General features: G+C 37.8%; 4 protein-coding genes across 5 annotated transcripts in view; all 4 read right to left on the bottom strand.

The window, feature by feature from the left end:
• The window catches only part of LOC128110018 (interferon-activable protein 203-like), a 10,424-nt gene extending 1,299 nt beyond the window's left edge, over positions 1-9,125 (bottom strand). Inside the window, exons 1-4 of the mRNA XM_052737698.1 lie at positions 8,849-9,125; positions 7,000-7,121; positions 5,812-5,979; positions 1,434-1,850 (exon numbers count right to left, since the gene is read on the bottom strand). Of these exons, the coding sequence (XP_052593658.1) occupies positions 1,434-1,850; positions 5,812-5,979; positions 7,000-7,121; positions 8,849-9,116 (975 nt within the window). The 5' untranslated portion in view covers positions 9,117-9,125. The remainder of the gene's footprint in view (positions 1-1,433; positions 1,851-5,811; positions 5,980-6,999; positions 7,122-8,848) is intronic.
• Positions 9,126-22,258: 13,133 nt separating this feature from the next.
• LOC128110017 (interferon-activable protein 203-like) lies at positions 22,259-35,302 on the bottom strand. The gene is made up of 6 exons (XM_052737697.1): positions 35,035-35,302; positions 33,245-33,366; positions 32,070-32,237; positions 25,946-26,362; positions 23,783-23,973; positions 22,259-22,331 (listed from the first exon to the last, which is right to left on the bottom strand). Exons 1-6 carry the CDS (start codon positions 35,300-35,302, stop codon positions 22,259-22,261), a joined length of 1,239 nt encoding a protein of 412 aa, XP_052593657.1.
• Positions 35,303-49,254: 13,952 nt separating this feature from the next.
• On the bottom strand, positions 49,255-87,220 carry LOC128109329 (uncharacterized). Its single transcript, XM_052736523.1, has 13 exons — positions 86,959-87,220; positions 86,112-86,233; positions 84,923-85,090; positions 79,717-80,133; positions 77,473-77,663; positions 76,881-76,949; positions 74,119-74,263; positions 63,926-64,013; positions 60,381-60,671; positions 58,950-59,035; positions 53,287-53,703; positions 50,779-50,969; positions 49,255-49,327 (listed from the first exon to the last, which is right to left on the bottom strand). Exons 1-13 carry the CDS (start codon positions 87,218-87,220, stop codon positions 49,255-49,257), a joined length of 2,520 nt encoding a protein of 839 aa, XP_052592483.1.
• A 16,949-nt stretch (positions 87,221-104,169) lies between these two features.
• LOC128110016 (interferon-activable protein 204-like) overlaps positions 104,170-144,179 on the bottom strand; it is a 47,739-nt gene continuing 7,729 nt past the window's right edge. Inside the window, exons 3-10 of one of the 2 annotated variants that reach the window (XM_052737696.1) lie at positions 141,274-141,564; positions 140,243-140,355; positions 139,589-139,747; positions 135,461-135,883; positions 133,883-134,071; positions 107,282-107,698; positions 105,038-105,226; positions 104,170-104,521 (exon numbers count right to left, since the gene is read on the bottom strand). In XM_052737696.1, the coding sequence (XP_052593656.1) occupies positions 104,486-104,521; positions 105,038-105,226; positions 107,282-107,698; positions 133,883-134,071; positions 135,461-135,883; positions 139,589-139,747; positions 140,243-140,355; positions 141,274-141,541 (1,794 nt within the window). In that variant the 5' untranslated portion in view covers positions 141,542-141,564 and the 3' untranslated portion in view covers positions 104,170-104,485. Of the gene's footprint in view, positions 104,522-105,037; positions 105,227-107,281; positions 107,699-108,712; positions 109,943-111,675; positions 111,844-112,856; positions 112,979-114,076; positions 114,368-123,787; positions 124,011-133,882; positions 134,072-135,460; positions 135,884-139,588; positions 139,748-140,242; positions 140,356-141,273; positions 141,565-144,179 lie in introns of those variants that run through there. The other variant, XM_052737694.1, reaches the window with a different exon arrangement.

Here is a 144,179-nt window from a genome sequence, read left to right on the forward strand (position 1 = left end):
AGTACTAATGGGAACATATCAGAATAGCTGAGATTTCTTGGGGTTCCAATGTAAGGGATCAAAAATGAGAAAACATAAATATACATCAAACCCCATTTAGTTGCCATTTCAAGTCTTAGTTATATCCAAGAGGCCTGAGAAGAAAGGCAATTTGTGGCTCATCATGAATCTGAGAAACACTATTATAAGTCCTTTTCATTTAATTTATTTTACTTTTTATTGAAAATAAAGTTATTTTCGTACATCATATTCTAATCACAGTTTCCTATTCCCTACTTCCTCCTACACAATCCTCTCCTCCCCACCTTTCCAACTCCATCCCTTCTTTCTCTCTTAAGAAAACAGTCAAATAAAGAAGACAAGAATAAACAATCAACAAGAATAAAACAAAATGTACAAAGTAACAGACATAAGGAAGAAATAGCATGAGAAACAAATACACAGTCACATAAGACAGACAGTCACACACACACACACACACACACACACACACACACACACACACACACACACCCCTCCTGCTTAAATGGATCACATTTGCTCAGTGCACACATCGATTCTGTCTCCTCCTTCCTAATCTCTCAAAGGTTAAATCTACAGCAACATTTCTGGTGTTTTAGTTTGTGTCTCACTTAGTTTACTTTTAATTGTGTAACCAAATATAACAGCATGCCAACAACAGCATAGATAAAAGGAAAAAGTCATGACTGATTCATACACAATGAATTATGAAATCATACATTGAACAAGCAAGCATACTAATGAATTAGTACATCGGCACTTAAAGAAACATTCAAAAGTCACAGAATTCCTTAAATTTCCTCATTTTCATTGTGCCTAGTTATAAATTGTGAAATTAAACTAGTTTGTTAAACTGCTGTTTCTCTCATTATTTAAAATATTATTCACTCTGTCAAAAGATCTTGATAAAATAAAAAAAAATGTGATAATGAGAACACATTATGAAATAATCCTGGCTTGTTGGACACGGCTTCATTCTAGGGCAGAATTGTCTATTTGGTTTTTTATTCTCATCATTGCAAACTGTATCTAGTCTATGAGTTTGACTCCATTCACTACTGAGTTGCCAATGAGATGGGTTAGGAAACTATCAAAGAAAAAGAATCTAAAAGGAAAGTGTGCTATAAACTGAACAGTGTCTGGGAATAGGATGTCTCTAGATGGATTGTCAGCCAGGAAAATGCCAAAGGTTACTGATGAATCTCCTTGTAAAGAATTCTCATGGTGGTAACTTGAGGAGAGGAATGGTAAGAGACTATCCCAATATCCAAAATGTGAAAGACTTACTCATCTCTTTCTGACATGAAAGATGATTATTTCCTGTGTTAGGTAAGTTGAGCAAATTCCAGTGCCAAGTTAAAACTTAAAATCTCAGAATGCAAAGGTATTCTACAAATAATGGAATGGCTTACCATAGTTACCACAAACTCTCCATTCACATATGTCCCTTTTATTTGAGAGAAAAGATCCTTAATTTTAGGAGTTCCATTGGCTCTTCTCCTCAGTATATTTGAGATAACCATTGTTCGGTTAACATTCACATCAGACACACAGGAGGCTCTATATATCTCCAGAAATCCACTGACGCCAAAATAATCTGATATGGCAATGATCTTTTTTGGGATGAACTTGTTCTTTAGGGCTGTGTCAAAAACCTTCACTCTGAAGAATTCAGTCTCAGTAGCCACCGTGGCATGGAACATCCTTTTGTCATCAATCAAATCATAAGTAAATGGTTCTGTTACTTTCAACACCATCACTTCTATGGGATCTCGATGGTGACCTTCTACCTTAGAAGGCTCCTTTGGTAAATTTCCCTTCTTTGGTGTCTACATAAAACAGACAGAGGATAAACATGCATAATTCAAACAGATCATAAGGCACAGCTCCACTGAGTAGAATGGAGAACATCTACACAAAGATTGCCATACTATAACCTAAAAAAGGAAGAAATGGAGATTTATCTAATTCACTACTTAGTGATTCCACTTAATACTAATCATACCTGGTAGATAAATGGATCATACTTGTAGTTATGTGGAATGAACCCAAGGCCTCCATGTTCTAGTCAAGTCTTCTATGTAGGAACATTTTGAAGATTCCAATTACAAAACCTTGTCTAAACAGTCAGAGCTTTCTTGTAAAAGGGCTAGGTAGGCAGCCCCAAGAAGATGCACTCAATATTGTTAAACAAAAAGGATTCAAGCTAGCAGCTCTTCTTTTTTCATAATAGCTGGCATGGAGGAGAATCCTAGCATCAGAAAAAGTCCTGAAGTCATTTTACTTGGATAACCTGCCTCCTCAGTATCCCATTCTATTTCTGAGCATCAGGAGAGCACTATGAAATGGAGGTAACACTGTAGGGCTGAAAGAAGAAGCATGTTGGCAGTCATGGACAACCTGCATACCAGCTCAGGGAGGCAGCTATAACTGGTAACACTCTCTGAAATTTGATTTGAAAAAGTACAGACTTCGCCCTGTGGGTGGTAGGGTTTAACTCTGATTCCTGATCAATGTATTCTAATATCAGGAAGTATATTTTCATTATAACTGGAACAGCAATTCACAATATGAAAAGAATATCTTGACAAAAAGTTCAGAGTGTAAAATTAAATAAGCAAGTGTCTCACTATACTCCTTACAGAATAGGCATGATCAGGTGATCACTGAGTCAGGCATTTTCTTAATGGGATAGAGCATATAAAGCATTTTAAAGTTGAATGTAGAGAAGGATCAGTAACTAACACAATAAAATGAGTGATTATTTGAATAAAAGATTATGTGCACATAGATTAATGAGGAAACCTTCCAAGTTTGTGCTAATCTCTGTCATTATATTGTGAGAACAGGAAGCATTACCCATGAAGTTCTGCTGCTTGCTGTTGGTGGAGGCACCAGAGGAGCCTGGAGAGCACTGAATGCCATTGCTGGGGACACCCATGGATCCAGGAGACTGCTGGACGCTGTTGGTAGAGATCCACATGGAGCCAGGAGACTTTCTGATGCTGTTGCTGAAGGCATCTGAGGAGCATGGACCCTCCTTGATGCTTTTACTCTAGGACAGGGAAGAGCCTGTCCAGTACCATATGATGCTCCTTGAGGCCCTTGAGTGGTGCACACACTTCTGGACTCTGCCTATGGAGAAGCATAAAGAGCCTGGATTACTTTGGATGCTGCTCCTGGATGTGTTTGAGTGGTCTGGACTCTGCTTGTTCCTATTGGTATGGAAACCTGCGGAGCTGGAAGACTGTTGGATGTTGTTGGTAGAAGTACCTGAGAAGTCTGGAGACTAGTTGATGCTGTTGCTGGAGATGCCAATGAAGCCAGGAAATAAACATGTCCTGTTCCTAAGGGACCTGGGACATTGGAATTCCTGGGTGCTCTTACTGTAACAGAGTTAAGAGTTTGAATGCCACTGGATGCTGCTCTTTGAGATACCTGGGTGGTGCTGTCATTTCTGGACACTGCTTCTGGAAGAGCATGGGGGACCTGAATATTGCTGGATGCTATTGTTAGAGTGATCGTTCTGACCTGGGCTTCGCTTCTCAATGTTGCTGAAGGCCTTTTAGGGGTTTGGGTACATCTGGATGTTATTACTTGAGGACTGTGAGGAGACTGTTTGCTTTTGGCTGCTGCTGCTGTAGGTATGTGAATGTTCTGGGCATTGCTGGACACTGATACTGGAGACATCTGAGGAGTACTGATAGAGCTGGACACTGATTCTGAAGGCATGTGAGTGACCCAGCTATTACCAGATATTGTTGCTGGAGGTACATGAGGAGCCTGGACACCACTGGACAGTGTTAGAGGCACTTGAGAGTTTAGATGGATGCTGGAGTGTGATGCTGGAGACACTGGAAAATTCTGGCACGGTGGTGCTGGAGAGCTTGAAGACATTTTAAAAGTGAAGCATGTTCCTAGGGGTCTCTGAGGTGCCTGGAGGCTGTTAGAAGCTGCTGAAACTTCTGGAAGAGTCTGGAGTTTCCTGGAAGCTGGGGAGTTGCTGGTTGCTGCAAATTCTAGAAGCTGATGTTTTTTCTGGGAAACGTGTGTCTCTGTGGTACTATGTTTTTTGATGTTTGTGTTTTTCTGTTTTAAAGGAAAATAGGATTGAGATATTTTTAATAGTGCTTATTGGTTTTTGAAAATAAGACCAAATTCATCTTTTCACTTTCTCTTTTCAGAAGATAACTTTTACCCTGTCAGGTTTTTCCTGGGCTGAAGGAAGTATGTTAGAACAAACTTAGGTATTTCCTACACCTAGTTCTCACTCTTACTAATCAATATTACAACTTCTCTTAAAAGCCAGGTATTGAATTTTCACCGTTCTGGCATAGAATACGAGCTCAAAGTGTCTTACAAAGCTGATATTATTTGGCCTCATTCAGCTTTTAGTGTTATTTTGTGGGAAATGAAGTTTGTAGTAAAGTTGGCTATCTGTGTACTTTTCTTCAGGTAGACTTTCCAGTTCATCAAATATTCAATCCTTATTATGCACAGAGAGACCATGCTCCACACTTTCAGGTGATGTAATTGTGGGACAAATACCCTCATAGATCGATTTTGGTGGATGGGAATGTAGCTCAGTTGACAGCGTGCTGGAATAGCATGCCTGAAGCCCATCTAGACGCATTTAAACCTGTATTTAGGTCTTTAAAATGACCTTAACTCCAGTTAAATAAAACTTCCATATATGTGAGAAATACTTGTACATAGGCAACAGATGTAGTTAGGGTCCTCATTACACTTTTATAATCTTAGAAGTATAAAAATGTAAATATTACAAAATTTGCTTTAAAAGTGAAGGTAACTTAGTATGCAAATACTTTGTTTTAGCAGTAATGGACATTTTTTACTGTTTTTGTTTTATGTTTTTGATTTTTAAAGGTAAAAATTCTTCTAAAATGCTACAATGGGTATAACGCTGATTCCTTTCAAGCCAAAATTATTACTAATTGTAGCCTATTTTCCAGGCTTGTGTACATTTTGAAATATATTGCTGTAATCATTTACAAACATGGTTAATTAGATGTGCCTAAGGAGTTCCCATGCTAAATGACAGGACTCTACCTGTTAAAAAGATTAACTGCTGGTCAAATGGAGTGTTCAACACAATTGTACCATGCAATAAAATAAGAATATTTGTATACATTGCAGTAAGGATCCCAAAATGCATGCATGATGAATGGATTATATTTATATATATAATGGTTATGGTTCCTGCAACTATATTAAGAAGGCAGCAAAATGGGAACAGGAAGATGTTCTCTTTGATGATCAATGCTGGGAGAGTTTAGTGTATGCCTGGGAGGGTCTGAAGTTGACTCTCATCAAAAGTGACCATTACAGTATACAATATTTGGTCAGTGAATGGACAGGGATAAAAACTTCTAAGCAAAGAAACAGAATGTGTCAAAACACGTGCTGAGAAGAGCATAGAATTGTGAAAATAACCTCTGAAGTTGGGTCACCAGCAAAGGGAAAAGGTCTGAGAAGAAACTAGGCAATGGGGACTGATACATTCTTGTGTTAGTCCTTGTTTGTCTCCGCTATATTTTCTTCTGAACCCTAAGCAGAAAGTTGATTGACAACATTAGAAATCATTTCATAAATACTTTCCTGTTCAATACCACAGAGGCTGTGATACATGATTACATAACTTACTGAGCTATTTAATAATAAGAGGAAATTCTTTGTAGTAGGGGATCAGTGAGATGTTTTTCCAAGGTTGTGGTGAGCCCAGAGATAATGCTTGGGAAGGAGCAAGCATTGGGAATAGGAAAGTGGTACCTTGTTTGAGGAACTGCTGGATGGTGTTGGGGGAGGCTTATGAGGAGTCTGGAGACAACATTCATCTTTTTGTGGGTTGCTTCCTGAAGACTCTAGAAACTGAGTCTGCTCCTGGGTAAGCTTCATTTTCTTGCCACCTTCAGTTTTTGTGGTTTGTTTTCTCTTTTTCTAAAAGAACAATGTTTGCCTTTCCTTATTGATTTTCCCATGTGTTGGAAATTGAACCCCAGGCTTTGTACATGCTAAGTTGTACTTTTCCATATAGTTTTATCTCTAGCCTTAGTAATGTCTTTAGTATTAAGCAAAGCATAATATTTCAAGGACTATAAAAATCTTAGTTTTATTACTGGATTCTAATTATATTTGTGTCATTGTGCACACCTCATTCTTAACAGATGGATCATATGTTGTGGTAGTTTGAATAAGATTGATCCCCATAGACACATTGATTTGAATGCTTGGTCATCAGAGAGTCTCAGTATTAGCAGATGTGTCCTTGTTGGAGTAGGTGTGGTTTGTTGGAGGAAGTGTGTCACTGAGGGGTGGGCCTTGAGATTTCAGATGCTCAAGCCAGGCCCAGTGCCACTCTCTCTTACAGCTGCCTGTGGAGATGTAGAACTCTACACTACCTCTTCAGCACAATGTCTGCCTGCACACTGACATGCTTCCCACCATGACAATAACGGACTAACCCTCTGAATGTATGCAAGTCCCAATTAAATGTGTTTTTTAAATAAGAGTTGCTGTACTCACGGCATCTCTTCAAAGCAATTGAAACCCTAACTAAGTGGTATAGGGTTGTCTCATAGAGGAGTAGAAAAATTACATTTATCTCATCCTACTTATCCCTGTGGTGGCAGAATAGTATTAGGTGTAGAATTACAAAGTTCATATTTAATTTAATCTTTTTAAAAGCCACATCCCAAAGCAACTGCTATTTCAGTAAATGATGTTTAAAAAGTCACGTAGTGATTTTTTTGTTTTCATCCCTGGGGGTTATACTGCACGAGTTAGAGACATTATATATCTGACACTGAAGGAGTGACAGGTCCCTATGAATTTGTTGACTTAGATCCCTGTTCTCACTAGAGCCGTGGACTGGATAGATAGAGTACTGAATCTTCCTAAAGAGTTAAGAAGGGAAAGAACCTGGGGAGAAACTTTTTGGTGGGAGGCCAGCCACCTTACCTGTGCAGAGGGTTCGCTCTTGACTGATTCATTATCAGTGGAAAGAGATCGGGAACTACTGGGTTCTTCTTGCTTTCTTCTTTTCACTGCAGTTTTGTTTTTTCCTTTCTTTTGCTTCATAACTGCAGGAATAAAGAAAACACAATAAATCCAGGGAAGTGGTTAAGATGGCTGAAGCTCATTCAGAATTATTTATTTTGTTTTTTAAAAATTATATTGATAATTTATTCCATTTTCATTAATAAATTTATAGAAAGAATTATTTCATGTTGTTTTTTTAAAAAAACTCAATGGGGGGGTAGGAGGAGGGAGGAGATGGGATCTGTGGGTGGCATGTAGAGTGAGTAGAAAATTTCTTAATAAAGAAAAATGAAAACAGACAAACAAACAAAAAACCTCAATTGTTCAATTTTACCAATAAAGACTCGGGAGCCAGATGTTGGGGCAACAGCTTCCTAGCTCACAGAGGTAGAGAGAGCACCCAGGTAACTTTCCTATTCCACTAGTGTCCCATAATCCCCCTTTTCCTGTGCCATTGCAAAGCAAAACTGCTCACACTCAATGTCCCTCACTTCCCCTTCCTGTGCTTCTCCCAAACCATCCTCCCTACTTCTTCTTACTCTCTGTGTTTTTTTCTCAACAATCCTATGTTCACTTCCTGTTAATTCGTTGCTTGCTCTGCCTCTGAACCTATGCTTGACTTGATTTAACACAATTTACGATAATCAAGCAGAAAGATATTGAAATAAAGCTGTGTGCTAGGGCTGAGCCACCCCAGACCTAGAAACAGTTTTTTTCCAAGTAAATAACACAATCTCAGGGTGCACATTGTGATCAAATATGCTGCAGAAATTTCAAGAACTATTTAGTCTCTACTTGTTTCTGTGTGTTTACTTTCTTCTGCTGCAGAGGCCTTACCTGGCCAGAAGGCCACCAGTGGTACCAAGTCCCATACAGGCAGTACCTCAGGGGATTCTTTGCTCATCCCAGGTGTAGTGGGTTCAGCTTTTCTATTCTTCTTCTTCTTCTTGGAAACTTCTGTTTTAATCACTACAACCCTGTCCCAGCCCTCTTATCCCACAGTCTGATTTACAAACATGAAACTTTTATGATAATAGCAATAGGTTACATTCTAAGGACAATCATTCCAAATCATAGAAAAATGAAAATAATTATGTTTTGATATTTGATGTAACAAAGTAGTGAAATTGTATTTGGACTTCTATATTGGGGATATATATATATATATATATATATATATATATATATATATATATCTTTCTATATAACTCAGTGTATTATCAATCTGCAATATCCTTGACTGGGCCTCCTTATGCTAAATTCTCATGTCAGTGTTGTGTACCAGTATACCCAGTATTTTTTAAACGCAGTGACTTTATAAAGAGAAACTTCTTCACATCTCTAAAATACAGGCTTCTACTTAAATATTAGATAAAATTTCTTACTGGAAAAGTTATTAATGAATGGGTAAGATTGTTAATCAAATATTATATATACTCTATTTAAATATGGGACATGATTTTTTTTTCAATTTTTAGTCTATCATTTTCTAATTTTTCTACCATGTGGGTGTTCTAACCTATCTCAACAATTACTTTTTTAAAATTTACCTCCAATTTAAAAGATGTCTACCCTGAAATATATCAAGTTTCTTTGTAAGAAAGGATTTATTGAAATCATCAATTTGTTGACATCTGAAATGTGTCAACCCCCATAATTTCTAAGGTGCACACTGGGAAAGCAACATATCAGTTCTGATATCTGCAGGGAGCCAGAAAGTTTGGGGAAGGTGGAGAAGGGATGAGTGTCCAGGATGCTCCCATGTTACCTTTTGCCTTCTCTGTTTTAAGCCTTTGAGCAAGGTCTTCAAGTCCTTTAATGCTTTGACACACTTCTATCAGTTTGTCCAGTCCAGCATCTTCTGGGAATGTGTCCTCCAACAGGTCAGCCATCTGAATTTTGTCATAGTCATCTTGCATCTTTTTTGTTAGATTTAGTTCTTGTCTTAGTAAGGACTTGATTTTCCTAAACTGGTAGTCATCCACAGCCACATCCTCTAATCCTTGTTGAAGAACAATTGTCTTGTATTCACTCATTATCTCTACAATTATGGACGATCCTAAAAGATGAAAATGGACATAGGATTACAGACATATACAGACAATTCCAAAACAGGGTTATTCCTGTGTGAGTGAATGACCCCAATTGATAATGTCCATAATTGCATGTAAGACAAAAACAGAGTTAAATGCAAGCTGTGTCATTGTGCAAAATGGATGTAGAACTTCTGTATTAATAAACAAGCCTAGAATATTCTTCCCCATAAGCTATGTTAGGTGACTTAGACCAGGGACTTGTGGTGGAAGAAAAGTGTTGGAATCAATAGTTGTTGCAGTGTTTAGAGTATGGGTGTTAATATCCTGGATCCTTTTTCCATTCTTATTTGGTTTTGGAGCCTGTCCCTGGATATCTGCCTGTGGGTTTCTGATTTTTCCCATTCTAAAGTGATGTACATGCAAATGGACTGCATCCTATTACAGTGTACCTGGATGAACAATGACTGAAGTAAGATGACCACGCTGCGCCACTGACCCTTGTCCACTAGGCTCTGCCTCAAACACCCCTCACTAGCATCGTGTCTTTCCTGGCCTTGGATTGTGATCTTTGGGTCCTTTGTGCTCATATTACTGTCAACTTCTCCAACATCTACATACTTTTCAGAGCAGCACCCTAGAATTTATTGGATTGAATTGTATCAGTAGTTTCCTCATTTTATTCTTTTAGGAATGACTTTGTGATTCTATTTGTTCATACACACAATTTTCTACCTCCATGTCATGCTTAAATCCTTCCTAGATCTTTTAATAGCTCTCTATCTTATTAAAAATATTCCTTCCTCCTAAAATATATTGGAAGTACTTAAATAACCTGCCCACTGCAATTTATGTTTATTTTTATTCTTGAGATCATGTACTTCAAAATATACAAAATATACTCCTTTTTTGACCATTTAGGACTGGTTTTATTAGGGCAAAATATACACTTATGGTCAAGGTTTATGGTATGTCTCATTTCCTTTTCATTGCTTGGCAAGCCATTCTCACATTTCTTTCTATGTCTACTTTTCATAAACTTTGAAAACTTAAGAGTTAAATGATGTTGGTAATGGGAGTGTATGGTAGTGGAAGATGTGGACAAAGGAGTAACTATCACTAATTTATAATTCTAAAACTAAGATGGAAATCTATTGCTTTAGAAGCTTACACACACACATACACACACACACACACTCCATCTATACATCTATACATCTATCTATCTATCTATCTGTTAAATACATATCAAAAATTTACATGAAGTTATTCTACAATATATCAACAATATTTCTACTAGACACCACAGGTAACAAAAAACCCAGTGCTAGGAATGAATTTTCTCTCTTGAAGTTATTGGCCAGTCAGTTCTCATAGACCCCCCAACATATAGCCTATCGACAATGCTCTGGATACACTCCAGTACTTTATGGTAAGACTCTATTGCAGAGACACCACATTCTTGAGTCACAGAACATGGGAAAATCAACTTGACACTCACCTGGAAGCCTCATCCCTACTGACTAGATTTTCCAATTCTGGGAAGTACTAGGCATAGTACTGGGGTGGGGGCAAAATAATCATTCACCTTACTCAGTTTTTCATCCTTGGAGGTACAGTAACAACCCATCTGGCAAAACATGCTCACTGCTGCAATAGTAGCATCAATGTTGTGGGATTAACCATCCATTTCATGATTTGATCTAAGGCCTGTATGAGTTAAAACCTATACCTGGCACCATTACTGAGACTGAACACCTGCGACTAGACTACTCATTGTTCCCAGTGGAGAACCTCCTAATTTTATGCTATCAAATAGGAGTAGAATTAAACTTATTATTATGTCCCCAGGTCTTTCAACTCCAATCATAAAAATTTGCAAAGAAACAATAACACAAATTAGAAAATTAGAAGCAACAAAAAATTGACTTTCTGGAAATTCCCAAAATTCCCCAGTGGACCTAGCATCCTGCTTTGTACCTCACTCACATTTTATATACTTCCTTGATGGTCTTCAGAGAATGGAATGAATCCAATATTCTAATTCAATGTATGCCATCTTAGTTTGGGAGTTATACCTGTATGGACATCAGTTTAATTGAGTGCTAAATTTCTAGGGCTGTCAATTGCTTGCCCTTTTTTGAGAAAAATTGAACATCATCCATGCTCAAAGAAAACCAAGGTGAATAGAATATTCACACAAAGACACATGACATGAAGGTCAAGAATATTAAGAAAAAGACATACTCTGTAAACCATGAGACATTAAAAAATAGACCATCTCATATTCAAAAGGGAGATTAAAATTGATTCTCAATAGTAAAACTCCCTTCTTCAGAGCGGCATTCTAATTTCTATATAATTCTGATCTCCAGATCCCACAGAAAACTAAAACAGAAAGCTTTTATTTGAGTTGATACTTGTGAAAACACAACTATTTCATATACAACCAGATATGTGATGACAGAGACTAGGTGTAATTTGATGGGTTCCATTTATATGAGATCATTCCTTTTGTTTTTGAAATGTTGTTGCTTTTGAATGTGGACTAATCATCCCAACCTCAGTAGAATTTCTAGTATTATATAACATAGCATACATGCATCAATGCCGTCTATGCCCACTAGATCCTGGATATCAATATGTGTTCATCCTCGCTGCTAAAAAGCTAAACACTTTAAATTTTCAGTCTCTTTAAAACACCCAAAGTCTTTTCCAAATTTCAAAGCCTCTCAGAAATATCCAAAGCCTCTAAATTCTAATGTTTTTAAAAATTTAAAGTATCTAAACAGTGAGCTCTTACAAAATAAAAAATGAGTTACCTACCTTGTTATCCCAAGAGGGGAAAACCTGGTCATAATAATATTCACAGCAAAGCAAAATCAAAATTAAAGAATGCAAAAGATTCTCTGGTCTGCAAAGGGCCTTGGCATCTCCCTAACTCTTGCTCTCCCATCCGAGTACACATAGTGGTTCTGCTGTGCTTTAGCTACCTCCCTTGACACCTGCTGCTATTCTTGGTTTCACCCCAATGTACTCACATCTCAAAAATTCTGGGGTCCTCATTGACCTGGGTTTTGTCTTCACCACAACCTTTCATAGCCTTTCACAGTGACAAGCCTCAGCTATTCCCTATGACTCCTTCAGGTCTCCAAAACCAGTAACAACTGGGTGAGTCTTTCACATTACAGAGTTTGGTTGTCAGAACAGGGACAGTCTTGTCCCCCTCTGGGCCATAGCTTCCACTTCTGTGTGCTGACAGTGAGAAGACACTTCCCAGGTTATACCTCAACAATGCCAGTCTCTTTTCAACCTCAGCCAGTTTTTGACCAGAATCACAGATTCGTAATTCAAAATATTGAGTGGCCTCAGTAGATTCTTTAAGTGACTCTCAATCTTTCTTCTAAAATTTCCAAGCCAAACCCTTATCATCTGCACTGCCCTCTGCATTATCATGTAAGTTACACAATAGTTCATTAATCTCTAAACACTCATTTGCTTTTATGTTCCGAAGTTACAAAGTTCTTTCATAATCCTTCCTAAAACACTGTCAGGTGTGTCACAATATTATCCCACAAACCCAGTACCAATTTCTGTCTTAGTTACAGGTTCTATTGCTGGGATAAAACACCATGACCAAAAACAATTTGGGAAGAAAGGGTTCATATAATTTTACACTTCCACATCACACTCCTTTATTGAAAGAAGTCAGAGTAGGAACTCAAGGCTGGAACCTCGAGGCTGGAACTGTAGCAGAAGCCATGAGAAACACTGATGGTTTGTTCAGCCGTTAGGACCACCTGCACATGAGTGGCATTGCACCAATGAGATACACACTCACATCAATCATTAGTCAAGAATATACCCTAGACACTTTCCTATAGGCAATTTGGAAGGATGCATTTTCTTAACTCGGGTATTTCAGCCCAGATAATTTTATCTTGTGTCAAGTTGAAAAAAAACAACAACAGAATATTTCCTCAAAAAGAGATAATACTTTAAATGTTGAATTTATATACAATAATAATGTATTTTATTTCTTAATATTTTATGTTTCTATGATAGGACCATAATAAATAGCAACATGGAACACATTTTGTTCCAAATGTGCAAATGCACACATATCTTCTTCATATGTATGTGAAAGAGCATACTCCTCTGTGAATCTCATAAAACCGACAATATTTCAATAGATACAGCAGTATATTTTTCAATTACTACATTAATGGTATAAACATCTTCAAAAAATTTAGAATGTTTGAGAAATATAAATGATACACCAAGAGAGATATCCTTACATATGGACTTGTCTGAAATCAACTTCTGAAATACTCTGCTCAAGTACACATTAAGAACTCTAAAGGGTACATGGAAAGCCTTTAAAATATTCTAAAAATAGGCAATACAGATATATTTCTAATTAACTCTCCCTCAACACCCTACATATTCCAGACAAAATTAAAAAACAAGTCAAACAATCCAAAACTAAAGAAAACAAATAATGTTCAAAGTGACAGAAACTAACTCACTGTGATTTAGATATTGATGATGTAAAAAATGATAAGTATGTGTGTGGATGATTAAAAATGGATGTACTTGAATAACTGTGAATATGTAGAGCTTTGTACCATGCATGTCCATTGTTTCACATGCTGTACAATATCGGAATATGAGAGGAAATCTCCATGTCCTGATATATTTTCACCAAACATTATTTCACAGTAATTATTTGATGTCACTATCCAATTGTTTACCCAGTCATTCAACAAAGCCAAAAAGTTCCTTCTTAGTTTCCAGCAAAGATAAATAAAACCTTCTCCTCACTTTCAATATATACTCATATTTATATTGAAAGCTATTTTATTATCTGCCATAATCAAAATGCACTTTGTTGACTCAGGCCCCAGTAAGGGTGGAATAAAGATGTCTGCCATCTCCCCTAGCAAAACATCAGAACATAGCTGCTGTGGGTTCCCTGCCCTGAGTGCAGCTGGCACCAGACCTGCTCCCTCCACTCTCCTCTGAAGGAAGCGGCACTGATTTCCCCTGTGTCCTTGTGGATTCCACAGAGCTCTCAACTCTACATAGCAGGCACAGGACTCACCTTCTTGGAAATTTCTTTAGCAGTGTCCAGATCCTAGTTTGTCTGAAAGGATAGGAATAGGGCTAGTTTCATTTAAGTTAGAAGAAAAATCCCTAGGAGATTGGACAGGGGTGTTGACATCTCTCAAATGCCAAGAACATGAAGTATTTTTAAAGAAGGGAAGAATGACATTGTTCAGAGTCATTTCATTTCTCTTGAAGTTGAGCAATCTTGGATGCCTTGAACTCTCCTATTCCTTTGAGAGGAGGGTTGCAAAAGTGAGGCCTCCTCCCATTATTCTTAGCTTTCAATTTCCCCAATTTAGCAAGATTGGGTTGTGTTCTAACTGTATACAATTTACTCACCATGAAAAACAAAGGTCTGCTTTGTTCAATTTTTTCTTCTTCCATGTCTTCATAGGTGGATGTTCCAACCTTAACCCTTTATGTCCAACAACTTTATCCATGAATCACTGAGAATCACATTCCTCTGAATAAAGGTAACATCTGAAAAGGCAATTGTGAGCTACCCAGACACTTCTCCCTCTTCTCTCCTCAGGGTGGAAGTGGAAAGAGGAAAATTCAGCAGGTGTCTATTGCCACCAAGAACTGAATACGTTTCCTGAGTAGAAGAAGGTATGTAGTGCAGTTACTTTTGGTTTAATAATTTACTAAAGCCTACAAATTTCATGATGTCATTGTTTTTCCCTGCTGAGTAGTATATCATTTTGTATATGTATCACATTTTGTTAATCAGTTCTTCAGTTGAGGGGCATCTAGGTTGTTTCCAGTTTCTGACTATTACGAATAATGCTGCTATGAACATAAGTGAGCATGTATCCCTGTGCTATGATTGGGCATACCTTCGGTATATACCCAAGAGTGGTATAGCTGGGTCTTGAGGTAGATTGATTCCCAATTTTCTGAGAAGCTTCCACACTGATTTCCAAAATGACTATACCAGTTTGCACTCCCACCAAAAATGGAGGAGTGTTCCCTTTGCTGCATATCCTTTCCAACATAAGCTGTCTGCAGTGCTTTTGATCTTAACCATTCTGACTGGTGTAAGATGGTATCTCAGAGTTGTTTTGATTTACATCTCTTTGATGACTAAGGATACTGATCAATTCCTTAAATGTCTTTCAGTCATTTGAGATTCTTCAGAGGAATTCTAGAGCAAGTGAATCAAGATCATGATGGGGAAACCTGCAGAGAGGAACAAACCAAACTAATAGGAACTCATGAAAGTTGGATCAATGGCTGTGGAACTTGCATGGGACTGGGTGAGCCCCTCTACATTGCAAGACAGTTGTACAGCCTGATCTGTTTGGGGGGCCCCCTGGCTGTAGGATCTGAATCCATCCCTGGTGCATGAGTAGGCTTTTTGGAGCCCACTACCTATGATGGGACACCTCTTGCAGCCTTGATGCAGAAGGAAGGGATTGGACTTGCCTCTACTGGATGTGCCTCCCCATGGGAGCCCTTGTCTTCTTGTGGGAGGGAGTAGGAGGTGGGTTCGGAGGGGAGGCTGGGTGGGGGAAGGAAGAGATAAGAGGGAGATCTTTGATTGGTGTACAAAAATGAATTAAAATTTTTTTCTTAATAAAAAATAAAGAAAAAATAAAAAATTATTTACTAAAGAATTCTCTCAATTAATAATAGTTAAAATAGTTTTCTCAGCCATTCCCCCACAAAAATCTGAGAATTTCATTATACACTTTCATATCTAATGAATGATTAATAGAAAGTGGCCACCCTCTAGACAAAGGCTAAACAGCTTTCCTTTAATGGTTAGGTGAATGATTCCTTAGCATTTCTGCACTATGCATGGCATTTATACATAAACCCAGCAAGTATAGTGAGCCTATGTATTAACACCATGGAAGCCTTGACAACTGTGGCAAAGTTCTTAGGTGTTAGTAACATCAGGGACCTGAAATATCCATTATCCGGTGTTTTTCTGTCAAGGACAGTGAGGAATCTCTGATGTCTAATATAATTTGAGACACAGAACAAACATTGCCAAGTAGTAGATGGTGGTGAGTTCACCCCAGTTGATCTGCAAACAAGATCATGTTCACGGAGTGTATTCATCCAGTGTGTTAGGGTCACATCCTTCACCTGGATGGGTACAGAGGCATAAGAGAAGGTTTTCAAAAGCTGATCTTTGTTAGCTCTTGTGACCTCAGATTTTGACATAGACAATGTAGCAGGCAGGCAGGTGCAGCTACAAATCATGCCCTCTCATGCTGCCATTTTCTTTTCGGTCTTGAGCATCAGGGCTCTATAGCTCTGGTGTAGACAGATCTATGCCATTCAAACCCTTTGCCTTCCAACTCTTTCAACTCTTGAAGGCTTAGGAACTCAGCATTCACTTGGCTTGGAATTATAGCTTCAAGGAGAGATTAGATTTTGGGAGTTTTCAGTCTTTGATAGCAGCCAGTGTTAACAATTCTAGGTTTAGGATAACTGAGAACCTTGGCTCCAAAAGCTCACCAGCCCTCAGGAAGTCTTCCTATGCCCAGAATCTGCAGTTTCTCTCCTCTAGCTCCCTATGCCTTTGATACCTAATCATCTCCACTTGTGCCATCCTGCTGTTTCTGATTGTAGCCACTGTCCTTATGCTGTTTATCTGCCCCTCAGGAAGCCTGCAGCCTGGCCAGGTTCATCTTGCCCTCTGATGTCTACATGTCACTGCTGCTCTGCTGCATGTGCCTTTGCTGTCATGCTGCCATTTCCCTGATTCCTTTTTTTCCTTCCACTTTTTGGTACTTATTGTCTTTTACAAATAATATTTCATACAGTAAAAGTCTTTTCCCTGCCCAACTCCTTCTAGATCCTCCCTATCTCCCTGCCTGCTCAACATCATCAAAATGCTCTCTCTCTCTTCTATCTTACTCTCTCTGTCTCTCTTTCTGTCTTTCTGTTTGTCTGTCTGTCTCTCTGTGTCACAGAAACACACACTTGAAAATGTATGGTACAGAAAAACACACTGATAAAAAGATAGCATGGTCAATATTTGGTGTTTGTCAAACTGGATGTCTGCATGGAGAAGAATGCAAGTAGATCTATACTTATCATCCTACAAAAATTCAACCCCAAATGAATCAAAGACCTCAGCATAAATCCAGAATTCTTTCTCAGACTGTTTATTATTTCAAGGTTGCTGGGGTTTTTTGTTCATTTTGTAAAGTCCTACTTTGATGAGTATATTTATGAGCTCCAAAACTTTCCTGATAGAATATTTAGGATCTCTTATTTTTAAAACCATCATTTTGTAAAGTGCTCCTTTGATGGGTATATTTCTGAGCTCAAAAACTTTCCTGGTAGAATCTTTAGGATCTTTTGTTTTTAAAATTATATCATCTGTAATAAGGATACTTTTACTTCTTTTTCTATTTGTTTCTCCTTTATTTTCTTCAGTAGTCATATTGCTCTAGCAAAGACTTGATGTACTATATTGACTAGGTATGGAGAGAATAGACATCCTTGTCTTGTTCTTAAATTTATTGGGAATGCTTTGAGTTTCTGTCCTTTCATTTTGATGCTATAAATTTTCCTATTATTCTGTGATATCTCTTGTTGCCTAGTCTTTCTAGAGCTTCTATCATGAAGGGGTGTTGGATTTTGTCCAAGGCCTTTTCTGAATATAATAAGATGATCATGTGATTTTTATCTTTCAGTCTGTTCATGTGGTGGATTATGTTTATTGATTTATATATTTTAAATCATTCCTACATCCCAGGGTTGAAGTCAACTTGACCTTGTTCAATAAACTTTTTTATGTTTTTTTGGTTCGTGTTTCCAATTATTATATTGAGAATTTTTTAAAAAGTTTTTGGTCATAATTTTCCTTTCCCTTTGACTCTTTTTGTGGTCTTGATATTTATGTAACAACAGATTCATAAAAAGGATTAAGAGATGTTCTTTGATTTTCTATTTTGCAGAATTATTTGAGGAGCATTAATGGTAGCTCTTCTTTGGAGATCTGGTAATAGTCTATAATGATATGACCCTGGGATTATTGGGGATTGGGAGTTTTTTAAATACTGTGCCTATTTTACTAGGGGTTATTGATCTATTTATATTGTTTTTTAAATCTTGATTTAAATTTAGAAGTTCATATATATCAAAGAATTCATCCATTTCTTTAGATTTTCCAGTTGGGTAGAACACAGACTTTTAAAGTACTTTCTTATGATTCTTTGAATATCATCAGTGTCTGTTGTAATTCTTGCTTTCACAGCTCTAATTTAATTAATTTCTATCCACCCTCTAGTTTTCTTAGGTTAATTTGGCTAAAGGTTTGTTAGTGTCTTTGATTTTTCTCAAAGAACTAACTCTTTATTTTAATGATGTTCTGTAATGGTTTTCTTGCTTCTATTTCATTGAGTTCAGCTCTGAGTGTTACTATTTCTTTCTGTCTACCCACTTTGAGTATTTATTCTTGATTTTTTTCTGAAGCTTTGAAATATATCATTAAATTATTAATATGATACCTTTCCAGTTTTTTGACGTAGATACTCAGTGCTATGCATTTGGCTTATAGAATTGCATTCATTGTTTCTCATAGATTTTGTTAAGTTGTATTTTTATTTTAATTATATTCTAAAAAGTGTTTAATTTCCTTCTTGATTTCTGTTTTGACCCAGTTTTCTTTCAGTAGATAGTTGTTTAGCTTCCATTAGTTTGTGTACTTCCTGTTGATTTTATTGTTGATATCCAGATTTAATCAATGGTGGTCAGATTAGATGATGGGAGTTCCTTCAATTTTCCTATGTCTGATAAGACTTGCTTTGTATCCAGTATGTGGTGAATTGTGGAGAAAGTCCATGGGCTTCTGAGAAAAAAGTATATTGTTTATGTTTTGGTTGTGGTTGAAATGTTCTGTACTTATTTGTTAGGTACATTTGATTTAGAAGGTTATTATTCTCCACAGTTTATCTGTTATTTTCTTGTCTAGATGACCCATATTTTGATTAGAGTGGTGAATTGAAGTCACCCACTATCACAATGTTAAGCTGAATATATGATATTTTAGCTGAAGTAGTGTTTCTTTTATGAAATTGAATATCCTTATGCCTGGTGCATCAATGTTAAGAATGTAATACTTTTTTGTTGCTTTGTTTTCCTTTAAAGATTATGCAGTGCCCTTTTCTTTTACTTCTGATTAGTTTTGGCTCAAAGTCTGTTTTTATCAAATATTAAAAGAGTTACCATGTTCTGCTTGCTACTTGGTTCAATTTACTTAGAATGCTTTTTTCCATTTTCTACCCTAAATTGATGTCTGTCTTTGGTGGTGGAGAATGGTTCTTCAATGCAGCAGAAAGATAGATCCTGATTTCTAATCTAATCTGTTAGTCTGTGTCTTTTTATTAGAAGAATAGAGGCCATTTATATTGAAATCATTGTTGAAAGGTATTTATTAATTTTGTTATAGTGGATTTTCCCAATTTTGATGAATTGTTCTAGGATTATGTATTCCTTGTGTCGTCTTTGGCGTATTGACCCTTCATATTGAAGTTTTTCTTGTAGTGTCTTCTATGGAGCTGGACTAGTATAGAGAAATTGTTAAAATGAGTTTTTATCATGAAATGTTTTCTTCTCTGTAGATGGTGATTGATATTTTTGCTGTGTATAGTAGTCTAGGATGACATCTGTGGTCTTTCAGTTTTAGGACATTTGCCTAGACCCTTTTTTTCAGAGTTTCCTTTGGAAAGTCAGGTGTTATTCTAATAGGTCTGCCTTTATAGGTGACTTGGTCTTTTTACCTTGCAGCTTTTAATAGCCTTTCTGTCTTCTGTATATTTAATGTTTGAATTATTATATCTCACAGAGAGTTTCCTTTCTTGTCCTATTTACTTCTAGTTCTGCATGCTTATGTACCCTGATAAGCATTTCTTTCCTTAGAGCAGCAATTTAGCTATGCTCTTGTAATAATATTTTCTATGCCTTTGACTTGGTTTTTTCTTCCTCTTCTATATCTCCTATTCATATGAATTTTCTTTGCCATAGTATCCCAGATTTCCTAGCTGTTTTGTGCCTGTATTCATTTAGATTTAAGATTTTCTTTGACAGAGATATCCATTGCTTCTACTTTATCTTCAAGACTTGAAATTTCCTCTTCTATTTCTTTTAATCTGTTGGTGAGGCTTTTTCTTTGAATTTGACTTTCCAAATTTTTCATTTTGAGTTTTGCTTCAGATTAGTTTTTCCTTACTGATTCTAGTTCATTGTTAACTTCATCTTTCATGTCTTGAATTGTCTTCCTTATTTAATCCAATTTGTGGTTGATTGTGTTAGCCCTATTAGCCCCACACTGGAACTAATTTTGAGCTTCTATAAGGATGTCCAGAGGGCAGTTTCTCCCAGCCCACACTGTGATGATAAGCTGCTTATTGATAACAGCTAGAAAGGATTTCTGTAGACTAGACACAGAGTACATCACATACAAGTGAATTTTCCTAATTGTATCAATCATAGCAGTCTTCTTGTTAGGTGTTGAGGAAGTGCTCTGGGTCTAGCTAGATGGAAATGATTCCCAGTTCATGTACATTCCCCAAGCTTTATGACAGGAAAAAAAAGTCTGATAGAAGTTATTTGAAAACTATCACTGAAACTGCACCTTTGAGTGCTGAAGCCCTGAGCTAAAATTTCATAGTTTACTCATGATATCTGTATAGTGTTCTATGTAGCCAGAGTTGATATGAGGGTCATTGGCTAGCTGTGTGACTGGCAGTCTTTTTGCTCAAGGAAGTTCCAATTAAAAAGGAGAGCCCAATACCCACTAATTAAGGAACCAAACTTCAGAGTCACCAAGCATGTTCCTTGTTCTTACTTTCTGGAATTGATAGCAACTGTAGTAGTTGGAGTTTTCCTGTCCCAGCTACTGCTCTGAAACAACAACTCAGAGACTTAATATTAATTATAAATGCTCATCAGATAGCTCCGGCTTATTACTAATTCACTCTTACAACTGAAATGAACCCATTTTTTTTTTATTAATCTATGTGCTTCCCCAAGGTTCATTTACCTCACATATGAACCTCCCATATTGCTTCTTCTGCATCTGGCACCTGACTCCTAACTTTATATTAAGTTACTTCTATTAATTACTTGCTGCCACATAGCTCATGGCCTTTACCTCATCTCCTACATGTCATTCTTTTTCTGTGTCTCCGTGGGAGTCTGTTCTTCTTCCCAGCATCCTCTGTGCCCTGAAAATTCTGGCCAGACATCTCACCCTATTCTACCATTAAACCGTGAGCAAAAATAAACATGTTCTCTCTTCAGTTTCTTAGGTCAGGTATATTTTCCCATCAGTGATGGAAGTAAACAGTACTCCAGCAAGGCTTCTCTGGGCATCCTGGCTAATTTCTCATTACCTTTATCATAGAGCTTCCTCATTTTGCTCTCTAGGTTTTCAGTAACATTTCGTTTTAGAATTGGAGCTGAGATTACTTACTGTTACAGATAGTATTCCTCACTCTTAAAACCCCACTTTTGGGGATTCTTTGTCAAACAATGAAACTCTATAATACAGTCACATTTGCTCAGTGAAAAGGGTCTGAAGACTTGTCCTGTACTCAGCACACTAGTTTTGGAAACTGCACCCAAGGCTGAATTCAACTTTTCACCTGTGTGTTTTTAATGCCTTGGCTTTTCTGGGCAGGACACAGCCTGTTTGTTGTTGAACATGCTTTTGTCCTTAAACATCACACTTGAAGCCTGTATTCCGCAGCTTTATCTGCAGGTCACTAAATTTTTATTTTATACCAACTCTCAAATGTTTGAAAGAGATTTCTGAGCAATCACTCCTTTATAGAAAAGGAGTTTTTATTTAAGTTTTACATATAAAACATTTAGATTAACAATTAGCAAAGTTATAGATACAAAACATGGACTTTAGATAATACAAAAATGTATAAAGAATATAGGAAACCACCATTTCCAAGAATTAAGAGCTTGTTTTTATAGATATGGTATTTCAACATGTCTTATACACATTTATTTTCTGGACTTGGGTCTTCTTTCTGTAAACAGTATCCTTGGCATCCAGGTTTTCAGAAGTATGGTTCTAGAGAGGTATTCATAATTGAATCAGGGTTGAATGACCTTCCTTCTGGCATTGATGACCTTAAGGAAGAAAATGATGAGGTCAGATCCGTTGTAATACAGATGGTTCTACACTTCTCTCTACATTCCTATTGACTAGTCACCATGAGTCACATCCCCTTTTCCACTCTGTCCTATCTCTTTAAATGCCTCTCTGTCCCTGGAGTCATCTTTCTTCCCTTGCTGGGGACTATGGAATTAACTGGTCAGCCCTACAGGCTTGAGTACAGGTGGAAGAGTGGGTGTGTCACAGAGCTACAGTGGAGAGGAAAGAGCTGCAGTCCCTGAGGTAAAGATTGAGGTGCAGAGTCACACAGCAGGCAGGTTGGGAGGAGGAAGACAAGGCTTTACTGGTGCAGCTGCCATGGGGGCAGGTTTGGGAGTTTGGCTAAGCTTCTGAGAAAGATGGTACTGTAAGCGCATACCTATGTGAATGAACAAGTGGTCCCTTATATTTTTTCTGTTTACATTATAATAGTGACTATTTTTTAAAAAACTGTAAAATCAATTCCTCATAGTGTGTATGTATGACAAAGATTGTGGATTTTAGCACATTGTGGTCTGATTTGCCCAGGGCATCCTTGGGAACCTTCCAATTCTATTCATCGTCCTCTGCAACAGAAAGTATTTGAATGTTATAGGGGAAGACCCCAAGGTTCTTTGAGTTTTAGGCTCTGGTCCAGTACAAAAATCAGTGTTGTGTGATATTTTGTTTGTTTTCTGACAAATGAAGCTTTCATGGAGATCAGAGTGTGGAGCTTGTCACTAGTTAAAAGAGGCCAGGCAGTGGTGGCACATATTTTTAATCTCAGACCTTGGGTGGAGGAAGCAGGAAGATCACTGAGTTCAAGGGCAGCTTAGGTTACAGGAGGTCAAAAAAGTCTAAAAGAGAAAGAAAGCCAGGTGTTGGTGGTGTATACTTTTAGTTCCAGCACTAGGCAGGTGGAGACAGGAATATAAGGCTATAGAAACAGGATCTCAGCCCCTTTCACTCTGAGGATTCATAGAGATAGCATCTCCCCATTCCCTCAGAGATTTCATAGATGTAAGAAGTCTCAGGTAGCTGGCTGCTCTGCTTCTCTGATCTTTCAGCTTTTACCCTCGATATGTGACTCCAGGATTTTATTGTTAAGACTAAATAGATTCATGCTTAAAATCAGGGAATCATAATTTGAAACAAGCATCCTAATTAACCCAAGTCTTGTCAAATTATCTCTCTGCTTTGAGAAATGTGATAGTTTTTATCATCTAGCTAAACATATAACAACTTTGAGTCTTTCTGAATTTACTTTCTTTATATGATTTAAAAAGTCTTACTTAAAAAATAATGGAAGGAAGTTGACTTATTAAATGGGCAAAGCTTAATTTTCCTCCACTTGTTGGATTTTCTATGTAATGCCAACAATCAAGTTTTCCTAGAGTATTAAAATAATACATGATTCTTAGGAAGAATGGTGTTTCCCAGAGCACACACCTGCATGTAACTATGCCTTACAGACTTCAGCTGCCAAGTATCTTCTCTTGAGGTCAATTGAAAGCAGATGAGTTGAACTTTATTGCCTGGCTCACACTTGATACAGGTCAGTGGTCCAGAGACCACCACTTCCATTTTCCCAGTATCATCTTCAATTCCATAGTAAATGAAGTCACCCCTTTCATTTTTCTGAAAAACAAGTTACCATTCATCTTTTAAGAAATATGTGAAAGCTTATCACTTCTATGAGAAATAAAGAGTGTTAGCATAAACCTATCCCTGACAAGGCAAGTATGGCTCTTAGGTTTAGAATCACAGGTAAAAGGCCAGTGAGATGGCTGAGTGGGTAAGGGTGTTTGTTGGCAAGCCTGACTACCACTCAATTCCCAGGACTTAGAGTGGAAGGAGAGAACTCATTTGTGGAGCTTCCCTTCTGACTTCCACACTGCTTTCATGGCCTTTGTGTTTCTCTCAACCCTCACAGGCAAAATAAAGAAATAACTGAAAAAATAGAATCACAGGAACAGAAGAGGTGAAGATGTTTGGTGAACAAATCTTTTCTTGGAAATCACTCTGGAGGTTTTGTGTGCCTAGCCCTTAATAACTGAGCCATCACTGCAGCCCTTGGAAGCCTCTCTTAAGTTTTACCTACTTGAGGTCTTTTTCTGCTGGGGGTCTTTAGAACAGATGAGTATCTTCTTAAGTACTAGCTGTAACATATCAGAATAGCTGAGATTTCTTGAGGATCCCAAGTAAGGTATCCAAATTTAAAACATACAAACAACAACAACAACAACAACAAAAATAAGTGGCAAAACCCATTTAGCCACCACTGCATGTTTCTTAGGTACATCCAGGAGACCTGAGAAGAAAAGGCTACTTGTGGCTCATTGTATGTCTGAGAAAGACTGTTATAAGTCCCTTTTCATTTCATTTATTTTATAGTTTATTGAAAATAAAGTTATTTTTATACAACATGTTCTGATCATGCTTCACCTCCCCTATTTCCTCTTAGATACTCCTCACCTCCCTACCCTCCCAACTCCACACCTTCTTTGTCTCTCTTTTAAGAAAACAGTCAAATAAAGAAGAAAAACCAATAAGAATAAAACAAAATGAACAAACTCACAGAAATAAAGAAGAAATAGCATGAGAAACAAATAGACCAACATATAGACAGACAGGCACACATACGGAGACACACACAGACACAGACACACACACACACACAATCACACCTGCTGTTTAAATGGATCACATTTGCTCAGTGCACACATCGATTCACTCTATTCCTTCCTAATCCCTCAAAAGTTAAATTTACAGCAATGTTTCTGGTGTTTTAGTTTGTGTCCCATGTAGTTTACTTATTAGTTGTATAACCAAATGTAGCAGCATAATCAAAAGCAGCATAGATAAAAGGGAAAAGCCATGACTGATTCATACACAATGAATTATGAAATCATACATTGAACAAGCAAGCATACTAATGAATTAGTACATCAGCACTTAAAGAAACATTCAAAAGTCACAGAATTCCTTAAATTTCCTCACTTTCATTGTGCCTAGTTATAAATTGTGAAATTAAACTAGATTGTTAAATGCCTTTTTCTCTCATTATTTAAAAATAGTATTCACTCAGTCAAAAGATCTTGATAAAAAGTAAAGAATGTGATAATGAGGACACATTAAAGAAATAATCCTGGCTTGTTGAACAAGGCTTCATTCTAGGGCAGAATTGTCTATTTGGTTTTTTATTCTCATCATTGCAAACTGTATCTAGTCTATGAGTTTGACTCTTCATTCACAACTGATTGCCAATGAGATGGGTAAGGAAACTATCAAAGAAAAAGAATCTAAAAGGAAAGTGTGCTATAAACTGAACAGTGTCTGGGAATAGGATGTCTCTAGATGGATCGTCATAGTCAGAAAAATGCCAAAGGTTATTTATGAATCTCCTTGTAAAGAATTCTCATGGTGGTACCTTGAGGAGAGGAATGGTAAGAGACTATCCCAATATCCAAAGTGTGGAAACCTTACTCATCTCTTTCTGGTATGAAAGGTGATTATTTCCTGTTAAGTAAGTTGAGCAAACTCCAGTGACAAGTTAAAATTTAAAATCTCAGAATGCAAAATGCATTCTACAAATAATGTAGTGGCTTACCTTAGTTACCTCAAACTCTCCATTCACATATGTTCCTTTTGTTTGAGAGAAAAGATCCTTAATTTTAGGAGTTCCATTGGCTCTTCTCCTCAGTGTATTTGAGATAACCATTGTTTGGTTAACATTGTCATCAGACACACAGGAAGCTTTACGAATCTCCAGAAATCCACTGACACCGGTATAATCTGATATGGTAATGACATTTTGTGGGATGAACTTGTTCTTTAGGGCTGTGTCAAAAACCTTCACTCTGAAGAATTCAGTCTCAGTAGCCACCGTGGCATGGAACATCCTTTTGTTATTGATCAAATCATAAGTAAATGGTTCTGTTACTTTCAACACCATCACTTCTTTGGCAACTCGATGGTGACCTTCTATTTTAGAAGGCTTCTTTGGTAAGTTTCCGTTATTTGGTGTCTACATAAAACATACACAGGTTAAACATGCGTAATTCAGACAAATCCTAAGACACAGCTCCACTGAGTAGATTGGAGAACATCTAAGCAATGATTGCCATACTATAACCTAGATAAAGGAAGAAATGGAGATTTACTTAAATCACTACTTAGTGATTCCACTTAATACTAATCATACCTGATAAATAAAGAGATTATTCTTGTAGTTATGGGGAATGAACCCAAGGCCTCCATGTTCTAGTCAAGTCTTCTTTGTAGGAACATTTTGAAGATTCCAATTACAAAACCTTGTCTAAACAGTCACATCTCTTGTAAAAGGGCTAGTTAGGCAGCCCCAGGAAGATGCCCTCATGTATTGTTATTTCAAAAAGGGTTCAGCCTAGCAACTCTTCTTTTTCTATAATAGCAGACATAGAGGAGAATCCTGAGACCAGAAAATGTCCTGAAGTCATTTTACTTTCATAACTTGCTGTGGTGATACTTTATTTGTGCTGAAATGCGATATTTTATTTGTATGTTAATAAAATTTGCCTGCAGATCAGAAGTCAGGGATCCACAAAGAGAAGTCAGGCCGTGGTAGACCACCCTCTAAATCTGATCACATGGCAGGCAGAGTCTCTATGTGGTAAAGGACACAGCCAAGCATGGTGACATGACCCTTTAATTTCAGTGCCAACCATAGAGACCTGGAGGTCTGTATAGAAAGGCAGTGATGAGGAAGTCATGTGGCTGGGCTTAGAGCCAATGAGAAGACAGAACAGGAAAGCAATTAAAAACACAGGTTAGATGGGAAGAAGCTCTCTGGGAAAGCTATGGGCGCGAGGTGGTAAAATAAGGCTAGTCACGTCTCTTAGCTAATTCTCTGATCTCTTTGGCTATTACCTCTGTATTTGGCTCTGTGTTTCTTATTTAATAAGATTGTTTAGAAATTCATCTACATTTGGTGCCCAATGTAATGACTTTCGAAGATTATTTGGAGACATTCCCCATCTACGAACTGTTGCTGGGGTAAAAAATGATAAACTGGGTAATTTGTTCAAAACCTTAAAAGATGACAAGGACTGAAATAGTTCAAGAGAATTATCACCTGAAGCTGAGAAAGAATTGGCCTTGGTAGAAAAGAAAGAACAAGAAGTACATGTGGATTGGGTGGATTGAAAGCTCCACTGCTTTTTGGTTATTTTACAGGAATTTTAATGCAGAGGGAAGATATTATATTGGAATGGATATTTCTACCAAATAAATAGAGTAAAAAACTAAAAACTTATGTGGAAAAGATCTCTGACTTGATTTTAAAAGGAGAAAGGCCGTGACGAGGAAGTCATGTGGCTGGGTTTAGAGCAAATGAGAAGGCAGAACAGGAAAGCAATAAAAGCACAAGACACAGGAAGAAGCTCTCTGGAGAAGCAAAGGTGGCGAGGTGGGGTGAGAAAAGTCTAATCATGGCTCGTAGCTAGTTTGCTGATCTCTTTGGCTATTACCTCTGTATTTGGCTCTGTGTTTGTTATTTAATAGGACTGTTTGAAAATTTGTCTACAACTTGCCTCCTCAGTATCCCATTCAATTTCTGAACATCAGGAGAGGACTATGAAACGGAGGCAACCCTGCAGAGCTGAAAGAAGAAGAAGTATGTTGGCAGTCATGGCCAACTGGGTATCCAGCTCAGGGAGGCAGCTATAACTGGTAGCAATCTCTGAAGTTTGACTTGGCAACATACAGAGTTCATCCTGTGAGTGGTGGGGTTTAACTCTGATTCCTGATCGATGTGTTTTAACATCAGGAAGTACATTTCCAATATAACTGGAGCAGCAATTCACAATATGAAAGGAACACCTTGACAAAAAGTTCAAGGTGTAAAATTAATTAAGCAAGTGTCTCACTATACTCTTTACAGAATAGGCATGATCAGGCGAACACTGAGTCAGACATTTTCTTAATAGAGTAGACCATACGAAGTATTTTAAAGTTGAGTGTAGGGAAGGATCAGTATCTAAACACAATAAAAATGAGTGATTATTTAAATGAAAGATAATGTGTGCATATAGATTAATGAAGAAGCCTTCCATGTTTGGGCTAATCTCTGTCATTATATTGTGAGAACAGAAATTCCTTACCCTTGATGGACTGCTGCTTCTTGTTATTGGAGACACCAGAGGAGCCTGGACAGCACTGTATGCTGTTGCTGGGGACACTCGGGGATCCAGGAGATTTTTGGATGCTGTTGCTGAAGGCATCTGAGGAGCATGGACAGTCCTTGATGCTTTTACTTTAGGACAGGGAAGAGCCTGTCCAGTACCATATGATACTCCTTGAGGCCCTTGAGTGGTGCACACACTTCTGGACTCTGTCCGTAGAGGAGCATGAAGAGCCTGGATGAAGTTGGATGCTGCTCCTGGATGTGTTTGAGTGGTCTGGACTCTGCTTGTTTCTATTGGTATATAAACCTGAGGAGCTGGAAGACTGTTGGATGTTGTTGGTAGAAGTAACTGAGAAGTCTGAAGAGCACTGTATGCTGTTGTTGGGGACACTCGGGGATCCAGGAGATTTTTGGATGCTGTTGATGAAGGCATCTGAGGAGCATGGACATTCCTTGATGCTTTTACTTTAGGACAGGGAAGTGCCTGTCCAATACCATATGATGATACTCCTGGAGGAACTTGAGTGGTGCACACACTTTTGGACTCTGTCCATGGAGGAACATGAAGAGCCTGGATTATGTTGGATGATGCTCCTGAATGTGTTTGAGTGGTTTGGACTCTGCTTGTCCCTGTTGGTATAGAAACCTGAGGAGCTGGAAGACTGTTGGATGTTGTTGGTAGAAGTACCTGAGAAGCCTGGAGACTACTAGATGATGTTCCTGGAGATGCCAAAAAAGCCAGGGAATAAGCACCTCCTATTTCTAAGAGACCTGGGACCTTGGCATTCCTGTGTGCTTTTACTGTAGCAGAGTTAGGAGTCAGAATGCTACTGGATGTTGTTATTTGAGGCACCTGAGTGATGCAGACATTTCTGGACATTGCTTCTGGAAGAGCATGGGGAACTTTAACATTGCTGGATTGTTTCGTTGGAGGCTTCTTTATGACCTTCAATGGTGCTGAAGGTACTCCTGTGCTTTGGACACATCTGGATGTTATTACTTGAGGACTGTGAGGAAACTGTTTGTTATTGGCTGCTGCTGCTGTAGGTAGGTGAATGTTCTGGGCACTGCTGGACACTGATCCTGGAGCCATCTGAGGAGCATTGAAAGAGCTGGACACTGTTTCTGAAGGCATTTGAAGGATCCAGACATTACTACACGGTGTTGCTGAAGGTACATGAGGAGCCTGGATACCACTGGACAGTGTTAGAGGCACTGGAGAGTTCAGATGTATATTGGAATTTGATGCTAAAGACACTGGAAAATTCTGGTAAGAGAGTGCTGCAGAGCCCGGAGGCATTTTTAAAGTGAAGCATGTTTCTAGAGGTGCCTGAGGAGCCTGGATACTGCGGGAAGCTATGGCCGAAAGACCCTGAAGAGTCTGGAGTTCACTCACAGCTGAGGAGTTGTTGGTTGCTGACAATTCTAGAAGCTGGTGTTTTTTCTGGGAAACTTGTGTCTCTATGGTACTATGTTTTTTGCTGCTTGTGTTTTCCTGTTTTTAAAGGAAAATAGGATTGAGTTATTTTTAATACTGCTTGATGGTTTTTGAATATGAGATGAAGTACATCTTTTCACTTTCTTTTTTGAAAGAGGACTTTTACCCTGTCAGCTTTTCCTGTGTTGAAGGAAGGATTTGAGAATGTACTTAGGTATTTTTAATACCTACCTTCCATCCTCATTAATTGATACTACAACTTCTCTTAAAATTCAGGTGTTGAATTTTCATGGTCTGGGATGGAATACTAGCTCAAAGTATCTTACAAAACTGGTCAACTATTACCTGGTTTGGTTTAACTTCTAACGTTATTCTGTGGGAAATGCAGCTTTAAGTAAAAATTGGCTATTTCTGTACTGTTTTTGAAGTAGACTTTTCAGTTCATCAAATATTCAATCCTTATGCCCACAGACAGGCCCCCCAATACATTCAGGTGATGTGATTGAAACCGTGTGACAAGTACCCTAAGAAAATGGACCACATAGATAGATTTTGGTGGATGGGAATGTAGCTCAGTTGACAGCATGCTGGAATAGCATGCCTGAAGCCCATCTAGACTCATTTAAACCTGTATTTAGGTCTTTAAAAATTACCATAACTCCAGTTAAATAAAATTTCTACATATTTAAGCAATACTTGTACATAGGCAACAGATCTAGTTAGGGTCTCCATTACTCTTATATAATCTTAGAAGTATAAAATTTTAAAGATTATAAGAAGGTAATTTAGTATGCAAATGCCTTCATATAACTGTAATGGCCATTTTTACTGGTTTCTTTTTATGTTTTTGACTGTTCAAGGTAAAAGTCTTCTAAAATGCAACAATTGCTGTGAAGCTGATAGCATCCAAGCCAAAATTATTACTAACAGTAGACTTTTTTCCAGGCTTGTATACATTTTGAGTTATATTGCTATCATCATTTACAAACATGGTTAATTAGATGTGCCTAAGGAGTTCCTATGCTAAATAACAGGGCTCTACCTTTTGAAAAGATTAAATGTTGGTCACATGGAATATTCAACATAATTGTACCAAGCAATAAAATAAGGAGATTTGTGTACATCGAAGTCAGGAGCTCAAAATACACCATTGATGAATGGATGATAAGATATTAGATGAGAACTATTTTCAAGGTTATGGTCATTGTAATTATATTAAGAAGGCATCAATATGGGAACAGGAATCTGTTCCCTGCTGTGGGATAATGCTTTTGTACACTGGTTTAATAAAACATTGATTGGCCAGTAGCCAGGCAGGAAGTATAGGTGGGATAAACAGACAAAGAGAATTCTAAGAAGAGGAAGGGTAAGTTAGGAGATACCAGCCTGCTGTTCAGGGAGCAGTATATAATGGCACACAGGTAAAGCCACAGAACATGTGCAACATATAGATTAACAGAAATAGGCTGAGTTTAAGTGCAAGTGCTAGTCAGTAGTAAGCCTGTGCTAATGGCTTAGCAGTTTTAATTAATATAAGCCTCTGTGTGTTTTCTTGGGTCTGAGCAACTGCAGACCAGGCAGGACACAGGAAAACTTCTGACTACAGTTCCATTTGATGAGGAATAGCTGAGAGAGTTTAGTGAATGCCTGGGAGAGGTCTGAAACTGACTCTCAACAAATGTTACCATTACAGTTTTACAGTGTTTGGTCAGTGAATGAACAAGGATAAAGACTTCCAAGCAGGGAAACTGCATGTGTTAGAACACCTGCTGAGAAGAGCACAGAATGGTGAAAGTAACCTTTTTTTGGGTCACCATCAAAGGGAAGAGGGTTTAGAAGAAACTAGGCAATGGTGATTGAGACATTCCTGTGTTTATTACTGTCTGTCTCCCCTGTACTTTCTTCTGAACTCTAAGCAGTAAGTTCATTGACATCATTAGAAATCATTTCATAAATACTCACATTTTTACTACCATGGAGGCTTTGATACATGATAAGATAACTTAATGAGCTATTTAATAATATGAAGAAAGTCTTTGCAGTATTGAATCAGTGAGAAGTTTCTCCAAGGTTGTAGTTTGCACAGAAATATGCTTTGGGAAGGACCAAGGATTAGGAATTGGAAAGTGGTACCTTGTTTGAGGAACTGCTGGATGGTGTTGGTATAGGCTTCTGAGGAGTCTGAAGACAACCTTCATCTTTTTGTGTGTTGCTTCCTGAAGGTTCTGGAAGCTGAGTCTGCTCCTGGGTAAGCTTCATTTTCTTACTGCCTTCAATTTTTATGGTTTCTTTTCTCATTTCCTGAAAGAAGAATGTTTTTCTTTCCTTATTGATTTCCCCATGTGTTGGAAATAGAATCCCAAGCTTTGTACATGCTAAGGTGTGCTTTTCTATCCAATTTTATCCCCAGTTCGTATTAATGTCTTTAGAATTAAATAAATCATAATATTTTCAAGACCATAAGAATTTTTGTTTTATTACTGGATTCTAATTATATTTGTGTCATTGTGCACACCTCATTCTTAGCAGATGTATTGTACAGTGTGAAGGTTTGAATAAGAATGATCCCCACAGACTCAGAGATTTGATACTTGGTTACAAGGCAGTGGACTGTTAGAAGGTGTGTCCTTGTTGAAGTAGGTGTGGTTTGTTAGAGGAAGTGTGTCACTGAGGGGTGGGCCTTGAGATTTCAGATGTTGAAGCCAGGCCTAGTGTCACTCTCTCTTACAGCTGCCTGTGGAGATGTAGAATTCTACACTACCTCTCCAGCACATTGTCTGCCTGTGCACTGAAATGCTTCCTACCATGACAATAATGAACTAATCCTCTGAATGTAAGCAAGCCCCAACAAAGGTGGCTTTTAATAAGAGTTGCTGTGGTCATGACATCTCTCCAAAGCAATGGAAACCCTAAGACATATAGGATTGTCTCATAGAGGTGTAGAAAAATTATATTTATCTCACCCTATCCCTGTGGTGGCCAAAGAGTATGAGGTGTAGAATTACAAAGTCTGTATTTTAATTCAGCCTTTATGAAAGCCACATCCCAAAGCAACTGCTATTTCAGTAATAGTCTTAAAAAGCCACATAGTGTTTTTTTTGTTTGTATCCTTGGAGTTTTACTGCACGAGTTAGAGACATTGTTTATCTGACACTAAATGAGTGACAGGTTTCTATGAATTTGTTGACTTAGAAGCCTGTTTTCACTAGAGTCGTGAACTAGATAGATAGAGTACTGAATCTTCCTAAAGAGTTAAGAAGGGAAAGAACCTGGGGAGAAACTTTTTGGTGGGAGACCAGCCACCTTACCTGTGCAGAGGGTTCGCTCTTGTCTGATTCATTATCGGTGGAAAGAGATCGGGAACTACTGGGTTCTTCTTGCTTTCTTCTTTTCACTGCAGTTTTGTTTTTTCCTTTCTTTTGCACTTTAACTGTAGGGATAAAGAAAACACAATAAATCCAGGGAAGTGGTTAAGATTCTAAAGCTCATTCAAAATTATTTATTTACTGTTTTTTAAATGGAATTGATAATTTATTCCACTTTCATTAATATTTGTATAGAAAAAATAATGATTTCTTGTTGTTTTTTTTAAAAAAACCTCAATCATTCAAATTTACCAATAAAGACTCAGGAGCCAGATGTTGGGGCAACAGCTTCCTAGCTCACAGAGGCAGAGAAAGCAGCCAACTGACCTTTATATTCCCCTAGTGTCCCATAATCCCCCTTTTTTTGTACCGTCTCAAACCAAAACATCTCACACTCAATATCCTTCACTTCTACTGCCTGTGCTTCTGGCTAACCATCCTCCCTACTTCCTCTTACTCTCTCTGTTTTTTCTCAACAATCCTATGTTCACTTCCTGTTAACTTGTTGCTTGCTCTGCGTCTGGACCTATGCTTGACTTGATTTAACACAATGTACAATATTCAAGCAGAAAGATATTAGAATAATGCTGTGTGCTAGGGCTGAGCCACACCAGACCTAGAAACAGTTTTTTTTTCCAGTAAATAACACAATCTCAGGGTGCACAGTGTGATCAAATATCCTGCAAAAATTTCAAAAACTATTTTGTCTCTACTTGTTTCTGTGTGTTTACTTTCTTTGGCTGCAGAGTCTTTACCTGAAGAGAAGGCCACCAGTGGTACCAAGTCCTATACAGGCAGTACCTCAGGGGATTCTTAGCCCATCCCAGGTGTAGTGGGTTCAGCTTTTCTATTCTCCTTCTCCTTCTCCTTCTCCTTCTCCTTCTCCTTCTCCTTCTCCTTCTCCTTCTCCTTCTCCTTCTTCTTCTTCTCCTCCTCCTCCTCCTCCTTCTTCTTCTTCTTTGAAACTTCTGTTTTAATCACTACAACCCTGTCCCAGCCCTCTTATCCCACCGTCTGATTTACAAACATAAATCATTTATGATAATAACAATAGGTTACGTTCTAAGACAATCATTCCAATTCATAGAAAAAGAATTATATTTTGATATTTGATGTAACAAAATAGTGAAATTGTATTTGGACTTCTATATTGGGGACATATATCTTTCTACATAACTCAGTGTATTATCAATCTGCAATCTCCTTGACTGGGCCTCCTTATGCTAAAATCTCAGGTCAGAGTTGTGTACCAGTACACCCAGTATTTTTTAAATGCAGTGACTTTATAAAGAGAAACTTCTTCACATCTCTAAAATGCAGGCTTCTACTAAAATATTAGATAAAATTTCTTACTGGAAAAGTTATTAATGAATGGGTAAGATTGTTAATCAAATATTATATATACTGTATTTAAATGCGAGAAATGATTTTTTCAATTTTTAGTTTATCATTTTCTAGTTTTCTACCATGTTGAGTGTTCTAACCTATCTCAACAACTAATTTTTTTTAATTTACTTCCAATGCAAAAGATGTCTACCCTGAAATATATCAAGTTTCTTTGTAAGAAAGGATTTCTTGAAATCATCGATTTGTTGATATCTAAAATGCGTCAACCCCAAGTATTTCTAAGGTATACACTGGGAAAGCAACATATCAGTTCTGATCTCTGCAGGGAGCCAGAAAGTTTGGGGAGGGTGGAGAAGAGATGAGTGTCTAGGATACTCCCATGTTACCTTTTCCTCTCTCTGTTTTAAGCCTTTGAGCAAGGTCTTCAAGATCTTTAATGCTTTGACACACTTCTATCAGTTTGTCCAGTCCAGCATCTTTTGGGAATGTGTCCTCCAACAGGTCAGCCATCTGAATTCTGTCATAATCATCTTGCATCTTTTTTGTTAGATTTAATTCTTTTCTTAGTAAGGACTTGATTTTCCTAAACTGGTAGTCATCCACAGCCACATCCTCTAATCCTTGTTGAAGAACAATTGTCTTGTATTCACTCATTATCTCTAAAATTATGGACAATCCTAAATGATGAAAATGGGCATGTGATTACAAACTTATACAGACAACTCCAACACAAGGTTATTCTTTGTGAGTGGGTGACGTCTATTGGTAATGTCCATAATTGCCTGTGAGAGAAAAACAGAGTTAAACATAAGCTGTGCCATTGTACAAAATGGATGTAGAACTTATGTATTAATAGATAAGTCTAGGATATTCTTCCCCATAAGGCATCTTAGGTGACATAGACCATTGGCAGTTGTGGTGGAAGAAAACTGTTGGAATCAGTAATTGTTGCAGTGTTTAGAGTCTGGGCTATGAGTGTTAATATCATGGATCCCTTTTCCATTTTTATTTGATTCTGGAGCCTGTACCTGGATATCTGCCTATGGGTTTCTGATTTTTCCCATTCTAAAGTGATGTATATGCAAATGGGCTGCATCCTGTTATAGTGTACCTGGAAGAACAATGACTGAAGTCACATGACCACGCTGAACCACTGACCTTTGTCCATTAGGCTTTGCCTCAAACACCCCTCATTAGCAACCTGTCTCTTCTGGGCTTGGATTGTGATCATATTACCGTCAATTTCTCCAACATCTACATACTTTTCAGAGCAGCACCCTAGAATTTATTGTATGGAATTATGTTGTTAGTTTCCTCATTTTACCATTTTCAGGGTTGATTTAGTGGTGCTACTTGTTCATAGACACAATTTTCTACTTCCATGTCATGCTTAAATCCTACCTAGATCTTTTGATAGTTTTCTATCTTGTTAAAAATATTTCTTCCTCCTAAAAGATATTAGAAGTCCTTGAATAACTTGCACTCTTCATTTACATTTATTTTTTTCCTGAGATCATATGCTTAAAATATACAAAATATACGCTTATTGTCAAGGTTTATGGTATGCCTAATTTCTTTTTCATTGCTTGGCAAGCCATTCTCACATTTCTTTCTCTGTGTACTTTTCATAAACTTTGCAAACTTAAGAATTAAACAATGTTGGTAATGGGAGTGTAAGCTAGTGGAAGATGCAGACAAAGGAGTAACTATCACTAATATATAATTCTAAAACTAAGATGGAAACCTATTGCTGTAGACCTTCTATATATATGTATGTATGTATGAATATATGTGTATATATATAAAATCCATATATCCATCCATACATCCATACATACATACATACATACACCTATCTACCTTCTGTCTGTCTATCTATCTTCTATCTTTCTATCTGTCTAAATCCATATCAATAAAATATTAACATGAAGTTATTCTATAATATATAAACAATATTTCTACTAGACACCACAGGTTAACAAAAAGCTCACTGGTAGGAATGAATTTGCTTTCTTGAAGTTATTGGCCAGTCAGTTTTCATAGACCCCCCAACATATAGCCTATTGACAATGCTCTTGGATACACTCCAGAACTTTATGGTAAGACTCTATTGCAGAAGACATCATGTTCTTGAGTCACAGAACATGGGGAAATCAACTTGATACTCACCTAGAAGCCTCATCCCTACTGACTAGAATTTCCAATTCAGGGAAGTACTAGGCACAGTACTGGAGGAACAAAATAATCATTAACTTTACTTAGTTGTGAATGCCTGCAGGTAGAGTAACAACCTGTCTGACAACATGCTCACTGGTGCAGCAGTGGCATGAATGTTGTGGGGTTAACCATCCATTTTATGATTTGCTCTAAGGCCTGTATGAGTGGAAAGCTATACCTGTCACCATTCCTGAGACTGAAAACCTGTGAGTGGACTACTCGTATTTCCTACTTGAGAACCTCCTAATTTTATGTTGCCAAATACGAGTACAATTAAACTTATTATTATGTCCACAGGTCTTTCAACTCCAATCATAAAAATTTGCAAAGAAACAATAACACAAATTAGAAAATTAGAAGCAGCAAAAAACTGAGACTCTGGAAATTCCCAAAATTCCCCAGTGGACCTAGCATCCTGCTTTGTACCTCACTCACATTTTATATACTTCCTTGATGGTCTTCAGAGAATGGAATGAATCCAATATTATAATTCAATATATATATATATCAATTTAGTTTGGGAATTATACCTGTATGGACACCAGTTTGATTGGGTACTAAATTTCTAGGGCTGTCAATTGCTTCCCTTTTTTTTGAGAAAAATTGAACATCATCCATGCTCAAAGAAAACCAAGGTGAATAGAATATTCACACAAAGACACATGACAGGAAGGTGAAGAATACTAAGAAAAAGACATACTCTGTAAACCACGAAACATTAAAAAATAGACCATCTCATATTCAAAAGGGAGAGTAAAACTGATTCTCAATAGTAAAACTCCCTTCTTCAGAGAAGCATTCTAATTTCTATACAATTCTGATCTCCAGATCCCACAGAAAACTAAAACAGAAAGCTTTTATTTGGGTTGGTACTTCTTAAAACACAACTGTTTCAAACACAACCACCTATGTGATGACAGAGACTGTGTAATTTGATGGGTTCCATTTATATGAGATTATTCATTTTGTTTTTGAAGTGTTGCTTTTGAATTTAGACTAATCATCCCAACCTCAATAGAATTTCAAGTGTTAAATAACATAGTACACATGCATCAATGCCATCTATGCCCACTAGATTCTGGATATCAATATGTGTTCATCCTCACTGCTGAAAAGCTAAACACTTTAAATTTTCAGTCTCTTTAAAACAACAAAAATCTCTTCCTAATTTCAAAGCCTCTCAAAAATATCTAAAGTCTCTAAAATTCCAAAGTCTTTAAAAATTCAAAATATCCCAACAATGAGATCATACAAAATAAAAAAAAAATGAGTTACCTACCTTGTTATCCCAAGAGGGGAAAACTAGGTCATAAATACTTATAAAACAAAGTAAAATCAAATTCAAGAGTGTGAAAGATTCTCTGGTATACCAAGGGCCTTGGCATCTCCCTAACTCTTGCTCTCCCATCTGAGTACACATAGTGGTTCTGCTGTGCTTAAGCTACCTCCCTTGACACCTGCTGCTATTCTTGGTGTTATCTCATTGTACTCACATCTCAAAAATTCTGGGCTCCACATTGACCTGGGTTTTGTCTTCACCACAACCTTTCATAGCCTTTCACAGTGACAAGCCTCAGCTATTCCATATTACTCCTTCAGGTCTCCAAAACCAGTACCAACTGGGTGAGTCTTTCACATTACAGAGTTTGGTTGTCAGCACAAGGGACAGCCTTGTCCCCCTCTGGGCCATAGCTTCCACTTCTGTGTGCTGACAGTGAGAAGACACTTCCCAGGTTATACCTCAACAATGCCAGTCTCTTCTTAACCTCAGCCAATTTTTGAGTCCTTGCTGACTAGAATCATAGATTTGTAATTCAAAATATTGAGTGGCCTCAGTAGATTCTTTAAGTGACTCTCAATATTCCCTCTGAAATTTCCAAGCCAAGCCCTCATCATCTGCACTGCCCTCTGCATTATCATGTAAGTTACACAATAGTTCATTAATCTCTAAACACTTATTTGCTTTTATGTCCCAAAGTTACAAAGTTCTCTCATAATTCTTCCTAAAACACAGTTAGGTGTGTCACAATATTATCCCACAAACCCAGTACCAATTTCTGTCTTTGTTACAGGTTCTATTGCTGGGATAAAACACCATGACCAAAAACAACTTGGGAAGAAAGGTTTCATATAATTTTACACTTCCACATCACAGTACTTTACTGAAAGAAGTCAGAGCAGGAACTCAAGGCTGGAACCTCGAGGCTGGAACTGTAACAGAAGCCATCAGGAACAGTGATTTCTCACTTGATTCTCATAGTTTGCTCAGCAGTTAGGACCACCTGTACATGAGTGGCACTGCCCTCAATGAGTTAGACACTCACATAAATCATTAATCAAGAATATGCACTGAACACTTTCCTATAGGCAATTTTGACGTAAGCATTTTCTCAACTCCGGTATTTCAAATTTATCTTGTGTCAAGTTGAAAAAAAGCAACCAGAATATCTCCTTAGAAAGAGAAAATAGTTTAAATGTTGGATTTTATATATCAATAATAGTGTATGTTATTTCTTAGTATTTTATGTTTCTTGATAGTACCATAATAAGTAGCAACATGGAATATATTTTGTTCCAAATGTGCAAATGCACACATAGCTTCTTCATATGTATGTGAAAGAGCACACTCATCTGTGAATTTCATGAAACTGACAATATTTCTATAGATACAGCAGAATATTTCTCAATTACTAAATTAACAAGGTATAAACATCTGTAAAAAATTTAGAATGTTTGAGAAACATAAATGATACACCAAGAGAGATATCTTTACATATGGACTTGCCTGAAATCAACTTCTGAAATACTCTGTTCAAGTACACATTAAGAACTCTAAATGGGTACATGGAAAGTCTTTAAAATATTCTAAAAGTAGCCAAATAGAGATATATTTCTAATTAACTATCCCACAGCACCCTACATTTTCCTGAGAAAATTAAAAAACAAGTCAAGCAATCTAAAACTAAAGAAAACAAATAATGTTCAAGGTGACAGAAACTAACTCACTGTGGTTGAAATGTTGATGATATAAAAAATAGTGATAAGTATGTTTGTGGATGAATAAAAATAGATGTACTTGAATAACTGTGAATCTGTAGAGCTTTGTACTATGCATGACCATTGTTTCATATGCTGTACAATATAAGAATACTAGAGTGAATTTCCATGTCCTGATATATTTTCACCAAATACTATTTCACAGTAATTATTTGATGTCACTATCCAATTGTTTACCCAGTCATTCAACAAAGCCAACAAGTTCCTTCTTAGTCTCCAGCAAAGATAAATAGAGCCTTCTCCTCACTCTCCATATACTCATATTTATATAGAAAGCTATTTAATTATCTGCCATAATCAAAATGCACTTTTATTGACTCAGGCCCTGGTAAGGGTGGAATAAAGATCTCTACCATCTCTCCTAACAAAGCATCAGAACCTAGCTGCTGTGGCTTCACTGCTCTGAGAACAGCTGGCACCAGACCTGCTCTCTCCCCACTTCTCTGAAGAAGCAGCACTGATTTCCCCTTTGACCTTGTGGATTCCACAGAGCTCTCAACTCTACATAGCAGGCACATGACTCACCTTCTTTGAGATTTCTTCAGCAGTGTCCGGATTCTAGTTTGTCTGAAAGGAAAGGAATAGGGCTAATTTCATTTAAGTTAGAAGAAAAATCCCTAGGAGATTGGACAGGGGTGTTGCTATCTCTCAAATGCCGAGAACATGAAGTATTTTTAAAGATGGGAAGAATGACATTGGTCAGAGCCATTTCATGTCTCTTGAAGTTGAGCAATCTTGGATGCCTTGCATTCTCCTATTCCTGGGAGAGGAGGATTGCAAAAGTGAGGCCTCCTCCCAATGTTCTTAGCTTTCCATTTCCACAGCTAGCAAGATCGGATTGTCTCATAAGTGTATACTCTTCACTCACCATGAAAATCAAAGGTGTGCTGTTCTCAGTTGTTTCTCTTACATTTCTTCATAGGTGGATGTTCCAAACTTCACCCTTCATGTCCAACAGCCTTATCTGTGGGTCACTGAGAATCACATTCCTCTGAATAAAGGTAACATCTGAATAGGCAAGTGTGAGCTACCCAGACACTTCTCCCTCTTCTCTACTCAGGGTGCAGGTAGCAGGAGGGAAAATTCAGCAGGTGTCTGTTGCCACCAAGAACTGAATATGTTTCCTGGGTAGAAAAAGATATTTACTTCAGTTACTTTCGGTTTAATAATTTACTAAAGCCTGCAAGGTTCATGATGTCATTGTTTTTCTCTGCTAAGTAGTACACCATTGTGTATATATACCACATTAATCAGTTCTTCAATTCAGGGGCATCTAGGTTGTTTCCAGTTTCTGGCTATTACGAATAATGCTGCTATGAACATAGTTGAACATGTGTCTCTGTGGTATGATTGAGCATTGCTTGGGTATATACCCAAGAGTGGTATAACTGGGTCTTGAGGTAGATAGATTCCTAATTTTCTGAGAAACTGCCACACTGATTTGCAAAGTGGCTGTAAAAGTTTTCACTCCCACCAACAGTGGAGGAGTGTTCCCCTTGCTCCATATCCTATGCAACATAAGCTGTCTGCAGTGTTTTTGATCTTAACCATTCTGACAGGTGTAAGATGGTATCTCAGAGTTGTTTTGATTTGCATCTCCCTCATGACTAAGGATACTGAGCAATTCCTTAAATGATTTTGGCCATTTAAGATTCTTCAGAGGGATTCAATGAGCAAGTGCATCAAGATCATGATGGGGAAACGTGCAGAGATGCCAAACCAAACTTGTGAGAATTCATGAAACCTTGATTTATGGCTGTGGAGCCTGCATGAGACTGGGCCAGACCCTCTGCATTGCAAGAAATTTGTGTATCCTGATATGCTTCGGTAGGATCAGAATTCATCCCTGGTGCATGAATGGGCTTTTGGAGCCCACTACCTATGATGGGACACCTCTTGCAGTCTTGAGGCAGGGGGAAGGACTTGGATTTGCCTTAACTGGATGTGCCTCCCCATGGGAGGCCTTGCCTTCTTGTAGGAAGGAGTGGTGGGTCAGTTGGGAGGGGGAGGCTGGGTGCACAGGAGGAGGGAAGAGGGGGATCTTTGATTGGTGTGTAAAAATGAATTTTAAAAATGTTCTTTATAAAAAATAGAGAAAAAAGAGAATATACTAAAGAATTCTCTCAATCAATAATAGTTAATAGTTCTCCCAGGCACCCCTCCCCCAAAAATTCTGAGAAGAATTTCATCACACACTTGCAAATCTAATGAATGATTAATTGGAATTAACTGCCCTCTGGACAAAGGCTAAACAGCGTTCGTTTTGTGATTAAGTTAATGATTCCTTAGCATTTCTGCACTATGTATGGTATTTATGCATAAACCCAGTAGGTATAGTGGGCCTATGTAATAACACCATGGAAGCCTTGACAACTGTGGCAAAGTTCTTAGTTGTTAGTAACATCAGGGACCTGAAATATCCATTATTCTGATGTTTTTCTGTCAAGGAGAGTGAGGAATGTCTGATGTCTAATGTAATTTGAGACACAGAACAAACATTGCCAAGTAGTAGATGGTGGTAAGTTCACCCCAGTTGATCTGCAAACAAGATCATGTTCTTGGAGTGTTTTCATCCAGTGTGTTAGGGTCACATGCTTCACCTGGATGGGTACAGAGGCATAAGAGAAGGTTTTCAAAAGCTGATCTTTGTTAGCTCTTGTGCCCTCAGATTTTGACATAGAGAATGTAGCAGGAAGGCTGGTGCAGCTACAAATCATGCACTCTTATACTGCCATTTTCTTTCCAGTCTTGAGCATCAGGGCTCTATAGCTCTTGTGCAGACAGATCTATGCCATTCATACCCTTTGCCTTCCAACTCTTTCAACTCTTGAAGGCTTAGGAATTCAGCATTCACTTGGCCTAAAATTATAGCTTCATGGAGAGATTAGATTTTGGGAGTTTTCAGTCTTTGATAGCAGCCAGTGTTAACAATTCTAGGTTTAGGACACCTGAGAACCTTGGCTCCAAAAGCTCACCAGCCCTCAGGAAGTCTTCCTATGCCCCGAACTTAAAGTTTCTCTCCTCTAGCTCTCTACGCCTTTGATACTTCATCACCTTCTCCTCTTCTGCCATCCTGCTGTTTCTGGTTGAGACCACTGTCCTTATACTGTTTATCTGCCCCTCAGGAAGCCTGCAGCCTGGCCAGGTTCATCTTGCCCTCTGATATCTACATGTCACTGCTGCTCTGCTGCATGTGCCTTTGCTGTCATGCTGCCATTTCCCTGATTCCTTTTTTTTCTTTCCCTTTTTGGTACTTATTGGCTTTTAAAAATAATATTTCATACAGTAAAAGTCTTTTCCCTGCCCAACTCCTTCTAGATCCTTCCTATCTCCCTGCCTGCTCAACATCATCAAAATGCTCTCTCTCTCTTCTGTCTTACTCTCTCTGTCTCTCTTTCTGTCTTTCTGTTTGTCTGTCTGTCTGTCTGTCTCTCTGTGTCACAGAAACACACACTTGAAAATGTATGGTACAGAAAAACACACTGATAAAAAGATAGCATGATCAATATTTGGTGTTTGTCAAACTGGATGTCTGCATGGAGAAGAATGCAAGTAGATCTATACTTATCATCCTGCAAAAATTCAACCCCAAATGAATCAAAGACCTCAGCATAAATCCAGAATTCTTTCTCAGACTGTTTATTATTTCAAGGTTGCTGGGGTTTTTTGTTCATTTTGTAAAGTCCTACTTTGATGAGTATATTTATGAGCTCCAAAACTTTCCTGATAGAATATTTAGGATCTCTTATTTTTAAAACCATATCATCTATAATAAGGATAATTTTACTTCTTCCCTTTCTAATTGTGTCCTTTTTATTTCCTTCAGCTGTCATATTGCTCTAGATGAGACTTGATGTACTGTATTTGAATAGGTATGGAGAGAATAGACATCCTTGTCTTGTTATTAAATTAAGTGGGAATGCTTTGAGTTTCTGTCCTTTTATTTGATGTTGGCTATTGGCTTGCTGCAAATTGTCCTATTTTTCTGTGATATCTCTTGTTTCCTTGTCTTTCCAGACCTTCTCTCCTGAAGGGATGTTGGATTTTGTCCAAGGCCTTTTCTGAATATAATGAAATGATCAGGTGATTTTTACCTTTTAGTTTGTTCAAGTGGTGAAATATGTCTATTGATTTACATATGCTAAGTCATTCATATATCTCTGGGTTGAGGTCACTTGACCTTGGTCAATAATCTTTTTTATGTGTTTTTGGAGCGTGTTTCCAAGTATCATATTGAGAATTTTTTAACTGTGTTCACAAAATTTTTTGGTCAATAAATTTCCTTTCCCATTGACTCTTTCTGTGATCTTGATATTTGTGTAACAACAGATTCATAAAACAGATTAAGAGATGTTTTTTGATTTTCTACTTTGCAGAATTATTTGAGGAGCATTAATGGTAGCTTTTCTTTGGAGATCTGGTAATAGTCTGTACTGATATGACCCTGGGATTACTGGGGATTGGGAGTTTTTTAAATACTGTGTCTATTTTACTAGGGGTTATTGATCTATTTATATTGTTTTTTAAATCTTGATTTAAATTTGGAGGTTCATATATATCAAAGAATTCATCCATTTCTTTAGATTTTCCAGTTGGGTAGAATACAGACTTTTAAAGTACTTTCTTATGATTCTTTGAATTTCATCATTATCTGTTGTAATTCTTGCCTTCACAGCTCTAATTTAATTAATTTCTATCCACCCTCTATTTTTCTTAGGTTAATTTGGCTAAAGGTTTGTTAGTCTCTTTGATTTTTCTCAAAGAACTAACTCTTTATTTTAATGATGTTCTGTAATGGTTTTCTTGCTTCTATTTCATTGAGTTCAGCTCTGAGTGTTACTATTTCTTTCTGTCTACCCACTTTGAGTATTTATTCTTGATTTTTTTCTGAAGCTTTGAAATATATCATTAAATTATTAATATGATACCTTTCCAGTTTTTTGACGTAGATACTCAGTGCTATGCATTTGGCTTATAGAATTGCATTCATTGTTTCTCATAGATTTTGTTAAGTTGTATTTTTATTTTAATTATATTCTAAAAAGTGTTTAATTTCCTTCTTGATTTCTGTTTTGACCCAGTTTTCTTTCAGTAGATAGTTGTTTAGCTTCCATTAGTTTGTGTACTTCCTGTTGTTTTTATTGTTGATATCCAAATTTAATCAATGGTGGTCAGATTAGATGATGGGAGTTCCTTCAATTTTCCTATGTCTGATAAGACTTGCTTTGTATCCAGTATGTGGTGAATTGTGGAGAAAGTCCATGGGCTTCTGAGAAAAAAGTATATTGTTTATGTTTTGGTTGTGGTTGAAATGTTCTGTACTTATTTGTTAGGTACATTTGATTTAGAAGGTTATTATTCTCCACAGTTTATCTGTTATTTTCTTGTCTAGATGACCTATATTTTGATTAGAGTGGTGAATTGAAGTCACCCACTATCACAATGTTAAGCTGAATATATGATATTTTAGCTGAAGTAGTGTTTCTTTTATGAAATTGAATATCCTTATGCCTGGTGCATCAATGTTAAGAATGTAATACTTTTTTGTTGCTTTGTTTTCCTTTAAAGATTATGCAGTGCCCTTTTCTTTTACTTCTGATTAGTTTTGGCTCAAAGTCTGTTTTTATCAAATATTAAAAGAGTTACCATGTTCTGCTTGCTACTTGGTTCAATTTACTTAGAATGCTTTTTTCCATTTTCTACCCTAAATTGATGTCTGTCTTTGGTGGTGGAGTATGGTTCTTCAATGCAGCAGAAAGATAGATCCTGATTTCTAATCTAATCTGTTAGTCTGTGTCTTTTTATTAGAGGAATAGAGGCCATTAATATTGAAATCATTGTTGAAAAGTATTTATTAATTCTGTTATTTTGTTAGAATGGATTTTCCCAATTTTGATGAACTGTTCTAGGATTATTTATTCCTTGTGTCTTCTTTGGTGTATTGACTCCTCACATTGAAGTTTTTCTTGTAGTGTCTTCTATGGAGCTGAACTAGTATAGAGAAATTGTTAAAATGAGTTTTTATCATGAAATGTTTTCTTCTCTGTAGATGGTGATTGATATTTTTGCTGTGTATAGTAGTCTAGGATGACATCTGTGGTCTTTCAGTTTTAGGACATTTGCCTAGACCCCTTTTTTTCAGAGTTTCCTTTGGAAAGTCAGGTGTTATTCTAATAGGTCTGCCTTTATAGGTGACTTGGTCTTTTTACCTTGCAGCTATAATAGCCTTTCTGTCTTCTGTATATTTAATGTTTGAATTATTATATCTCACAGAGAGTTTCCTTTCTTGTCCTATTTGCTTCTAGTTCTGAATGCCTATATACCCTGATAAGCGTCTCTTTCCTTAGAGCAGCAATTTAGCTATGCCTTTGTTATAATATTTCCTATGTCTTTGACCTGGGTTTTTTCTTCATCCTCTATATCTCCTATTCATATGAATTTTCTTTGCCATAGTATCCCAGATTTCCTAGCTGTTTTGTGCCTGCATTCCTTTAGATTTAAGATTTTCTTTGACAGAGATATCCATTGCTTCTACCTTATATTCAAGACTTGAAATTTCCTCTTCTATTTCTTTTAATCTGTTGGTGAGGCATTTTCTTTGAATTTGACTTTCCAAATTTTTCATTTTGCATTTTGCTTCAGATTAGTTTTTCCTTAGTGATTCTATATTGGTGAAATTATTAAGGCCACTCCATGTAGTTAAAAGGGAGATTTATTTAATGGCATAACATACAAATGAAGGGATAGGTAGGTTGCAGGTTCTGGGAAAGACACAACGCAGTCCAGCGTTGTTCTCTGGAGAACTCTCCTCAGTCTACCTCTAGTGTCCAGCGTCCACGAAAGAAGAGAGTGTGGCGCATCCCGATCTCAGGTCTTCAGGGCCCTCCCTTCACCCCACCTTGTAGGCGTGATAGTTACCAAAGCCTCAATGGGGGTTGAAACTTCCAGACCAAAGCTGGAACGGCTACCCACTACAATTCTATTTCTTTGTTAATTTCATCTTTCATGTCTTGAATTGTCTTCCTTATTTAATCTAACTTGTAGTTGATTGTGTTAGCCCTATTAGCCCCACACTGGAATTATTTTTGAGCTTCTATAAGGATGTCCAGAGGGCAGTTTCTCCCAGCTCACACTGTGATGATAAGCTGCTTGCTGATAACAGCTAGAAAGGATTTCTGTAGACTAGACACAGAGTACATCACATACAAGTGAAATTTTCTATTTGCACCAATCATAGCAGTCTTCTTGTTAGGTGTTGAGGAAGTGCTCTGGGTCTAGCTAGATGGAAATGATTCCCAGTTCATGTACATTCCTCAAGCTTTATGACAGGAAAAAAAAGTATGATAGAAATTATTTGAAAAATATCACTGAATCTGCACCTTTGAGTGCTGAAGCCCTGAGCTAAATTTCATAGTTTACTCATGATATCTGTACAGTGTTCTAAGTAGCCAGAGTTGATATGAGGGTCATTGGCTAGCTGTGTGACTGGCAGTCTTTTTGCTCAAGGAAGTTCCAATTAAAAAGGAGAGCCCACAGTAGTTGGATGAGGTTTCTAGCACAACAATTAGGGTGTTTGGCCATCCCATCACCAGAGTAGGTCAGTTCGGGCTGTTAAAATAAATTAAAAAAAAAATAAAAAAAAATAAAAAAAAAAAAATAAAATAGAGATAATGAAAAAAAAAAAAAAAAAAAAAAAAAAAGGAGAGCCCAATACCCACTAATTAAGGAACCAAACTTCAGAGTCACCAAGCATGTTCCTAGTTCTTACTTTCTGGAATTGATAGCAACTGTAGTAGTTGGAGTTTTCCTGTCCCAGCTACTGCTCTGAAACAACCACTCAGAGACTTAATATTAACTATAAGTGCTCATCAGATAGCTCTGGCTTATTACTAATTCACTCTTACAACTGAAATGAACCCATTTTTTATTAATCTATGTGCTTCCCCAAGGCTCATTTACCTCCCATATGAACCTCCCATATTGCTTCTTCCGCATCTGGCACCTGACTCCTAACTTTGCCTTTTCTCTTCCCAGTGTCCTTAGTTTGGTTCTCCCACCTAACCTTGTATTGTGAGGCTATTAGCCAGTCATTTTTTTTTATTAAATCACTCACAGTGACATATATTCACAAAGTGTAAAGAGATATTAAACAAACTCCCTGCAAAAAGGAGGTTCTCTAACCAAGGCTGTGAGTAGCACCAAACTGTGGATATAAACATGGATATTTTAAAAGAAAACTGACAGTACGTTGTGAGGTTTGTAGCAAGCCTTTCTCTTTCCTTCCACCTAGCTCCCATATCAAGACACAGAGACATATTAATCATGACAGCATAGACTTTTTTTCAGCCAGCTTTTATAATTTATATTAAGCTACTTCTATTAATTACTTGCTGCCACATGGCTCATGGCTGTTACCTCATCTCCTACATGTCATTCTCTTTCTGTGTCTCCATGGGAGTCTGTTCTTCTTCCCAGCATCCTCTGTGCCCTGAAAATTCTGGCCAGACATCTCACCCTATTCTACCATTAAACCGTGAGCAAAAATAAACATGTTCTCTCTTCAGTTTCTTAGGTCAGGTATATTTTCCCATCAGTGACGGAAGTAAACAATACTCCAGCAAGGCTTCTCTGGGCACCCTAGCTAATTTCTTATTACCTTTATCATAGAGCTTCCTCATTTTGCTCTGTAGGTTTTCAGTAACATTTCGTTTTAGAATTGGAGCTGAGATTACTTACTGTTACAGATAGTATTCCTCACTCTTAAAACCCCACATTTGGGGATTCTTTGTCAAACAATGAAACTCTATAATACAGTCACATTTGCTCAGTGAAAAGGGTCTGAAGACTTGTCCTGTACTCAGCACACTAGTTTTGGAAACTGCACTCAAGGCTGAATTCAACTTTTCACCTGTGTGTTTTTAATGCCTTGGCTTTTCTGGGCAGGACACAGCCTGTTTGTTGTTGAACATGCTTTTGTCCTTAAACATCACACTTGAAGCCTGTATTCCGCAGTTTTATCTGCAGGTCACTAAATTTTTATTTTATAGCAACACTCAAATGTTTGAAAGATATTTCTGAGCAATCACTGCTTTACAGAAAAGGATTTTTTTTAAGTTTTGTATATAAAAGATTTAGATTAACAATTAGCAAAGTTATAGATATAAAACATGGACTTTAGATAACACAAAAATGTATAAAGAATATAGGAAACCACCATTTCCAAGAATTAAGAGCTTGCTTTTATAGATATGGTATTTCAACATGTCTTATATACATTTATTTTCTGGACTTGGGTCTTCTTTCTGTAAATAGTATCCTTGGCATCCAGGTTTTCAGAAGTATGGTTCTAGAGAGGTATTCATAACTGAATCAGGGTTGAATGACCTTCCTTCTGGCATTGATGACCTTAAGGAAGAAAATGATGAGATCAGATCCATTGTAATACAGATGGTTCTACAGTTCTCTCTACATTCCTGCTGACTAGTCACCATGAGTCACATCCCCTTTTCCACTCTGTCCTATCTCTTTAAATGCCTCTCTGTCCCTGGAGTCATCTTTCTTCCCTTGCTGGGGACTATGGAATTAACTGGTCAGCCCTACAGGCTTGAGTACAGGTGGAAGAGTGGGTGTGTCACAGAGCTACAGTGGAGAGGAAAGAGCTGTAGTCCCTGAGGTAAAGATTGAGGTGCAGAGTCACACAGCAGGCAGGTTGGGAGGAGGAAGACAAGGCTTTTACTGGTGCAGCTGCCATGGGAGCAGGTTTGGAACTTTGGCTGAGGGGCTGAGAAAGATGGTACTGTAAGTGCATATGTATGTGAATGAACAAGTGGTCCTTTCTACTTTTTCCGTTTACATTGTAATAGAGGCTTTAAAAAAACTGTAAAATGAATCCCACATGTGTGTATGTATGACAAAGATTGTGGATTTTTAGCACATTGTGGTCTGATTTGCCCAGGGCATCCTTGGGAACTTTCCATTTCTATTCATCGTCCTCTGCAACAGAAAGTATTTGAATGCTATAGGGGAAAACCCCAAGGTTCTTTGAGTTTTAGTCTCTGGTCCAGTACAAAAATCAGTGTTGTGTGATATTTTGTTTGTTTTCTGACAAATGAAGCTTTCATGGAGATCAGAGTGTGGAGCTTGTCACTTGTTAAATGTAGAGACCAGGCAGTGGTGGCACATATCTTTAATCTCAGACCTTGAGTGGAGGAAGCAGGAAGATCACCGAGTTCAAGGGCAGCTTAGGTTACAGGAGGTCAAAGAAGTCTAAAAGAGAAAGAAAGCCAGGTGTTGGTGGTGTATACTTTTAGTTCCAGCACTAGGCAGGTGGAGACAGGAATATAAGGCTATTGAGACAGAATCTCAGCCCCTTTCACTCTGAGGATTCATAGAGACAGGATCTCCCCATTCCCTCAGAGATTTCATAGATGTAAAAAGTCTCAGGTGGCTGGCTACTCTGCTTCTCTGATCTTTCAGGTTTTACCCTCGATATGTGAATCCAGGATTTTACTGTGAAGACTAAATAGGTTCATGCTTAAAATCAGGGAATCATAATTTGAAACAAACATCCTAATTAACCCAAGTCTTGCCTAATTATCTCTCTGCTTTGAGAAATGAGATAGTTTTTATCATTTAGCTAAACATATAACAACTTTGAGTCTTTCTGAATTTATTTCCTTTATATGATTTAAAAACTCTTACTTAAAAATTAATGGAAGCAAATTGACTTGTTAAATGGGCAAAGCTTAATTTTCCTCCACTTGTTGGATTTTGTATGTAATGCCAACAATCAAGTTTTACTAGAGTATTAAAATAATACATGATTCTTAGGAAGAATGGTATTTCCCAGAGCACACACCTGCATGTAACTGTGCTTTACAGACTTCAGCTGCCAAGTATCTTCTCTTGAGGTCAATTGAAAGCAGATGAGTTGAACTTTATTGCCTGGCTCACATTTGATACTTGTCAGTCGTCCAGAGACCACCACTTCCATTTTCCCAGTATTGTCTTCAATTCCATAGTAAATGAAGTCATTCCTCTCATTTTTCTGAGAAACAAGTTAACATTCACCTTTTAGGAAATATGTGAAAGATTGTCACATCTATGAGAAATAAAGAGTGTTAGCATAAACCTGTCCCTGACAAGGCAAATATGGCTCTTAGGTTCAGAATCATAGGTACATGGGTCAGTGTAATGGCACCATGGTAAGGGTGCTTTTTTGCAAGCCTGATTACCTGGGCTCAATTCCCAGGACTCATGGTAGAAGCAGAGAACTCATTCATGGAGCTTCTTCTGATTTCCACACTATTTTCATGGCTTTGTGTTTCTCTCAACCCTCATAGGCAAAATAAAGAAATAACTGAAAAAATAGTATCACAGGAACAGAAGAGGTGAAGATGTTTGGTAAACAAATCTTTTCTTGGAAATGACTCTTGAGGTTTTTATTGTGCCTAGCCCTTAATGACTGAGCCATCACTGCAGCCCTTGGAAGCCTTTCTTAAGTTTTCCTTACTTGAGGTCTTTATCTGCTGGGTGTCTTTAGACAGATGAGTATCTTCCTAAGTACTAGTTGTAACATATCAGAATAGATGAGATTTCTTGAGGATTCCAAGTAAGGGGTCAAAATTAAGAAAAAAAATTGACAAAACCCATTTAGTTATGTAGGTAAAGTTTTCCTGCCTGGCCCACACTCAGGACAAATCTCTCTCATCTGCCAGTCCCACAGCCGCTCAAACCCGACCAAGTAAACACAGAGACTTATATTGCCTACAAACTGTATGGGCATGGCAGGCTTCTTGCTAACTGTTCTTACAGCTTAAATTAATCCATTTCCATTAATCTATACCTTGACACATGGCTCGTGACTTACAGGCATCTTTACATGCTGTTTGTCATCATGGCGGCTGGCAGTGTCTCTCTGACTCAGCCTTCCACTTCCCAGCTTTATTCTCCTCCTTGTCCCGCCTACACTTCCTGCCTAGCCAACGGCCAATCAGTGTTTTATTTATTGACCAAACAGCAACACATTTGCCATACAGAACATCCCACAGCATAGTTACCATTGCAGCTTTCTTAGGTACATCCAGGAGACCTGAGAAGAAAAGGCTACTTGTGGCTCATTGTATGTCTGAGAAAGACTATTATAAGTCCCTTTTCATTTAATTTATTTTATTTTTTATTGAAAATAAAGTTATTTTCATACAACATGTTCTGATCATACTTCACCTCCCCTATTTCCTCTTAGGTAATCCTCACCTCCCTACCCTTTCAACTCCACACCTTTTTTCTCTCTCTTTTAAGAAAACAGTCAAATAAAGAAGAAAACCAATAAGAATAAGACAAAATGAACAAACTAACAGAAATAAAGAAGAAATATCATGAGAAACAAATAAACCGACATATAGACAGATAGGCACACAGCCAGCCAGACAGACAGACACACACACACAAACACACCTGCTATTTAAAGGATCACATTTTCTGAGTGCACATATCGATTCACTCTACTCCTTCCTTATCCATCAAAAGTAAATCTACAGAAATGTTTCTGGTGTTTTAGTTTGTGTCCCATGTAGTTTACTTATTAGTTGTATAACGAAATGTAGCAGCACAATAAAAACAGCATAGATAAAAGGAAAAAGCCATGACTGATTCATACACAATGACTTACAAAATCATACATTGAACAAGCAAGCATACTAATGAATTAGTACATCAGCACTTAAAGAAACATTCAAAAGTCATAGAATTCCTTAAATTTCTTCACTTTTATTGTGCCTATTATGAATTGTGAAATTAAACTAGATTGTTTAACTCCTCTTTCTCTCATTATTTAAAATAGTATTCACTCAGTCAAAAGATCTTGATAAAAAGTAAAGAATGTGATAATGAGAGCACATTAGAGAAATAATCCTGGCTTGTTGGACATGGCTTCATTCTTGGGCAGAATATTCTCTTTGCTTTTTTATTCTCATCATTTCAAACTGTGTGCAGGCTATGAGTTTGACTCTTTATTCACTACTGAGTTGGGCAAGGAAGCTATAAAAGAAATAGAATCTAAAAGGAAGGTGTAACAATAACTGAACAATGTCTGGGAATAGGATGACTATAGATGGATTGTCACAACCAGAAAAATGTCAAAGGTTATTGATGGAATCTTTCTAAAGAATTTTCCTTGTGGTACCTTGAGGGGAAGAATGATACGAGAGCATCTCAATCCCCAAAGTGAGGAAATCCTACTCATCTCTTTCTGATATGAAAGGGAATTACTTCCTGTGTTAAGTAAGTTGAGCAAATTCCAGTCCAAGTTAACCTTTAACATCTCAGATTGCAAAAGGCAATGTACAAATAATGCAATGGCTTACCTTAGTTACCACAAACTCTCCATTCACGTATGTTCCTTTTATTTGAGAGAAAAGATCCTTAATTTTAGGAGTTCCATTGGCTCTTCTCCTCAGTGTATTTGAGATAATCATTGTTCGCTTAACATTCACATCAGACACACAGGAAGCTCCATATATCTCCAGAAATCCACTGATGCCAAAATAATCTGATATGGCAATGATATTTTGTGGGATGAACTTGTTCTTTAGGGCTGTGTCAAAAACCTTCACTCTGAAGAATTCAGTCTCAGTAGCCACCGTGGCATGGAACATCCTTTTGTTATTGATCAAATCATAAGTAAATGGTTCTGTTACTTTCAACACCATCACTTCTTTGGGATTTTGATGGTGACCTATTACTTTAGAAGGCTCCTTTGGTACATTTCCCCACTTCAGTGTCTATATAAAACACACACAGGATAAACATACATAATTCAGACATATCATGAGGCACAATTCCACTGAGTTTAGAGGAGAACGTCTAAACAAAGATTGCCATACTATAACCTAAAAAAAGTAAGAAATGGATATTTATCTATATCACTCCCTAGTGATTCCAGTTAATACTAAACATACCCACCTGGTAGATAAAGGGATCATACTTGTAGTTCTGGGGAATGAACTCAAAGCCTTCAATGCTTTCGTTAAGTCCTCTATTGAGAGAGATTTGTCCTGATGGTGGGCCAGGCAGGACTGGAGAAAACTCCAGCTACAAATGGTGCCCAAGTGCTCAAGTTTCCACCTTAAACCTGAGAATATTTAATAAACAATTCTAAATGGAGCCAAAACCAGGTTCCTGCTTCATGTCTCATAAGGGCGACTAGACACTGCAACATGTGGGCTTGAGCTACTCTATGGTGGGTTCCCTACATATAGGCTTGACCTATTCCTGCCGAGTTACACAGAGGTGTCTGTGAGTTGTGCAACATGGTGTGTGGTGGATTTAGCCTTTGCTGGTACAAAAAAAGAGGTCTGGGCTACATTCTGCTTTGATAGAAGCATAAACCCACTGTGTCTGAGAGTTGATGGCTCCCAGACCCGGCAGTAAACATACCACCGCCATGTTGGGAACCTGAGGTGGGCAGAGCCACCAGCCAAAGCTGTTATTTTAGCCCTAGTAATGCTGCAATTTAAAGCAATAGTTATACAATAAGGCAGATTTAGTTGGGACAAGACTTTAAATGGTTTATAATGTATGTAAAAATGTATGTAGGCTTGAAAGAGAGAGAAAAAGGAATATATGCAGTTATGTAAACAAATAGTTTTTAAAAATAAAGTCTTTAAAGACACAGTAAAGGTAGTATAAAAAATAAGCCACGTAAAGATAGATATTACAGAGAGAATCTAGATTGTGTTGTCTTTGGGAATTTTAACTGCAGAAAAACATTTGATCACAAAAGCTGTTGAGTTAAGCCAATATGTATATTGTAGAGGTATCTTGACTTCAAAATTTGGATGTAAGGATATGTTGCTTTGGAAAAGAGGCTCTGCTTTGGTTTCCACAGAAAGCCAGAGGCTATGGATTTGTTCCAGATTAAGACACATCAGGTTTGACCAACCAAGACCCCCTGAAAGGTCTCTGATGACACCATGGCCCAGATGATCCAATATCCAGAATGGTTTCAAGGCAACTGGCTCAGACAATACAACCTCACGGACTACTCCATAATCCTAAATTTTCTTTATGTCCCAATAAGAATACAGCACCCCCATCCAGCAAGAAGTAGTATGAGAAGCTAGGCCTAAATTCCCAAATATACCAAGCTGGCTTTGGAGATGGAATTGGCTCATTCTTTCTCTAAACCCAACAATATTACTAAAACAAAAGGTTAAGAGATTCTTGTGTCCCATATCAGAAGAGCCCTCTGGTGTGGGACAGAGAAAAACCAATATTTTTATAAATGCAATCCCTTTCTAAAGAAAAAAAAGGGGACAGTATAGATAACGATAGGATAAAAGAGTAGATTGTTGAACCTACTTTTAAAGAGCAACAACTTGTTTGAAATGCTTTACATTGGTATAGATTTTAGTTTATTGATACAAATTTAAAGTAAATTTTGTTATACTGTATATATATTTCTACTCTCGTTTGAGGTATTATGTTTATGTAACTCATTTAGATTGTAATGGATAATTACAAAATAGATTAATAATTAGTCATGTATTATAATCATACTTGTAGCCATGTTAGTTAATTTTTCTAGGGTTAAATAGATATATTTCAGATAGACAGGTAATCCTCAAACACTTCAAAGACCTACAGAAAAAGGCATTTAAAATGTTTTAAAAATTTAGACTTTCTGGACAGTGAGACATGTCTGCTCTTGGCAGCACCGATTTACTTCAGAGAGGAGGGTAGGCATCGAAGACACTCTATATAGAGTTTATCTTCACCTTGGCAAAAATAGCCATTTGGGCAAGAAACTGATCTTGCCTGAACTGCTTGATCAACTGGACATGCAGGACCCATAGAAAGGTGACCACTGAACTTTGCTTGACAAAACAGTCCTTCAGGTTCCTGCTTCGCAGAGGAAACTGCCAGACATTCTACAGGACACAGAGAAAAGTAAATGAGAGACTCTAGGCCTGTGGGCTGAAGACAGATGCCCCAACTTTACAAAGGAACATTAGGTGACTATCCAGGCTGTAAGCTGTCTCTGTCTACTCTCGCAAGACTCTTGAAAGTTGCTTGTGTCCTTCTCCCATTTCTCAGGTAATATTATATCCTTCTGAGGTCTTTGATGTAGTTGAAGACTAGATAGTTATAATTTCCTTAGTTATGATAAGAGATAAGTTAGATATGAAACCTTAGACTCACATATATAGGAGAGACTACAAATAGACTAGATATTATAAATAGACCAGATATTGTAACTGTAATTCTTGCTTGATAATTGTTTTGTTATATGTAATTTTACTATGTGAAAGTTAAAACATTCCTTTTTGAAAAAAAAAAACAAAAGGGGAAGTGCTGTGGATATTACTCTGTGTAAAGAAAATGCTGATTGGCCAATAGCCAGGCAGGAAGTACAGGCGGGACAAGCAGAGAAGAGAATTCTGGGAACAGGAAGGCTTAGTGAGGAGACCCTGCCAGCCACTGCCATGACAAGCAACATGTAAAGATACCGGTAAGCCACAAGCCATGTGGCAACTTATAGACTAATAGATACGGGTTAATTTAAGATAGAAGAACTAGATAGCAAGAAGCCTGCCACAGCCATACAGTTTGTAAGCAATATAAGTCTCTGTGTGTTTACTTGGTTGGGTCGAAGCGGCTGCGAGACTGGCGGGTGAGAGATTTGTCCTGACTGTGGGTCAGGCAGGACTGGAGAAAACTCCAGCTACAAACTCTGTTTAAGACTATTTTGAAGATTTCAGTTACAAAACCTTGTCTAAAATGTCAGATCTTTGTGGTAAAAGGGGTTAGGTAGGCAGCCCCAGGAAAATGCCTTCAAAGATTGTTAACCAGAAAGCGTTCAGGCTAAAAGTTCTTCTTTTTGCATAATAGCAGGAATGGAGGAGAATTCTGGGACCAGAAAAAGTTGCTGAAGTCTTTTTACTTTGATCACCTTCCTCCTCAGTACACCACTCCTTTCAGAGCATCAAGAGAGCATTATGACTGTAGAGCTGAAAGAGGAAGCATGATGGCAGTCATGGCCAACCTGGGTACCAGCACAGGGAGGCAGCTAGTAGCACTTTCTGAAATCTGACTTGGAAACATACAGATTTCACCCTGTGGTGGGGTTGGGTTTAACTGATTCCTGATGGATGTGTTGTAACATTAGGAAGTACATTTCCCTTATAACTAGAGCAGCAGATTAGATGAGGGCATTGATTAGGAGATGAAAAAAAGTACATGATTAGGAGATTAGATGAACTTCTTTCAAGGTTGTGATCCTTGTAATTATATTAAGAAAGCATCAAAATGGGAACAGGAAGCCGTTTCCTTTGATGAGGAATGGCTGGGAGAGTTCAATGTATGCCTGGGAGGGTCTGAAGCTGACTCTCAGCAAAAGTGACCATTACAGATATACGGTATTTGGTTAGTGAATGGACATGGATAAAGACTTCCAAGCAGGGAAACAGCATGTGTCAGAACACCTGGTGAGAAGAGCATAGAATGGTGAAAGTAACCTTTTGTTGGGTCATCAGCAAAGGGAAAAGGGCATAGAAGAAACTAGGCAATGGGGATTGAGACAATACTGTGTTTATCCCTGTTTGTCTCCCCTATACTTTCTTCTGAACACTAAGTAGAAAGTTGGTTGGCATTATTAGAAATCATTTCAAAAATACTTACCACTTCAATACCAGGGAGGCTCTGATACATGATTAGATAACTTAATGAGCTATTTAATAATATGAGGAAAACCTTTGTAGTATTGGACCAGTGAGAAGTTTTTCCAAGGTTGTGGTGATCCCAGAGATATGCTTTGGGAAGGGCCAAGCATTAGGAATTGGAAAGTGGTACCTTGTTTGAGGAACTGCTGGATGGTGTTGGTATAGGCTTCTGAGGAGTCTGAAGACAACCTTCATCTTTTTGTGTGTTGCTTCCTGAAGGTTCTGGAAGCTGAGTCTGCTCCTGGGTAAGCTTCATTTTCTTACTACCTTCAGTTTTTATGGTTTCTTTTCTCATTTCCTGAAAGGACAATGTTTGCCTTTCCTTACTGATTTTCCCATGTGTTGGAAATTGAACCCCAAGCTTTGTACATGCTAAGTTGTGTTTTTCTATACAGTTTTATTCCCAGTTCTTAGTAATGTGTTTAGTATTAAATAAATAATAATTCAAGACCATAAGAATTTTTGTTTTATTATGGATTCTAATTATATTTGTGTAGTTATGCACACCTCATTCTTAGCAAATGGATTGTACAGTGTGATGGTTTGAATGAAAATGGTCCCCATAGGCTCCTACATTTTAATGCTTGGTCTCCAGGGTATGGCAGTATTAGGAGGTATGTTCTTGTTGGAGTAGGTGTGATTTGTTGGAGGAAGTGTGCCACTGAGGGGTTGGCCTTTAGTTTTCAGATGCTGAAGCCAAGCCCACTGTCACTCTCCTTTACAGCTGCCTATGGAGGTGTAGAATTCTCCACTACCTCTCCAGGACAATGTCTGCCTGAATGCTGCCATGCTTCCCACCATGACAATAATGGACTAACCCTCTGAATGTAAGCAAATCCTAGTAAATGTGTTTTTAAATAAGAGTTACAGTAGTCATGGCATCTCTTTAAAACAATAAAAACACAAGTAAGACATATAGAACTGTCTCATAGAGGAGTAGAAAAATTATATTTATCTCATCCTATCCCTGTGGCGTCCGAAGAGTATTAGGTGTAGAATTACAAAGTCCATATTTAGGTTTATTCTTTATAAAAGCCATATCCCAAAGCAACTGCTATTTCAGTAAATTGTCTTTAAAAAGCCACATGGTAATTTTTTGTTTGCATCCCTGGGGGTTATACTGCACGAGTTAGAGACATTGTATATCTGACACTAAATGAGTGACAGGTCCCTATGAATTTGTTGACTTAGATCCCTGTTCTCACTAGAGCCGTGGACTAGATAGATAGAGTACTGAATCTTCCTAAAGAGTTAAGAAAGGGAGGAACCTGGGGAGAAGCTTTTTGGTGGGAGACCAGCCACCTTACCTGTGCAGAGGGTTCGCTCTTGTCTGATTCATTGTCGGTGGAAAGAGATCGGGAACTACTGGGTTCTTCTTGCTTTCTTCTTTTCACTGCAGTTTTGTTTTTTCCTTCTTAACTGTAGGGATAAAGAAAACACAATAAATCCAGGGAAGTGGTTAAGATGGCTGAAGCTCATTCAGAATTATTTATTTTCTGTTTTTTAAATGAAATTGATAATTTATTCCATTTTTGTTAATAGTTTCACAGAAAGACAATGATTTCACGTTGCTTTTAACAAAACTTTAATCATTCAATTTTACCAATAAAGACTCAGAGCCAGATGTCGAGGCAACAACCTGCTAGCTCACAGAGGCAGAGAAAGCACCCATCTGACCCTCTTTTCTGTTGGTGTCCCATAAACCCCACTTCTTTTACCGTCTCAAACCAAAACCTACCAAACTCCAAGTCCCTCACTTCTACTTTCTGTGCTTCTCTCTAGCCATCCCCCCTGGTTACTCTCTATGTTGGATTCTTAATAACCCGATGCTCAGTTCTTACCAACTGGCTGCTCGCTCCACCTCTTGACCTACGGTTGACTTTGTTTAATCCAGTTTACAATATTCATACAGAATGCTCTTGGAATAAATCGGTGTGCCAGGCCTGAGCCCAAACCTAGAAACAGTTTTTTCCCCAGCAAATAATGCAATGTCGGGGTGCACAGTATGATCAAATATCCTCCAATAATTTCAAGAACTGTTGTGTCTCTACTTGTGTCTGTGTGTTTGCTATAGTCTGCTGTAGAGACTCTACCTGGCCAGAAGGCCACCGGTGGAACCAAGTCACATACAGACATTGGATTTTGACTTCTATATTGGGGATATATATTTATATGGAACTCATGATATTCTTAATCTGCAGGTCTCCTTTTCTGGGCCTCCTTATGCTAAATTCACATGTCAGAGTTGTATACCAGTATGTCCAATATTGTTTAAACCCATAGACTTTATAAAGAGATACTTCACATCTCTAAAATGAGGGCTTCTACTTAAATGTTATATCACATTTTTTTTAACCAGAAAAGGTATTGATGAATGGGTAAGATTGTAATTTAGTATTAAATTTACTCTTGTTAAATGCTTTAAATAATTTTCTCATTTTTATTTTATTATTTTCTAGTTTTTCTATAATATTTGGATGTTCTAACCTATCTCAACAACTGCTTTTTATTTTTTTTACCTCCAATGCAAAAAAATGACGAACCTGAAATATATCAAGTTTCTTTGTAAGAAAGGGTCTCTTGAAATCATCAACTTGTTGACATCTGAAATGCTTCAACCCCCATAGTTTCTAAAGCACACACTGGGAAAGGAACGTATCAGCTCTGATCTCTGCAGGGAACCAGAAAGTTTGGGGAGGCTGGAAAAGGGATGAATGTCCAGGATGCTCCCATGTTACCTTTTGCTCTCTCTGTTCTAAGCCTTTCAGCAAGGTCTTCAAGTTCTTCAATGCTTTCACACACATTTATGAACACGTCCAGTCCAGCATCTTTTGGGAATGTGTCCTCCATCAGGTCAGCTATCTGAATTCTGTCATAATCATCTTGCATCTTTTTTGTTAGCTTTAGTTCTTTTCTTAGTAAGGACTTGATTTTCCTAAACTGGTAGTCATCCACAGCCACGTCCTCTAATCCTTGTTGAAGAACAATTGTCTTGTATTCACTCATTATCTCTACAATTATGGACGATCCTAAAAGATGAAAATGGACATAGGATTACAGACATACACAGACAATTCCAACACAAGGTTATTCTTGTGTGAGTGAATGACCCCAATTGCATGTAAGAGAAAAGCAGAGTTAAATACAAGCTGTGGCATTGTGCAGATTGGATGTAGAACTTCTGTACTAATAAACAAGTGTAGGATATTCTTCCCCATAAGGCATCTTAGGTGACTTAGACCAGTGGCAGTTGTGGTTGAAGAAAAGTGTTAGAATCACTAATTGTTGCAGTGTTTAGAGTATGGGCTATGAGTGTTAATATCGTGGATCCTTTTTCCATTCTTATTTGGCTCTGGAGCCTGTCTCTGGATATCTGCCTGTGGGTTTCTGATTTTTCCCATTCTAAAGTGACGTATATGCAAATGGACTGCATCCTATTACTGTGTACCTAGATACAATGACAGAAGTAAGATGACCACGCTGAGTCACTGACTATTGTCCACTCGGCTTTGCCTCAAACACCTCTCATTAGCATCCTGTCTCTCCCAGACTTGGATTGTGGTCTACCAACAAGTCATGTAAAAATCCTCTCCAGATCTTTTAATAGTGTTCTAACCTATTAAAAATATTCCTTTGTCATAAAATATATTGAACATTCTTCAGTAAGCTGCACCCTGCCATTTATATTTATTCCTGAGATCATATGCTTTAAAATATATAAAACATACTCCTAAAATAAAGGTTTATGGTATGTCTAATGTCTTTTTCATTGCTTGGCAAGCCATTCTCACATTTCTTTCTCTATCTACTTTTCATAAACTTTGAAAACTTAAGAGTTAAATGAGGTGTGTGATGGGAGGGAAGGAGAGTGGAAGAAATAGAGAGAGGAGTAACTAACAGTAATTATGTTTCCAAAACAAATATAGAAACCTATTGCTGTAGAAGCTGACGAAAATATTATGTATATATATGCATATATATTCTATTTGTCTATCATCTATCTTCTCTCTTTCTTGCTATCTAAAAACTATCTTTCTATCTAACTCATTTATCTATCTATGTATCTATCTATCATTGTATCTATCTTTCATCTATCAATCTAAATATCTATCTTTCTAGAATTTACACATTACTCTATAATGCAGCAGGTATGTTGCTACTAGATACCACAGGTTAACAAAAATCACAGTGGTAGGAATGAATTTACTCTCTTGATGTTATTGGCCAGTCAGTTCTCATAGACCCCCCAACATATAGCCTATTGACAATGCTTTTGGGTACACTCCAGTACTTTATGGTAAGATTCTATTGCAGAAGACATCGCATTCTTGAGTTACAGAACATGGAGAATTCAACTTGACACTCACCTGGAAGCCTCATCCCTACTGACTAGATTTTCCAATTCTGGAGAGGACTAGGCACAGTACTGGAGTAACAAAATAGTCATTAACTTTACTCAGTTGTGGATCCTTGCAGGTAGAGCAACAACCAGTCTGGCAAAACATGCTCACTGGTGCAAGAGTGGCATGAATGTTGTGGGATTAACCATCCATTTCATGATTTGATCTAAGGCCTGTGTGAGTGGAAACCCATACCTGACACCATTACTGAGACTGAAAATCTGCGACTAGACTACTCATTGTCTCTAGTGGAGAACCTATTTATTTTACACTGCTAAATAAAAATAGAATTAAACTTATTATTAAGCCAATAAGTCTTTCAACTCTCATCAGAGACATTTGTAAGGAATAAATAACAAAAATTAGAAAATAAAAAGCAAGAAAAAAAATTGGCTTTCTGGAAATTCCCAAAATTCCCCAATGGACAGAGTGTTCTGTTCTGTAGATTATTCACATTTTATATACTTCTGTGATAATCTTCAGAGAATGGAATGAGTTCAATATTCTAATTCTCTTTATGGTATTTTAGTTTGGGAATCATGCCTGTAAGAACCTCAGTTTAATTGGATATTAAATTTCTAGGGCTTTTAATTTCTTCCCATTTTTGGATGAAAAAATGAACATCCTCCATGCTCAAAGAAATCCAAGGCTGAACAGAATATCCACACAAGGCACATGACAGGGAAGACAAAGAGTATTAGGAAAAGGACATACTCTGTAAGCCATAAGACATTAAAAAAAATAGATCACCTACATATTTAAGAAGGAGAGTAAAGCTGATTCTCAACAATGAAACTCCTTTCTTCAGAGCAGCATTCCAATTTCCATACAATACTGATATCCAGATCCCAGGGACAATTGAAATAGAAAACTTTTATTTGAGTTGATACTTGTGAAAACACAACTATTTCAAATACAACCAGATATGTGATGACAAAGACAATGTGTAATTTTTATGGGTTCTTTTTATTTGAGAACATCCATTTTGTTTTTGAAGTGTTACTGCTTTTGAATTTGGACTAATCATCTCAACATCAGTAGAATTTTCAGTTTATACACCCTAGTATACCTGCATCAATGCCAATCTATGCCCAATAGATTCTGCATATCAGTATGTGTTCATCCTCACTGCTACAAAGCTAAGAACTTTAAATGTACAGTGTCTTTAAAACACCTAAAGTCTCTTTAAATTTCAAAGATTCTCAAAATATCCCAAGTCTCTCTAAAATTCTAATGTCTTTAAAAATTCAAAGTATCTCAACTGTGAGCTCCTACCAAAAAAAAATGTCCCCTACCTCATTATTTCAAGAGGGGAAAACCAGGTCATAATTTCATTCAAATCAAAGCAAAATCAAAATTCCACAGTGTAAAAAGATTCTCTGGTCTCCAAAGGGCCTTGGCAGCTCCATTTCTCCTGCTCTTCCATCCAAGCACACACAGTGCTTCTCCTGTGCTTAGGCTACTGCTCTCCACACCTGCTGCTATCCTTGGTGTCATCCCGTGGTACTGACATCTCAAAAAGGCTGGGGTCCCTATACATCTGGTTAGTATCTTCACCAATGGTCTTTCATTGTCTTTCACAGTGACAAGCCTCAGCTATTCCCTACGATCCATTCATACCTCCAAAACCAGTACCACCTGAGCGAGACTTTCACATTACAAAGTTTGGTTGTCAGCACAAGGTATAGCTTTGTTCCCCTCTTGTCCACAACTTTAAATTCTTTGTGCTGACTGGCAGTGAGAAGACCCTTCCCAGATTATAACTCAATAATACTGTTTTCTTCTTATTCATGGCCAATTCTTCAGTCCCAGTTGACCAGAATCACAAATTTGTAATTCAAAATATTGAGTGGCCTCAGTAGATTCTTGAGGAGACTCTCTACCTTCCCTCTTAAATTTCCAAGCAAGGCCTCCGTCATCCGCACTGCCTTCTGTATTATCTTGTAAATTCTCACAATAGTTCATTAATCTCTAAACATCAATTGCAACTTTTATGTCTCAAAGTTACAAAGTTCTTTTATAGTACTTCCTATGTGTCATAATAATATCCTACAAACCCAGTACCCATTTCTCTCTTAGCTACAGGTTCTATTGCTGGGATAAAACACCATGACCAAAAACAACTTGGGAAGAAAGGGGTCATGTCACTTTACATTTCTACATCACGGTTCTTTGATGAAGTAAGTCAGAGCAGAAACTCAAGGCTGGAACCTGGAGGCAGGACTGAAGCAGAAGCCATGGGAAACACTGATTACTGTCTTGATCCTCGTGGTTTGCTCAGCACTCAGTACTACCAGCACATGAGTGACACTGCTCCCCCTGGGTTACATACTCACATCAATCATTAATCAAGAATAGGAGCTATACACTCTCTTACAGGCAGTTTTGAAGGAAGCATTTTCTTAACTCAGGTATGTAACAGGAATTGCTAAATGGTCTTATTAATAAAAGAAACCTGGAGTCAGATATTGGGGTGAAACTGAAAGATCAGAGAAACAGAACAAGCCAGCTGCATTCTTATCTACACTAAATCCTCAGCCTCAAGAGAGACTTACTGTTTACTCATATACCTTTCTGTGCCCTGCCTTGTTACTTCCTTCCTAGTGCTGGGATTAAAAGCGTGTGTATGTTAAAGAGCGTAATCATCTGTGAATTTGAGAAAAAGCTCCAATATTTTGATAGATACAGCAGTGTATTTCTCAGTTACTAAATTAACAATCTGTAAATATCTGTAAAGAATTTAGAATGTTTGAGAAACATAAATGATACATCAAGAGAGATTACCTTGCATACATACACTTCTGAAATCAGGTTCTATAATATTCTGTTCAAGCACACATTAAGAACTCTAATGGGTACATGGGAAGCCTCTAAATTATTCTAAAGTAGGTAATAGAATAATATTTCTAATTAACTCTCCCTCAGCCACCTACATTTTTTCACCAATGAAATTTAAAAAAATCCAAGTTATCTAAAATTAAGAAATCAAATAACTTTCAAGATGACAGAAACTAACTCACTCTGAATGAGATACTGCTGATGTAAAAGACAATGATAAATATGTTCATTGATTATTAAAAAAAGATGTATTCAAATAACTGAGAATCTGTAGAGCTTTGTACTATACATGTCCATTTATTTTTTATGTTGTTCAACATCAGAACACTGGAGTGAATCTCCATGTCCTGATATATTTTCACTAAATACTATTTCACAGTAAATATTTGATGTCACTACCTATCATTTACCCAGTCAATTACCAACCAAACAAGTTCCTTCTTAGTCTCCAGCAAAGATAAATAAAGCCTTCTCCTCATTTCCCGTTTACTCATACTTATATAGAAAGTTATTTTATTATTTGCCATAATCAAAACGCACTTTGTTGACTCAGGCCCCAGTAAGGGTGGAATAAAGATGTCTGCATCTCCCCTAGCAAAGCATCAGAACCTAGCTGCTGTGGGTTCCCTGCTCTGAGAGCAGCTGGCACCAGCCCTGCTCCCTCCACTCTCCTCTGAAGGAAGCAGCACTGATTTCTCCTGTGCTCTTGTGGATTCCACAGAGCTCTCAACTCTACATAGCAGGCATAGGACTCACCTTCTTAGAAATTTCTTCAGCAGTGTCCAGATTCTAGTTTGTCTGAAAGGCAAGAAGCAGGGCTAGTTTCATTTGAGTAAGAAGAACAATCTCTCAGAGATTGGACAGGGGTGTTGACATCTCTCAAATGCCAAGAACATGAAGTATTTTTAAAGATGGGAAGAATGACATTGGTCAGAGTCATTTCATTTATCTTCAAGTTGAGCAATCTTGGATGCCTTGCACTCTCCTCTTCCTCAGAGAGGAGGATTGCAAAAGTGAGGACTCCTCCCATTATTCTTAGCTTTCAATTTCCCCAGCTAGCAAGATTGGATTGTCTCCTAACTGTAAACACTTTAGTTACCATGAAAATCAAAGGTCTGCTGTGCTCAGTTGTTTCGCTTCCACGTCTTCATAGGTGGATGTTCCAACCTTAACCCTTCATGTCCAACACCTTTATCCATGTGTCACTGAGAATCACCTTCCTCTGAATAAAGGTAACATCTGAAAGGACAAGTTTGAGCCACCCAGACACTTCTCCCTCTTCTCTACTCAAGGTGGAGGTGGCAGGAGGAGAATTCAGCAGGTGTCTATTGCCACCAAAACCTCAATGTGTTTCCTGGATAGAAGAAGTTTTGTAGTGCAGTTACTTTTGGTTTAAGAACTTACTAAAGCATTCTCTCATTCATTAATTGTTCTCCCAGCCCCCCTCCACCAAAAAAAAAAGTATGAGAAAGATTTCATCACACACTTGCAAATCAAATGATAGATAAGTGGGAAGGAATTAGCTGCCCTCTAGACAAGAGCTAAACTGCTTTCCTTTAATGATTAAGTTAATGATTCCTTAGCATTTCTGCACTGTTTATGCATAAACCCAGCAGTTATAGTGGGCCTATGTAATAACACTATGGAAGCCTTGACAACTGTGGCAAAGCTCTTAGTGTTATTAACATCAGGGACCTGAAATATCCATTATCCTGGTATTTTTCTGTCAAGGAGAATGAGGAATCTCTGGTGTCTATGTGATTTGAGACACAGAACAGATGGTGCCAGGCAGTGGATGGTGGTGAGCTCACCCTAGCTGATCTCCAGGTAAGATCATGTTCTTGGGGTGTTTTCATTCAGCATGTTAGGGTCTCATGCTTGACCAGGATGGGCATATAGGCATGCTAGAAGGTTTTCAAAAGTTGGTCTTTGGCAGCTCTTGTGCCCTCTGATTTTCACAGTGAGAATGTAGCAGGCAGGCAGGTGTAGCTACAAATCTTGTCCTTCAAGATCCTTCAGTTTGCTTACAAGTCTTGGCCATCAGGGCTCTATAGCTCTGGTGTAGACAGATCTATGCCATTCATACCCTTTGCCTTCCAACTCTTTCAACTCTTGAAGGCTTAGGAACTCAGCATTCACTTGGCCTAGAATTATAGCTTCATGGAGAGATTAGATTTTGGGAGTTTTCAGTCTTTGATAGCAGCCAGTGTTAACAACTGTGGGTTTAGGATAACTGAGAACCTTGGCTCCAAAAGCTCACCAGCCCTCAGGAAGTCTTCCTATGCCCAGAATCTGCAGTTTCTCTCCTCTAGCTCTCTATGCCTTTGATACCTAATCATCTCCACTTGTGCCATCCTGCTGTTTCTGGTTGTAGCCACTGTCCTTATGCTGTTTATCTGCCCCTCAGGAAGCCTGCAGCCTGGCCAGGTTCATCTTGCCCTCTGATGTCTACATGTCACTGCTGCTCTGCCACATGTGCCTTTGCTGTCATGCTGCCACTTCCCTGATTCCTTTTTTCATTTCCCTTTTTGGTACTTATTGGCTTTTAAAAATAATATTTCATAAATCTTTTTCATAGTCTTTTCCCTACCCAACTCCTCCCAGATCCTCCCTATCTACCTACCTGTTCAACATCATCAAAATGATGTCTATCTCTCTCTCTCTCTCTCTCTCTCTCTCTCTCCCTCTCTCTGCCCGCCCCCCCCCCCCCCACATACAAAAAAAGATCAATCAAACAAGAGCCATCAGTGTCTGAGAGAGTTATTTGGAATCCCTTGTCCAAAGATTCAACAAGGTATAGCCAATTTTGTTTCTGTGGAGTTTTTCTCCCCCATTATGTGGTGTTTCCAATGAAATTTCTGTCATATATGTGTATATTTCAGGAAACTTCTACAGTAGTATGTAGCTAGAGTTTTCCTGCCTGGCCCACAGTCAGGACAAATCTTTCTCACCTGCCAGTCCCACACCGCTCAGACCCAACCAAGTAAACACAGAGACTTATATTGCTTACAAACCATATGGCCGTACCAGGCTTCTTGCTAACTGTTCTTACAGCTTAAATTAATCCATTTCTATTAATCTATACCTTGCCATGTGGCTTGTGGCTTACCGGCATCTTCACATGCTGTTTGTCATGGTGGCAGCTGGCAGTGTCTCTGACTCAGCCTTCCACTTCCCAGAATTCTTCTACTCCTTGTCCCGCCTATACTTCCTCCTGCCTTACTACTGGTCAATCAGTGTTTTATTTACTAACCAATCAGAGCAACACATTTGCCATACAGAACATCCCACAGCAGTAGTAGTTTTCTATAGAGCTTTTCAAAAGGCCTTTAGTGTTAGTTGTCCTTCCCTGTATTCCTTCATTTCACATTCTCCCCAGGCCCTTGCTCATTTCCTTCTATTTTTGTTCCCCCTTTATATTTTTGTAACACTATATCGTATTTACTCTTCCTTGGAAGATCCCCTCCACCTGCCTGGTTCCTTACTAGCTATCTAACTTCTGTGGTTATTCTTAATAAAATACACATACCTGAAGCTTAAAAGCTAATGTCTACATGTAAGAGAAAACATGTAATATTTCTATTTCTGGGGATATCTTATCTTGCTCAGAATGTTTCTTTCTAGCTCCATCTATTTATCTTCAAATTTAATAATTATACTCTTCTTAACAGGTGAATAACATTTTACTATGTAAGTCCTCCATGTCTTCATTATCCATTCATTAGCTGATGGACATCCAGGATGTTTCCAATTTCTGATTATTATGAACAGAACAGCAATGAATATTGATGAACAAATGTCTTTGTAGTATGGCATAGTCCTAAGGGTGTATGCCTAAGAGTGCTATAGGCGGAACTTCTGAGAGATCTATAGTCAGCTTTTTGAGGAAAAAACACACTAATTTCCACAGTGGGTTTATTCCCACCAGCAATGAATAAGTTTTACTCCTTCCTTGCCAACATCTGCTGCCATTTATTTTTATTAATCTTTGCCAAGACAACTAGAACAATCCTCAATAACAAAAGAACTGCTGGGGATACCACATGCCTGATTCCAAGTTGTACTACAGAGCTATCGTAAAAAAAAATATAAAGTAAAATAAAACAAAACAAAACAAAAACCGACATGGTACTCCACAAAAGGACATATTGATCAAAGGAACTGAATAGAAAACCTAGACATGAGTCCGCACACCTATGGATGCTTGGTTTATGCATATATACATATATATCCATAAACATATATATGTATGTATGTATGTATGTTACATAAATACACACTGGAGCAAAAGACAGCATCTTCAACATTTGGTGCTTGTCAAACTGGATGTCTGCAGGTAGAAGAATACAAGCAGATCTATACATATTATCCTGCAGAAAACTCAACTCCAAATGGATCAAAGACCTCAGCATAAAACCAGATTTCTTTCTCAGTCTGTTTACCATCTGAAGGTTGCTGTTTTTTTGTGTGTGGGTTTTGCAAAGTGTTTCTTTGATGAGCACATTTATCAGCTGGAAAACTTTACTGGTAAAATATTTAGGTGCTTTAAATGGTATCATCTGAAAATAAGGATACTTTAACATCTTCCATTTCTACTTGTGTCCTTTTTATTTTCTTCAGTTTTCATATTGCTCTAGATAAGACTTGATGTCCTGTATTGACTAGGTATTGAGAGAGTAGACATCCTTGTCTTGTTCTTAAATTTAGTGGGAATGCTTTGAGTTTCTGTCCTTTTAGTTTGATGTTGGCTGTTGGCTTGCTGTGAATTGTCTTATTATGCTGTGATATCTCTTGTTTCCTAGTCTGTCCAGACCTTCTATCAAGAAGGGATGTTGGATTTTTGTCCAAGGCCTTTTCTGCATACAATGAAATGATCATGTGATTTTTATCTTTTAGTCTGTTCACATGGTAGGTTATGTTTATTGATTTACACATATTGAACCATACATACATATCTGGGTTGAAGCCAACTTGGTCGTGGTCAATAATCTTTTTTATGTATTCTTGGATCTAGTTTCTGAGTATTTTATTGAGAATTTTTTTAAACTGTGTTCATAAAGGTTTTTGGCCAGTAAATTTCTTTTCCCATTGACCCTTTTTGTGGTCTTGATATTTGAGTAACAACAGATTCATAAAAGGAATTAGTAGATGCTGTTTGATTTTCCACTTTGCAGATTTGAGGAGTATTAATGGTAGCTCTTCTATGGAGATCTGGTAAAAGTCTTTACTGATATGACCCTGGGATTTTGGGGGCTTGGGAGATTTTCAATTACCGCTTCTGTTTCTCTAGGGGTTATGGGTCTGTTTAAATTGTTTTATAAATCTTGTTAAATTTAGAATTCATACGTATCAAAGAATTCATCCATTTCTTGTAGGCTTTCCAGTTTGGTGGAATACAGATTTTCAAAGTATATTCTTGCCATTCTTTGAATTTTGTCAGTATCTGCTGCAATGCCTCCCTTCACAGCTCTAATTTTATTAATTTCCTCCTACCCTCTAGCTTCCTTTTTTTAATTTGGCTAAATGATTGTAAATTTTGTTGATTTTCTCAAAGAAGTAACTCTTTTTTTAATTGATTCTCTGTAATGCTTTTATTGCATCTGTTTCATTGAGTCCAACCCTGACTTTGATTATTTCTGTCTGTCTACCCCCTTTGAGTACTATTATCCTGTTTGCTTTTCTAGAGCTTTCAAATTATTAATATGATATCTTTCCAGTTTTTGATGTAGATACTTAGTGCTATGTACTTGGCTCTTAGACCTGCATTCATTGTTTCTCATGGATTTTGTTATGTTGTATTTTTATTTTAATTCTATTATAAAAAGTGTTTAATTTCCTTCTTGATTTCTGTTTTGACCCAGTTTTCTTTCAGTAGAGAGTAGATTAGCTTCCATGAGTTTGTATGCTTCCTGTTGTTTTTATTGTTGATGTACAGTGTTAGTAGATGTGTTACTTGAATTTTCCTCTATCTAATAATACTTGTTTTGTATTCCAATATGTGGTAAATTTTGGAGAAAATTCAAAGGACTTCTAAGAAAAAGGTATGTTCTTTAGTGTTTGACTGTAATGTTCTATAGATGTCTGTTAGGTCCATTTGATTTATAAGGTTATTTTGCTCCCAAGTTTCTCTGTTTTTGTTTATTTATTTTTGATTTGTTTTGATGACCTGTCTATCGGTGAGACTGGCATATTGAAGACACCCACTATCATTGTGCTAAGCTCAAAATATGATTTTACCTAAAGTGGTGTTTCTTTTATGAAATAGAATATTATTATGTCTGGTACACACATGTTAAGACTTGCAGTATTTTCTTGTTGCTTTGTTTTCCTTTAATGATTATGCAGTATTCTTCCTTTTACTTCTGATTAGTTTTGGCTCAAAGTCTGTTTTATCTAATATTAAAGTAGCTACTCTTCCCTGTTTGCTTCTTGGTTCCATTTACTTAGAATATATCTTTCCATTTTTCTATCCCAAATTGATGTCTGTCTTTGATGGTGGAATATGTTTCTTGGATGCAGCAAAAAGATAGATCTTTATTTCTAATCTAATCTGTTAGTCTGTGTCTTTTTACTGGAGGAATAGAGACCATTAATATTGATAGTCATTGTCAAAATGTATTTATTAATTCCTGTTATTTTGTTACATTGGATTTTCCCCCATCTTTTGATTAACTGTTCCTGGATTATTTATTTCTTGTTTCCTCTTTGGTGTATTAACCCTTTAAATGTAAGGTTTTCTCGTAGTGTCTTCTGTAGAACTGCATGAGTAGAGAGAAATAGTTAAAACATGTTTTTATCATGAAATGTTTTCTTTCTCTGTAGATTGTGATTGATTTTTGCTGGGAATAGCTGTCTAGCATGACATCTGTGCTTTTCAGAGTTTGTAGAACATTTGCCCAGACACTTCTTTTCAGAGTCTGAATTGAAAAGTAGGTATTATTGTAATAGGTCTGCCTTTATAAGTGACTTCAATTTTTTTGTTTGTTTGTTTGTTTTTACCTTGCAGCTTTTAATAGCCTTTCTTTGTTCTGTACATTTAAGTTTGAATTATTATATACCATGGAAATGTTCTTTTCTGGTCTTGTCTATTTGGTGTTCTGTATGCCTCTTGTACCCTGATAAGCATCTCTTTCTTTACAGCAGCAATTTCTCTATGATTTTATTACAATATTTTCTCTGCCTTTGAACTGGATTCTTCTCCTTCCTCATAATGGAAACTGATAAGAATGCTCCTGGTCTTTCTCTATACTTTAAGTGGCCTTAAGTTTGGGTAGGAGAGAAGTTGAGTCCTTATGTAAGCATCAGGGAGACTGTAGCTTCCTCCAGATCAAAATCATTCACCTTACAGGAAAGCTTGGTAAGACACAGGGTGTTAACAGAAGGATACACGTGGCAAGCCACAAGAATATGTTATAAGGAGTCCAGCTGTGTATTAAAGCTATACCTTGACCATACCAAGGGTCTGTCAAGCGGGAAGCCACTTATCATGAACTATTTGGTGTTACACAGCTTAATATTCAGCTGTCCCTTGTTATGAATTGCTTGTATTTACAATTCCAATAGAATGTGTGTGTGAGCTTCTTTGCTCAGGCCAGTACTTGGATAAGGTAACATAGGCAAAGACAAGCTGGCTGGAGATGCATACCTTTGTTTGTTGTGCAATGAAACTCAGACCATCCCTTTGCCTTGAGGCCTAGTGGCTTTCCAGAGCAATTGAATGAAACAAAAGAGGTTTTTACATATCAAGGTAGAAGGTAGTGTGGAGCAACATTCCAGAGGAGAGAGAGAACCACATGGCAAGGAGAAGAAGACACAGGCATTTTCTGTAGAGGCAGACAGAATGGCATGACCAGGGAGAAGGGAATAACACAGAGGTTTTGTAGATAGTAAGGCAGAAAGCCTGGTAGAGTTCATCAGAGCCAGGAGTTAAGAACAAGTAGAGATGGAGGATGAAGAAACAGAGGACGAAGATGAGGCTGGAAGCATAAGAGCTTAGTTGCTAGCAGGACTATGGGAGGGCAATAAATGAGGGGACAAAAAGAAACTGAGTGTCAGGACAGAACTGAAGCTATGTAGACAGGATTTTATTCCAGAGAAATAAAGTAGATGGATGAAGAGTGTAAGGAACACATGTTAGGCCTAGGATGAACAACCCTGGTCAGGAGTGATAAGCAGTAGAATGACATAAGTAAACCACAAATGAAGTAGTGATAAGGTATAAGCTATGTGTGGAACTAGGGATAAGACTAGAAACCTAGCCAGGAAAGAATATAAAAGATGAAGCCTCAGACCCGACAAAAAGAGCTCATCAGGCCCTCATGTGAGTCAACTCTCCTCCTCCAGAGGCATGAGATCCTGTCCCAAGTGCAGACATGGTTAACCGGAGGAAGGCTGACCCAAGATCCAGAGGAAGGCTGACCCAAGATCCAGAGGAACAGACATGGTGAGTACGGACCTGTACAGCTGGAGAGGTACTCCCACTTCCATTTGGAAGATGGGATGAATATTGCTTGTAATCTTACTGTGTAAATAAATGAGTGTTATATCAATTCTGAATTAAGAGTGATTATTCCTCCCCCGTAACTGGGGTATGTGCTCATTACAAAGAGCTTGGTGTATCTAGATTTATTCCTGTCCTGAATGCCTGACAGAGCTGTAGCTGAATAGATAGAATTTTGTCTAAGAGGAGTGAAGTTAACAGACATAAGAGCATAGTGTACGTAGATTTCTTCCCTCAGATATCCAACACTGGACACAGTGTCTTCCCTGGACTCTGGGCAATCTGTACATGCAGAATAGTAGGATAGTCTCAGAATGGGTGAAATCTCACATTAGGCAAGAACGATCATTAAGATAAAGAAGTAAACAACTTAGAGGCTTCAGGAAGTCCCTGAAACCAGATATAATAGGGTCCTCCATCCCCAAGAATATACACATTGTAAGCAGTTGTGCTAGGCATTCTCATATAAGCTGATATGCCTGGAAACTGTTGAGACCAGTCATGCTGTCCTAAGAGGCTCAGACCAACTCAACTACCTAAAAAGGACACTCTCCAATGCATTGTACTGTCTGCACATTGTCAAGGGTGCCCCAGGATTCTTACTATCATGAGCTGTTACTCATTTTGAATTTACTGGTGACATAGCTGTCTTTGAGTCATTTCTGCTCCTGTAAGTAACACCTCATCAATATTCCTACAATAAACACAACAGTAAATAAATAAATCCCATTGGCTCACCAAATTGGACTTCAGTTGTACCTGAACTTTGGCCTGGGGTGAGTAGACATTTGTTTCCACCTCCCCAGGAATATTGTCATACAAAGTAGAGGATAGATCCAGCCTACTGTATGTAGGTAGATTCCGCACTGTTACTCTCTTCTTTCTTAAATAGCATTTGGGGATTATATAAATTGAAACCTTAGGTCTATATAAGACAAAATTCTCTGTCTCTGACACATAATTTTCTTCTGTCTTAGTGTGTTTTCTGTTGTGTCAGGACACTACAGATACAGTGTTAATTACGGAAAATAAGTGTAATACATTTCTGCAAGCTTGGGAATCCAAGAACTAATCTTTGGCATTTGATGATATTTCTTTCTGTATCTTTGTTATAGGATGTTGTGGTGGTTAGAGTCAAAGCCAGGTGTTTCCAAACTCTTGCCTTTCATTGAAAGATTTAGGGTAAAGGCTCACACAGATTTTAAAGAAGCAGTGAAACTTTATTTAAAGCAAAGCGACAGTAGAGATCGGAAGGAATATGTGTGAAGAGCATCCGTGGGCCATGTGAGGAAAGGTGCTCAAGGGCCCCGGTTTTTGTTTGCAGTCACTTTCATGGAGTTCAAGAGAAGGAGGAGTTGGGTGCTGAAGGGGACTGACACTGGTTGATCTTTATTTCAACTGATGGGATTAGTTTAGGTATGCATTTACTACCTGTGCATGTACCTTTCCACACAGTATTTTATTTTGATTATATTCACACAATTATACCTAGGAAGAAGTTGGTAAATAGGATATTCATCATAAAAGTTCCCTTTGAGGACACAGGTTGTCTTGTGCAAGTTCCCAAACTAGTCCAGGCTGGATCTGATCATCTTTCTTGGTATCAAAAATGTTCTGTGACATATTTGAATATAAATGTTTTATGAAGGTATTTCTAAGGGCAGTAATCATTTTCATTGTTTGCAACATAGATATTTGCAACCTGATGTATGCGGGTATCCATGTTGCCAATAGTTTTCAGGTATATGTTAGAAGAACATTGTGTGTACACAAGAGATGGAGATATTGGTCTCTGGCTGGGAAGTGCAATTGTGGTTATCAGACAAAAGTGAAGCCTCAAAATGCTAAAATGTACCCCATGCTAGCCTGTCTCATCCCTATGTGCTGGAAGAGCAAAATTAAACAAAACAAACAATAAAAGAAAAACAAGCAAACAGAATTCCCTTCTACAAATGCTTTTCTACTAACATGGATCTATTGATGGCAAATGACTATGAGCTAAACACACTCCATTAAACCCACACTTCCAGGATCCTTAAATATGAAATAAGATATGGATTTCCAAGATGAGAGATGCACTCATCCTTAGCTCTTCCCTCTTCCTGCCTTTATTTCTTCTTTTCTGTGCTCCTTAATCCATGTCAAATTGCTGCCCTATGTGACTATTAATACTGATTGTAAACCTGACGGATCTAGTATCACTTATGAGAATCCTTTGAACACATGCACCAGGGGCTTTCTAGACTTGGTTAAGTCATTTGGAAACACTCACCTCAAGTGAGAGTGGTATTGTTGAATAGGTTCAGGTCCTGAAGTGAATAAAAAGAGAGATACAGAGAGATAGAGAGACAGGGACCAAAACATAGACAGAAAGAGAGAGAGAGAGAGAAAGAGAGAGAGAGAGAGAGAGAGAGAGAGAGAGAGAGAGAGAGAGATCAGCTCTAGAACTCACCTCTATCTGAGTCCTGCTGTAAACAAAAAGTGACCAGCCATCTCACCCTTCTCTACCATTAAATCGTGAGCAAAACCAAACCCACTCTTTCTCCAGTTGCTTAGGTCAGATATGATTTCACAGCAGTGAGAGAAGTAGAAAAAAAACCCAGCAAGACCTTTCTGGGAATCCTGACAAATTTCTTAATTCCTTTATCATAGGGCTTCCTCATTTTGAAGGTTTCCAGTGACATTAGTTCATTCTAGAATTGGAGTTGAGATTCCTTACTGCTGTAGATAGTATTCCTCACTCTTAACACCCAAAATTTGTGGATTCTTTCCTCAAATAATGAATCTGTATAATACAGTCACAATTACTCAGTGAAAAGCATCTGAAAACTTGTCAGGTCCTCAACACACTAATTTGGGAAACTGCACTCAAGGCTGAAATTCATCCTTCTCCTGTGTATTATTAAAGTTTGGTTTTTCTGGGTAGTACACTGTCTATTTGTTCTTGAGCAAGCTTTGTCCTTAAACATTACACTTGAAGCCTGTATCCCACAGTTTTATCAGCAGATCACTAATATTTTATTTTAGAGCAACTTCAAATGGTTTAAAGATATTCCCAAGGAATCACTGCTTTATCGAAAATTGGATTTTTTAAAAGTTATATATATATATATATATATATATCACTTATAGATTAAGAATTATAAAAGTTTAGATACAAAATATAAAATTTAGATAATACAAAAAAGTATAAAGAATATGAGAAAGCACCATTTTCTAGATATAATAGCAGGCAGGGCAGTGGTGGCACTGGGATGCCTTTCATCCCAGGACATGGAAGTCAGGGGCAGGCAGATCCTTGAGTTCCAGGACAGCTTGGTCTACAAAGTGATTTCCAGGTAAGCAAGGACTAAACAGAGAAATCTCCTCTTGAAAAAACAAACAAACAAACAAAAAGCTGGCTTTCATAGGTATGGTATTTCAACAGATCATATATACATTCACTCTCTGGACTTGTTTCTTATCTCCATAAACAGTATCCTTGGCATCGAGATTGTCACAAGTATGGTTCTACAGAGGTTTTCATAACTGAATCAGGATTGAGTGCCTCTCCTTCTGGCATTGATAACCTTAAAGAAGAAAAGATGAGGTCAGAGCAGTTGAAATGCAGATGGTTCACACTTCTCTCTACATTCCTACTCACTGTTTACATTGTAATAGTGGCTGTTTAAGTGTATAATGAATCCCACACAGTGTGTAAGCATGACAAGGATTGTGGATTTTAGCACATTGTGGTCTGATTTGCTCAGGGCATCCTTGGGAACTTAGAGTTTCTGTTCATCATCCTCTGCAACAAAAATATTTGAAATTTAGAGATGAAGACCTCAAGGTTCTTTGTGTTTAGTCTTTGGTCAATTTGGAAAGTCAGTGTTGTGTGATATTTTGTTTGTGTTCTGACAAATAAAGCTTGCCTTCAGATCAGAAGGTGGAGTGAGCCACTAGTTAACCATAGACGCAGACAGTGATGGCACACAACTTTATTCCCAGCATTTGGGATGAAGAAGCAGGAAGATCAGGAGTTCAAGGCCACCCTGGGCTGCAGGAGATTGAAATATATGATCCTTAGGAAGAATTGTATTTCCCAAAGCACACACCTGCATGTAACTGTGCTTCACTGACTTCAGCTGCCATGTATCTTCTCTTGAGGTCAATTCAAAGCTGAAAAGACGAAGTTTATTGCCTGGCTCACAGTTGATACTGGTCAGTCGTCCAGAGACCACCACTTCCATTTTCCCAGTATCATCTTCAATCCCATAGTAAATGAAGTCACCCCTTTCATTTTTCTGAAAAACAAGTTAACAATCATCTTTAGAAATATGTGAAAGCTTTTCACATCTATGAGAAATAAAGAGTGTTAACATAAACCTGTTCCTGACAAGGCAAGTATGGCTCTTAGGTTTAGAATCACAGGTAAAAGGCCAGTGAGATGGCTGAGTGGGTAAGGGTGCTTGTTGGCAAGCCTGATTACCACTCAATTCCCAGGACTTAGAGGGGAAGGAGAGAACTCATTTGTGGAGCTTCTCTTCTGATTTCCACACTACTTTCATGGCCTTTGTGTTTCTCTCAACCCTCACAGACAAAATAAAGGAATAGCTCACAAAATAGAATTACTTGAATGGAAGAGTTTAACATGTTATGGTGAACAAATCTTTTCTTGGAAATCACTCTGGAGGTTTTGTGTGCCTAGCCCTTAATAACTGGCCTATAATTGCAGCCCTTGGAAGCTTCTCTTAAGTTTTACCTACTTGAGGTCTTTATCTGCTGGGTGCCTTTAGAAAAAATGAGTATCTTCCTAAGTACTAGTTGTAACATATCAGAATAGCTGAGATTTCTTAAGGTTCCAAAGTAAGGGATCAAAATGAAAAAAACATAAATACACAGCAAACCCCATTTAGTTACCATTTCAGGTTTCTTCGTTACATCCAGGAGGCTGACAAGAAAAGGCTACTTTTGGCTCATTGTGAGTCTGAGAAACACTATTATAAGTCCTTTTTATTTAATTTATTTTAATTTTTATTAAAAATAAAGTTATTTTCATATATCATATTCTAATCACAGCTTCCTCTACCCTACCTCCTCCAACATAATCCTCTCCTCCCCACTTTTCCAACTCCAACCCTTCTTTCTCTCTCTTTTTTGTCTTTTTTTTTTTAGGGTCTGAGGACTGAACCCAGAGCCTTGTGCTTGCTAGGCAAGTGCTCTACCACTGAGTTAAATCCCCAACCATTTTTCTCTCTCTTTTAAGCAAACAGTCAAATAAAGAAGACAAATCAACAAGAATAAAACAAAATGAACAAACTAACAGACATAAAAAAGAAATAGCATGAGAAACAAATACACAGTCACACAAATAAGACAGTCACACACACATACACACACACACACACACACACACACACACATACATACACACCCCTTCTGTTTAAATGGATCACATTTGCTCAGTGTACACATCGATTCACTCTACTACTTCCTAATCCCTCAAAGGTTAAATACAGCAATATTTCTGGTGTTTTAGTTTGTGTCCCACTTAATTTACTTATTAATTGTGTGACCAATTGTACCAGCACAGTCAATAATAGCATAGATAAAAGGAAAAAGCCATGACTGATTCATACACAATGAATTACAAAATCATACATTGAACAAGCAAGCATACTAATGAATTAGTACATTGACACTTAAAGAAACATTCAAAAGTCATAAAATTCCTTAAATTTCTTCGCTTTCATTGTGCCTATTATAAATTGTGAAATTAAACTAGATTGTTTAACTCCTCTTTCTCTCATTATTTAAAATAGTATTCACTCAGTCAAAAGATCTTGATAAAAAGTAAAGAATGTGATAATAAGGACACATTAAAGAAATAATCCTGGCTTTTTGGACAAGGTTTCATTCTAGGGCAGAATTGTCTATTTGGTTTTTTATTCTCATCATTGCAAACTGTATCTAGTCTATGAGTTTGACTCTTCATTCACAACTGAGTTGCCAATGAGATGGGTTAGGAAACTATCAAAGAAAAAGAATCTAAAAGGGAAGTGTGCTATAAACTGAACAGTGTCTGGGAATAGGATGTCTCTAGATGGATTGTCATAGCCAGGAAAATGCCAAAGGTTATTGATGAACCTCCTTGTAAAGAATTCTCATGGTGGTACCTTGAGGAGAGGAATGGTAAGAGACTATCCCCATATCCAAAGTGTGGAAACCTTACTCATCTCTTTCTGATATGAAAAGTGATTATTTCCTGTGTTAAGTAAGTTGATTGAATTACAGTGCCAAGTTAAAACTTAAAATATCAGAATGGAAAGGCATTCTACGAATAATATAGTGGCTTACCGTAGTTACCACAAACTCTCCATTCACATATGTTCCTTTTGTTTGAGAGAAAAGATCCTTAATTTTAGGAGTTCCATTGGCTCTTCTCCTCAGTGTATTTGGGATAACCAGTGTTTGGTTAGCATTGTCATCAGACACACAGGAAGCTCTATATATCTCCAGAAATCCACTGACGCCAAAATAATCTGATACGGCAATGATCTTTTTTGGGATGAACTTGTTCTTTAGGGTTGTGTCAAAAACCTTCACTCTGAAGAATTCAGTCTCAGTAGCCACTGTGGCATGGAACATCCTTTTTCCATCAATCAAATCATAAGTAAATGGTTCTGTTACTTTCAACACCATCACTTGTATGGGATCTTGATGGTGACCTTCTACCATAGAAGGCTCCTTTGGTAAGTTTCCTTTCTTTGGTGTCTACATAAAACATACAGAGGATAAACATGCATAATTCAACAGATCATAAGGCACAGCTCCACTGAATAGAGTGGAGAATATCTAAACAATGATTCCCATACCTTACCCTAGATAAAGGAAGAAATGGAGATTTACCTATATCACTACTTAGTGGTTCCACTTAATACTAATCATACCTGGTAGATAAATGGATCATACTTGTAGTTATGGGGAATGAACCCAAAGCCTCCATGTTCTAGTCAAGTCTTCTATCTAGGAACATTTTTAAAATTCCAATTACAAAACCTTGTCTAAACCGTCAGAGCTTTCTTGTAAAAGAAAGATGTTCTCAAATATTGTTAATCAGGAATGGTTCAGGCTAGCAGCTCTTCTTTTTTCATAATAGCAGGCATGGAGGAGAATCCTGGGACCAGAAAAAGTCCTGAAGTCATTTTACTTGGATAACCTGCCTCCTCAGTATCCCATTCCATTTCTGAGCATCAGAAGAGCACTATGAAATGGAGGCAAAACTGCAGGGTTGAAAGAAGAAGCATGTTGTCAATCATGGCCAACCTGGGTACCAGCTCAGGGAGGCAGCTATAACTGGTAGCACTTTCTGAAATTTGACTTGGAAACATACAGACTTCACGCTATGGGTGGTAGGGTTTTTTTTTAATTTTTTGTTTTATGTATTTTTTTATAATTTAATTTAATTTTACATATCAGCCAAGGATTCCCTTGTTCTCCTCCCTCCCGCCCCCCTACATTTTCCCTAACCCACCACCCATTCCCATCTCCTCCAGGGCAAAGACTCCCCTGAGTATTGAGTTAAACCTGGTAGATTCAGTCCAGGCAGGTTCAGTCCCCTCCTCCCAGTCTGAGCCATGTGTCCCAGTATAAGCCCCAGGTTTCAAACAGCCAACTCATGCACTGAGTACAGGACCCAGTCCACTGCCTGGATGCCTCCCAGACAGTTCAAGCTAATCAACTGTCTCACTTATCCAGAGGGCCTGATCTAGTTGGGGACTCCTCAGCTATTGATTCATAGTTCATGTGTTTCCATTCATTTGGCTATTTGTCCCTGTGCTTTATCCAACCTTGGTCTCAACAATTCTCGCTCATACAAACCCTCCTCTTTCTCACCACTTGGACTCCTGGAGCTCCACCTGGGGCCTGGCCGTGGATCTCTGCATCTGATTCCCTCAGTCATTGGATGGGGTTTCTAGCATGACAGTTAGGGTGTTTGGCCATCCTATCACCAGAGTAGGTCAGTTCGGGCTGTCTCTTGACCATTACCCATAGTCTATTGTGGGGGTATCTTTATGGATTTCTGTGGGCCTCTCTAGCACTTTGCTTCTTCCTATTCTCATGTGGTTTTCATTTATCATGGTCTTTTATTCCTTGTTCTCCCTCTCTGTTCTTGATCCAGCTGGGTTCTCCCCTCCCCTAAGCTCTCTTTCCCCTTTAACTCCGATTCCTGATCGATGTGTTCTAACTTCAGGAAGTACATTTTCATTATAACTGTTTCAGCAGTTCACAATATGAAAAGAATACCTTGACAAAAAGTTCAAAGTGTAAAATTAAATAAGCAAGTGTCTCACTATACTCCTTACAGAATAGGCATGATCAGGTGATCACTGAGTCAGTTATTTCCTTAATGGAATAGAGTACACAAAGTATTTTAAAGTTGAATATAGGGAAGGATCAGCAACTAAACACAATAAAAATAAGTGATTATTTGCATAAAAGATTATGTGTGCATATAGGTTAATGAAGAAACCTGCCAAGTTTGTGCTAAGTTCTGTCATTATATTGTGAGAAAAGGAAGCTTTACCCTTGATGGACTGCTGCTTGCCTTTGCTGGAGGCACCAGAGGAGCCTGGGGATCACTGAGTGCCATCGCTGGGGACACACATGGATCTAGAAGACTGCTGGATGGTGTTGGTGGAGATCCACATGGAGCCAGGAGACTTTCTGATGCTGTTGCTGAAGGCATCTGAGGAGCATGGACCCTCCTTGATGCTTTTACTCTAGGACAGGGAAGAGCCTGTCCAGTACCATATGATGCTCCTTGAGGCCCTTGAGTGGTGCACACACTTCTGGACTCTTTCTGTAGAGAAGCATGGATAGCCTGAATGAAGTTGGATGCTGTTTCTGATTGTGTTTGAGTGGTCTGGACACTGTTTGTACCTATTGCTCTAGGCACCTGAAGATCTGGAATACTCATGGATGTTGTTGGTAGACTACCAGATGCTGTTGCTGGAGATGCCAATGAAGCCTGGAAATAAACATGTCCTGTTTCTAACGGACCTGGGACATTGACATTCCTAGGTGCTCTTACTGTAGCAGAGTTAAGAGTCTGAATGCCACTGCATGCTGCTCTTTGAGATTCCGGAGTGGTGCTGTCATTTTTGGGTATTGCTTCTGGAAGATCATTGGGAACCTGAATATTGCTGGATGCTGTTGCTAGAGGCATCATTCTGACCTGGGCTTTGCTTTTCAATGTTGCCGAAGGGCTTTTAAGGGTTTGGGCAGGTGTAAATGTAGGTATTGCTGAAGGTACGTGAGGACTATGAGGAGACTTTTTGCTATTGGCTACTGCTGCTGTAGGTAGGTGAATATTCTGGGCATTGCTGGACATTGATATTGGAGCCATCTGAGGAGTACTGAGAGAGCTGGACACTGTTTTTGAAAGCATGTGAGTGACCCAGCTATTACCAGATGCTGTTGCTGAAGGTACGTGAGGAGCCTGGACACCACTGGACAGTACTAGAGGCACTGGAGAATTCAGATGGATGCTGGAGTCTGCTGCTGGAGACATTGGAAAATTCTGGTGAGTTGGTGCTGGAGAGCCTGAAGACATTTTAAAAGTGAAGCATGTTCCTAGAGATCTCAGAGAAGTCTGGAGGCTGTTAGAAGCTGTTGCTGCTGCTGTAACTTCCGGAAGAGTCTGGAGTTTACTTGCAGCTGAGGAGTTGCTGGTTGCTGAAAATTCTGGATGCTGATGTTTTTTCTGGGAAACTTGTATCTCTATGGTACTCTGTTTTTTGATGTTTGTGTTTTTCTGTTTTAAAGGAAAATAGGATTGAGATATTCTCTAATACTGCTTATTGTTTTTTTAAAACAAGACCAAATGCATCTTTTCACTTTCTCTTTTCAAAAGATGACTTTTACCATGTCAGCTTTTTCCTGGGCTGAAGGAAGTATTTGAGAACATACTTAGGTATTTCTTACACCTAGCTTCCACTCTTACTAATCAATATTACAACTTCTCTTAAAAGCCAGGTATTGAATTTTCACTGTTCTGGGATAGAATACTAGCTCAAAGTATCTTACAATACTCTTCAACTATTACTTGGTCTGGTTCAACTTTTAATGTTATTTTGTGGGAAATGAAGCTTTTAGTAAAATTGGCTATTCCTGTACTTTTTCTCAGGTAGACTTTCTAATCCATCAAATATTCAAACCTTGTTGTCCACAGAGAGATCACACTCCACACTTTCAGGTGATGTGATTGAAATTGTGAGACAAATACCATAAATAAATGGACCACATTGATGGGTTTTGGTGGATGGGAATGTAGCTCAGTTGACAACGTGGAATAGCATGGCTGAAGCCCATCCAGACTAATTTAAACCTGTATTTAGGTCTTTAAAATGACTATAAATCCAGTTAAATAAAACTTCTACATATGGGAGAAATACTTGTACATAGGCAGCAGATCTAGTTAGGGTCTTCATTACACTTTTATAATCTTAGAAGTATAAAAATTGAAATACTATAAAATTTTGAAATGCTAAGGTAAGTTAGTTGGTTTAACTGTAATGGCCATTTTTACTGTTTTTGTTTTATGTTTTTGATTGTTCAAAGTAAAAATTCTTCTAAACTGCAACAATTGCTATAAAGCTGATTCCTTTCATGCTAAAATTATTACTAACTGTAGCCTATTTTCCAGGCTTGTATACATTTTGAATTATATTGATGTCATCATTAACAAACATGGTTAATTATATGTGGCTAAGGAGTTCCCATGCTAAATAACAGGACTCTACTGGTTAAAAAGATTAAATGCTGGTCACATAGAGTGTTCAACACAATTGTACCATGCAATAAAATAAGGAGATGTGTGTACATTGCAGTTAGGATCTCAAAATACATGCATGATATATATATATATATATATAAAATTAAGTACATGATTAAGAAATTAGAAGAGAAGTTCTTATAGGGTTATGATTTTTGTAATTATATTAAAAGGGCATCAAAATGAGAACAGGAAGCCATTCCCTTTGATGAGGAATGGCTGAGAGAGTTTGGTGGATGCCTGGGAGGGTCTGAAACTGACACTTAGCAAAAGTGACCATTACAGTTATACAGTATTTGGTCAGTGAATGGACATGGATAAAGACTTCCAAGCAAAGAAACAGAATGTGTCAAAACATCTGCTGAGAAGAGCATAGAATGGTGAAAATAACCCCTGAAGTTGGGTCACCAGCAAAGGGAAAAGGTCTGAGAAGAAACTAGGCAATGGGGACTGATACATTCTTGTGTTAGTCCCTGTCTGTCTCCCCTCTTTCTTTTCTGAACCCTAAGCAGAAAGTTGGTTGACAACATTAGAAATCATTTCATCAATGCTTACCTTTTCAATACCACAGAGGCTGTGATACATGATTACATAACTTACTAAGCTATTTAATAATAAGAGGAAAATCTTTGCTGTAGGGGATCAGTGAGATGTTTTTCCAAGGTTGTGGTGAGCCCAGAGACATGCTTTGGGAAAGGGCAAGCATTGGGAATAGGAACGTGGTACCTTGTTTGAGGAACTGCTGGATGGTGTTGGGGGAGGCTTATGAGGAGTCTGGAGACAACATTCATCTTTTTGTGGGTTGCTTCCTGAAGGCGCTAGAAGCTGAGTCTGCTCCTGGGTAAGCTTCATTTTCTTGCCACCTTCAGTTTTTGTGGTTTGTTTTCTCTTTTTCTAAAAGAACAATGTTTGTCTTTCCTTATTGATTTTCCCATGTGTTGGAAATTGAACCCCAGGCTTTGTACATGCTAAGTTGTACTTTTCCATATGGTTTTTATCTCCAGCCTTAGTAATGTCTTTAGTATTAAGTAAAGCATAATATTTCAAGGACTATAAGAATCTTAGTTTTATTAATGGATTCTAATTATATTTGCGTCATTGTGCACACCTCATTCTTAACAGATGGATCATATGGTATGGTAGTTTGAATAAGATTGATCCCCACAGACACATTGATTTGAATGCTTGGTCATCAGAGAGTCTCAGTATTAGCAGATGTGTCCATGTTGGAGTAGGTGTGGTTTGTTGGAGGAAGTGTGTCACTGAGGGGTGGGCCTTGAGATTTCAGATGCTCAAGCCAGGCCCAGTGCCACTCTCTCTTACAGCTGCCTGTGGAGATGTAGAACTCTATACTATCTCTCCAGCACAATGTCTCTTTGCACACTGACATGCTTCCTACCATGACAATAATGGACTAACCCTCTGAATGTAAGCAAGCCCCATTTAACTGTGTTTTTAAAATAAGAGTTGCTGTACTCATGACATCTCCTCAAAGCAATAGAAACACTAAGTCATACAGAGTTGTCTCATAGAGGAGTAGAAAAATTACATTTATCTCATCCTACTTATCCCTGATGTGGCAGAATAGTATTAAGTGTAGAATTACAAAGTCCATATTTAATTTAATCTTTTTAAAAGCCACATCCATCCCAAAGCAACTGCTATTTCAATAAATGGTCTTTTAAAAAGCCACATGGTGATTTTTATGTTTGCATCCCTGGGGGTTGTACTGCACGAGTTAGAGACATTATATATCTGACACTGAAGGAGTGACAGGTCCTTATGAATTTGTTGACTTAGAACCTGTTCTCACTAGAGCCTTGGACTAGATAGATAGAGTACTGAATCTTCCTAAAGAGTTAAGAAGGGGAGGAACCTGGGGAGAAGCTTTTTGGTGGGAGACCAGCCACCTTACCTGTGCAGAGGGTTTGCTCATGTCTGATTCATTATCGGTGGAAAGAGATTGGGAACTACTGGGTTCTTCTTGCTTTCCTTTTTTCACTATAGTTCTGTTTTTTCGTTTCTTTTCCTTCTTAACTGCAGGGACAAAGAAAACACAATAAATCCAGGGAAGTGGTTAAGATGGCTGAAGCTCATTCAGAATTATTTATTTTCTGTTTTTAAATTAAATTGATAATTTATTCCATTTTAATTAATAATTTTATAGAAAGATAATGATTTCATGTTGTTTTTTAAAAAAACCTCAATCATTCAATTTTTACCAATATTCACAGGTCTCCTTAACTGGGCCTCCTTATGCTGAATTCTCAGGTAAGAGTTGTGTACCAGTATACCCAATATTTTTTAAACGCAGTGACTTTATAAAGAGAAACTTCATATCTCTAAAGTGCAGGTTCTACTTAAATATTAGATCACATTTCCTACCAGAAAAGATATTAATGAATGGGTAAGATTGTTAATTGAGTATTAAATTTACTCTATTTATTTGTTTTAAGTGATTTTTTTCATTGTTCACTTTGTTATTTTATGGTTTTACTACCATGTTGGGTATTCTAATCTGTCTCAACAACTGCTTTTTATTTTATTTACCTCCAATGTAAAAGAAATTTACCTTGAAATATACCATATTTCTTTGTGAGAAAGCTTTTCTTGAAATCAACTTGACATCTGAAATGCTTCAACCCCCGTAATGTCTAAGGCAGACAGTGGTATAGTGACACATCAGCTCTGATTGCTGCAGGAAGCCAGAAAGTTAGAGGAGGGTTGAGAAGGGATGAGTGCCCAGGGTGTTTCCATGTTACCTTTTGCCTTCTCTGTTTTAAGTTTTTTAGCAAGGTCTTCAAGATCATTCATGCTTTCACACAAATTTATCAGCAGGTCCAGTCCAGCATCTTTTGGGATTTTTTTCTCCATCAGGTCAGCCATCTGAATTCTGTCATAATTCTCTTGCATCTCTTCAGTTAGATTTAGTTTTTTTCTTAGTAAGGACTTGATTGTCCTAAACTGGTAGTCATTCAGACCCTCTAATCCTTTTAGAAGAACAATTGTCTTGTATTCACTCATTATTTCTAAAATTATGGACAATCCTAAAAGATGAAAATGGACATATGATTACAAACATTTACAGACAATCCCCAAACAAGCATATTCCTTTGTGAGTAGATGACTCCTATTGATAATGTCCATAATTACATATGAGAGAAAAAGAGTCAATTACAAGCTGTGCCATTGTGCAAAATGTGTGTAGAACTTTTGTTCTTTTGTTGTATTAATAAACAAGCCTAGGATATTCTTCCCTATTAGCCATGTTAGGTGACTTAGGCCAGTGGCAATTGTGGTGGAAGAAAAGTGTTTGAATCAGTAATTGTTGAAGTGTTTAAAGTCTGGGCTATGAGTGTTAATATCTTGGATTCTATTTCCATTCTTATATCCAGCCTGTCCCTGGATATCTGCCTGTGAATTTCTGATTTTTCCCATTCTAAAGTGACCTATATGCAAATGGAACTGCATTCTATTACATTGTACCTGGATGAGCAATGACTTAAGTCACATGACCATGATGAGCCACTGACCCTTGTCCACTAGGCTTTGCCTCAAACACCCCTCATTAGCATCCTGCCTCTCCTGGGCTTGGATTGTGATCTTTGGGCCCTTTGTGCTCATATCACTGTCAATTTCTCAAACATCTACATACTTTTCAGAGCAGCACCCTAGAATTTATTGGATGGAATTGTGTCAGTAGTTTCCTCATTTTGTCATTTCAGGATTGACTTAGTGATTCTATTTGTTTAGAGACACAATTTTTACTTCCATGTCATGCTTAAATCCTACCTAGATCTTTTAATAGTTTTCCATATTATTAAAAATATTCCTTCCTCCTAAAATATACTGGAAGTCCTTGAATAACCTGTACTCTTCCATTTATGTTTATTTTTATTCCTGAGATCATATGCTTCAAAATATATAAAACATACTCTTATTGTCAAGGTTTATGGTATGTCTATTTTCTTTTTCATTGCTTGGAAGGCCATTTTAACATTTTGTTGTCTGTCTACTTTTAATAAACTTTGAAAACTTAAGAATTAAATAATGTTGGTAATGGGAGTGTATGGTAGTAGAAGATGTAAACAAAGGAGTTACTATCACTAATTTATAATTCTAGAACTAAGATGGAAACCTATTGCTGTAGGAACTTACATACACACTATCTATCCATCCTTACATCCACCCATCCATCCATCCATCCATCCATCCATCCATCCATCCATCCATCGACCTAGCGACCCATCCATCTACCTGTCTGTCTGTCTATCCATCCATCCATCCATCCATCCATCCATCCATCCATCCATCCATCCATCCATGTATCTATCTATGTATCTATGTATCTATCTATGCATCTATCTATGTATCTATCTATGTATCTATCTATGTATCTATGTATCTATCTATCTATCTATCTATCATTTATCTTTCTCTCTAAATACAAATCAATCAAAAATTTACATGAAGTTATTCCACAATATATCAACAGTATTTCTACTAGACACCTCAGTTTAACAAAAAGCTCAGTGGTAGGAATGAATTTGCTCTCTTGAAGTTATTGACCAGTCAGTTCTCATAGACTCCCAACTGACATTGCCCTTGGGTACACTCCAGAACTTTATGGTAAGACTCTATTGCAGAAGATACCACATTCTTGAGTCACAGAACATGGAGAAATGTGGTGGTATTGTGTTCCCCAAAATATTGTGCACCCTAATAAATTTATCTGGGGTCAGAGACAGAACAGCCACTAAATACAAAGGCTAGAAAATGGTGGCACTCACACCTTTAATCCTAGCATTCCAGAGGCAGAAATCCCTCTGGATCTCTGTGAGTTCAAGGCCACGTTGAAAACTGCCAGGCATGGTGACACATGTTTTTAATCCCAAGAAGTGAACCTTTAATCCCAGGGAGTGATGGCAAAAACAGAAAGATATATAAGGTGTGGAGACCAGAAACTAGAAGCATTTGGCTGGTTAAACTTTTAGACTTTTGAGCAACAGTTCAGCTGAGACCCATTCTGGATGAGGACTCAGAGGCTTCTAGTCTGAGGAAACAGGATCAGATGAGGAACTGGCAAGGTGAGGTAGCTGTGGCTTGTTCTGCTTCTCTGATCTTCCAGCTTTCACCCCAATAATTGGCCTCAGGTTTGTTTTTATTAAGAACTTTTAAGATTCGTGCTACAGAGAAATGAACTTGATACTCACCTGGAAGCCTCATCCCTACTGACTAGATTTTCCAAATCTAGGAAGTACTAGGCACAGTACTGGAGGAGTAAAATAATCATTAACCTTCCTCAGTTGTGGATTCCTGCAGGTAAAGTAACAACCCGTCTTGCAACATGCTCAACAGAGCAACAGTGCCATCAATGTTGTGGGTTAACCATCTATTTTGTGATTTGACCTAAGGCCTGTATGAGTGGAAAACCATACTTGACACCTTTACTGAGACTGGAAACCTGCGATTAGACTCCTAATAGTTCCTAGTGGAGAACCTCCTAATTTTATACTGCCAAATATGAGTAGAATTAAATTTATTATTATGTCCATAGGTCTTTCAACTCCCATCATAGAAATTTGTAAGGAAATTTATTAGTCACAAAAATTAGAAAATTAGAAACAACAAAATTTGGCTTTCTGGAAATTCCCAAAATTCCCCAGTGGACCTAGCATCCTGCTTAGTACCTCACTCACATTTTATATACTCCCTTGATGGTCTTCAGAGAATGTATTAAGTCCAACATTCTGATTTAATGTTTGTCATCTCAGTTTGGGAATTATGCCTGTATGGACATCAGTTTAGTTGGGTACTAAATTTCTAGGGCTGTCAACTGCTTCCTTTTTTTGAGAAAAATTGAACATCATCCATGCTCAAAGAAAACCAAGGGTGAATAGAATATTCACACAAGGACACATGATAGGGAAGTGAAGAATTTAAGAAAAAGACATACTCTGTAAACCGTAAGACATTAAAAAAAAATAGATCATCTAGATATTCAAGAGGGAGATTAAAACTGATTCTCAACAGTAAAACTCCCTTCTTCAGAGCAGCATTCTAATTTCTGTACAATACTAATCTCCAGATCCCACAGAAAATTAAAACAGAAAGCTTTTATTTGAGTTGGTACTTCTGAAAACACAACTATTTCAAATACAACCAGATATGTGATGACAGAGCCTTTGAGTAATTTGATGGGTTCCATTCTTATGAGATCATTCCTTTTGTTTTTAAAATGTTGTTCCTTTTGAATGTGGACTAATCATCCCAACCTCAGTAGAATTTCTAGTATTATATAACATAGCATACATGCATCAATGTCGTCTATGCCCCTAGATTCTGGATATCAATATGTGTTCATCCTCACTGCTAAAAAGCTAAACACTTTAAATTTTCAGTCTCTTTATAACACCCAAATTCTCTTCCAAATTTCAAAGCTCTCAAAAATATCTAAAGTCTCTAGAATTCCAAAGTCTTTAAAAATTTAAAGTATCTCAACAGTGAGCTCTTACAAAATAAAAAATGAGTTACCTACCTTGTTATCCCAAGAGGGGAAAACCTGGTCATAATTATATTCACAACAAAGCAAAATCAAAATTAAAGAATGCAAAAGATTCTCTGATCTGCAAAGGGCCTTGGCATCTCCCCATCTCTTGCTCTCCCATCCAAGTACACATAGTGGTTCTCCTGTGCTTTAGCTACCTCCCTTGACACCTGCTGCTATTCTTAGTGGCACCCCAATGTACTCACATCTCAAAAATTCTGGGGTCCTCATTGACCTGGGTTTTGTCTTCACCACAACCTTTCATAGCCTTTCACAGTGACAAGCCTCAGCTATTCCCTATGACCCTCTCATACCTCCAAAACCAGTACCAACTGGGTGAGTCTTTCACCTTACAGAGTTTGGTTGTCAGCACAAGGGACAGCCTTATCCCCCTCTGGGCCATAGCTTCCACTTCCATGTGCTGACAGAGAGAAGATACTTCCCAGGTTAAACCTCAACAACGCCAGTCTCTTCTCAATCTCATCCAGTTTTTGAGTCCTAGCTGACCAGAATCACAGATTCGTAATTCAAAATATTGAGTGGCCTCAGTAGATTCTTTATGTGACTCTCAATCTTTCTTCTGAAATTTCCAAGCCCAGCCTCAATCATCTGCACTGCCCTCTGCATTATCTTGTAACTTCCCCAAATAGTTCATTTTCTCTAAACACTCATTTGCTTTTATGTCCCAATGCTACAAAGTTCTTTCATAATCATTCCTAAAACACAGTCAGGTGTGTCACAATAATGTCCCACAAACCCAGTCCCAATTTCTGCCTTAGTTACAGGTTCTATTGCTGGAATAAAACACCATGACCAAAAACAATTTGGGAAGAAAGGGTTCATATCATTTTATACTTCCATATCACACTCCTTTATTGAAAGAAATTAGAGCAGGAACTCAAGGCTGGAACCTCGAGGCTGGAACTGTAACAGAAGCCATCAGGAAGAGTGATTTCTCATTTGATCCTCATGGCTTGCTCAGCAGTGAGGACCACCTGCAATGAGTGACACTGCCCCCAATGGGTTACACACTCACATAAATCATTAATCAAGAATATGCCCTACACCATTTCTTTTAGGCAATTTTGAAGGAAGCGTTTTCTCAACTCGGCTATTTCAGCCCAGATAATTAGATCTTGTGTCAAGTTGAAAAAAACAAAAACAAAAAAAACAAAAAAACCACCAGATATCTTTTTAGAATAAGATAATAGTTTAAATGTTGGATTTATATACCAATAATAGTGTATGGTATTTCTTAGTATTTTATGTTTCTTGATAGGACCATAATAAGTAACAACATGGAACATATTTTGTTCCAAAGGTGCAAATGCACACATATCTTCTTCATATGTATGTGCAAGAGCTTAGTCATCTATGAATTTCATAAAACCCACAATATTTCAATAGATACTGCAGTATATTTCTCAATTACTATATTAATGTTATAAACATCTGCAAAAAATTTAGAATGTTTGAGAAACATAAATGATACACCAAGAGAGATATCCTTACATATGGACTTGTCTGAACTTCTAAATCAACTTCTAATCAGCTTCTAAAATAGTCTGTTCAAGTACACATTAAGAATTCTAAAGGGTGCCGGGCGGTGGTGGCGCATGCCTTTAATCCCAGCACTCGGGAGGCAGAGCCAGGTGGATCTCTGTGAGTTCGAGGCCAGCCTGGGCTACCAAGTGAGTTCCAGGAAAGGCGCAAAGCTACACAGAGAAACCCTGTCTCAAAAAACAAAACAAAACAAAACCAAAAAAAAAAAAAAAAGAATTCTAAAGGGTACATGGAAAGCCTTTAAAATATTATAAAAATAGGCAACAGAGATATATTTCTAATTAACTCCCCTTGAGCCCCTCTACATTTTCCAGAGAAAATTATAAACAAGTCAAACAATCTAAAACTACAGAAAACAAATAACTTTGAAGGTGACAGAAACTAACTCACTGTGATTTAGATACTGCTGATGTAAAAAATAATGACAAGTATGTATGTGGATGATTAAAAATGGATGTACTTGAATAACTGAATCTGTTGTGCTTTGTACTATGCATGTCCATTGTTTCACATGCTGTACAATATTGGAATACTAGAGTGAATCTCCACGTCCTGATATGTTTTCACTAAATACTATTTAACAATAATTATTTGATGTCACTATCCTATTGTTTACCCAGTCATTCAAAAGCCAACAAGTTCCTTCAGCGTCTCCAGCAAAGATAAATAAAGCCTTCTCTTCACTTTCTATATACTTATATTTATATAGAAAGTTACTTTTTTCTGCCATAATCAAAATGCACTTTGTTGACTCAGGCCCCAGTAAGGGTGGAATAAATATGTCTGCCATCTCCTCTAGCAAAGCATCAGAACCTAGCTGCTGTGGGTTCACTGCACTGAGAACAGCTGGTACCAGTCCCACTTCCTCTACTCTCCTCTGAAAAAGCAGCATTGATTTTCCCTGTGACCTTGTGGGTTCCACAGAGCTCTCAACTCTACATAGCAGGCATAGGACTCACCTTCTTGGAAATTTCTTCAGCAGTGTTCAGATCCTAGTTTGTCTAAAAGGAAAGGAACAGGGCTAGTTCACTTGAGTAAGAAGAACAATCTCTCAGAGATTGGACAGGGGTGTTGCCATCTCTCAAATGCCAAGAACATGTAGTATTTTTAAAGATGGGAAGAATGACATTGGTCAGAGTCATTTCATTTCACTTCAAGTTGAGCAATCTTGGATGCCTTGCACTCTCCTATTCCTCAGAGAGGTGGATTGCAAAAGTGAGGCCTCCTCCCATGTTCTTAGCTTTCGATTTCCCCAGCTAGCAAGATTGGATTGTCTCCTAACTGTAAACACTTTAGTTACCATGAAAATCAAAGGTCTGTTGTGCTCAGTTGTTTCCCTTCCATGTCTTCATAGGTAGATATTCTAAACTTCACCCTTCATGTCCAACAGCCTTATCTGTGGGTCACACAGAATCACATTCCTCTGAATAAAGGTAACATCTGAAAGGGCAAGTGTGAGCTACCATGACACTTCTCCATCTTCTCTACTAAGGGTGGAGTTGGAAGGAGGAAATTTCAGTAGGTGACTATTGCCATCAGGAACTGAATGTTTCCTGGGTAGTAAAAGCTATGTACTGCAGTTACTCTTGGTTTAAGTCGGGCGGTGGTGGGGCACGCCTTTAATCCCAGCACTCAGGAGGCAGAGCCAGGCGGATCTCTGTGAGTTTGAGGCCAGCCTGGGCTACCAAGTGAGTTCCAGGAAAGGTGAAAAGCTACACAGAGAAACCCTGTCTTGAAAAACCAAAAAAGAAAAAAAAAAGAATTTACTAAAACATGCAAGTTTCATGATGTCATTGTTTTTCTCTGCTAAGTAGTACACCATTGTGTATATGTACCACATATATTTAATTAATTCTTCAGTTGAGGGGCATCTAGGTTATTTCCCAGGTTCTGGCTATTATGAATAATGCTGCTATGAACATAGTTAAGCATGTGTCCCTGTGGTATGATTGAGCATACCTTGGTTATATACCCAAGAGTTGTATAGCTGGCTCTTGAGGAAGATTGATTCCCAATTTTTTGATAAAATGCCACATTTGTTTCCAAAGGAAGTGTACCAGTTTGCAACCCACCAACAGTGGAGGAGTGTTCCCCTTGCTCCACATCCTCTCCAACATAAACTGTCTGCAGTTCTTTTGATCTTAGCCATTCTCACAGATGTAAGAAGGTATCTCAGAGTTGTTTTGTTTGCATCTCCCTGATGACTAATGATACTGAGCAATTCCTTAAATGTCTTTCAGCCATTTAAGATTTTTCAGAGGGATTCTATGAGCAAGTGCATCAAAATCATGATAGGGAAACCTGCAGAGAGGAACAAACCAAACTGGTGGGAACTCATGAAAGTTGGATTAATGACGGTGGAGCCTGCATGGGACTGGGCAAGGCCCTCTGCATTGCAAGACAATTGTGTAGCCTGATCTGCTTGGGGGTGGTGGTGGCTGTAGGATCAGAATCTATCCCTGGTACACGAGTGGGGTTTTTGGAGCCCACTACCTATAATGGGACACCTCTTGCAGCCTTGAGGCAGAGTGAAGGGATTGGAGTTGCCTCAACTGGATGTTCCTTCCCATGGGAGCCCTTGCCTTCTTGTGGGAGGGAGTGGGGAGTGGGTTGGTGCATGGGCAGGAGGAGGTAAGAGGGGGATCTTTGATTGGTATGTAAAAATGAATTAAAATTTTTTCTTAATAAAAAATAAAGAAAAAATAAAGAATTTATTAAAGAATTCTCTCAATCAATAGTAGTTAATAGGTCTCCCAGTCACTCCCCCCAAAAAAATCTGAGAAGAATTTCATCACTCACTTTCATATCTAATGAATGATTAATGAGTATTGACTGCCCTCTGGACAAAGGCTATGCAGCTTTCCTTTAGTGATTAAGTTAATGATTCCTTAGCATTTCTGCACTATGTATGGTATTTATTCATAAACCCAGCAGGTATAGTGGCCCTAAGTATTAACACTCTGGAAGCCTTGTCAACTGTGGCAAAGCTCTTAGTGTTAGTAACATCAGGGACCTGAGATACCCATTATCCTGGTGTTTTTCTGTCAAGGTGAGTGAGGAATCTCTGATGTCTATGTAATTTGAGACACAAAACAAATGTTGCCAGGCAGTTGACAGTGGTGAGTTCACCCCAGCTGATCTGCAAACAGGATCATGTTCTTGGAGTGTATTCATCCAGTATGTTAGGGTCCCATGCTTCACCTGGATGGGCACAGAGGCATAAGAGAAGGTTTTCAAAAGCTGATCTTTGTTAGCTCTTGTGCCCTCAGATTTTGACATAGAGAATGTAGCAGGCAGGCAGGTGCAGCTACAAATCATGCCCTCTTATACTGCCATTTTCTTTCAAGTCTTGAACATCAGGGCTCTATAGCTCTTGTGTAGACAGATCTATGCCATTCATACCCTTTGCCTTCCAACTGTTACAACTCTTGAAGGCTTAGGAATTCATCATTTACTTGGCTTGGAATTATAACTTCATGGAGAGATTAGATTTTGGGAGTTTTCAGTCTTTGACAGTAGCTAGTGTTAACAATTCTAGGTTTAGGATAACTGAGAACCTTGGCTTCAAAATCTCAACAGCCCTCAAGAAGTCTTCCTATGCCCAGAACCTGCGGTTTCTCTCCTCTAGTTCCCTATGCCTTTGATACCTAATCATCTTCTCCACTTCTGCCATTCTGCTGTTTCTGGTTGCAGCCACTGTCCTTATACTGTTTATCTGCCCCTCAGGAAGCCTGCAGCCTGGCCAGGTTCATCTTGCCCTCTGATGTCTACATGTCACTGCTGCTCTGCCACATGTGCCTTTGCTGTCATGTTGCCACTTCCCTGATTCCTTTTTTTTTCTTTTAAAATTTGGTACTTATTGGCTTTTAAAAACATATTTCATACAGTAAATCTTTTTCATAGTCTTTTCCCTTCCCAACTCTTCCCAGATCCTCCCCATCTACTTACCTGCTCAACATCATCAAAGTGCTCTCTTTCTGTCTCTGTCTCGTTGTCTGTGTGTGTGTGTGTGTGTGTGTGTGTGTGTGTGTGTGTGTGTGTGTGTGTGTTAGTTACAGAAACACACACTGGAAAATGTGTGTGTTACAGAAAAACACACTGATAAAAAGATAGCATGTTAAATATTTGGTGTCTGTTGAACTGACTGCATGGAAAAGAATGCAAGTAGAACTATACTTACCATCCTGAACAAAATTCAACCCTGAATGGATCAAAGACCTCAGGATAAATCCAGATTTCTTTCTCAGACTCTTTATCCTTTGAAGGTTCCTGGATTTTGTGTGTTCATTGTATAAAATGATACTTTGATGAGTATATTTATGAGCTCAAAAACTTTCCTGGTAGAATTTTTAGGCTCTTTTGTTTTTAAAGTCTTATCATCTGTAATAAGGATACTTTTACTTCTTTTTCTATCTGTTTCTCCTTTATTTCCTTCAGTTTTTATATTTCTCTAGCTAAGAATTGATGTACTATATTGACTAGGCATGGAGAGAATTGACATCCTTGTCTGTTCTTAAATTTAGTGGGAATGCTTTGAGTTTCTGTCCTTTTATTCTGATTCTGTAAATTGTGCTATTATTCTGTTATATCTCTTGTTTCATAGTCTTTCCAGACCTTCTATCATGAAGGGATGTTAGATTTTGTCCAAGGTCTTTTCTGAATATAATGAGATGATCATGTGATTTTTATCTTTCAGTCTGTTCATGTGATGGATTATGTTTATTGATTTACATATGTTAAACAATTCATACATCTCTGGGTTGAAGCCAACTTGACCTTGGTCAGTAATCTTTTTTATGTGTTTTTGGATTGTGCTTCCAAGTCTTATGTGGAGAATTTTTTAAACTGTGTTCATAAAAGGTTTTGGACAGTAAATTTCCTTTCCAATTGACTCTTTGTTGGTCTTGATATTTATTTAACAATAGATTCATAAAAAAGATTAAGAGATGTTTTTTGATTTTCTGCTTTGCAGAATTATGTGAGGAGTATTAATGGTAGCTCTTCTTTGGAGATCTGGTAATATTCTATACTGATATGACCCTGGAATTATTGGGGGTTGGGAGCTTTTTAACTACTGTGTCTATTTTACTTTTATTGATTTTCTATAATGCTTTTATTGCATCTGTTTCATTGAGTTCAATCCTGACTTTGATTATGTCTTTCTGTCTACCCCTTTTGAGTACTATTTATCCTTGTTTGCTTTTCTAGAGCTTTCAAATTATTAATATGATATCTTTCCAGTTTTTGATGTAGATACTTAGTGCTATGTACTTGGCTCTTAGACCTGCATTCATTGTTTTTCATGGATTTTGTTATGTTGTATTTTTATTTTAATTCTATTCTAAAAAATGTTTAATTTCCTTCTTGATTTTTGTTTTTATCCAGTTTTCATTCAATAGAGAGTAGATTAGCTTCCATGAGTCTGTATACTTCCTGTTGTTTTTATTGTTGGTATACAGTTTTAATAGATGTGTTACTTGAATTTTCCTCTATCTGATAATACTTGTTTTGTATTCCAATATGTGGTAAATTTTGGAGAAAATTCCAGGAACTTTTGAGAAAAAAGTATATTCTTTAGTGTTTGGCTGTAATGTTCTATAGATGTCTGTTAGGTCCATTTGATTTATAAGGTTATTTTGCTCCCATTTTTCTGTTTTTGTTTATTTATTTTTGTTTTGTTTTGATGACCTGTCTATCGATGAGACTGGCATATTGAAGACACACACTATCACTGTGCTAAGCTCAAAATATGATTTTACCTGAAGTGGTGTTTCTTTTATGAAATAGATTATCATTATGTCTAGTACACACATGTTAAGACTTGCAGTATTTTCTTGTTGCTTTGTTTTCCTTTAATGATTATGCAGTACTCTTCCTTTTACTTCTGATTAGTTTTGGCTCAAAGTCTGTTTTATCTAATATTAAAGTAGCTACTATTCCCTGCTTGCTTCTTGGTTCCATTTACTTAGAATATATCTTTCCATTTTTCTATCCCAAATTGATGTCTGTCATTGATGGTGGAATATGTTTCTTGTATGCAGCAGAAAGATTGATCTTGACTTCTAATTTAATCTGTTAGTCTGTGTCTTTTTATTGGAGGAATAGAGACCATTAATATTGATAGTCACTGTCAAAATGTATTTATTAATTCCTGTTATTTTGTTACATTGGATTTTCCCCCATCTTTTGATTAACTGTTCCTGGATTATTTATTTCTTGTTTCCTCTTTGGTGTATTAACTGTGAGACCAAAATGAGCCATCTTAGAAATAAGACCAAAATGCTTTCACCCTAAAATTAAGGCCTAAGATTTCTCCTTTTGGGAATAGGCCATTAGTTACTGAAACCAGTCGGTTCAGATTCCAGAAACCTGGAAGTATAAAAGTACAGAGTGACAAGGTAGTCATGAGGTAATGCCTGCCGGACTATGGAATGTCCTCTCCCTGGTTTCCAAGGTAACTGACCATAAAAATGCCCCCACCTTAGGCCGGGTGGTGGTGGCGCACGCCTTTAATCCCAGCACTCGGGAGGCAGAGCCAGGCGGATCTCTGTGAGTTCGAGGCCAGCCTGGGCTACCAAGTGAGTTCCAGGAAGGCGCAAAGCTACACAGAGAAACCCTGTCTCGAAAAACCAAAAAAAAAAAAAAAAAAAAATTCCCCCACCTGAGGGCAGCCAATGAGAAATGGTGGTGGGCAACCACTCCCTTAGAAGTAAGATTAAGCCATGATTTCTAGAAAGCCCCTAGAAGCGAGCCAATCAGAATTGTACCTGTACTAGCACCCCTAAACGATGTAACCTTGTGATTTTTCCCTTTAAAAACTGAGCTTGCAGACAGAGGGGCACTTCCTCCAGCCTCCACTGTGTTGAATGTATTGAACGAAGTTCCTGCCTAGGCTTGTATTGCTTTTGGATATCCAGAATTAAACCTTGCTTTTGCATTCCAGCATGCTCATCTTTGGTGGTCTCTCTGAGGGTCACAATCTGGTCACAACATTAACCCTTCAAATTTAAGGTTTTCTTGTAGTGTCTTCTGTAGAACTGCATGAGTAGAGAGAAATAGTTAAAACATGTTTTTATCATGAAATGTTTTCTTTCTCTGTAGATTGTGATTGATATTTTTGCTGGGAATAGCTGTCTAGCATGACATCTGTGCTTTTCAGAGTTTGTAGAACATTTGCCCAGACACTTCTTTTCAGAGTCTGAATTGAAAAGTAGGTATTATTATAATACGTCTGCCTTTATAAGTGACTTCAGTTTTTTATTGTTTGTTTGTTTGTTTTTACCTTGCAGCTTTTAATAGCCTTTCTTTGTTCTGTACATTTAAGTTTGAATTATTATATACCATGGAAATGTTCTTTTCTGGTCTTGTCTATTTGGTGTTCTGTATGCCTCTTGTACCCTGATAAGCATCTCTTTCTTTACAGCAGCAATTTCTCTATGATTTTGTTACAATATTTTCTCTGCCTTTGAACTGGATTCTTCTCCTTCCTCATAATGGAAACTGATAAGAATGCTCCTGGTCTTTCTCTATACTTTAAGTGGCCTTAAGTTTGGGTAGGAGAGAAGTTGAGTCCTTATGTAAGCATCAGGGAGACTGTAGCTTCCTCCAGATCAAAATCATTCACCTTACAGGAAAGTTTGGTAAGACACAGGGTGTTAACAGAAGGATACACGTGGCAAGCCACAAGAATATGTTATAAGGAGTCCAGCTGTGTATTAAAGCTATACCTTGACCAGGCCAAGGGTCTGTCAAGCGGGAAGCCATTTATCATGAACTATTTGGTGTTACACAGCTTAATATTCAGCTGTCCCTTGTTATGAATTGCTTGCATTCACAATTCCCATAGAATGTGGGTGTGAGCTTCTTTGCTCAGGCCAGTACTTGGATAAGGCAACATAGGCAAAGACAAGCTGGCTGGAGATGCATACCTTTGTTTGTTGTGCAATGAAACTCAGACCATCCCTTTGCCTTGAGGCCTAGTGGCTTTCCAGAGCAATTGACTATAACAAAAGAGATTTTTACATATCAAGGTGGAAGGTAGTGTGGAGCAACATTCCAGAGGAGAGAGAGAACCACATGGCAAGGGGAAGAAGACACAGGCATTTTCTGTAGAGGCAGACAGAATGGCATGACCAGGGAGAAGGGAATAACACAGAGGTCTTGTAGATAGTAAGGCAGAAAGCCTGGTAGAGTTCATCGGAGCCAGGAGTTAAGAACAAGTAGAGATGGAGGATGAAGAAACAGAGGACGAAGATGAGGCTGGAAGCATAAGAGCTTAGTTGCTAGCAGGACTATGAGAGGGCAATAAATGAGGGGACAAAAAGAAACTGAGTGTCAGGACAGAACTGAAGCTATGTAGACAGGATTTCATTCCAGAGAAATAAAGTAGATGGATGAAGAGTGTAAGGAACACATGTTAGGCCTAGGATGAACAACCCTGGTCAGGAGTGATAAGCAATAGAATGACATAAGTAAACCACAAATGGAGTAGTGATAAGCTAAAAGCTATGTGTGGAAGTAGGGATAAGACTAGATACCTAGCCAGAAAAGAATATAAAAGATGAAGCCTCAGACCCAACCAACAGAGCTCATCAGGCCCTCGCATGAGTCGACTCTCCTCCACCAGAGGCGTGAGATCCTGTCCGAAGTGCAGACCCAACATCCAGAGGAACAGACCTGGTGAGTCCACACCTGTACACCTAAAGAGGTACTCCCGCTTCCATTTGGAAGACGGGATGAATATTGCTTGTAATCGTACTGTGTAAATAAATGAATATTATACCAAGTCTGAATTAAAAGTGATTATTCCTCCCCAGTAACCAGGGTATGTGCTCGCTACAAAGAGCTTGGTGTATCTAGATTTATTCGTGTCCTGAATGCCTGACAGAGCTATAGCTGAATAGATAGAATTTTGTTTTAGAGGAGTGAAGTTAACAGACATAAGAGCATAGTATACATAGATTTCTTCCCTCAGATATCCAACACTGGATGTGGTATCTTCCCCAGACTCTGGGGAATCTGTAGACACAGAATAGTAGAATAGTCTCAGAATGGGTGAAATCTCACATCAGGCAAGAAAGATCTTTAAGATGAAGTAAACAACTTAGAGGCTTCAGGAAGTCCCTGAAACCAGATATAATAGGGTCCTCCATCCCCAAGAATATACACATTGTAAGCAGTTGTGCTAGACATTCTCATATAAGCTGATATGCCTGGAAACTGTTGAGACCAGCCATGCTGTCCTGAAGAGGCTCAGACCAACTCAACTACCTAAAAAGGACACTCTCCAATGCATTGTACTGTCTGCACATTGTCAAGGGTGCCCCAGGATTCTTGCTATCATGAGCTGTTACTCATTTTGAATTTACTGGTGACATAGCTGTCTTTGAGTCATTTCTGCTCCTGTAAGTAACACCTCATCAATATTCCTATAATAAACACAACAGTAAATAAATAAATCCCATTGGCTCACCAAATTGGACTTCAGTTGTACCTGAACTTTGGCCTGGGGTGAGTAGACATTTGTTTCCACCTCCCCAGGAATATTGTCATACAAAGTAGAGGATAGATCCAGCCTACTGTATGTAGGTAGATTCCGCACTGTTACTCTCTTCTTTCTTAAATAGCATTTGGGGATTATATAAATTGAAACCTTAGGTCTATATAAGACAAAATTCTCTGTCTCTGACACATAATTTTCTTCTGTCTTAGTGTGTTTTCTGTTGTGTCAGGACACTACAGATACAGTGTTAATTACGGAAAATAAATGTAATACATTTCTGCAAGCTTGGGAATCCAAGAACTAATCTTTGGCATTTGATGATATTTCTTTCTGTATCTTTGTTACAGGATGTTGTGGTGGTTAGAGTCAAAGCCAGGTGTTTCCAAACTCTTGCCTTTCATTGAAAGATTTAGGGTAAAGGCTCACACAGATTTTAAAGAAGCAGTGAAACTTTATTTAAAGCAAAGCGACAGTAGAGATCAGGAAGGAACATGTGTGAAGAGCATCCGTGGGCCATGTGAGGAAAGGTGCTCAAGGGCCACGGTTTTTGTTTGGAGCAACTTTCATGGAGTTCAAGAGAAGGAGGAGTTGGGTGCTGAAGGGGACTGACACTGGTTGATCTTTGTTTCAACTGATGGGCTTAGTTTAGGTACGCATTTACTACCTGTGCATGTACCTTTCCACACAGTATTTTATTTTGATTATATTCACACAATTATACCTAGGAAGAAGTTGGTAAATAGGATATTCATCATAAAAGTTCCCTTTGAGGACACAAGTTGTCTTGTGCAAGTCCCCAAACTAGTCCAGGCTGGATCTGATCATCTTTCTTGGTATCAAAAATGTTCTGTGACATATTTGAATATAAATGTTTTATGAAGGTATTTCTAAGGGCAGTAATCATTTTCATTGTTTGCAACATAGATATTTGCAACCTGATGTATGCGGGTATCCATGTTGCCAATAGTTTTCAGGTATATGTTAGAAGAACATTGTGTGTACACAAGAGATGGAGATATTGGTCTCTGGCTGGGAAGTGCAATTGTGGTTATCAGACAAAAGTGAAGCCTCAAAATGCTAAAATGTACCCCATGCTAGCCTGTCTCATCCCTATGTGCTGGAAGAGCAAAATTAAACAAAACAAACAATAAAAGAAAAACAAGCAAACAGAATTCCCTTCTACAAATGCTTTTCTAGTGACATTGATCTATTGATGGGAAGTGACTATGAACTAAACACAGCCCATTAAGCCCACACTTCCAGGATCATTAAATGGGAAATAAGATATGGATTTCCAAGATGAAAGATGCACTCATCCTTAGCTCTTCCCTCTTCCTGCCTTTATTTCTTCTTTTCTCACCTTTTCTGTGCTCCTTAATCCATGTCAGATCATTGCCCCATGTGGCTATTAATACTGATTGTAAACCTGACAGATCTAGTATCACTTATGAGAATGCTTTGAACACATGCACCAGGGGCTTCCTAGACTTGGTTAAGTAATTTGGAAACACTCACCTTAAGTGTGAGTGGTATTGTTGAATAAGTTCAGGTCCTGAAGTGAGTAAAAAGAGAGAGACAGAGATAGAGACGTAAGGACCAAAACAGCTCTAGAACTCACCTCTTTCTGAGTCCTGCTGTAAACAAAAAGTGACCAGCCATCTCACCCTTCTCTACCATTAAATCATGAGCAAAACCAAACCCACTCTTTCTCCAGTTTCTTAGGTCAGATATGATTTCACAGCAGCGAGAGAAGTAGACAAAACCCCAGCAAGACCTTTCTGGGAATCCTGACAAATTTCTTAATTCCTTTTTCATAGGGCTTCCTCATTTTGAAGGTTTCCAGTGACATTAGTTCATTCTAGAATTGGAGTTGAGATTCCTTACTGCTGTAGATTGTATTCCTCACTCTTAACACCCAAATTTGTGAATTCTTTGCTCAAATAAAGAAACTGTATAACAGTCACAATTACTCAGTGAAAAGCATCTGAAAACTTGTCAGGTCCTCAACAAACTAGTTTGGGAAACTGCACTCAAGGCTGAATTCAATCTTCTCCTGTGTATTACTAATATTTGGTTTTTCTGGGCAGGACACAGTCTATTTGTTCTTGAACAAGCTTTTTCCTTAAACATCACACTTGAAGCCTGTGAATCACTAATATTTTATTTTAGAGCAACTTGAAATGGTTTAAAGATATTCCCAAGGAATCACTGCTTTATCGAAAATTGGATTTTTTTAGAAGTTATATATACATATATATAACTTATATATAAGAATTATAAAAGTTTAGATACAAAATATGGAATTTTGATAATACAAAAATGTATAAAGAATATGAAAAAGCACCATTTCCTAGATATAATAGCAGGCAGGGCAGTGGTGGCACTGGGATGCCTTTCATCCCAGCACATGGAAGTCAGGGGCAGGCAGATCCTTGAGTTCCAGGACATTTGGTCTACAAAGTGATTTCCAGGATAGCAAGGACTAAACAGAGAAATCCCCTCTTGAAAAAACAACAAACAAAAAAACAAACAAACAAAAAGCTGGCTTTCATAGGTATGGTATTTCAACAGGTCATATATACATTCACTCTCTGGACTTGTTTCTTATCTCCATAAACAGTATCCTTGGCATCGAGATTGTCACAAGTATGGTTCTACAGAGGTTTTCATAACTGAATCAGGATTGAGTGCCTCTCCTTCTGGCAATGATAACCTTAAAGAAGAAAAGATGAGGTCAGAGCAGTTGAAATGCAGATGGTTCACACTTCTTTCTACATTCCTACTCACTGTTTGCATTGTAATAGTGGCTGTTTAAGTGTATAATGAATCCCACACAGTGTGTAAGCATGACAAGGATTGTGGATTTTAGCACATTGTGATCTGATTTGCACAGGGCATCCTTGGGAACTTACCATTTCTGTTCTGCAACAGACAGTATTTGAAAGTTTGAGATGAAGACCCCAAGGTTCTTTGTGTGTAGTCTTTGGTCAATTTGAAGTCAGTGTTGTGTGATATTTTGTTTGTGTTCTGACAAATAAAGCTTGCCTGGAGATCAGAAGTTGGAACTAGCCACCAGTTAACCATAGAGGCCGGGCTATGATGACACACACCTTTATTCCCAGCATTTGGGAGGAAGAAGCAGGTAGATCAGTAGTTCAAGGCCACCCTGGGCTGCAGGAGATTGAAATATATGATCCTTAGGAAGAATTGTATTTCCCAAAGCACACACCTGCATGTAACTGTGCCTTACAGACTTCAGCTGCCATGTATCTTCTCTTGAGGTCAATTCAAAACAGACAAGTCGAAGTTTATTGCCTGGCTCACAGTTGATACTGGTCAGTCGTCCATAGACCACCACTTCCATTTTCCCAGTATCATCTTCAATCCCATAGTAAATGAAGTCACCCCTTTCATTTTTCTGAAAGACAAGTTACCATTCACCTTTTAAGAAATATGTAAAAGCTTATCACTTCTATGAGAAATAAAGAGTGTTAGCATAAACCTGTCCCTGACAAGGCAAGTATGGCTCTTAGGTTTAGAATCTCTTAGGTAAAAGGCCATTGAGATGGCTGAGTGGGTAAGGGTGCTTGTTGGCAATCCTGACTACCACTCAATTCCCAGGACTTAGAGTGGAAGGAGAGAACTCATTTGTGGAGCTTCTCTTCTGATTTCCACACTGCTTTCATGGCCTTTGTGTTTCTCTCAACCCTCACAGACAAAATAAAGGAATAACTGACAAAATAGAATTACTTGATTGGAAGAGTTTAACATGTTATGTTGAACAAATCTTTTCTTGGAAATCACTCTGGAGGTTTTGTGTGCCTAGCCCTTAATAACTGGCCTATAATTGCAGCCCTTGGAAGCTTCTCTTAAGTTTTACCTACTTGAGGTCTTTATCTGCTGGGTGTCTTTAGAAAAAATGAGTATCTTCCTAAGTACTAGTTGTAACATATCAGAATAGCTGAGATTTCTTAAGGTTCCAAAGTAAGGGATCAAAATGAAAAAAACATAAATACACAGCAAACCCCATTTAGTTACCATTTCAGGTTTCTTAGTTACATCCAGAAGGCCTGAGAAGAAAAGGCTACTTTTGGCTCATCGTGAGTCTGAGAAACACTGTTATAAGTCTTTTTTATTTATTTTACTCTTTATTGAAAATAAAGTTGTTTTGCCACATCATATTCCTATCACAGTTTCCTCTTCCCTACCTCCTCCATCATAATCTTCTCCTCCCCACTTTTCCAACTCCAACCCTTCTTTCTCTCTCTTTTTTGTCTTTTTTTTAGGGTCTGAGGACTGAACGCAGAGCCTTGTGCTTGCTAGGCAAGCGCTCTACCACTGAGTTAAATCCCTAAGCCATCTTTCTCTGTCTTTTAAGCAAATAGTCAAATAAAGAAGACAAACCAACAAGAATAAAACAAAATGAACAAACAAACAGACATAAAAAAGAAATAGCCTGAGAAACAAATATACAGTCACACAAATAAGACAGTCACACATACACACACACACACACACACACACACACACACACACACACACACACACTCCCCTCCTGTATAAATGAATCACATTTGCTCAGTGCACACATCAATTCACTCTACTACTTCCTAATCCCTTAGAAGTTAAATCTACAGCAATATTTCTGGTGTTTTAGTTTGTGTCCCACTTTGTTTACTTATTAATTGTGTGACCAATTGTACCAGCACAGTCAATAACAGCATAGATAAAAGGGAAAAGTCATTCCTGATTCATGCACTATGAACTACAAAATCATACATTGAACAAGCAAGCATACTAATGAATTAGTACATTGGCACTTAAAGAAATATTTAAAAGTCATAGAATTCCTTAAATTTCTTCACTTTCATTGTGCCTATTATAAATTGTGAAATTAAACTAGATTGTTTAACTCCTCTTTCTCTCATTATTTAAAATAGTATTCACTCAGTCAAAAGATCTTGATAAAAAGTAAAGAATGTGATAATGAGAACATTAAAGAAATAATCCTGGCTTGTTGGACAAGGTTTCATTCTAGGGCAGAATTGTTTATTTGTTTTTTTATTCTCATCATTGCAAACTGTATCTAGTCTATGAGTTTGACTCTTCATTCACAACTGAGTTGCCAATGAGATGGGTTAGGAAACTATCAAAGAAAAAGAATCTAAAAGGGAAGTGTGCTATAAACTGAACAGTGTCTGGGAATAGGATGTCTCTAGATGGATTGTCATAGCCAGGAAAATGCCAAAGGTTATTGATGAATCTCCTTGTAAAGAATTCTCATGGTGGTACCTTGAGGAGAGGAATGGTAAGAGACTATCCCCATATCCAAAATGTGGAAACCTTACTCATCTCTTTCTGATATGAAAGGTGATTATTTCCTGTGATCAGTAAGTTGAGCAACTTCCAGTGCCAGGAAAAACTTAAAAATCTCAGAATGCAAATGCATTCCACAAATAATGTAGTGGCTTACCTTAGTTACCTCAAACTCTCCATTCACATATGTCCCTTTTATTTGAGAGAAAAGATCCTTAATTTTAGGAGTTCCATTGGCTCTTCGCCTCAGTGTATTTGAGATAACCATTGTTCGGTTAACATTCACATCAGACACACAGGAAGCTCTATATATCTCCAGGAATCCATTGGTGCCAAAATAATCTGATATGGTAATGATCTTTTTTGGGATGAACTTGTTCTTTAGGGCTGTGTCAAAAACCTTGACTCTGAAGAATTCAGTCTCAGTAGCCACTGTGGCATGGAACATCCTTTTGTCATCAATCAAATCATAAGTAAATGGTTCTGTTACTTTCAACACCATCACTTGTATGGGATCTTGATGGTGACCTTCTACCTTAGAAGGCTCCTTTGGTAAGTTTCCCTTCTTTGGTGTCTACATAAAACATACAGAGGATAAACATGCATAATTCAGATAGAACATAAGGCACAGCTCCACTGAATAGAGTGGAGAACATCTAAGCAATGATTCCCATACCTTACCCTAGATAAAAGAAGAAATGGAGATTTACCTATATCACTACTTAAGTGATTCCACTTAATACTAATCATACCTGCTAAATAAGGAGATTATACTTGTAGTTATGGGGAATGAACCCAAAGCCTCCATGTTCTAGTCAAGTCTTCTACCTAGGAACATTTTAAAAATTCCAATTACAAAACCTTGTCAAAACCATCAGAGCTTTCTTGTAAAAGAAAGATGCCCTCAAATATTGTTAATCAGGAATGGTTCAGGCTAGCAACTCTTCTTTTTGCATAATAGCAGGCATGGAGGAGAATCCTGGGACCAGAAAAAGTCCTGAAGTCATTTTACTTTGATAGCCTGCTTCCTCAGTATCCCATTCCATTTCTGAGCATCAGAAGAGCACTATGAAATGGAGGCAAAACTGCAGGGCTGAAAGAAGAAGCATGTTGTCAATCATGGCCAACCTGGGTACCAGCTCAGGGAGGCAGCTATAACTGGTAGCACTTTCTGAAATTTGACTTGGAAACATACAGACTTCACACTATGGATGGTAGGGTTTAACTCCGATTCCTGACCAATGTGTTCTAACTTCAGGAAGTACATTTTCATTATAACTATTTCAGCAATTCACAATATGAAAAGAATACCTTGAAAAAAGTTCAGAGTGTAAAATTAAATAAGCAAGTGTCTCACTATACTCCTTACAGAATAGGCATGATCAGGTGATCACTGAGTCAGGCATTTTCTTAATTGAATAGACCATACACAGTATTTTAAAGTTGAATGTAGGGAAGGTCAGTAAGTAAACACAATAAAAATGAGTTGATTATTTGAATAAAAGATTATGTGCAAATAGATTAATGAAGAAAACTTTCAAGTTTGTGCTAAGCTCTGTTATTATATTGTGAGAACAGGAAGCTTTACCCTTGATGGACTGCTGATTACTGCTGCTGGAGGCACCAGAGGAGCCTGGAGAGCACTGGATGCTGTTGCTGGGGACACCCAAGGATCCGGGAGAGAGCTAGATGCTGTTGGTGGATATCCACATGTAGCCAGGAGACTTTCTGATGCTGTTGCTGAAGGCATCTGAGGAGCATGGACACTCCTTGATGCTTTTTCTTTAGAACAGGGAAGAGCCTGTCCAGTACCATATGATACTCCTTGAGGCCCTTGAATGGTGCACACACTTCTGGACTCTGTCTGTGGAGGAGCATTTAGAGCCTGGATTATGTTGGATGATGCTCCTGGGTGTGTTTGAGTGGTCTGTACTCTGCTTGTTCCTATTGGTATAGAAACCTGAGGAGCTGGAAGACTGTTGATTGTTGTTGATAGAAGTACTTGAGAAGTCTGCAGACTCCTAGATGCTGTTGCTGGAGAAACCGAAGAAGTCAGGGAATAAATATGTCCTGTTCCTAAGGGACCTGGGACATTGGCATTCCTGGGTGCTTTTACTGTAGCAGAGTTAAGAGTCTGAATGCCACTGGATGTTGCTCTTTGAGATACCTGGGTGGTGCTGTCATTTCTGGACACTGCTTCTGGAAGAGCATTGGGAACCTGAATATTGCTGGATGCTATTGCTATTCTGACCGGGGCTTCCCTTTTCAATGTTGCTGAAGGCCCTTTAGGGGTTTTGGCAGGCCTGGATGTTATTACTTGAGGACTCTGAGGAGACTGTTTGCTACTGGCTGCTGCTGCTGTAGGTAGGTGAATGTTCTGGGCATTACTGGACATGGATACTGGAGACATCTGAGGAGTACTGAGAAAGCTGGACACTGTTTTTGAAGGCATGTGAGGGACCCAAATATTACCAGATATTGTTGCTGGAGGTACCTGAGGATCCTGGACACCACTGGACAGTGTTAGAGGCACTGGAGAGTTCAGATGGATGCTAGAGTCTGATGCTGGAGACGTTGGAAAATTCTGGCAAAGTGGTACTGAAAAGCCTAGAGATGTTCTTAAAGTGAAGCATGTTTCTGTTGGAGTCTGAGAAGTCTGGAGGCTGTTAGAAGCTGCTGCTGCTGCTGAAACTTCTGGAAGAGTCTGGAGTTTCCTGGCAGCTGAGGAGTTGCTGGTTGCTGCAAATTGTAGAAGCTGATGTTTTTTCTGGGAAACCTGTGTCTTTATGGTACTCTGTTTTTTGATGTTTGTGTTTTTCTGTTTTAAAGGAAAATAGGATTGAGATATTTTTTATTACTGCTTATTGGTTTTTGAAAACAAAACCAAGTACATCTTTTTACTTTCTCTTTTCAAAAGAGGACTTTTACAATGTCAGCTTTTTCCTGGGCTGAAGGAAGTACTTGAGAACATGCTTAGTTATTTCTAACACCTAGCTTCCACTCTTATAACTTCTCTTAAAAGTCAGGTATTGAATTTTTTCTAGTCTGGGATGGAATACAAACTCAAAGTATCTTACAGACTGTTCAAATATTACTTGGCCTCATTCAGCTTTTAGTGTTATTTTGTGGGAAATGAAGTTTGTAGTAAAACTGGCTACTTGTGTACTTTTTCTCAAGTAGACTTTCCAATCTATCAGATATTCAATCCTTATTGTACACAGATACAACTCTCCACATTTTCAGGTGATGTGATTGAAATTATGCCACAACTACCCTAAAAAAATGGACAAGATGGATTTTGGTGGATGGAAATGTAGCTCAATTGACAGCATGTTGGAATAACATGCCTGAAACCCATCTAGACTCATTTAAACCTGTATTTAGGTCTTTAAAATAAGTATAACTCTAGTTTAATAAAACTTCTCCGTATGTGAGAAATACTTGCACTTAGGCAACAGATGTAGTTAGGGTCCTCATTACACTTTTATAATCTTAGAAGTATAAAAATGTAAATATTATAAAATTTGCTTTAAAAGTGAAGGTAAGTTAGTATGCAAATACTTTGGTTTAGCAGTAATGGCCATTTTTACTGTTTTTGTTTTATGTTTTTGATAGTTCAAGGTAAAAATTCTTCTAAAATGCAACAATTGCTATAAAGCTGATTCCTTTCAAGTCAAAATTATTACTAATTGTAGCCTATTTTCCAGGCTTGTGTACATTTTAAATTATATTGCTGTCATCATTTACAAACATGGTTAATTAGATGTGCCTAAGGAGTTCCCGTGCTAAATAACTGGACTCTGCTAGTTAAAAAGATTAAATGCTGGTCACATAGAGTGTTCAACACAATTGTACCATGCAATAAAATAAGGAGATGTGTGTACATTGCAGTCAGGATCTCCAAATATATGCATGATGAATGGATGTAATTAAGTACATGATTAGGAAATTAGATGAGAAGTTCTTTCAAGGTTATGATTGTTGTAATTATATTAAAAAGGCATCAAAGTGGGAACAAGAAGTCATTCCCTTTGATGAGGAATGGCTGGGAGAGTTTGGTGTATGCCTGGGAGGGTCTGAAACTGACACTTACAAAAGTGACCATTACAGTTATACAGTATTTGGTCAGTGAATGGGCATGGATAAAGACTTCCAAGCAAAGAACCAGAATGTGTCAAAACACCTGTTAAGAAGAGCATAGAATAGTGAAAATAACCCCTGAAGTTGGGTCACCAGCAAAGGGAAAAGGTCTGAGAAGAAACTAGGCAATGGGGACTGATACATTCTTGTGTTAGTCCCTGTCTGTCTCCCCTCTTTCTTTTCTGAACCCTAAGCAGAAAGTTGGTTGACAACATTAGAAATCATTTCATCAATGCTTACCTTTTCAATACCACAGAGGCTGTGATATGTGATTACATAACTTACTAAGCTATTTAATAATAAGAGGAAATTCTTTGTAGTAGGGGATCAGTGAGATGTTTTTCCAAGGTTGTGGTGAGCCCAGAGACATGCTTTGGGAAAGGGCAAGCATTGGGAAAAGGAAAGTGGTACCTTGTTTGAGGAACTGCTGGATGGTGTTGGGGGAGGCTTATGAGGAGTCTGGAGACAACATTCATCTTTTTGTGGGTTGCTTCCTGAAGGCTCTAGAAACTGAGTCTGCTCCTGGGTAAGCTTCATTTTCTTGCCACCTTCAGTTTTTATGGTTTGTTTTCTCTTTTTCTAAAAGAAAAATGTTTGTCTTTCCTTATTGATTTTCCAATGTGTTGGAAAGTGAACCCCAGGCTTTGTAGATGGTATGTTGTGCTTTCTCATACTGTTTTATCCCCAGCCCTTAGTAATGTCTTTAGTATTAAATAAAGCATAATATTTCAAGGACTATAAGAATCTTAGTTTTATTAATGGATTCTAATTATATTTGCATCATTGTGCACACCTCATTCTTAACAGATGGATCATATGGTGTGGTAGTTTGAATAAGACTGATCCCCATAGACACATTGATTTGAATGCTTGGTCATCAGAGAGTCTCAGTATTAGCAGATGTGTCCTTGTTGGAGTAGGTGTGATTTGTTGGAGGAAGTGTGTCACTGAGGGGTGGGCCTTGAGATTTCAGATGCTCAAGCCAGGCCCAGTGCCACTCTCTCTTACAGCTGCCTGTGGAGATGTAGAACTCTACACTACCTCTTCAGCACAACGTCTGCCTGCACACTGACATGCTTCCCACCATGACAATAATGGACTAACCCTCTGAATATGCAAGTCCAATAAATGTGTTTTTTAATAAGAATTGCTATAATCATGACATCTCTTCAAGTATTAGAAACCCTAACTAAGTGATATAGGGTTGTCTCATAGAAGAGTAGAAAAATTATGTGTATCTCATCCTACTTATCCCTGTGGTGGCAAAAGAGCATGAGGTGTAGAATTATAAAGTTTGTATTTAATATAAGCATTTTAAAAGCCACATCCCAAACAACTTCTGTTTCAGTAAATGGTCTTTAAAAAGCCATGTGGTAATTTTTTGTTTGCATCCCTGGGGGTTGTACTGCACGAGTTAGAGACATTGTATATCTGACACTGAACGAGTGACAGGTCCCTGTGAATTTGTTGACTTAGATCCCTGTTCTCACTAGAGCCGTGGACTGGATAGATAGAGTACTGAATATTCCTAAAGAGTTAAGAAGGGGAGGAACCTGGGGAGAAGCTTTTTGGTGGGAGACCAGCCACCTTACCTGTGCAGAGGGTTCGCTCTTGTCTGATTCATTGTCGGTGGAAAGAGATCGGGAACTACTGGGTTCTTCTTGCTTTCCTTTTTTCACTGCAGTTTTGTTTTTTCTTGTCTTTTGCTTTTTAACTGTAGGGATAAAGAAAACACAATAAATCCAGGGAAGTGGTTAAGATTACTGAAGTTCATTCAGAAGTATTTATTTTCTGATTTTCAAATGAAAATGACAATTTATTCCATTTTTGTTAACAGTTTTACAGAAACACAAGGATTTCACGTTGTTTTTAACAAAACCTCAATCCTTCAATTTTACCAATAAAGACTTAGGAAGCAGATGGTGGTGTGAAAGCCTGCTAGCTCAAGAGGCAGAGAAAGCAGCCAGCTGACCTTCATATTCCACCATTGTTCCATAATCTCCCTTTTCCTATGCCAGTCTAACCAAAGCCTCTTACGTTCAATGTCTCTCACTTCTGCTTCCTGTGCGTCTCTCAAGCCATCCCCTTGACCTCCTCTTAGTTTTTCCTAAACAATCAGTTGTTCATTTCCATTTGCTTAATTTGCCTCTTGACCTATACATGATTTTTATTTAATAATGTTTGCGATTTGATATTTGATGTAAGAAAATACCAACATTGGATTTTGACATCTACATTGGGGATATATTTTTCTATGTGACTCATGTATTCTCAATCTGCAGGTCTCCTTGACTGGGCCTTCTTATGGTAAATTCTCAGGTCAGAGTTGTGTACCAGTATATGCAACATTTTTTATCCCATTGACTTTGTAAAGAGAAAATTCTTCACATCTCTAAAATGCAGGATTCTACATAAATATTAGATCATATTTCTTACCGGACAGGGTACTAAAGAATGTGTAAGACTGTTAATCAAGTGTTAAATTTATTCTATTTAAATGCTTTAAATGACTTTTTCAATTTTTTACTTCTTCATTTTCTAGTTTTTCTACATGTTTGGATGTTTAATCTCAACAACTGCCTTTTATATTATTTACCTCCAATGCAAAAGATGTCTACCCTGAAATATATCAAGTTTCTTTGTAAGAAAAGATTTCTCGAAATCATCAACTTGTTGACATCTGAGATGTTTCAACCCCATTATTTCTAAGGCACGCACTGGGAAAGAAACATGTCAGCTCTGATTGCTGCAGGCAGCCAGAAAGCTAGGGAGGGTGGAGAAGGGATGAGTGTCTAGGATGCTCCCATGTTACCTTTTGCTCTCTCTGTTTTAAGCCTTTTAGCAAGGTCTTCAAGTTCTTTAATGCTTTCACACACATTTATCAACAGGTTCAGTCCAGCATCTTTTGGGAATGTGTCCTCCAACTGGTCAGCCATCTGAATTCTGTCATAATCATCTTGCATCTTTTTTGTTAGATTTAGTTTTTTTCTTAGTAAGGACTTGATTTTCCTAAACTGGTAGTCATCCACAGCCACGTCCTCTAATCCTTGTTGAAGAACAATTGTCTTGTATTCACTCATTATCTCTACAATTATGGACGATCCTAAAAGATGAAAATGAACATAGGATTACAGACATACACAGACAATTCCAAAACAGGGTTATTCCTGTGTTAGTGAATGACCCCAATTGATAATGTCCATAATTGCATGTAAGACAAAAACAGAGTTAAATACAAGCTGTGTCATTGTGCAAAATGGATGTAGAACTTCTGTATTAATAAACAAGCCTAGGATATTCTTCCCTGTAAGCCATGTTAGGTGACTTAGACCAGTGACTTGTGGTGGAAGAAAAGTGTTGGAATCAATAATTGTTGCAGTGTTTAGAGTATGGGTGTTAATATCCTGGATGCTTTTTCCACTCTTATTTGGTTCTGGAGCCTGTCCATGGATATCTGCCTGTGGGTTTCTGATTTTTCCCATTCTAAAGCGACCTATGTGCAAATGGACTGCATCCTATTACAGTGTACCTGGATGAACAATGACTGAAGTCACATGACCATGCTGAGCCACTCCATTGTCCACTCAGCTTTGCCTCAAACACCCCTCATTAGTATCCTGTCTCTCCTGGCCTTGGATTGTGATCTTTGGGTCCTTTGTGCTCATATTAGTGTCAATTTCTCCAACATCTGCATAGTTTTCAGAGCAGCACCTTAGAATTTACTTGATGGAATTTTGTCTGTTTCTTGATTTTATCCTTTCAGGATTTACTTAGTGGTTCATATTTGTTCATAGATAAAATTTTCCACCTACTAATGTTTAAATCCCACCTAGATCTTTTAATAGTTTCCTAGTTTACTAACAATATTCCTTCCTCCTAAAATATATTGGAAGAACTTGAAAAATCTGAACTCTTCCATTTATGCTTATTTTTACTCCTGAGATCATATGCTTCAAAATATACAAAATATACTTTAAGGTATGTATAATTTCTTTTTCATTGCTTGGAAAGTCATTCTCATATTTCTTTCTCTGTCTACTTTTCATAAATTTAGAAAACTTAAGAGTTAAATGGGGTGTGTGATGGGAGGGTAAGGTAGTAGAATAAATGAGAGAGAAGTAACTAACACTAAGTATATTTCCAAAACTAAGATGGAAACCTATTGTTGTAGAAGCTTCTTATATACTCTATCTGTCTCTCATCTCTCATCTATCTTCTCTTTTCCCAGATACCTAAAAAAATCTATCTATAAAGAATTCACATGGAGTTACTGTATAATGGGGCAACAATGCTTCTACTAGACACCACAGGTTAGCAAAAAGCCCAGTGCCAGGAATGAATTTGCTCTCTTGAAGTTATTGGCCAGTCTGTTCTCATAGACTCCCAATATATAGCCTATTGACAATGCTCTTCGGTACGAGTCAGAACTTTATGGGAAGACTCTATTGTAGAGACACCACACTTTGAGTTACACAACATGGAGAAATCAAGTTGATATTCCCCTGAAGCCTCATCCCTACTGGCTAGATTTTCCAATCTGGAAAGTACTGTGCACAGTAATGGAGGAGCAAAATAATTATTAACCTTACTCAGTTGTGGATCCTTGCAGGTACAGTAATAACCAGTCTGGCAAAACATGCTCACTGGTCCAATAGTGGCATGAATGTTGTGGGATTAACCATCCATTTTGTGATTTGATCTAAGGCCTGTATGAGTTGAAACCCATACCTGGCACCATTCTAAGGCTGAAAACCTGTGACTAGACTACTCATAGTCCCTAGTTGAGAACCTATTAATTTTACACTGATAAATAGGAGTAGAATTAAACTTATTATTTTGCCCACAAGTCTTTCAACTCTCATCAGAGACATTTATAAGAAACTAATAACAAAAATTAGAAAATTTGAAACATCAAAAGATTGGCTCTCTGGAAATTCTCAAATTCCCCAATGAACTGAGTTTTCCTCTTTGTAGCTCATTCACATTTTATATACTTCCTTGATGATCTTTAGAGAATGGAATGAGTTCAACATTCTAATTCAATTTATGGTATTTTAATTTGGGAATCATACCTGTATGGACCTCAGCTTAATTGGAAATACATTTCTACGGCTTTAATTGCTTCCATTTTTTGGGGGGAAAATTCAACATTCTCCATGCTCAGAAAAATCCAAGGCTGAACAGAATATCCACACAAGGACACATGACAGGGAAGAGGAAGAGTGTTAGGAAAAAGACAGACTCTGTAAGCCATGACGTTAAAAGTAGATCACCCACACATTCAAGGAGGAGAGTAAAGCTGATTCTCAACAATGAAACTCCCTTCTTCAGAGCAATATTCCAATTTTCATACAACACTAATCTCCAGATGCCAGGAGAAATTAAAGTACAAAGCATTTCTTTGGGTTGGTACTTGTGAAAACACAACTACGTCAAATACAACCAGACATGTGATGACAAAGACTATTTGTAATTTTTATGGTTTCCATTTATATGAGAACATTTATTGTGTTATTGAAGTGTTACTGCTTTTGAATTTGGACTAATCATCCCAGCCTCAGTAGACTTTCCTGTATTACACAATATAGTATACATGCATCATGGCACTCTATGCCCTCTAGATTCTGGACATCAATGTGTTCCTCCTCACTGATAAAAAGCTAAATACTTTAAATGTTCAGTCTCTTTATGACACCTAAAGTCTCTTCCAAATTTCAAAGCCTCTGTAAAATATCCAAAGTCTCTCTAAAATTCTAAAGTCTTTAAAAATTCAAAGTATCTCAACTGTGAGCTCTTATAAAATAAAAAATAAGTTATCTACATTTTTTTTCCAAGATGGAAAAGCCAGGTCATCATTACATTTGATTCAAAGCAAAATCAAATTCTACAGTGTGAAAAGATTCTCTGGTATGCTAAGGGCCATGGCAGCTCCATTTCTCTTGCTCTTCCATCCAAGCACACATAGTGTTTCTCCTGTGCTTAGATTACCTCTCTCCACATTTACTGCTATCCTTGGTGTCATTCCATGGTACTGACATCTCAAAAAGGCTGGGGTCCCTTTGTACCTGTTTTGCATCATCACCAATGGTCTTTTACAACTTTTCACAGTGGCAAGCTTCAGCTATTTCTTATGTCCTCACTATGCCTCCAAAAACAGTACCACTAGGCAAGTCTTTTAAATTATAAAGTTTGGATGTCAGCACAAGGTACACCCTAGACTCCTGTGGATCACAACTTCAACTTCTGTGTACTGACAGTAAAAGACACTTCCCAGATTATAACTCAATAATGCTGTTCTCTTCTTAATCTCAGTCAATTATTGAGTCGCAGGTGAACAGAATCACAGATTTGTAATTCAAATATTGAGTGGCCTCAAAAGATTCTTTAGGAGACTCTGAACCTCTTCTCTGAAATTTCCAAGCCAGACCTTTATCATTTGCACTGCCTCTGCATTATCTTCTTAGTTCCTACAATAGTTGATTCATCTCTAAACACTCAATAGCTTTTATGTCCCAAAGTTACAATGTTCTTTCATAATCCTTCCTAAAACACAGTCAGGTGTGCCACAATAATATCCCTCAACCCAGTATCAATTTGTCTCTTAGTTACAGGTTCTATTGCTGGGATAAAACACTGTGACCAAAAACAACATGGGAAGAAAGGGATCATGTCATTTTATACTTCCACATCACAGTCCTTTGGTGAAGGCAGTCAGAGCAGGAACTCAAGGCTGGCTGTGGAGGCAGGAACTGAAGCAGAAGTCATGGGGAGCACTGATTACTTGCTTGTTCTGCATAGCTTGCTCAGCACTCAGTACTACCTGCACATGGGTGGCACTGCCCTTGATGGGTTACATACTCATGGGCTTTGTAGAGCCCACTACCTATGATGGGACACTTTGTGCAACCTTGAGGCAGGGGGAAGGGCTTGGACTTGCCTCTACTGGATGTGCCTCCACATGGGAGGACTTGCCTTCTTGTGGTGGGAGTGGGGGTTGGGTTGGGAGGGGAGGGTGGGGGGTGGGAGGAGGGAAAAGGGGGATCTTTGATTGGTGTATAAAATGAATGAAAAATTTTTCTTAATAAAAAAAAAGAATATGCCCTACACACTTTCCTACAGGCAGTTTTAAAGGAAGCATTTTCTCAACTAGAGTATCTCTTCCCAGATAATTTTATCTTGTGTTAAGTCGACAAAAAAACAACTGGAACATACCCTTAGAAAGAGATAATACTTTAAATGTTGGTTTTATATACCAATAATAGTGTATGGTATTTCTTAGTATTTTATGTCTCTTGTTAGGACCATAATAAGTAGCAACATAGTATATGTTTTATTCCAAATGTTCTGATGCACACATATCCCCTTCATGTGTATATGAAAGATCATACTCATCTGCGAATTTGAGAAAACCAAAATATTTTGATAGATTCACCAGTATATTTCTCAATTACTAAATTAACAAGGTATAAACATCTGTAAAAATATTAGAATGTTTCAGAAATATAAATGATACAAGAGAGATACCCTTACATACTTACACATCTGAAATCAACTTCTAAAATACTCTGCTCAAGTACACATTAAGAACTCTAAAGGAAGCCGGGCGGTGGTGGCACATGCCCTTAATCCCAGCACTCGGGAGGCAGAGCCAGGCGGATCTCTGTGAGTTCGAGGCCAGCCTGGGCTACCAAGTGAGTTCTAGGAAAAGGCGCAAAGCTGCACAGAGAAACCCTGTCTTGAAAAACCAAAAAAAAAAAAAAAAAAAAAAAAACTCTAAAGGATACATGGAAAGCCTTTAAAATTTTTTAAAGGTAGGCAATAGAGATATATTTCTAATTAACTCCCACTCAGTCCCCTTCATTTTCCACCAGAAAATAAGAAACAAATCCAAACAATCTAAAACTAAATAAAACAAATGAATTTCAAGATAACAGAAACTAATTCACTGTGATTGAAATACAGCTGATGTAAAAGATAATGATAAGTGTGTTCCTGGATGATTGAAAAAAAGATGTAATTGAGTAACTGTGAATCTGTGAAGCTTTGTACTATGCATGTCCATTGTTTCTCATGCTGTGCAATATCAGAACACTAGAGTGCAGTTCCATGTTCTGATATATTTTCACTTAATACTATTATTTCACAGCAATTTCTTGATGTCACTATCCTATAATTTACTTAGTCAGTTACCACAGCCAACAAGTTCCTTCACACTCTCCAGCCAAGGTAACTTAAGCCTTCTTCGTATTTTCCTTTTACTCATACTTAGAAAGTTATTTTATTATCAGCCATGATCAAAATGCACTTCTGTTAGCTCTAGTCCAAATAAAGGTGGACTAAAGATGTCTGCCATCTCCCCTAGCAAGCATCAGAACCTAGCTGCTGTGGCTTCCCTGCCCTGAGAGCAGCTGGCACCAGCCCTGATCCCTCCACTCTCCTCTGAAGGAAGCAGCACTGATTTCCCCTGTGACCTTGTGGGTTCCACAGAGGTCTCAACTCTACATAGCAGGGGCAGGTCTCACTTTCTTGGAGATTTCTTCAACAGTGTCCAGATCGTAGTTCAACTGAAAGGTTAGGAATAGGGGTAGTTTTCTTTGAAGAAGATAAATGAATAAATCCTTCAGACTGGAAAGGGATGTTGCAATCCGCAAACTGCCAGGAACACGAAATAGTTTATAAGATGGGAAGAACGACACTGGTCAGAGTCATTTCAATTTGACTCAAGTGACGCAACCCTGAGTGTCTTGCACTGTGCTCTCTCTGGGGGAGAGAAAGGCTGCAAAAGTGAAGCCTCCTCCCATTGGTTTTCCTGGCTCGTGTGATTGAAGGGTTCATTCTTGTATACACTTCCCTACACTGAAAAACAAAGGTCTGCTGTGCTCAGCTGTTCTTCTTACATGTCTTCATAGGTGGATGATCCAAGGTTAACCCTTCATGTCCAGCATACTTACTTTGGGTCACTGAGAATCACATTTCTTTGAATAAAGGTAATTTATTAAAGGAAAAGTGTGAGCCACCCAGACACCTCCTCTCTTCCTCTAAAGGTGGAGTTGGCAGGAGGAGAATTCAGCAGGTTCCATTGCCATGAAGAATAGAATGTGTTTCCTGGATAGAGGATCATCACTGATGCAGGTACTTTTAGTTTAAGCACTTATTAAAGCATTTACTAATTTTTCATTAGTTCCTAAGCCAGAAGATTGTTTAAGCAGTATCTTGCAGAGTTTGCTTTCAATTAATAGAAAGGAATTTGTCATTGCCTGCTGCTCTATGGACTATAGTGAAGCTGTTCTTCCTTAGGTGACTGAGTTAATGAATCCATAGTGTTTCTACGTTATTTATTGATAAAGATAATAGGTAGTGGGCCTATTTAATGACAATATGGAAACCTTGAAAATGAGAAATTCTGAACTTGTAGTCAGACCAAGGACCTGAAATAACTTTACCCTACTGGCTATTCTGTTGAGGAAATTGGGGAGTCTATGCTGTGTTGTAATTCTGAGACATTGTTTTGTGTTGTGGGAGCCTCCTAATCTACAAGAAGGATTATTGACTACAGAATGTTGATCTACATTGCTAAATTTTGCTTTTATCTATGTATTATTGTTCCTATGCCCAAGTTCTACCCTTTTAAAATTAGAAATATGTGACTCACCCTTTATTTTACAGGATTCTATAATTACATTTAGGATACATAGGACTTTTAAAGGGACTTTGGATTTCTATATAGTGTTGAAAAATTTAAAGAATGTGGGATTTTAAAACATGGAACTATGTCTTATACTGTTTTCGCATGAACCCCTGGGGAACAATGAAGGGAAATTAGGATTGAAAAGAAATGCTTTCAAGGGAGAGGGGCCAGAATAAAATGGTGTAAAGGTGTAAAGTGGAATACTGGAACAATATGGTTAAGTGCAGTTGGAGAATGTGGGGGCAGAAGAGTGGAGGGAATTTGTAATTAGAATTACAATTCTAATGACCTTTCAAAAAGTCATCTGGAAAATTGTTCCTGTATATACTTCATAAAATATAAACATGTTCATATATAAAAAGTGTTTAATGGACTTATAATCCATTTAAAATGAGTAACAATGAACCTAGTAGATACCAGAAGCTAACAAATGAAAATCCTAGTGTCAATAAAATGTTACTTCCTTTGGAGTTGTTGATCAGTGAGATCCCATTACATACCCTCTCAAACACACACAGGCACACACAGACACACAGACACAGACACACACACACACACACACACACACACACACACACACCACATTCTACAAGCTATTGCCAATGCTCTTGATTTCTTTCCAACTCGATAAAGACATCACATATTTAAGTCACAGAACATGGAGACATCAGCTGGTACTGACCATGGAGATACATTCCCACTGACTAGTTTTTATAGTGCTGGGAGGTGCTTTTCATTTACCAGCAAAGAAAAGTAGTCACCAATCTTACCCTTCTTCTCAGGAATCCTTGAAGAAGAGGGGGAAGAAAAAATTAAGAGCCAGAGGTGGTGAATGACTACAGGGACACAGAGTTTCCCAAACACAGCTGGGCAGTTGCACATATAAACTCAATGTCATTGTAGAACTTCATAAGACTTGTGCAAATTTAAGCCAAACAAAATTTCAGCATGAAGTAAAGGGAGATGGACACAAATTCCCATAACCAGCAAAGGAATATTCGTCATTTGATGGCTACTGGGAGAGGGAGAATCATTGTTATTAAGGGCATGGCCCATGGTTGGCTGATCACAAACTGTACTTGATAGGGTTTAAAAAGAAAAGGAGATACAAAGTTGGGTGGGAAGGGAAGGGAGTGTGAATCTGGAGGGAGTTGTGGGAGGGGGTGAATATGGGCAACGTACACTGCATGAAATTCTCAAAGAACTAACAAAATGAGAAAGAAACAAAATACAGTTCTTCTAAAATGAAAAATGCAAACTTGCCTAGGCACACATATGCTTCAAAATAAAGACCTGATTTTTAAAAAAAAAAATCATGAAAGAGGAAGTTCATAACATGGTTGAGGGACAGACGAAAGAGAACATACAGTCTGTTGATGTAAGATAGACACATCCCACAGTGAAATGGCGGGAGCAGAAGCAGAACAGAAACCTGCTGGTAACCAGCCCATAATGAAGGACCTATTCAGTCCAGTGACAACTTCTGTCAATTCTGTCACAATTAAACCTGTGATTTAAGATATGCTCCCTAGGTTGTTAATAAAACATTCCTTAACAGTGGAAAAATCCAAAATTAGTTAAAACTAAAGACAATCCTGTTTATCTGCATTAGTGGAGCTTTAACAGAACTGGAGGCAAAAACTGTTACCAAATACCAAATATGATAAACCTTCTCATCCTAGAAGGATATAATAGTTTTAATTATGGATTTAGCTACTAGTGATTGTGCCTGCTATTTGTTATTATTATGTTTCTTCACAGCTCTGTAAAATCATGGAATATATTTTCACACAAGTACACACATCCACACACAGACATACATCATATATATTCAGTGTCTGTGAGAGCACACAAGTCTGTGAATTTGAAAATAATCAGAATGAGAACCAACAGTTTTGTGGTAAATACAACAGTGTATCAATCACTGAATTACTAAGGTGAATTACTAGATCTATAAAAGATCTAGAACTTTGAGCAATATAACTGGTAAACTTAGCAAGATGGGTCTAATACTTGTACAATACTGAAATCAACATTTAAGTTATGAAGTTCAAGTACACATGGAGTACTATACAAGGGGACACAGGCAACCTTTAAAATGTTCTAAAAATAGACAAAAGAAATATGTTTCTATTTAAATCTCTTTTAATCCATACATCTTATGACCAAAAACCAAAACAAATAAAATATAACCAAGCAAAAGGGGTAAGCTCCAAAATGACAAAAAGTTTCCCCCAGTGACTAATTACTATTTTTACTACCTTGTGTGAAGGGGAGAATAAGAAATATTAAATATGCCTATGAAAACAGTATGTATTTGAATAGCAGTGGTTCTGAATCTTAGAAAAATTTTAATACACACATCTGTTGACTTTCATGCTGTGTACTATTAGGATTTTATAAGATAATTCATCTCCATGTGCAGATGCATTTACACTCAATATTACTTTACGGTAACTTTCTTATCACTACCTTGTGCTTTATGCAGTCATGTTCCACAGCCACCAGGATTCCATGTACTCTCCAGCCAAGATAACTAAAGCCTTCTTCTCACTTTCTGTTTACTCATACCTACACTTAGAATGTTTATTTTACAATCTCCAGTTAATCAAAATGCATCTTTTCTTGTCCCAATCCCCAGAGATGAAGAAACAAAGATGTCGGCTATCATCTTGAATGAAGTATTAGACTCCAGCTGCATGGTTTCAGTGCCCTTATTGCAGCTGGAACCATCCTTGCTTCCCCCCTCCCCACTAAAGAAACCACTAGTGATCCCTGTGTTCTTGTGAATTTCACAGAGCTATCTGCTCTTTATATAAGAGAGGCAGCACTTACCTTCTGGAAATGTCTCAGTAATGTCCGGATTGTAGATCCTCAGCAGGGCAGGAAATAGGGCTTGTCTATTTCATGTAGGAAGAAAAATCTCTCAAAAGTACACAGCAAAGTGTTGAAATCTCATTAAATGTTGAGAATATGTATTATTTACAGAATAACAGGGAAGACAAGGGAGCTGTTTGCAGTAAGTTCCCAACTTCAGCAGTGCTAGCTGTCCAACCCCTTGCTGTCTCCTTGGGGAGAGTTGTGATGAAATCAGACTTTGCCCAGCAGTGTTCAGAGCTTTCGATTTCCCCAGCTTCTAAACCAGAACAGTTCATTTCCTGTTACTAATGTAGTTTCAAGGAAAAAAAAATAACCACAAAAATAGAATTTCTCTTTACTCAGTTATTTTTCTTACAAATATAAGTAGGCACAAATCCCAGCACTGAGCCTTTATATCCAACAGATTCATACGTGGGCCACTGGGAATGTTACACTCATTTTAATGAAGATGAATTCATCAAGAGATAAAAGTGAGTCACTCAGCTATTTCAACCTCCTTTCTTGTCAGATCCTGTTCCTCAAACTTGGTTGAACATTTCCTGGATAGGGAAAGATCTGTGATGAATCACTTTTGTTTAAGCACTTTCCAAAGCATTCATTAATTTATTGATGGTCCCCAGGCCATGAATTTCCAGAGCATAAATTTACAAGAAACATGTAAGTCCAAATTCAGCTAAATAGGAAGTAATTTGCCGTTACTTGCTGTGTGTATTACAGCTAAGCTGTCTTCTTTCAGAGATTAAGATAATGATCCCTTAGGCATCTTTTATGAAAAAACACAATAGATCATGGGCTATCTCTATAAAACTGAACTGAACTTTCTATATAGCACTGACAATATCGAAGCCTTGAAAAATTCTGAACTTTTGGTAGCTTCAGAACCTAGAACAATGGTTTTCTGCCACTGGAGAGTTTCTCTCCGGTTCCCGCCATGTCCCGGCAGTCCCGCAGCCCACTTATAAAATAAACATACAGACTCTTATATTATTTAAACTGTTTGGCCTCATGGCTCGGGCTTCTTGCTAACTGTTCTTATATGTTAAATTAATCCATTTCTATTATTCTATAAGTTGCCATGTGGCTCGTGGTAACCAGTACCTTACATCTCACTTGTCATGGCAGCGGCTGGCAGTGACTCTCAGACTCAGCCTTCCACTTCCCAGAATTCTCCTCTCTACTTGTCCCGCCTATACTTCCTGCATGGCTATTGGCCAATCAGTGTTTTATTTATTAACCAATCAGAGCAACACATTTAACATACAGAACATCCCATAGCAGTTTTCTGACTGATTTTTCCTGTTAAGGACAGTGGACGTTGTCTGCACTATTGGTTACACCAAGGCAGGGAACAAATGACACCAATCAGTGGAGGCTAGTTTGAGAGCTTTAAAGGTGATCCACAAACAGGGTAATGCCATGGATTTCAGTAATAGTAATGGTAATAATCAACAGTAATGCCATCATGTGGCAGGGGTCCACTGATTTGCCTAGATAGATGACATGAATGTATGTTTTCCAAGGGCTGGTGTTTGGCAGTTCTTGTCTCCTTCTGTATGCAACAATCAGGAGACTGGGAAACCTTTCATCTTTCTTAAGTTCTTTCATATTTTAATGTTTTCATTGTGGAAACATTTCCCTTCCTTGGTTACTTTCATTCCAAGACAATGTAATTTCTAGGCTGTTGTTTTGTTTGTTTGTTTGTTTTTCAAGACAGGGTTTCTCTGTGTAGCTTTGCCCCTTTTCTGGAACTCATTCTGTAACCCAGGCTGGCCTCAAACTCACAGAGATCAGCCTGCCTCTGCCTCCTGCGTGCTGGGATTAAAGGAGTGTGCCACCACTGCCCAGCAGACTGTTTTGAATATGATTTTTTTTCCTTGATTTTATTCTTGATATGTTTGTCATTTTTATATAGGAAATCAACTAATTTTTTGTGTTACATTTGTATCCTTATATTTGCTGAATATGTTTATCAACTGTAGGAGATTTCTGGTGATGTCTTCAGGGTATTTAATATAGAATATCATATCATCTGAAAATAATGATGCTTTAAGTTCTTTGTTTTCCTTTTATTGAAAATAGTTTTTGTCCCCACTAATTTTATTTTGTTTTATGACCAGTTTTATTTGTTGTACTTTAGGTCCCTGGACTATCTAATCTCTGGTTCTCTGTTACCCAAGCTGTGTCAGATATGGGTTCCAATTTGTGGAGTGGGCCTTAATTCAAATCAGATATTGGTTGGTTACTCCCAAAAGCTTTGTGTCACCATAGCATTAGTTTATCTTGCAGGGAGGGCACAACTGTAGATCATAGGGCTTGTGGATGTTTTGGTGTTTATGTCTCCCTTTGGTAGTGTGCAGAGCACCTTCCTGTACCATAAATGCTCAAATGTCAGGGTGAAGATTCTATGTAGGCATCAGAATGACTTCTTCATGCTCAATGAGTTGTGTAGGTGTTGCCTTCAGCAATGGGATCTTGTTGTCACTTTGTGGAGAGCAACTTATCTTGATAACACACTACATTGTTTAGAGATGGGACCCCTTTGGTCAACAAATCAATTAGATGTAACCCAGTCTCAGCACTGGAAGTTTTGTTTGGTGATAAGTGATGGCCAATTGGGACTCTGTCTCTCTCATTATTTAGAGATTGCAGTTATATCACTTTCTTATATGTATATATTTTAGAAATTTTCTACTGTTTAGGTTTCCATACTATAGCATGAACAGGTCCTGCACAGGTCTGCACCAGGTTCTCTGCACATATTTTAGATCTTCCTGTTTATGGTTGTTGAAGAATTCCTGAGTGCACTAATGACTGAATCTCTGATTCTTGTGCCTTCTCCTGGGTTCTTTTCCTTCTGTTGACTTATCTTGTCTGACTTTAATGTGATAATTTTTGTTTTATCTTATCATATTTTACTTTTTATATTTTAAAAAAGGATGAAAATTCTGAAAATAGGTATTTTTCACATTATATATTCCTATTACAGCCATCCCTACTTCTCCAATTCCTTCCTAGCCATCCAAATCGATCCCCTCATTTTGTGTCTAGTCAGAATACAAACAGGCATCTAAGGAATCATAATAAAATAAAAAGCAATACATTCGAAGGTTTTGGGAATGTCAGATGCTTTCAGTGTGGAGAAACTTTGGATGACTCTCCAGGCTGCCAGCTGTCTCTCCCAATAGTTGCTTGCATCATTCTCTGATTTCTCAGGGTAATATTATATCCTTCCATGGTCTTTGATATATTTGAAGACTAGATAGTTATAATTTCCTTAGTTGTGATAAAAGATAAGTTACATATAAATGCTTAGACTCACAAATATAGGGTAGATAGGTTATCTTCTTTAATTTTGCCAAATATAAATAGACTAGATATTATAACTATAATTCTTGCTTGATAATTGTTTTGCTATATGTAATTTTACTATGTTATAGGTAAAACCTTACTTTTTGAAAAGAAGGAAAGGGGAAGTATTCTGTGAATGTGTTGCTATGATTGATTGATAAATAAAACATTGATTGGCCAGTAGCCAGGCAGGAAGTATCACATAGGCAGGATAAGCTGAGAAGAGAATTCTGGGAAGTGGAAGCCTGAGTCAGGAGATGCTACCAGCCACCACCATGAGAAGCAAGATGTACAGTACTGGTAAGCCACAAGCCATGTGGCAACTTATAGATTAATAGAAATGGGTTAATTTAAGGTATAAGAACAAGATAGCAAGAAGCCTGCAGGAGCCAGGTAGACACAGGAAAAGTCCAGCTACACTATGACAAAATAACCAAAAAAGAAAATGTAAAAGAAACACATACAGACACTGAGACACACACATTCTCTCACACAGGAATCCCCTAAAAAACCTAAACCAAAATCCATAATGTATACAAAAAGGACCTGTAAGACAAAAAGAAAAAAAGTCCCTGACTTAAAAATATGAGACAAAAATATCCAATGATCGTGTTGAGTTTGTTTTGTGTTGGCCATTTACTACTGAGCATGGGCACTACCCTTAAGAGTGGTTTGTTTCTCCCTTGGAGAAAACTAATTATTCATTTGTAAATGCCTATCAATTGTGGATAGCTTCTGGGACAGGAATGGGGGAACTTGTCCACTTCTTTAAACTCTATGATCCCACCTGGTACAGACCCATCCTGGCCCTGTGCCTGCTGCCAGAGTCTCTCTAAGTTCATATGTGTGCCAGTCTTGTGTCTAGAAGGCCTTGTATTCTTGGTGTCCTCCATACTCTCTGGCTCTTACACTCTTTCCACCTCCTCTTCTGCAGGGTTCCCTGAGCCCTGAAGGGAGAGACTTGATGGAGACATCCCATTGATGGTTGAGTGTTTCAAGGCCTCTCACATGTGCGTATTGTCTGGTTGTGGGTATTTGTGCCTACCTGCTGCAGGAGGAAGCATCTCTGATAATGTCTGAGCAAAGAACTGATCTATGGGTACAGCAGAATGTGTTTGGAGTTATTCACTTGGCACATCCCTTTTGCCGAAGTGTAGTATTTGGTTTTCTCATAGTTTGCTGGCCGATCTTGTCTATGGTTCATGGCCAGCCGAGCAGCATTTGATATGGTTCTAGCTCATAGATTTGACCTTAACTCAAATCATATATTGGTTCCTTACCTCCACAAGTTTTGTGCCAGAGTTATAGTAGCGTATCTTGCAGGCAGACCACTTTTGGAAATGGACTGGTTTATAGGCGGGCTGGTGTTTATCTTTCTACTTTGGTATTGTGTGCAGAGTATATTCCAGTACCTTGAATATTATTAGTAAACTGAGGTGAAGGATCAAGGTAGTTAATTCTCTATTTCTCTGTGTTTAGTGAGTTGTGTAGGTGTTTTCTTCAGCAACAAGACTTTACTGTCAGTTTGTGGGGAGCCATCAATATTATTGACAATAACCTGGGTCCTTTTTGGGTTCCTTTGTGATCCCTTTAGCCAGAAACTCAAATAGATACAGCCCATTCTCAGTACTTCATTTGGTAATGAGCATTGTTCAGTTGGGGTGCTGTCTCCTTCATTATTTGGTGATTTCATTTACATTACATTCCTATTTGTATACACTGAAGAAAGCTTCAACTGTATTAAGTTTCTCTATGACCCCTCTAATGGCCCTTAGTTTTCACTGTCCATCCATGTAGTCCATTCTTTGCTCCTCTCTACCTTCCTTTGCTCTGTTTGATTTTCCCATTCCTTTTGCCCCCTCCTTGTCCATCCATAACTATTTATTCTACTCAGCCTTCCTAGGGAGATGCATCCATCCTCCCTAGTCCCTTACTCTCTAACTAACCTCTGCGGTTATATGGATTGTAACTTGCTTATCATTGGCTTAAGAGCTGACATTCACATTCACATATAAGTGAACACATACAATATTTTTCTTTCGGGGTCTGAGTTACCTCCATTTGCCTGTGAATTTCATGATTTCATTTTTTAACAGTTGAGTAACATTCCACTGGGTAAATGTACCACGTTTTCTTTATCCATTAATCCATTGATGGACTTCCAATTTCTGGCTATTATGAATAGAGCAGCAATGAACATGGTTAAGCAACTGTCTCTGTGGTAGAATGAAACTTCCTTTATATACCCACGATTGATATAGCTCATTCCTGTTGATTTTTCTCTGTTCCACTAACCTGATGCCTTCATATTTATAGCAGTTATTTATTTACACTAGTCTTGATAACTAGTACAACTGGCATTTTCTATGTAATCTTTCCATTTTCTTTAGGTATATTTGCTCTTGGTCCTTTATACCAGTTTGTGAGTTATACAATAATTCCTCCAACAAACAATAGAGTTTTTCTTTAAAATTTTTTTTTTATTTTTCCGTTAATTGTGGAGTTGTTTTAGATTCACAGCAAATAGAGAGCTAAGAATTGAAGGTTCCAGGTTCTTCCTCCTTATACCATCATAGCTCTTCACTAGTCACATCTTGCACTACAGTGGTGATTTTTCTGTCATCTCTAAAGTTTGAATGGCATTTGCATATTGTGAGAAAAGTCATCTTATTCATGTTATTGATTAATAAAATTCAAAATTTCACATATGTTCTCATTAATGTAAGTCTTATTTTAACCCTCTCAGTAGTAAAAAAAACATTTCTCTGTAATTGCTTTAAAAATCTATTTTGAGCCGGGCGGTGGTGGCGCACGTCTTTAATCCCAGCACTCGGGAGGCAGAAGCAGGCAGATCTCTGTGAGTTCGAGGCCAGCCTGGGCTACAGCGCGAGATCCAGGAAAGGCGCAAAGCTACACAGAGAAACCCTGTCTCGAAAAATCAAAAAAAAAAAAAAATCTATTTTGAACTACTAGTATTTATTTTATGAAATGGAGTGCCTCTCTGTTTTGTGAGTATATATTTCAGATTGTATTGTTTGTTGGTCAGCCTTTTTCTTTAATGATTTTTAAGTCCCTATTGCTTAAGACAACACGACATTAATGGGTCATCATGCATAGAGAAATCAAGCTGGTGTTGATCTGGAAGCTTCATCTTTGCTTGTTAGCTTTCATGGTGCTAGAAGCTGATATGCATGCATGCTGTTAGAGGAGAAAAGTAAACATCCGTTTTATTTAGCTATGAACTCTGAAAGTATCAACCAAAACAAGCCTGGCAATGTATTCCCAGAAGTACAATAGTGGCATTAACATCGTTGAAGTAACCAACCACTTTCTTCTTGGATTTAAGGCTTACTTCACAAGATAGAATCCATGTATATTACTATTATCAGGTACAAGAACCTGGGGATAGACAGGTCATAGACCAAAGGGGAGATGCAACTGTTATTACTCGGCCAAAGTGACATAGTACTAAAGTGACTACTAATGACTTATCATTACTATGGTAATTAACACAAAAATACACAACTGGTCAAGGTATTGAGACTAAGAGAGTGTGCAGGGCTCATGTCTAAATGGAACATCTATAATGCAAACCCTCTTTTCACATGACAGGGATCACTGTAGAAGAGCAGGCTGGTGTGAGGTATCTCTGTAAACACCATGACCAGTAGAGTGTTGATCTAGGAGAGGCAAGATGTAGATTGAATTCAGTACATCTCAGTGGCCCATGTTGTTTCAAACTCAGAGCCTGACATTGGATAGTTTACTTTGGGCATATGAAGCAGGGCACAATTTGGAGAAATTTTCCTAGTGATAATAAACTTAGTCCCATATGTATAACAAAGCTTAAGACATGATTATATTGAAAGTCTGGTCAAGCACAAGTGAAATCTTCTCTAAAGATAGGTTCTATAGATTTGCTTTGGAAGCAAGATCAAGGTAAACAATGTTCATCATAAGGGTTTCAGTGAGGATAATGCTATAGATTGAGATAAACATAAGAGTTTGGGTGAGCTGGTGTCATCTGGCATGCAGATAGCACAGAGGTCACCAGGCTATTAACCATATCCATTTCCAGTGTCTTGGGCAGAAAACAAGTTATATACCTCTTCCTTTGAAGAGACAAAACTGCATGTTTAGCATTCCTAGTTTTCCTCATGCTTGTCTGTGAGCACAAGTACCTACATGCTTCCTAGAGGCTAGAATAGTATAGGAGCAAAAGTGGATGGATGAGAATAGGAAACCACTTTACATATAACAGGGAAGTTGCCCTTATACACATCCAATGGTTGTGAGAAAACCCACAAGACATGTGTAACTCAAGCCAGACAAAAGCCCAGCATGGAGAAAAGAGACTAAGAAAATATTACCCTTAGCTGAGAGAGAGCCATTTTTATTAAGTTGTGGCTTCTGGTAGACTTAATATGCTCCAGTGTATGACAATAGCAAAGAGTATATAGACACACTAATCAGACAGAAATTACTCTTTAATGTAACCTTGGTATGTGAAGGGTATCGATCTCAGAAGAACTGAAGAAGAAGGAAGAGGTGAAACTGATCAAAATTTAAAATGCTATTGCTACATATATTGCAGTTCATTGTACTGGATAATGTTGGAAAATGATTTTTAAAGGCTATTATCTATATGCATGTTTGTAAGGCATGGTAGTGTCAAATATGTTGATTTCCATATCATGACATATTGAAAACTATAATATTTTGTCTATTATTTTGTAAAGACAATCAATTTTTCAGTGTGGTTTTTGCATTTAAAATACAGAGGCACTGCTGTTCAAAAACAATAAATAATCCAGAAAGCTGCTTTTGGACCAAAGTAAGAAGCAAGTAAGTGGAAAAAGGAGAGTTTATTCAAGCTTATTTTTCCAAGAAAAATCATTTTAATGGGACAAATTCTATATTCATAATACTGTAAATCCCATTTCACATCTTAAAAATAAGGAAAAAAATCAGATAACAGGCTAAAAAGAAAAGAACTAAACCACAAACTTTCTAAAGAGAGCAAAACGTACAATCTTATGGTGCTGACTGAGCCTGGAAAAAGCTTCTTAGATAAAATCAGAAAAAAAAAAGTGAACTGCATTTAAAATGCTTCAAGGAGACTGGCAGAAGCTGTACGAGTTGGCACTCCAGCAGCAATGGGTGACTGTTCTCTTTACTCCACAGCCTCACCAGCATGGGCTGTTACTTGTTCCCCTGATCTTAGCTGTTCAGACAGGTTTCAGATGAAATCTCAAAATAGTTTTGATTTGCATTCCCTGATGACTGAGGATGTTGAACATTTCTTTAAGTGTTTCTCAGTCAGTTGAGTGTCCTCTTTTGAATATTCGCTGCTTTGTTCTTCACCCCACTTTCCAATTGGGCTATTTGTTTTCTTGATTTTCTAGATTTTTTGAGTTCTTTATAGATTTGGGATATTAGCCCGCCACCAGCAGTGCAGTTGGCGGGCTTTCCCCATACTGTGGAAAGCTTCTTTGCCTGAATGATGGTATCATTTTTTTTTCTTTTCTTTTTTTTATTAAGAAATTTTCTATTCATTTTACATACCAACTACAGATCCCCTCCCCTCTCTTCTCCCACAACCCAGACTTTCCCCCCATCCTTTTAAAAAAATTTATTATTTCTACACTTGAGAATTTAAAATCAAGTGTTATTTTCATAGCAAAAGAGAACAATAAGAAATTTTGAAAATGAAAATACGTAATCACAAATCAAATACGGAAACTATTAAATGCTTGGATGTACTACTAAAGCTGTTATTTATTACCAATTGCTTGGTGTCTCTATTTTAAAAACTTCACTGTTAGAAGCACTGAATTGATTTAGTGGGTAGCTGCTTTCTTCTTCATCTTTTGGGTTCAAATGGGTAGTGGGTATTTTCTTTTTTCTCCTAGCCTTGGTGACCTGGAAGGAGACAGAGAGAGATACTATAAGATCCTAGCTAAAGCATTGTTTATATCTCTCCAGTCACCCATCCTTGCCTATTGCCCTCAAGGGCCTTACATGACCTTTTGCCCTCTCAAAGGCTATTGATCTTCTCTGCTTCATCTTCTTCATTGTATTGCCTTATTTTGAGCTACCGTTTTCCAACTGTGGGTTCCTTGAAGAGAAGACTCTTCATACTCAACATGACCTTGAGTAGGTTGGATATTTTCATATGTAGTGAAATTAATAGTGTCGATCCATTCTTTGGTATGTTTTTATGCCATTTCTATTTCCTAGACCTCTCTCTCTCTAGTGTCTTTACCCAATTAAGAAAGTAGTACCTACTCATTTCCTATGAAGTGCTAAACACTGTGATAACTTATAAATGTATAAGCATTTCTTCCCTTAAAATCCAGATCAAGAGTTAAATTTTCCCCAATATCAGCCAACTCCTAATTGTTAAAGCTGGAGTTCAAATCAAAACTCTTGCTCTTGATCTCTATTCAAATGTATTTCTATGTCAGTCTAAATTCTTCATGCATCTTGTTATTTTACATATATACAATATTCTTTGAATTATTTCTTCAATATCCATTTTTAAAAAATCTTCCCCATAGAAATGGGTATAAAGACATCATCTGAATTCTGTCCTCCACAGACAGAATTACCTATGTAACACAATGAAAATTTCATGTTTGGAGTCCTAAAAAAAAATGTCAATTTTCTCTTTGGTTAATCTGTTCCCTGTCTTCTTCCTACCTTAATGAAACTGTGATCACCACACACCAACTTAGGCTGCTTGTCAATTGTTTTCAGTTGAAAGCAGAAGAGTTGAAGTTTATCTCCTTCCTCACATTTGATGTTGTAACATTTTCCATTCCCTATAACTTCTATATTTCCTGAATCATCTTTTACTTCATAGATTGTTTTCTTTGGGTACACCGTTTTCTGCAAAAGTAAAATTAACATTCCTTTTCTGAAAGTCATCATATTCACAGTTGTTGTTATACATTCAAAAAAGACATTTTATGACAAAAATCACAGGAAAATATGAAATCTGTTACAGACACAGGCATACAGGTATTTTCACTGAAGTCTTCCCAAAGAATTTTCTCTTATTACTGCAATGATTTACTTTTGTTACCTAGAAGATTTGTGCCTGGAAATGTTAGGACAATAAATGTTCTTCCCGTTTTTCACTACTCCCTCTTCCTCACCAGTCTGGATTCTCCATAAACCGCCCTGATTGATCTCAGGAATCAGAACTTCGGGCAACCATCTTTATGTCTTCTGCTTATAAAGGGATGAATGAGAATTTGCTCCCATTTTCATTCATTCAATAGTTTAAAGGGAAATCTACAGACAGATAAGATCCCAGCAATTCATTCATTTAGACCCTCTCCATTTACTTACCTCTTTCCAGTGTTGTATCCAAGTAAGTCAATGTCCCCCAATTCATAGTATATGAGCTTCACAATTCACTGTATTGTGTTCATAAGCATAGTCTCTAAAGAGTGTGCTATAAAGTAGGTGTTTACAGTGAAGGAGCTTTTAAAAGAAGATTTAGAGAGGCTTAAAGTTGTCAACATTATAAAATATTTGCTGAGCTCACCAAGGTTGTCATTTTTTTAAAAACTGAATCCTAATACCCTGAATTTGGGGATTGATGCACCAATGAGATGTCTGTATATATTTTCACTTGTAAAAGAGAAAACTAGATTTACTTTCCTTCCAAAGGTCATTTAATACAGTAGTTCTTAGTTGCTAAGGTCTTCGGAAATAATAAGATAATTGAATAAGATACAAGAGTAATCATTAAGTGGTTAAACTACTATCTGCAGAGATAGTGAATTCATTATACTGAATGTTTTTGGATTTGTGAGGATGCCAGCCAATCTATTTATTACTACAAATGCATATCACAATAAATATTCACCCTTGTTCAGGGAAGCTATAGAAATAGTGTATAGAAAGAAAATAATAGGTATTATATAGTTGTGGTATTGCTTAAAAAATTGAGACAGTTGGCATGCCCCTGACCTGTGTCCTGAAACATTCCTTCTCATTGTGGCTAAGAGTAGGAATTGTAACTAGTAAAATATAGTTTGTTGGTAAGTCATTTTCAGAGAGCTATTTCAGAGATATCTTAAGAAGTAGGCTGTGAAAGGGTCACCCACTCTTATTCTCTAATACGTGGTGGAATGATTTCACCTTCTATCCCTAGCCGAGGTAGGGTCCTGTTTTACAGTATTGCCATTAAGCTGTGACTGGAAAGTTATCATATTTGATTCCAGGTGTTTGTGTAGAAAAATTAAAAGACAAGTTTTCAGGCATTACCTTGTGTAATGTAAACAACCCATAAAACAGCGTTCCAGCTACACCCTTGTGAATATGACAGATCTTGGGAGTTTCATTTGCTCTTTTGATAAGACGGTTGGGGACTTCAATCTTTTGGTCAGGACCAGCATCACACACAGTTGAAGCTTCATTTATCACCAGGATTCCTTTGAACTTGATGCAATTGGAGATGACAATGATATTCCTTTTTGTGAACTTCTCTTTTAGGTTGATGTTGAAAACTTTCACATGGAAATACTCATTCACAGTGGCCACTGTGGCGTGAAACATTTTTTTTACTTCATGTTCTGATGACTCATATACAAATGGGTCTATTGCATTGAGCACCATCACTGTCATGGCGTCCTTTTGGAGAACAGCACCTCTGGCAATGCTCTGAGTTTGGATCTGTGTCTTTTGGTTCTGAGTTGGACAAACACAGGGATATAAACATGTAAGTTTACCAGCAAATATAATTTAGCCTTCACATAAAATAAATCACAATCTCCAGATTGGTTCTAACAATTTTTATGTATTTATATCACTATGAATAAGCTAAAGAAGAACTCTTTCATTGTCCAAAAGGCTAATGAATGAAAGCAGTGGACTTCAGCCACAGAAGTTTGAACACTCTCACTAAAAATAAGAGGATTTGTTCTAACAGGAAGCAAGATGTTCAGCATGAACACAGAACAAGAATTTGAGAGCAATTTTTGAAGTACTTAAGTGAAATTATAATTAATTCAAATATATCCTTTACTTTTATGGCCAAAGAATATAAAAGGGGAAAGTTAACTATTGTTGATAATATAGAATGGTAAATATAAATCATACAGATGACATAGGACTTTAGTTACCACTGATCTATCTGGGATTACTCTGAGGGTACAAATTACAGTATATCTCCTCTGGATATACCAATCTGCTATAATTAAATGATCAAAACCAACATGAGCCTGCCCTCAGGCACCTCTTTTAAATGGGATCAAGTACAGTTAGTTACTATGGTTAGAGCCATATCTTTACACATGGATAGAGTGGATAGAGAGTTTTCCTCAACAGCAGGGATTTGGAAATCCAGAGAGATAGTGATAGGCATCTAATCACTTTTCTACACGGTGTTCTGAGCTTAACGAGTTTCAACAGAGTATTTCAATAAAGGGAAGATTGCCTAACTCTAAGACAGAGTATGAAAAGCTATGAACTTCATAGATTTGAGCATAAGTGTTGTTGTCTCCACAGACCCAAGGGAAAGAAAATAATACGTTATCATGTCACAAACAGTCATCACCTATGAGTGATTAGAGTTGACTTGAATCTGATTTTTTTCATCAGTGTAACCAAGTAGTACAACATAAAAATCAAAAAGCAATATAGTTAGTGGTAGTGATGGTTGTATAAGTAAACAGTAGCAACAACTAGATTTAAATTAATAATAAAGTTATAGGATATGCATAAGATAAAATAGTGGGTTATTATGAAGTCCTCAAAATGATCCTTAATGCACCCATTTTAAGGATAATCACTGAAAGTGGTACTGAGATTATGGTAGTAGATATTCAATCTAAAATAAATTATTTAAAAAAGAAACATAAATACTGATGTAGTCACTGAATATTCTATTCATTTTTTTTTTTTTTTTTTTGGTTTTTCGAGACAGGGTTTCTCTGTGTAGCTTTGCGCCTTTCCTGGGACTCACTGGTAGCCCAGGCTGGCCTCGAACTCACAGAGATCCGCCTGGCTCTGCCTCCCGAGTGCTGGGATTAAAGGCGTGCGCCACCACCGTATTCATTTTAACTTAGGGACTTGAAAGATATTCCTGAGATGTTTAATTGGAAAAACAAGTAATAAAGTAATAGCTATTGTAAGATGTTACACTAGAAATTTTTCCAAGTAATTACAAAACTATCTGAAAAAATACTAAGAAAAAACTTTAAATTACATGAATGGTAAGGTTTGGAGTGAGTAAAAATTGCTTCTGTTTTTGCCTAACTGGCTGACTATATTTCCTCAAGTGAGAAAAAAAGGAGGAGGGGGTAAGGAAAGAGGCATAGAGAGAGGAAAGGGTGAGTCCAGAGAATGGATGCTGATGTTGTGGTTTTCCTTCTGTGACAAATCATTTATTCTTTCAATGAGAACTCAGAAAAAAAAAAGAGGCATCAATCATCCCATTTTTCATGTGTTATGAAAATAACATTGACTTGATACTGGAGAAATACTTGACAGTCCAAAGTGAAAGTAGCCTGACCCAGGAAAATAAACATGAAATAATCAATTATAGCTCTCTTCCTTTTGCTCTCAGTTTCTCATGAATTGACTTCTCTTGAATTTCCAAAAATTCTTTAATTTTACTCACTATGTATTTTTCTCCCAGAATTGGTATTTTTCTATTATTTTTACTTAAAACCTTTTTATATAATATGTATTGATCATGATTCCCCTCCCTCTACGCCTGCCTCCCAGATCCTCCTCCCTCCCCATTCAACTTTGTGTTCCTTCTCTCACTCTCAAAAACTAAAACAAAATGAAAAGATGGAAAATAAAACCAAGCAAAACAGAAAGAAAATTCCCAAACAATAAAAGTAAAAACCATCCCCCACCCCGCACCCACACACATTCTTATTGTGTTGGCCAACCTCTCCCGGGCATGGGGCCTGCTCAGACTGTGGTGGACAGTGTTTATTGGGGAAAACTGATTTTCCCTTTGTTAGTAGATATCAACTGAAAATAGCTTCTTGGTTAGGGTTGGGACTTTTTGTCCACTTCCTCCTCTCAGTTGTGGGACCCCAGGTGGCTTGAACCTGTGCTTTTTAAATGTGTGCCGCCATGGTCTCTGAGTTCATATGTGCATCAGTCCTGTTTGTCTGAAAGACACTGTATCCTTGGAGTCAGGCACCAGCTCTGGCCCTTACATTCTTCCATCCTCCCCTTCCACATAGATCCCTGAGTCTTGAGGAGAGTGATTTGATGAAGACAACCAATTGAAGGATGAATACTCTAAAGTCACTCACTATCTGCACATTAGCCAGTTGTGGGTCTCTGTGTTAATTTCCATCTATGGCAAGACGAAGCTTGTCTAATGAAAGGTGAATGAGGCACCACTCTATAAATATGACAGCATGTCATTAAGAGTCATAGTATTGCTATGTTCCTTTAACAGAATAATAAAGAGTAGTAGGTTTCTCACAGGCCCATGGCCTACCTAGTCTCAGATTCTTGGCTGCTTTGGTAATGTCAGTTATGGGTTTCATCTCATGGAGTGAGCCTGAAATTCAGTCAAAAAGTGGTTGATTACCCCCTTTTCACCTATGTTATCACTTTGTTTTGTGACGTCTTAGTCTCAGTCTCACAAGACACCTATCAGAGCCTTAACTTGTATGGACAGCTCTCATCTTTCCTTCTTAGTTGTGCTGATTCTCACTTCTACACTTTTGGAAATTTCAGGTCTGTAAGTATCTATAGAAAGAATAGGACAACCATAATCTTACAATACACAGTAAAATGGGGGAAAACATTAGTTATGTGTCAAAACTGGTAATAAAACAAGAATCTTTAACTCAGGTAAGCACTATCCCAACCTAGTGTGGATAGGGCTTCTGGGAGTATGTATTTAGGATACAGCAAGATACTAACATTAAAATTCAGAAGATGGATGTGTTTGGACACTTACATGCTTTTGAGTTGGAGTGAAAACATAGTGTGACAAAAATTCTGAAGAAAGAAGTACCCCTGATTGGTGTTGAAGAAAAGTTATTAACAGGTTAGTCATATAAAAGGAAGAGATATGTGATAGTGCAAGAGAGAAGAAATGAAACCCATTTCTACTGAAACTTGCGTGTGCTAGAATATTCACCTCTCTCCCTGCCTGGGACTAACACAAGCCTTATTGTCAGAAGAAATGCCAAATTCATCAAGTTTTCCCAGGGCAACACAAGATTATGGTACAGAAAATTCTATTTGTATCATCTATATTTCTATGCCTGTTTCTGTCTTTGTATGATGATCTATATCTATCATAATCAACCTCTGTGTATTTTTAATTAATTAAATCTCAGTGATAAGTGCATGACATGGTCAGAACATCAAGATCTGATTCTGATATTTGGATGTGAGGCAGAAAACTAGTACCTTAGTCAAAGGCGTGTTGGATAAAGCTGAAGATGAGACCTGGAGCATTGGGGACTGGCAGCTGGCTGTGGCTTCCTCAGGACAGGGAGGGTGATCTGGTCCTTTAGACTGCTTGGTCCTTTTTGCTCCAGTCTTTTCTTTATTAATACTTTTTCTTTTCTGAAAATATATCCATTAGCCTGTTAATGAGTCTCAGTATCAATCGAACAGAATGCATCTTCATTATTAGGTAGTAGATTTATTATGCCTGAATATGCTGGGAACTCGAAGGAGGAACATGAACCCTCTTGCCAGGTCTAAAATATGATCATAAATAGTCATAAAATGTGTGCATAACTGGTTTAATTAAATAAAGAGAGGGGGGAAAGTTATATACACATTTTTTTCTGACATACCTCTTGGTAGGACATAATAGAATTTGAATTTGAAAACTATGGTGGGGAAACATGAACACCATTGTTCTAGCCGATTTTAAAGTTCACAGCTTTCTAATAGAAGTGAACACATATTAATGCTGCGTGACCACTTACCATGAGTTTCAATAAAGCTTGAAGACAAACTAATAAAGCAATGAGTCCTTGATGGACAGAGTAGGGAAAAGGCACTGCTGACCCCTCTGTGGACTGCCAGCCTGCAGCTGTTCCTCAAGCTCACCTGAGCTGTGGGAGTCTCCCCTCCATCAGATGCTACGGTGTTGCTGGTAGTCGATGTGGGTGTATCAGAGCCTGTTTCTTGCTTCCTTTTTCTCAGTGGGGATTTTCCTTTTACTAGAATGGGTATAATTTTTATCACAACAAATGCATGAACAAAAGAGCCCAATAAACCAAAACAGAGGACTAGGAACCATCTAGTTTTCCTGCCATTTTCTCTCCATTGCATTCATATCTATGTTTATTCTATTAGTTTACTATGGGGGCACACCACTAAAGGCATTGCCTTAGAGACAGTCTCCACTACTTGATGTTTTTATTACTTGTCTCGTCTAAAATGAGAAAATGCTTCCTGTCCTTGAACCCTTGTCCATCAGCTAAGCTTTTCTCATTTCCATTCTCCGAAAAATCCGAATTTTTATCACACTGACTAGTCATGTTTTGTGTATAATACTCTCAAATCATAGAAAGCAATGAAAGGAAATCTGATATAAACTTGTGCAATGTAAACTGCAGTTTCAGATCTTCATTATGCTAAATGCTGGGGTCAGAGTTGCGTACCCATATATCTAATACTTTTTTAATCCAGTGACTTTATAAAGAGAAGCTTCTTCACATCTTTAAGATGCAGACTTGTACTTAAGTATTAGATAATATGTGTTAGCAGAAAAGATATTAATGAATGGGTAAGATTGTTGAGTATTAAATTTAGTCTATATGCTTTAAATGATTTTTTTGTTGTTCACTTTATCATTTTATGGTTTTACTACCATGTTGGGTATTCTAATCTATCTCAACAACTGCTTCTTATTTTATTTACCTCCAATGTAAAAGAAGTTTATCCTGAAATATACCATATTTCTTTGTGAGAAAGCTTTTCTTGAAATCAACTTGTTGACATCTGAAATGCTTCAACCCCCATAATGTCTAAGGCACACAGTGGTAAAGCGACATATCAGCTCTGATCGCTACAGGGAGCCAGAACGTTTAGGGAGGGAAGAAAAGGGATGAGTGTCCAAGGTGTTCCCATGTTACCTTTTGCTCTCTCTGTTCTAAGCCTTTTAGCAAGGTTTTCAAGTTCTTTAATTCTTTGACACACTTCTATCAGCTTGTTCAGTCCAGCATCTTTTGGGAATTTGTCCTCCATCAGGTCAGCTATCTGAATTTTGTCATAGTCGTCTTGCATCTTTTTTGTTAGATTTAGTTCTTGTCTTAGTAAGGACTTGATTTTCCTAAACTGGTAGTCATCCACAGCCACATCCTCTAATCCTTCTTGAAGAACAATTGTCTTGTATTCACTCATTATCTCTACAATTATGGACAATCCTAAATGATGAAAATGGACATAGGATTACAAACATATACAGACAATTCCCAAACAAGCATATTCCTGTGTGAATGAATGACTGCAATTGATAATGCCCATAACTGCATGTGAGAGAAAAACTGAGTTAAATACCAGCTGTGCAACGGTGAAGACTGGATGTAGAACTTCTGTATTAATAAACAAGTCTAGGATATTCTTTCCCATTAGCCCTGTTAGGTGACTTAGACCAGTGGCAGTTGTGGTGGAAGAAAAGAGTTGGAATCAGTAATTGTTGCAGTGTTTAGAGTCTGGGCTATGAGTGTTTATATCCTGGATCCCTTTTCCATTCTTAGTTGGTTCTGGAGCCTGTCTATTGGTGAAATTATTAAGGCCACTCCACATAGTTAAAAGGGAGGTTTATTTTGTGGGGTAACCTACAAGTGAATGGATAGTTTACAGAGTCTGGGAAAGGCGTGGCACAGTATGGCACGGTTTACCTCCAGCGTCCGGGGTCCAGGAACTAAGAGAGCCCATGCATTTGGATCCCGGGTCTTCAGCGTCCTCTCTCAGCCCCGCTTTCTAGGTGTGACCATTACCGAAGCCTCAATGGGGGTTGGAGCTTCCAGATCAAAGCTGGAATGGCTACCCACTACATCTCCGCCTTTTGTCTAAATAAGAAGGTTCTAACCTAATACAAGACTATATACAAAGGAATGGTTATCAAATATTGTTCAGGAGTAATGAGGGATAATCACCTAGATAAGATGGAACTACAACCAATGCAAACAATATCAAGCAAGAAACACATACTAAAATCCAGGGAGGTCTAGAGTGTGGATAAATGGGATGTTGCAAAAGATCATTCCAAAAGGTGCTTCCAGGTCAAAGCTGGAATGGCTACCCACTACACCTGTCCCTGGATATCTACCTGTGAATTTCTGATTTTTCCCATTCTAAAGCGATCTGTACACAAATGGACTGCATCCAATTACAGTGTAGCTGGATGAACAATGACTGACGTCACATGATCATGCTGAGCCACTGACCCTTGTCCACTAGACTTTCCATCAAACACCCTCATTAGCATCCTGTCTCTCCTGGGCTTGGATTGTGATCTTTGGGTTCTTTGTGCTCATATTACTGTCAATTTCTCCAACATCTACATACTTTACAGAGCAGCACCTTAGTGTTTATTGGATGTAATTGTGTCTGTAGTTTCTTGATTTTTATCATTTCAGGATTGACTCAGTTGTTCTTATTTGTTCATAGACACAATTTTCTACCTCCATGTTATGTTAAAATCCTCCCCAGACCTTTTAATAGTTTCCTAATTTGCTAAAAATATTCCTTCCTCCTAATATATATTGGAAGACCTTGAATAATTGGCACTCTTCCATTTAAGTTTATTTTTAATCCTGAGATCATATGCTTCAAAATATAAAATATATTCCTATTGTCAAGGTTTATGGTATGTCTACCTTCTTTTTCATTGTTTAGAAGGCCATTCTCACATTTCTTTCTCTGTCTACTTTTCAGAAACTTTGAAAACTTTAGAGTTAAGTGGGGTGTGTAATGAGAGGATATGATAGTAGAAGAAATAGAGGACTAACTAACACTAATTATGTTTCAAAAACAAAGTGGGAAACCTATTACTATAGAAGTTTCCATATATATATATATATATATATATATATATATATATATATATATATATATATATAAAATCTTCTATCTATCTTCTATCTTCTTCCCTCTATTTCTAGCTATCTAAATATCTGTCTATCAAGAATTCACATGAAGCCTGGCGGTGGTGGTGCACACCTTTAATCCCAGCACTCAGGAGGCAAAGTCAGATAAATCTCTGCGAGTTGGAGGCCAACCTGGTCTACAGAGCAAGATCCAGGAAAGGCACCAAAACTACATGGTGAAACTCTGTCTTGAAAAGAAAAATATTTAAGAAAATAAAATTCATGTGAAGTTACTGTATAATGGACAACAATGTTTCTACTAGACACCACAGGTTAACAAAAAGCCCAGTGCTAGGAGTGAATTTGCTCTCTTGAAGTTATTGGACTGTCAGTTCTCATAGATGCCCCCAACATATAGCCTATTGACAATGCTCTTGGATACACTCCAGAACTTTATGTTAAGACTCTATTGCAGAAGACACCACATTCTTGAGTCACAGAACATGGAGAAATCAACTTGATACTCACCTAGAGGCTTCATCCCTACTGACTAGATTTTCCAGTTCTGGAAAGTACTAGGCACAGTACTGGAGTAACAAAATAATCATTAACTTTACTAGTTGTGGATCCTTGCAGGTAGAGTAAGAACCCGTCTGACAACATGCTCACTGATGCAGCAGTGGCATCAATGTTGTGGGGTTAACCATCCATTTTGTGATTTGGTCTAAGGCCTGTATGAGTGGAAACCCATAACTGACATTACTGACACTGAAAACCTGCGATTAGACTACTCATTGTCTCTAATGGAAAATCTATTTATTTTACACTGCTAAATAGGAATAGAATTAAACTTATTATTAAGCCAATAGGTCTTTCAAACCTCATCAGAGAAATTTGTAAGAAACTAATAACAAAAATTAGAAAATTAGAAGCAAGAAAAAATTGGC

This window comes from Peromyscus californicus, unplaced genomic scaffold (assembly GCF_007827085.1).
Source record: "Peromyscus californicus insignis strain IS unplaced genomic scaffold, ASM782708v3 Scaffold_14__1_contigs__length_90479793_seg_2, whole genome shotgun sequence".
NCBI lineage: Eukaryota > Metazoa > Chordata > Mammalia > Rodentia > Cricetidae > Peromyscus > Peromyscus californicus.

What these genes read in the sequence shown, in the direction of transcription:
- LOC128109329 (XM_052736523.1), bottom strand. Translation starts at nt 87,220, where the DNA reads ATGAGTGAATACAAGACAATTGTTCTTCTAAAAGGATTAGAGGGTCTG. An exon ending in GAGAGTTTGTGGTAACTAAG is followed by an intron (nt 50,970 to 53,286) that starts GTAAGCCATTGC and finishes CTTGTTTCTCAG; the next exon opens with AAAAATGAGAGGAATGACTT. An exon ending in AAGCACAGTTACATGCAGGT is followed by an intron (nt 49,328 to 50,778) that starts GTGTGCTCTGGG and finishes TTCTTCCTTAAG; the next exon opens with GTCATCAATGCCAGAAGGAA.
- LOC128110017 (XM_052737697.1), bottom strand. Translation starts at nt 35,302, where the DNA reads ATGAGTGAATACAAGACAATTGTTCTTCAACAAGGATTAGAGGATGTG. An exon ending in TAAAACAGAGAGAGGAAAAG is followed by an intron (nt 33,367 to 35,034) that starts GTAACATGGGAG and finishes TTATCCCTACAG; the next exon opens with TTAAAGTGCAAAAGAAAGGA. An exon ending in GAGAGTTTGAGGTAACTAAG is followed by an intron (nt 23,974 to 25,945) that starts GTAAGCCACTAC and finishes CTTGTTTTTCAG; the next exon opens with AAAAATGAAAGGGGTGACTT.